The 144,179-nt window shown below is 43.4% G+C and overlaps 4 protein-coding genes across 8 annotated transcripts; 2 read left to right on the top strand and 2 right to left on the bottom strand.

The window, feature by feature from the left end:
- Positions 1-37,988: 37,988 nt before the first annotated feature.
- SSR1 (signal sequence receptor subunit 1) lies at positions 37,989-57,770 on the bottom strand. 2 transcript variants are annotated; one of them, XM_048507615.1, is made up of 9 exons: positions 57,526-57,770; positions 51,320-51,447; positions 47,985-48,072; positions 47,596-47,858; positions 46,814-46,890; positions 46,229-46,307; positions 44,390-44,483; positions 42,531-42,545; positions 37,989-39,089 (listed from the first exon to the last, which is right to left on the bottom strand). In XM_048507615.1, the coding sequence occupies exons 1-9, from the start codon at positions 57,611-57,613 to the stop codon at positions 39,022-39,024; spliced, it is 900 nt and encodes a 299-aa protein (XP_048363572.1). In that variant the 5' UTR covers positions 57,614-57,770; the 3' UTR covers positions 37,989-39,021. The 2 variants fall into 2 exon arrangements, with proteins under 2 accessions (XP_048363572.1, XP_048363573.1); XM_048507616.1 differs by lacking the exon at positions 42,531-42,545 and having other exon boundaries at positions 57,526-57,757.
- Positions 57,771-62,844: 5,074 nt separating this feature from the next.
- On the bottom strand, positions 62,845-95,192 carry CAGE1 (cancer antigen 1). 4 transcript variants are annotated; one of them, XM_048508072.1, is made up of 13 exons: positions 95,069-95,192; positions 92,262-92,417; positions 88,869-88,965; positions 82,419-82,897; positions 80,568-80,759; positions 77,539-78,753; positions 76,763-76,885; positions 74,734-74,883; positions 69,818-69,913; positions 67,911-67,985; positions 67,483-67,593; positions 64,496-64,600; positions 62,845-62,982 (listed from the first exon to the last, which is right to left on the bottom strand). In XM_048508072.1, the coding sequence occupies exons 2-13, from the start codon at positions 92,364-92,366 to the stop codon at positions 62,896-62,898; spliced, it is 2,835 nt and encodes a 944-aa protein (XP_048364029.1). In that variant the 5' UTR covers positions 92,367-92,417; positions 95,069-95,192; the 3' UTR covers positions 62,845-62,895. The 4 variants fall into 4 exon arrangements, with proteins under 4 accessions (XP_048364029.1, XP_048364027.1, XP_048364030.1 ...); XM_048508070.1 differs by lacking the exons at positions 88,869-88,965; positions 92,262-92,417; positions 95,069-95,192 and adding exons at positions 83,899-84,184; positions 84,296-84,427; XM_048508073.1 differs by lacking the exons at positions 88,869-88,965; positions 92,262-92,417; positions 95,069-95,192 and adding exons at positions 84,037-84,184; positions 84,296-84,427.
- Positions 95,193-97,202: 2,010 nt separating this feature from the next.
- LOC125439415 (serine/threonine-protein kinase RIO1-like) lies at positions 97,203-101,469 on the top strand. The gene is made up of 3 exons (XM_048508521.1): positions 97,203-97,309; positions 98,528-98,720; positions 101,356-101,469. The coding sequence occupies exons 1-3, from the start codon at positions 97,239-97,241 to the stop codon at positions 101,467-101,469; spliced, it is 378 nt and encodes a 125-aa protein (XP_048364478.1). The 5' UTR covers positions 97,203-97,238.
- Positions 101,470-103,428: 1,959 nt separating this feature from the next.
- Positions 103,429-133,751, top strand: LOC125439340 (serine/threonine-protein kinase RIO1-like). Its single transcript, XM_048508402.1, has 14 exons — positions 103,429-103,501; positions 113,778-113,820; positions 115,682-115,774; positions 116,473-116,585; positions 116,725-116,805; positions 117,407-117,493; positions 120,541-120,678; positions 122,046-122,149; positions 122,996-123,102; positions 123,913-123,978; positions 125,120-125,239; positions 125,674-125,727; positions 131,382-131,528; positions 132,991-133,751. Exons 1-14 carry the CDS (start codon positions 103,458-103,460, stop codon positions 133,099-133,101), a joined length of 1,308 nt encoding a protein of 435 aa, XP_048364359.1. The 5' UTR covers positions 103,429-103,457; the 3' UTR covers positions 133,102-133,751.
- The last annotated feature ends 10,428 nt before the right edge of the window (positions 133,752-144,179 follow it).

Raw genomic sequence — 144,179 nt, 5'->3', positions numbered from 1 at the left:
AGAGGCAATGGTTTGGAGAAATGGTTTTTCAAAGGCACAGTATCAGGGGCTTCCAAAAAACAGCTTAGCGAGGTGTGGTGTTCAGGAGTTCTACAGATTCCATTATGTTAACAGAGTACTCTGGCAGGGTGGGATAATCAAAGATGCATGTCCTTGTTATGAGGCGTCCAGATTGTATCACTGGAGTAACTCATAGATCTAATCTCTGCAAACAGACTGTTTTGCCTTAGGCTTGCTTTCAGCTTACACACTCTGCTATCCACCCATACAAACATGGAAACTGGCATTTTGTAGCACACAGTATGAGAAATAATATGAAATCCAATATTTCATAAGGCAAGGGATGAAGGCCATGCTAACAGTTAGGCTGAGAGTGTGTGTCTGGTCCAAGGATACCCAGCAAGTTTCCACGGCATGGTTGTTCCAGCTCCTAGCCCTACACTAACCATTACACCCCACTGGCTCACGAAAGCTTATGCTGTACTAAATTCTAAGCTGCCATTGTGTTCTGGCTTTATTGTGCTGTGTGCTCTGGGGTGTGTGTGTGTGCCATCAAGTCATGACTTATAGTAACCCCGTACGGCTTTCCAGCCAAGAGACATTCAGAGTTGGCTTGCTCTTGCCTGCCTTCTCATGGGCTGAGAGAGTTCAGAGAGAACTGTGACTGGTCCAAGATTACCAAGCAGGCTTCATGTGGAGGAATGGCGAAATCAAACCCAGTTCTCCAGACTGGGATCTCCTGACCTTAACCAGTACACCATGCTGGCTCCCTTTTATTATGCTGCTACAGATTAATATATATATTGTATTAACACTTTCCTTGCTGTGGTAGATGAAGGATATTTCTACACATTCTTCTGGGCCCCTTAATATTTTTGAAATAATGGACTAGGAAATCTTGACAGACTGCTTGAGACATATTGAAATTGGATACACTGCTATTCTATTGCACCTAATATGGCACTGCAGAATAACTGCACTGAGTAATTGATGTCCCATCCCCTGGGCTTTGTTATATGGGGTAGAAGAAGAGGAGTCTGGATTTATGCCTTGCCTTTCATTCCTGGTAGCTCATAAGGTAGCTCATAAGCTCCTTTTCCTTCCTCTCCTCACAACAGACACCTTGTGAGGTAGGTGGGACTGAGAGAGTTCCAAAGAACTGTGACTAGTCCAAGGACACCCAGCAGGATTCATATGTAGGAACGTGGAAACAAATCCAGTTCGCCAGATAACAGTTAGCCGCTCACGTGGAGGAATGGCGAATCAAACCCGGTTCTCCAGATTAGACTCCACTGCCTTTAACCACTAGAGATTAGATTAGAGTCCACTGCCTTTAAACACTCATGGTGGCAAACCTTTGGCACTCCAGATGTTATGGACTACAATTCCCATCAGCCCCTGCCAGCATGGCCAATTGGCCATGCTGGCAGGGGCTGATGGGAATTGTAGTCCATAACATCTGGAGTGCCAAAGGTTCGCCACCACTGTACTACACCATGCAGGCTCTCTGGTATTGCCATGCACCATCTTGTCCCATAGCTCTTCAGTTCATTTTTGAAGCTTTGGGGGGAAATCATCCAGTGGTTTGGAGTAATCGACAATATTTATTATTTATTACAAGCCTTTATTAACCACCTTTCTTTCTCAAGGAGCTCCAGGCAGCTTACAGCACAGACAAAATACATGAAATAAAATACATTAAAACCAAAATTTTAAAAAAGATACTTCAGAACTGCTAATAAACTTAACCAAAGTTAATGAAGTTTGTCCTCAATTTCCTTCTAAAGACACCCAGCTGAATGCAATTATGGGCCAGATGAATACAGAGCTATTGACAGTGGACCAAACTAGGTCTAGAGAGTTGTCCGTCTGACTTCTACCTGACCTGGATAGGCTAATACTCCCCCTAAAGGACACAAGTAGTATAACCTGGCCCATGTTTTGTTGCTGGGTTCTCAGAAGGTGCTGATTTCAACATTTCAGCTCGTGAAGCGGCTGCTGCTGCTACTTCTCTCAGGGATGTGGCCACAGGCACATATGGTTTGGTAATTTGGCGCACTGGCTGACAATGTGTGGGGGTTTCTGTTAAAGAGTGTTTGGAAGCTGCCACTAGTGCGAAATGCCTTGGCTCATTTCCTGGCAGCAAAGGATTGAAGGCACCTAGTACTTGTACAGTGCAATCCAATGCAGATAGATTCTTATCTAAAACCTATCTATTTCAGTGGGCTTAGACTGAAGGAACTTTGCATAGGAATGCGCTGAAATACATTAGAGATGGGAAGCGCAGTCAAGTCTCAGCTGACTTCTGGCAACCTAGATGTGGTTTGCCATTTTCTGCCTCTGTGTAGCAATGCTGGACTTCCCCAGTGATCTCCCATCGAAACACTAATCAGGGCTAACCCTGATGAGTTGCTAAGATTTGATACCCAGGTCAGGGTAGGAAAAGGGGGGGTAGGTTCTAGCCCAGTTCTAAGATGTTCTTTCCTGCTCTCTGTCGAGGAGGCTCTTCAGTCAGCATATATATAAATGAAGGCCATGAATGCATGAAACAACACCTTTGCACTGAAGACAGCTACCCCATAGGCTGCCTGTAGAAGTCCATTTAGACACCTCTTGGATGAGATTATTTTTACAGCTGTTTTCCCATAGATCACACAGCTTGAAGCCTACCGGATCTGGTTTCTTGTTCTGCTGCTGCTGCCATTGTGGATTTTTTAAAATGACAAATGTTTTAATACACATTGTTAGCACTTTAAAACATTTTATTGTTGTAATTTTGCTGGCACTTTAATATGTTTTTAACTGCTTTAACTCCTGCTTTGGCCACAGAGGACGTGGCATTGCAACGTTTAGGGGGGAAATAGTAATTTGAATGAACTGCTCTATTCAATTTCTTGATTCCAGGACAGGGCTGCCTGTCTAAGGTGGAGATGACTCCACCCATTAACTTTCAGATCTTTTCTAAAGGGGGGACACTGTGGCTAACAGTCATTTTCAAACATTAATCTCCTCCTTGAGTTCAAAGAAAGAAACAATCACCCTTGGGGTGCTGTGTGGTTTCCGGGCTGCATGGCCGTGTTCTAGCAGCATTCTCTTCTGACGTTTCGCCTGCATCTGTGGCTGGCATCTTCAGAGGATCTGATGGAGGATCTGATGAAGATGCCAGCCACAGATGCAGGCGAAACGTCAGGAGAGAATGCTGCTAGAACACGGCCATGCAGCCCGGAAACCACACAGCACCCCAGTGATTCTGGCTGTGAAAGCCTTCGACAATACAATCACCCTTGGTTTTCGGATTGTTACAAACTGAATTTTTTTAATTGCCCAAAACAAAGTAACAGAACACATACAAAAATTTTAACATCCCAATCCAAGGGGCTGTGGCAGCACCGGGCAACCGCCCCCAAAGAGGTTTCCGGGTGGCGTGGGGAGATTTAAAATGCTGAAAAGCCTCCCCAGAGCCAGGAAGCCCCTATCGGGCTGAATAGATTGAATATAACACCATCTTTTCAGTGGGATAGGTCTGCAGTCCCGGCTGCCAGCGCAATGGGAAAACAGCCAGGAAGGAGCCAACTGAAGTTGGTTCCTCCCTCACCCCACCCTGACCCACTGCACTGGCAGCAGCAAGGGTGCAGGGACACTGGTTCACACTGTGTCCCACCACGCCAACAGATTCACCCCTCCGCTGGGGAGGGCAAATCCACTGGCACAGCCACGCCTCACTCTCACTGGTGGATTCGCACCCCTCCCCGGTGGGGCTGTAAATCTGTTTTAATCTGTTTGCTCCTGAACTGCTCTGCTGCTGACTAGAATTCTGACTAGCTTACTCTTGGCGAGAGTAGCTGTTTCCTTCAGATAAAGGACTTGCAGATGTTAAACTGGAGGAAACATCTTCTTATATGTGCTGTAATGATACTGTTCACGCAGTCAATTCGGATCTGAACAGTTTCACACTAAGGCCCCTTCCACATACGCAAAATAGTGCGTTTTCAAACCACTTTCACAACTGTTTGCAAGTGGATTTTGCTATTCTGCACAGCTTCAAAGAGCACTGAAAGCAGTTTGAAAGTGCATTATTCTGCATGTGCGGAAGGAGCCTGAGACTAAAAGAAAAAGGAAATATATTTATGAATATATGAACATAAACCATTCAAAATCAATCATTCTTAATAAACTGGGGGAAAACCCTGGCAACTGCAGCCTGAGTAATATTAAAACCCACCACTGCAGATCACCCTGTGCACACCTGGAGTCCTGAACAGGTTTCATCTGCCTCTCTCTTGCCTCATCAAGCAGGCCACAGCTTAACAGAGAATGTTGAAGGGTGTCAATTTGACCAGAAGTACATTGACACACTTGCTCAGTGTGCAGCACCTTATTTAAATGATCCCAAGTTCACCTGATGGAATGGCATTCAACCTTGTCAACATAAACAATTGTCTATAACATGGGATAACCCCCGGTAATCTATAACGGAAGCGATCTCCTCACAGATGCTTCCTACACAAGACTTTCTGGTCTTTTCCCAATTCTGGAGACTTTTCACTTAGGTCCAGTACACTTAATCTGGGAGTAGTTCAGTTACAACTATGCTAGCAGGACCGTAGGATCAGGCTATCTACTAAATATCAGTTGCTGAAGCATACCATTAGAAGGGCAGGCTACTGTCATTATGCTTTGCTGGAGGTATCTGTAGAAGCATCTGGTTTGCCATTAGATGATACAGGATGCTGTTCTAGAAGGACCTCCAGACTGATCACTAAAAGGTTCTCACTGACCCATGGGGTGAATGCAGATTGTTTACAGGGTGCTTTGCAATTGCCTTTCTACAACCACAAATTTGGGCTAGTTTTCCTGGACCTCAAAGTATGACTTGAAACTACTGGATTTTAACCTCCTCCTCAGGGCCTTCAAGTAAAGAACTAAAGTATCAGGATGAAAGAATAGAAGCAAGCAGTACAAGCCATTTTTCTCCTGGTTCATCCTTAGGAGATAAGGGGTGAAGTGTACCCCGCTGCCCCTTTTCTGCTGGGTGCCGCTGCTCCAATGGCCAGGGTGGTCTGCTGGGGGTAGGAGGGAGGTGGGAGGGCTTTGCCAGAACTGTGTAGAAGGGTTCCATGGGATGGGATGGGATGGGATGGGATGGGATGGGATGGGATGGGATGGGATGGGTGCTGGGGGTGGAGGGTGGTGGAACGGCTTTGCCAGATCTGTGCAACAGCAGTTCCATGGGATGGGATCAGAGCTGGGATCCAGCAGGTTCTCACAGGTTCCCGAGAGTAGGTTACTAATTATTTGTGTGTGCCAAGAGGGGGTTACTAATTGGTGATTTTGCCACGTGATTTTTGCCTTAGTTACGCCCCTCCTCTCAGCAGTAGCACACAGAACTTGAAGCAGTCTAGCAGGAGGTGCACCGGCGTGCGTGGCAGCCTGCGCCTGCGTGCATTCGTTTCCCGCCCAAGAACCGATGCAGCGGCTGCGTCCCTGTCACAGCCCCGCCCAGGAATGCTACGCCCCCGGAATGCCCAGCCACGCCCCTGTTGTGCCCCGCCCAGCCCCATTGGCGCTACGCCACAGTTTGAATCCCACCACCATGGGAACCTGTTACTAAAAATTTTGGATCCCACCACTGGATGGGATGGGTGTTGGGGTTGGAGGGAGGGTTTCTGGGGGGCTGCTGGGTTGGGGCAGAATGGAGTGGACTTTGCTGGGCTTATGGATCAGCTTTTCTGCAGGCTGGGGTGGGTGTTGGGAGCGGGCGGGAGCGGGAGCGGGGGCAGGAGCGGGAGCGGGAGCGCTTTGCCAGGATCAGGGATCAGATGTTCTGCGAGCTCAAGCTGGCTGTTGGGGTGGGGGGAGGCGGGAGGGCTTCTGGGGGCCCACAGAGAAGTAGCACTAAGGCCAGGAGTGGATCAAATGTCAGCTGCCAACAAAGGAGCAGGACTCATTGGTGGACGGTTCATCGTTGTGACATTCAATTCCCTTAGCCATTTATTGTTTAGGATGTCTTTCTCACACGTTGCTTTTCAGAGCAGAATTGACATCTATACCTCAAAAAGTCAAGTTCCCCTCTTTTCTCCTTAAAACCTGACAACTCTCTTAAGCTTTCCTACTTAGTATCTGAGAGTGGATTTTCTTCAGAGAATAACTAGCAGCCCGTGTGTGTCCTCAGTGTGACTATTTACATCAGGGTCTCAGTACAGATTCCTTTCATCTGACTATGCCTCTCAATCAGAGTAATCTTTAAACCACCAGAAAACGGAGCTCATCCCACACGTCCATGTGCTAGCTCACTCTGATCAGAAGTCATTTCAAAAATCTCTTCATGCTGACTCAAGAACTCTCCTTCTAACCAGCCCTCACTTAACTCCTTGTGTAGTACATTCCAACTGCTGAAAATATGTCAAAGTTTTTCTCCTCCCTTTGGTCAGAGCCATGACAACTCGTTCATCTTCCTCTGCTCTGGATTCATTGGCCTCTTTAAGGTGCAATTTAAAAAAAAAATTGCCCTTTTCTAAGCCAAAGGGATATACCTGAATGGACGGTGGCAGGCTGCTTGGGTCTCAATTTCTAATATGGGATCACAATTTGCATGTGATCCACAGTTTTCACTTCAAAGTCAATACCTGTTGTTGCTGGGGTTACCAATTTCTGCACTGGCTGTGCAAAGCCCAACATTTAAGGTGAGTCTTCTTGATCTTTATTCGACCGTTCTTCTAAGGCAGGGGTCTGCAACCTGTGGCTCTCCAGATGTTCATGGACTACAATTCCCATCAGTCCAATTGGCCATGCTGGCAGGGGCTGGCGGGATTTGTAGTCCATGAACATCTGGAGAGCCGCAGGTTGCAGACCCCTGTTCTAAGGAGCTCAGAGCTGTGTAAAAGGTTTTCCCTTTCCCATTGTGGAGATAACGTTGGGCCTAGTACAGTTGCTCAAGGTTAAGGGAAAGGTCCTGTTTATGAGCTCAGATCAGAGGCATTCTTTTCTTTGCTTCACATGTCCTCAGGTGAAGCCTTAGCACTGAACACAGGTTCAACAAGTATTCCGTCTCTATCTGGTACCTGCAGCTGTTTGTAGGAGCAGGCCTGGAGAGCAGAAAAGGGTGCGGCCTGAACTCATCTGTCGAAAAGCCCTTTTGAAAGCCAGCAGCAAAATACGTGGCCAGGGAAATGCCAGTTTCAGCAACCTCAGATTTTGGCGGAGCACAGGAGAGAGACTGGGCTGGCTGAGTCAGTGTTTGGAGTAGTCAGTCCACAGGGTGGGTATAGTTGCAGATACATACACACATAAGCCTTTATTGGCATAGTCAGAAAGAGTTACATAAATCGGGGAAAATTGCATGAATACATGATAGATAAAAGACCCCATGGGGAGCACAACAAATACGTTCTACTGGGAACTCTCAACTATCTCCGCAATGAAATTGGCGACCTCTTCACAAAGACCAGGGTCCGAGTTGTTTAACAATAGGGATAACCTAGTCAGATCAGGCAGCCCAGATTGGAAGAAAAAATGTAAGTTGGTATATTTAGATCTGATGTTATCAAATCTGGTGCAGTGCAAGAGTTGGTGAGTCAGTGGTTTCAACCACATTAAAGTTTGCGTAACTGCATAACTCCTTGTGGATTTCATTCCTAAATTGGGCTGAAACTCTACCCTTTAATAGAAAGTGGCAGAGGGCATAACGTTAAAACGCACAATGGTAAGGGCTCTCCTTGCACGTGGGTTTGTTAAAGCATGGAGGTAGTAGGCCATACGTCTCTGCTCAAATGGAATTAGGAGTTGTGTTGGAGAGCAGGTTTGTTTGGCTGCTAGATGTAAATTTGCAAATTCTAGTTCTAAAAGCCGATCTCTGAGCCTATTGTACGCTTCTGAATAGGACATTAGGTAGAGTGATTCAATAGGCAAGCCGATGGAAATAATCTTTCTCTCAATTAATTGCAGATACAAAGGAAAGGACAGACTAGGACAGCTGTTTTGAAGCTCTCTGCTTAAGAGAATGCTCTGCACATCTTCTTGTCTGCCTAGGAACTGTATACACTATGTAGAAGGGGATATTTTTTGGAGGAGGAGGAGGAGGAGGAGGAGGAGGAAGAGGAAGAGGAAGAGGAAGAGGAAGAGGAAGGGGAAGGAGAAGGAGAAGGAGAAGGAGAAGGAGAAGAAGAAGAAGAAGAAGAAGAAGAAGAAGAAGAAGAAGAAGAAGAAGAAGAAGAAGAAGAAGAAGAAGAAGAAGAAGAAGAAGAAGAAGAAGAAGAAGAAGAAGAAGGGGGGAATATAAATCCAACTGTCCTTCCCCCCCTCACAACAAACAGCCTGTGAGGTGGGTGGGGCTGAGAGAGCTCCAAAGAACTGTGACTAGCCCAAGGTCACCCAGCTGGCGTGTGTGGGAGTGCACAGGCTAATCTGAATTCCCCAGATAAGCCTCCACAGCTCAAGCGGCAGAGTGGGGAATCAAACCCGGTTCCTCCAGTTTAGCGTATACCTGTTCTTAACCACTATGCCACTGCTGCTCATTAGCATTCCCTCAGCAATCTATCTTTTCTCTCCAGTATTTCAACTGCTATTTTCCTCTTTTCTACTTATTTTAATGCTGTATTTGTGTACTGGTTTTAAAGATGAGATTTTAATTTGTTGGCAGCCTGGGCGGCCTTGTGGAGGTAGAAAGGCAAGGTACAAATCTCGTTCATGAATAAATAAATGAATAGTTCAGCAATGTCTTTTAGAAAACGCCCGACGTGGTCTTTCAGCTGAAATTGCAGGGGAACCACAAAAGTGGACGGGCAATATGGTCCGAGTCTCACCCAAGCATTCTTCACAACACTGTCTGAAAAGCCTTGGGCTAGGTAAGGTTGCCAATGTCCAGGTGCTAACTGGAGATCTCTGGCAACCACAACTGATCTCCAGACAACAGCGATCAGTTCGCCTGAAGAAATGGCAGCTCTGGAAGGCAGATTTTATGGTATTAAACTGAATCCCACTGAACGCCTCTTCTCTCCAAACATCACCCTCCTCAGGCCCACTCCCAAAATCTACAGGTATTTTCCAGTCTGGAGATGGCAACCCTAAAGCTGGGGGTGCAGATTCTCTATCAAGCCCTATCAATCTCTTTACCCTTTCTGCTTTACTCAGATTATAAAATTAAGCAAGGACCCTAACAGCAATTAGCGCACCTGAGTGTTAGGTAGCAACCCCTAATATACAAGCTAATACTAAAGAAGAAAGTCCCTGTGCCTGCTGTGAATATATCCCAGTCCTTGATTTAGTTAGAACAGGCTCATAAGCCCTTACTCCTAGTCCAGTGGTGGCAAACCTATGGCACTCCAGATGTTCATGGACTACAACTCCCATGGCCATGCTGGCAAGGGCTGATGGGAATTGTAGTCCATGAACATCTGGAGTACAATAGGTTCACCACCACTGGACTAGGAGTAAGGGCTTTCCCATCAGATGACCTCTAAATAGGTTGAAGCCCTGGGGCTTCTTTTTGCAATTTGTAGTAATGTCCCCAAAGCAGTGGATGCTTGGGTCTATCTAGGTTGGCTCCCAGACAGTGAGAATGCTTGAGCTGAAAGCCGTATAGTGGGGCAACGTGGGAAAGGCATCACTTCACAAACTGAACTGTGTGGCTGCCAAAAATATATTCGTCCTGCCTTTTTGTTCAACCAGTGCGGGAAAAAAAGAAGTGTGACCATACAGAGGACAAGGCCCAACATTTCTTTGATGGATATTGATGGTCAATCTCCACGAACTTTGTGCTGCAGTCTCTGGGACTGTGGGCTGTTATTACATACCTGGACACCAGCCAAAAGGAATGGCATGTTGCACAGGAGAGCACAGAAGGTCATGGCTTAGAGTCACAGTACAAGGAAAGAGCAGACATTTTCCATTCCACCCCTTCTCCCCACGCCAAGGTTTTTCATGCGCCAGTCTCCCACTGCATAAAGCACAGGCAGAATTCAGGGTATTTATGTGTACTTGCCTTTCTCCGCAATCGAGAGCCAAAGCAGTTCACAAAGTTCCCATCGCCTCCATTTTATCCTCACAACAACCCTGTGAGGTGGGTCAGGCTGAAGGGGTGACTGGCCCAAGGTAATCTGGCAAGTTTACAAGGCAGAGCGGGGATTTGAACCCGTATCTTAGTCCAGCATTCTAGCCACTACACCACCCTGGTTCTCACATGAGTAGGGTAGGAAGAGCCTCTCTAGTGATTTCAAAAGATGGACTCAGCACCCCTAGTTATTACCTTGAGGTCACGCTTGACCATTTACTACTGCTAGGGTAACTGAAAGCAATAGGAATATTTAGAGGGAAAAAAGAAATTGCAGTTTTTAAGTTATATTTTCATTATTTTTATTGTGAGGAATTTTCCTTCTTGTATAACAATTCTACCCATAGATTAAAGATCTATTTGGACCACAGATGGCCAAAAGCAGAAGCCTTGTTATGTACACCCATGTAAAAACACCTGTTATACCCCTAGAGAAACTTTTTATTATTTTCTCAATAAGCATCAGTTATCCATATAGTTATAATGGGTTTAGTTCTTTGTATAGTCTTCTAAGGGAGGGAATTTTAATGGACCCTGTCCCTTTAAGAAATCTCACTAGAGGCAGTCTTTCTGTTATTACCCAGTAATCCCTTGGTCGGTCAGTTAGTCTAAGGTGCCTAGGGTAGTTAGAAGGCTGCAATATATGTTACATTTAAGGTGTATAGAAATAGCATAAAGTTAAGGTGTACAGAAAGTAGAATCCAGATAAAGGACACTTAGACCCTGGGAGGAGTTAGGGCAGGGGTAGGGAACCTGCGGCTCTCCAGATGTTCAGGAACTACAATTCCCATCAGTCTCTGTCAGCATGGCCAATTGGCCAAGCTCTCCAGATGTTCATGGCCAATTGGCCAAGATGTTCATGGCCAATTGGCCAAGCTCTCCAGATGTTCATGGACTACAAATCCCATCAGACTACAAATCCCATCAGGCCAATTGGCCATGCTGGTAGGGGCTGATGGGAATTGTAGTTCCTGAACATCTGGAGAGCCGCAGGTTCCCTACCCCTGAGTTAGGGTCTCGGTTCTTCTAAGCCAGGGGTCTGCAACCTGCGGCTCTCCAGATGTTCTTGGACTACAATTCCAATCAGCCCCTGCCGGCATGGCCGATTGGCCTGATGGGATTTGTAGTCTGATGGGATTTGTAGTCCATGAACATCTGGAGAGCTTCAGGTTGCAGATTCCTAGCAATAAACCTTGTTTTTGAACTGTTACACCTTGCTTGTGTGTCTACCACTCTGTTCCACCCAAGAACAGGGCACCTTTAGGTTGTTTTACCTGGGGAACAGAACAACACACTACGCAGAAGTATGTTCCTCCTTGAAGCATTTCAGATTTTAAAATGCATTCTTGAGCTTCAGATTCTACAGCGTTAAAAGATGCTCATCATAGGCCTACAACTGACACAAGCCTTCCAGTAGTACTGCATAACATGTGAAATGGCCACCATATGCAGCCCTGGCTGTTTCCTGTTTTGACAGGAAATGGCCACATAGCACAGGCGAGATTAGCAGCTCTCCATCATTGTGGCAAAAAACAAACAAACACACTGGATCGACTCATCCTCTAGGCGGGTTTTTGAGTAAGAGGAACCTTTGTCCTTTCAGCGGAGAGGCATTTATCAGAATCCGTCCGCTAACTCCCAGCATGAGCTGGCCTGTCACTTGTAATCACAGGGTTTGTGAAGTGGTAATTAAGTTGTGCAACGTTCCTGGGTAGCTCTGATTTGGATGTTCCAGCGAAGCAGACTGGCAGGGTGAATGAAGTTCCCTGGGCTTCCTCTTCCTCCACCGGAATGAAAAGGTTTGGGGTGGGGGGAGCAAATGCAGTGTGTGACAGGCAATTACTGAATTAACTAAGCACCTGCTGCTGTCATTCTTCCTCCTTGCTTTAAAAAAAAAAACAAAACCCTGTAAGCAGCTCATGACTGGCCAAGCCAGGAATACCTACGGGATATGCTGAAACTAGAAGGAAGTCGCAAGTTGGGTGGCAGATTGAGGCTCAAACGACAGCCTGCCTAGGTCATCTTTGGTCACAATCCCAAAATAAGAGCCAGTTTACTAAAAGTCATAAAATCTGGGGTGAAGAGGAGCACTCATGAAAAGACCTACTTACATCAACAGATGTTATCAGTTGCCTTGACACTCCCCCTGTGGTTCAAATGTGGTCTAGAGTTTAGACAGAAATTTCAATAGTAAGCAGTTACAGAAATGCATGCTCGAAATTACACATTTAGTGGGACTGCAGCAGATCTTTCCTGCTGGAACAATACCCAGGGGAAAGACTTCTGGGATCTAGGAAAGATTTGGGTTCAAATGCCATGCTTTTAACTGTTTCAGTTGACTTGGGACATGTTGCCCTTGCAAATCACATCCCCGGGGAAAGTCCCAAGTTCTTCTCCATTTTGATTTATGTTGTACAAGAAAATTGTGTAAGAAGGGAGGGGACACCAAATGGAAAGAGGCGGGGAAATTCCAGACATCATTGTCAAGTTGTCCACTGGCTGCCGATCTGCAGAGGCAGCATAGGTGGTCCACCCACTATAACTGGATGCCATGGACCGAATCTCAGTCCACACAAACTGCAGATGGATCAGTCAGGTCAGGGTAATGACAAAAGACGGAGGCAGCTCGACTCAGTGCCAGAGTTGCTTGCCTGGCTTATATAAAGAAAGCACAGTCCAAGGGCGCACCATTCTCCTTTAGCAATCAGATACCGGCCCTGCCCCAACGTTTGTTCAACTTCTTTGTGTGATTAAAACAGCTAAATCAATAAAAATCAAAACAGAAAAGTCCAGCAGAGAGGTTAGAGGTCAACGTGTAGATTGCAAGAGGTCAGAGGACAAGGAACAGATTATTTCCAAACTTTCCAAAAGATGCTGTGTCAGGTCTGTGGCAAATCTCCAAGAGAGGGGTGTTTGATGAGTATATTTCCTCCAGCTTCCAAAGAAATGTGGGAGATGCTTTCTCCAGAACTGCTGTTTCCCCCTCTCTTCTTGGTCCAATGAAATAAGTCTTATTTTGTGATGCTGGGGGCAAAAAAAATCTGAATCTTGCCAAACTGACTGAAACACGCAAGACGTTTAATGTCACTTGGTTTGGACCTCAGCTATACTTCTCTTTACTCCACATATTGAGCAACGTGGTTAGGAAAAAGGAGGATTGCTCTCTCCTGACAGCCCAAGATCATTTTTGTGCCATAGGCAGAAAATCTAGATTTTTGTGCCCTTCCCACCAGGGTAGTGAAATTATAGTAACAAACTGACAATTAACATTTTGCAATTCTTTATTGGCATCCCAGACAATGCCACCTGAATGGGACCGCTTCACCCAGTCTAATGACAGAGTCAGTTCTTGCATGGTGTTTAATTCCTCCCCCCCCCCCCCACAACACTAAAAAAAACCAAAAGCATAATGTTGTGATTACACCAAGCACCTTATTTATTAAACTTACAATCCATTTTTTCTGATTTAGACTCTGGCAGAGTACACGATTAAAAACAATGCAAAGCAATACAAACTGTCTACAATGCAATAAAACTGAACTATAAAAATCAGAGAATAACACAATAAAATTGTATAATACATACCTTTGCTGACTTGAGTTCTTGTCTTCATGTGGTTGGATCTGTTGGTATTAAATACATTTTCTTGAGCAAAATTGAGTGATATCTGATATAATTGAGTGATTGAGTGATATCTGATACAAAAGTCAGTGCTTATGGGTTTGACTTTCAAAATGGCCCAGTTAGATCTGTGACCATTTCTCATTCATTGTTGTGGGAAGTGTTCTTTCCCAGTTTAGCTATTCAAGGTGGGAATCTGCTGACAAACAGGAAGATTTGCAGTTGCGTGTCCATACCAGAAATAAATAGGGATCTCTGGGGCGGTGGGGGCAATGTTTGGGACTGCTTGTTTTAAGGTTCATTTGCCAGCCAGTAGCTGATTCGGCCAGTAGCTGAATAGTCCACTGGACTCTGCCACTGCATCTTTAGCACCATGCTGTGAAAAATTGCAGGCAATACCTATAGATCAAGACACTTCTGGAAGCATAATTTTGGGCGTCCAGTTCAAAAACCCTGGGACTGGCTCTAGAGACAAACAGGTTTTACATGCTCAATAAATAAATAGGCGAATAAATATTGCTCAGTGACCAAGAAAGAATGGCCAGAAGTGATTTTAGGGCTTTTAGCAGCCACTTGATCTGCATAGTTGAACAAGTGATGCCTTTCATAATATTATAAACTGAAGAAGAAGAGTTTGGATTTATACTCCACCTTTCTCTCTTGCAAGGCGTCTCAAAGCACCTTACAGACTCCTTCCCTTCCTTTCCCCACAGCCTCTCCCACTTTATTAGGTAGGTGGGGCTGAGAGAGTTCTGAGAGAACTGTGACTAGCCTAAGGTCACCCGATGGGCTTCATGTGCAGGAACAGGGAAACAAACCCAAATCACCAGATAAGCGTCCTCCATACATGAGGAAAGCGGGGAATCAAACCCGCTTCTCCAGATTAAAGTCCACCACTCTTAACCACTACACCATGCTGGCTCTCACTATGTTATTGTTTACAAAACAAATTGCTGTTCAGGCCACAGGAACAAGCAAGCCGTGGGCAAAGGAAGTTGTAGAATAGTGCAGGGTGTCCAAAATTATTTTTCTCCCTTGAATCCAGCTGCAGGGGATTTTGAATGATTGAGTGACTTCCCAGTCCCAACATTTTAAAAATATAAATGATGCTAAAAAATGTCCTCAAGTTTTCCTTTGCCTTTGTGTTACATATAGATGCTGTTTCTAACGAAGAGATTTTTAAAACAAAAAAATGTACACTTCTATACTTCAGATTTGCCTTTGGTTTAAGCCCTTATGGTGAAAATTTCTGAACTGCCAGGTTTAAGCTGTCAAGGAACTTACAAAAAGAACACTGAAGGGCCATTTCACCTTCATTACAGCATTGCAACAGGAAAAAATTGCACCTGACGAAGTTCTGCCTTCGTATTACAAACACTGAGGTCATCTTAGGATCCTAAGCTGACAACCTACAGAGACTCCTTTGGAAACAACGTTTTTTGAGCTAGCTTTAGGATTGCCAGCAGGCCTAGAGAAAAATGTCCTGTCTCTGATAGAGGATTAATGTGTGAGAATGGATAGCTAAAGCTTCCCATGAAATGGGGGTAAACAACATTACTTAGTAAATATCCTATTAAGTCTCTACTAAAGTGACAATGCATTTTTTTTCTCTACACTGGTATCTGGCAACCCTAGCCCACTTGTACAACTGAACTTTTCAAGGATTGATGGCACTTTATTATTTCGGGTGTGGAAATGGATTTTAGTTTATTCATTGAAATATCTATACCTTGCTTTTCTCCCCAGGGGGGATTAGGGTTACAAACTGCTTGGAGGAAAAAAAAAGGCCTGACTCTTTATTAGTTTTTTATCATTATTATTATTATTTTAGCTGCCCATTTCCCTCTATTAAAGAGACAGAATATTTTTCTCCAGGCCTATTGGCAACCCTCTTGGGAACCCAAAGCAGTTTACATCATCATAATCCTATTCTCCTTGCAACAGCCTTGTGACATAGGTTAGGCTGCAAGAAAGTAACAACCCCAAGGTCACCCAATTAGCTTCCATGGCAAAGAGGGCATTTGAATCTGGGTCTCCAGCAGTAGCGAAGCTGCAATGGAATGTGGGGGGGCGCTGCGCCCTGGAAATCGCTCCCAGGTCCCCCCAGGGGTGGGGGCAGGGTGGGACAGGCTGTAGGTAAGGCAGGGCAGGGACATACTGGCAGGTAGTGCCCCCGGCGCAGTTTCTTCTCCCTCTGTCCCTGGTCTCCAGCATGATGTAGTGTTAAGAGAAGGTGGACTCTAATCTGTAGAACCAGGTTTGTTTCCCCATTCCTCCACATGAAGTCTGCTGGGTGACTTTGGGTCACAGTTCTCTCAGAACACTCAGTCCTACCTACCTACCTACCTACCTACCTACCTACCTACCTACCTACCTACCTACCTACCTACCTATCTACCTATCTATCTATCTATCTATCTATCTATCTATCTATCTATCTATCTATCTATCTATCTATCTATCTATCTATCTAATCAAATTTATATACCGCCCTCCCCAGAAGGCCTACCTCACAAGATGTCTGTTGTGCGAAGAGGAAGGGAAAAGGAGTTTGTAAGCCACCTTGAGTCTCCTTACAGGAGAGAAAGGTGGGGTATAAATCCAAACTTTTCTTCTTCTTCTCCAGATCACAGTCTGATGCTCTAACCATTATACCGCTCCGGGGTTTGAACACTGACCTTTTAAAAAGTCCATATTGACTGATTCTGAACTTTCTGGTGGGAGCCATCTAAATTAGCAGGGGAAATGCATTTCTAAACAGCCTTGAGTATTCCAAGTTAAGATATTTGTTGCCACACATTCATAAAGCCACTTGACAAAGAGAGCCATTTTTTTGCAAGGACTCTACTTATTGTTCCTTCAACACTTTTTTGAATAGGTCCTTCTCACAATTTCATCAAATGTGGATAAAATGACCACATGGAAACGAGGGGAGAGTTCTGGTACCTTCTGTCAAAAATAATTCAAGATACTTCCAACTGCTGAATTAGAAAATCCAAATGGCACCTCTCCAGGGGGCAACACTCAAGTAATAAATAACATTCTTAAAGACTGTCTGCCCATCAATAGCAACCAAAATCTCACGTTTGGGGTGATCTGCCTCACCCTACTGAATTATAGGGCTGTGGCTATAATGGTGGCTATCCTTTCACCTGCGGCACGACAAGCCACACCTGGCAAAATGGCCTGTCGTGGCCAAAGCTGCCTGCCCCATAAGGCAGTAGTGAGGGGACCTAATATTTGCCTCAGAAATCAACATAAGAGTTCTGTGGCCTCCGTGGAGGAGTGAAGAAGAGGCTAGGCCATGGTGAGGTGCCACTAGTGTACTAGAACTTCTGGGAAAAAAACCAGAAGCAACATTATAGCTTCTAAAAAACACTAAAACTCTGGTAAAACCACCGAGTTTCCGGTGGTTGCTAGAGGGGACTGATATCACTTCTTGGGGAGGGGGGGGCACTCTGTCAGACCAAAAACATTTTCTCCCTCCTTTGTTGGGAAATAGGAAGTGAAGGCAAGGGATTCCCTGCCTCCAGTGGGGGTCTGGCAGCCCTGGAGGTCTGATATAGGATTGATGGGGAACGTGTTTTAGTAATCAAAACACAACACTAGCCTAGAGTACCCCATCTCCCCCCCACCTCACTCTTCTAAAGCATCATGCCTCTCCTGGTAGGCAGGGATTTCAACAGCCAGCATGGACCCTTAGGCAAAAATTTCTTCTGTGCCTCCCCCGTGGCCCTGATCCAAAACAAATATAACAAAACAAATCACTTGACGTTCTGTTATTACTGTGAACAAGCCCCACTGAATTAAGATTTCAGTCTCTCTCAAATAGTACTAAACGGCAAAAAGACTTTAAAAATATTTCTAGTAACCCCCCCCCCCAAAAAAAAAAAACAAAAAAAACCCCTCACTCACAGGATATTTAATAGGAGAAGGAAATTGGGGAGATATGAGAAGTTGGTTTCATCCTCCAGGGAGAGAAGGCAGGTGAATCAAGTCTCTGATGGTGTGGTCTTCCTGCACCTGCATGGAATATAGAAAAGGAATCTATTCTAGCACCTGGAAGCTAAAATCCAACTAGTTTCAGCATTCTCTCCCCATCCCATTCCATCCCCTTCCGCTGCTGTCTCCTTTAGGAAGAAACATGAAACTAGAACAGGGGCAGATTTGGCAACTGGAATTGATTTCCAGAAATGATTTCCAGAGTGTTCCTGATCAGGTTGAAGGTACATATCTTTAAAAGACCAAAGGATTCAGAATTGACTGGATCTTTTAGAAGTGAACTTTAGAAGTAAATTCCATTTTGTTCAATGGGGCTTATCCCCAGTTTTCTGTTTTCCTTGCATATGAGGTTTTGAAATTTTAACATATGTTATTAATTAATTACAATGCATCATAGCTTCATAGCATACCTTTTAATCAGAATTATGCCTGCTTCCTTACTAACCAACATTTTCCCCATGTGTATAGCAATTTCTGAAGATTAAGAATTTACTTCATGCATTCGGTGAAAGTTTCCAGCCAGGACCTGAAACTACGATACCTGTTTTGTTTGTTGTTGTTTTTAAAATGGGGGTACAAGATTCCTTTTTGGTTTTGCCACAACAGACTAACCTCTCCATAAGTGTATTTTCTAGTTACTCAGTTTGTGCGGAGATCTCACTAGGACTTCACCTAAGAGTTTGTTTTCATCATGAGCTGCATTCTGGAAGAAAAATACTATTGGGCATGCACAGAAACCTTTTTCCCAACATTTAAAAAAAAACAGTCTCCTCTCTCCCTACATACTTTAAGAAAGCAATGGGATAACTTCAGAGGCGTAGCTCCAAGGGGGCCGGGAGGCACAATGCACCAGGCGCTCATCCCTGCGAGGGTGCGGGGAGGGCGGGACGGGGGTGGGACAGGGGCGGAGGACGCACCAGCGCACTGGGCGCTTTCCCCCCTTGCTATGCCTCTGGATAACTTAATAATATTTTAAAACCCGCTGTAAAAACAGGATTAGGATAACGACATGCCCTGTACCTTTTATGAGAATAAAATAAGGGAATAGAATCAATAGCCACCCTAAACAATTGCCCCCCCTCCAAAAAAAACTGGCATTCATGAGTATGCTGCCTCTGAACATAGAGGTCTTTATTTGCTTATCGTAAATAATGGCCTCTAGTGGATCTTTCGTTGGGATATTTGCAAGTGTCTGCCACAACTCAGTCATGAAAGGGTTAACTGTGTGTATGTTAACATGTTGCTGAGGTCACTACTTTATGACCTGCTCTATTGATTAGCTATTGGTCAGTCAGTCAGACTGAAAGTATAGCATTTCTTATTTTGTTCTCCATCTAACCATTCCTTATAGCTTGTAAACTCTTTTATATACAAGCAACTGAGAATCTATCTCTTCTGTTTTACTCTGCTAATTTATATTAAATTGCCTACAACTTTCCATCTTCATGAATCTGTATAATCCTCTTTTAAAGTCTTCTAAATCAGCAGATCCTATATAGTAGTCTATTCAGTGATTTAATTTTCCAGCATGTGATATAAACTGAAAGTCAGCATTCAATGAAGGCATCCACTATTCCACAATTAAAAACTCTAATAAAGATGAATACAGATTACAATGCATGCAAAGTATTTGTATTTGGGGCGGAGGAAGAAATTACTCTTTCACTACTTTGATACGTTCTCTGGAAATATTAACTTGACAAAGAGGTTTTCTCTTCTAATCTTAAATATTTTTAACTCCCCAGCTAGGGTAGGGATGAGAAGGAATTACCAAGGGGGGGAGGGGGGACACAAATGAAGAGAGAGAAATGAAGGCATACTATGTCAGCTGATAAGCTTAGTAAAAATTCATGGTAGGAAAATGTTTTCATCAGCTTCTCAGTTTTAAAAGTTTGCAGTAAAAAAAAACACAATAATCCCCAGGAAGTCGCAGCTTCTTTCTGTTCTCTCTGCTTTCTGTCCTGTCTGCGTCCCTTGCGGCTGAAGTGCAAAATTGCACTGAAGAGGAAAAAAGGCCTTTTTCAATGTAGGAGGAATTTTGTACCTCCAGTCCCCACTCTCAGCGGGGCTGTTTTTGAGGCATTGCCAGATGTAAGCCTGGGGAGGGCAGAAGCCAGGCTGCAGGGAGCCCGGGGGGTGGGGCTCATTGGCAGGGCCATGCCTGGAGCCAAGCCCTCAAGCGCAGTGGGGGCACCTGGAGAAGGAGTTGTCTCTGGGCGCCATTTCCCCCCCATACGCCTCTGTCTGGCAAACCTGTCTTAAGGCCTATGGGCAGCTGCACCTCATTAGCCTTAAGCCTAGGATCATGCAAACAACCCCAGCCCACTCTCAGTTAAGAATATAAGTATCACAGTTGAATCACAATAGAATTTCCTTCACAGTAAACATTGGTGTGATGGGAAGCAGTACTGAATAGGTCTTATTTGTGACTTCCTGCGGTTAATCTAAACCTATGTGTGTAAATATTTGCACAAGCAACTCCACCTGTACAGTGTCATGGAAATGTCAAATGTGGGGATATCATGTTGGCATTGTTATTAGTATACACCTTAGTGCTCGGAGGTGTCACATATGACCTCAAGGGCATGTAAGTACAGCTGCCTGCATGTGTAACCTCAGCTTGTGGGTTCTGTGGGGCAGTACTTGGAATGAGTTGCAACAACAATTTTTAAACAACAAAATGGTTTACTTTTCTTTACAATTAACATTAAACATCAACATTTAACGTTACAATTCAAGGTCCTGTTCAGGTTGCATTTCAAGTCCTTCTATTTACAGTCTACTGATATTGCCAAGTCCAATTTCTTCTTGCAAGTTGTCTGGCTTTGAAGACTCCAAGGGCTTGATGAACAGGTTGCAACATGATGAAGGTTTCCAGGGAGAACTCTCACCACATTACAACCACACAAAGAAACCCTGGAAACAATAAACTCCAACATTTACAACACAGCAAAAACAACAACTACCTTCCCAGTAGCTCCCAACAATATTGAAATTACCTTAACAAGGTGTTAAGGGCTTATAGGAAATCAAGGTCCGAAGTCTGGTAGCCTTGCTTCTTCTGGTAAAGAGCTTTTGCAGCCTCGCTGCACCGAGAGCCCCCCACCCCCATTGGTCAATCTATTCTTGGCCAACCCAGCTGTCTGGGCATAGTTACATTCTCCCCTCATACCTCAAAATTCTGTCGTCCCGACAGTAATTGTACAATGTGTAACTTTGAAATCATTGTTAAACAATGATTTCCCCATAGAGTTCCTGTACTTGGAGTGGAACCACATTTGGTGCATCTGAATGCAGAACATTGTCTTTTCCCTTTGCAAGGATTTCCAACTGTTCCAAACTTATTGCACTGGAAGTTTTTCGGTAAACTTTCCAGCAAATGTTGTTACAAATTCAGCAAAGCAGTTTGCAGAAGGAGGATGGGGATTGCAACTGGCTAATCCCTTCCTTCATATAACTGCCAAACAGTGTTTCAAATTAACACAGCAACATCTCTTGAACTTTCATAACAAAACAGTTTTATGGGGATCAAGAGCCCCAACTTGCTTGCACACACACACTTCCATTGCAAGCAATCTTCATATTTGCACCTCGATCTCCATTCCTAGCCCCAGTTGGGCTTTAAGCCTTGTAACCTCAGCTTGTGTATTCTGTGGCATAGTACTTGGAATTAGTTGCACACAACAATTTTCAAAACAATGTACCGGAGCCTCATTTTTTTTTTACTGAAATTAACATTAAACATCAACATTTAACGATTTACAATTCAAGGTCCTGTTCAAGGTTGTACTTCAAGTCCTTCTATTTACAGTCTACCTGATATTGCCAAAGTCCAATTTCCTCTTACTGCAAGTTGTTCATCTGGCTTTGAAGACCTTAAGGGCTTGATGAACAGGGTTGCATCATGATGAGAAGGTTTCCAGGAGAACTCTCACCCATTACAACCACACAAGAAACCCTGAAACAATAAACTCCAACATTTACAACACAGCAAAACAACAACTACCTTCCCAGTAGCTCCCAACAATATTGAAATTACCTTAACAAGGTGTTAAGGGCTTATAGAAATCAAGGTCCGAGTCTGGTAGCCTTGCTTCTTCTGCAAAAGAGCTCTTGCAGCCTCTCCGCTGCATTGAGTCTCCACCCCCTTACTGGGTCAACCCATTCTGGGCCAACCCATTCTGGGCATAGGGGTTACACATGGATGTTTATAGCTATGGTGTGCAGAAACCTTTTTAGGTGAGAATCGTAAAAATGGGTGGGGAGTTCAAAGGGCCATATTATGTTCCTCACAATAGTAAGCCTGCTCAAGTGCCCACACTATTGCCCTAGCTTAAAAAGCAGACACTGCTTTTTTTAAGTTGTCACAATAATAACCACTGACATGTGCAACAAATTCATTCCTGCTCAGGCATGTAGCTCCCTGGAAATCCTCCAAAGAGCTAGTTTCTTCAGGGGGGGGGACAGATCTCTGTCAACTGGAGATCAATTGTAATTCTGGGAGACCTCCAGGTTGCCAACCTTAGGCCTGGAAGCAACCTCAAGTCACCCAACTTCCATGACTCAACTAGGATTAGCTGCTTGCTACTGTTCAACAACAGCCACCCTATAAGAGCAAGTGGGGTGTAGCAGTTAGAGCTTCAGAGTAGGGTCTGGGATTCTCAGGTTCAAATCCTCATCTTCCTGTGGAAGCTCACTGGGTGATTTTTGGCCAGTCACACACTTTCAGACTAACCTACCTCACAGGGTTGTTGTGAGGAGAAAAATAGAGAATGAAGCCAATTTTGTCCCCACTGTGGAGAAAAGTGGGGGTATAAATGAAGAAAATATCTAATGTAACCTAAGTTAGGACTCAGGTTAAAGGAGGTTGGTGAATGGCAGAGAAGGTGAGAAGGGAGAGGACATGGGAGTTGACAGGAGGAGGGGAAGAGGAAATAATGTGAGGAGGAGGAAACAGGGGAAAGTAAGGTCCTCCCCACAAGTTCTTGAGAGTTTCTAGCATGCAAGTGAGCCCTCCAGTGGCCAGCAACTGGGCCATAGTTTTCCAAGGCAGAGGTTCCCTCCTGGTGAGGGGAGAGGAAAATCTGAAGATTAAAGGGCAGATAAATGTAAGTTGGCTGTTGGATGGGAAGGTGAGAAAGAAGCAGGCAAAGGGGAGCAACTATGGGACCTTTTAGGAAAGGAAAATAATAGTGTGTGTAGGGGAAATCAGATGCCTTCTGCAAAACTTTGCAGATTCCCACTTTATAAATAGAAAATTGTTCAAACTACTGTGCCTGCAGGATTCATCTTTAGGATACTTATCCCCCCCCCCCCTCCCATTTCAGAAGACTTCAAAACTGAAACTACATTAATATTTTGTTTTAGCATGGGGGGAACAAGTCTTTAGTGAAAACAGAGAGCGCTTGGACAATTTGCAGTTGCATACAATAAGGTTATTATTTTGCTTCCTTCTCAGCGATGGCCCATTCTCCATAAAGCAAACATGAATTAGCGCACTGCTTGCTTGCTTCCTGTAACAGATTTAAAAGCCATCACATGTCTTCATAGGCAACGCAAAGGGTTTTTCCTCCATTCACGAGTTTGCTTTTGAATGGTAGCTTTATAATGGTTCAGAGGACTTATGATCTAAAAATACTAACTGCGTTATTGATAAAATCGGGGAACCTGGGCTACATGTACAAGATGATTTTTGCAAGATTAGTGGAAAGGAAGAAGGAATTTTGCATCAAGAAGAACTGCATTCCCAAACTCAAAATTATGCAATAAGGATGTACTTTCAGATAATACTGCATTAAAATCTGAGCCAAGCACACCCTGTTTGTTTAAACTAGGAGTATCTATAAATTAAATTTCCTCAAGAGGCTTGTTCTGGCTAGTAATACCATGATGCCTGATGTAGCTCTCTGCTTTTAAGTTTCTGCTTGCCTGAGTTCTGAAAGTTTGTTCCCTGGAGTAGTGATGAGTACAGAAGGAATAGTGAAGGTAGAAATGCGCCTGAAGGGAACTCTTACTTATTTACTTACCTTTATTGGCATTTAGATTGTACTCAATAGACAAAGGTCTGAATAAAATCAAGTTACATCAGAGTGGTACACAAAGTGCAAAGAACAAGATAATTTCATAATATTTTGTGATCTACTTTCACTATTTCTGCAAGAAATTTAGCCACTGTAACAGTAATTGGTGGGATATGCTTATTCAATAAAAATTTGGACAATGCCATTCTTATTCATGAAGTATTTAAAGCAGATTAAGGGAAGGATAACATTGTTTTGGGTGCTGTGTGGTTTCCGGGCTGTATGGCCGTGTTCTAGCAGCATTCTCTCCTGACGTTTCGCCTGCATCTGTGGCTGGCATCTTCAGATGATCCTCTGAAGATGCCAGCCACAGATGCAGGCGAAACATCAGGAGAGAATGCTGCTAGAACACGGCCATACAGCCCGGAAACCACACAGCATCCAAGTGATTCTGGCCGTGAAAGCCTTCGACAATACGATAACATTGTTATGTGGCATTATATGTAATTGGCAGTCCAAGATAATAGATTGAATTGTGTCAAGGGAATTTGTAGAACATATACAGAGGAGCAGTGAAGGTAGATATGCACCTGAAAGGTACACTGTTTAACCAATGCACATTTTTGTGCCAAATAATATTTTTCCTGATTGGTGTTTCTGTATGCAACATCCCTCTCACTTAAGCCGTCGTTTAGAATCCCAAAGACTGGAGTAGCTACTAGCCTGCATTAGTAAAGTTGCTGGTGTTGGGATGTCACAACAAACGGGAGACACCCAGGAGGGAAGAGGAGAAAAGTAACTACACGAGGCTAGTGAGCAACCAGGTTCCTGTCTGACATAAACTCCAGTTAGTTTGTGGTATCTGAATCAAGCTGGGGCTTGGCTAGTCCATGGCAGACCTGAGTCAACCCTGTGATGGAGAACAGCCCTCAGGGGTATACTGTAAGGAATTTGAATAGCTCTCCAGCATTTACATTATTACCCTGCAGTACAGAATACCAGCTTGATCTCAGATAAATGTCACACACACACACACACACACACACACACACACACACACACACACACACACACACACACACACACACACATGTACGTGTAAAACATTAAATGCAAAAACTTTTACCCATGCTGATTTCCCCACCTGTAGTAGGCTGTGGTCAGTGGAGGGATCCAAAAATTTTAGTAACAGGTTCCCATGGTGGTGGGATTCAAACTGTGGCGTAGTGCCAATGGGGCTGGGCGGGGCCTGATGGGGACGTGGCCGGGCATTCTGGGGGCAGAGCATTCCTGGGAGGGGCTGTGGCAAGGACACAGCTGCTGCGCCGGTCCTTGGGCAGGAAACGAATGCACGCATGCGCAGGCTGCCACGCACGCCGGTGCACCTCCTGCTAGACTGCTTCAAGTTCTGCGTGCTGCTGCTGAGAGGAGGGGCGTAACTAAGGCAAAAATCACGCGGCAAAATCACCAATTAGTAACCCCCTCTTGGCACACACAGATAATTAGTAACCTACTCTCGGGAACCTGTGAGAACCTGCTGGATCCCACCTCTGGCTGTGGTCCTGTGTATATCACAATGAGCCTTGAGTGCCAGGATTACTGGATCTGGTCACACTTATCAAATGCGTGCACACAATTGTTGTTGAAAGGAATGGGAATTATGTGCCCTTTGATATGATAACAGGGGCTTACAGATTCCAGAGAGGAATGGAGTTCTTTTGCCTGATCTCTGTAGTCTACCTTCTCACTGGACAGTTGCTCCACACTGCAGTTTGCGCCTCACCTAGCCAGTCAGAAACAATAGGTGGTTAGTAAGTTGATTAGCTAGAACTGTTTTGAGGAACTTGGAAGTGAAAGGCCAAAAATATGTTGTTCTTTCTTAGCAATTCTGAAATCACCACAGAGGTTGTGGTTTGTGTTTTCTGGGGTAAAACTTTTGTTCTACTGTTATGGAATTGAAAGAGGAGGCTCTGTTTCAAAAGTGTTCCACTTGTGGAGCCAAAGTGGCTAAAAATGACTCTCACACAGTGACGTAGGTTAGGTATAGATTTTTTATGGGGTGGGTTCCGTGACTGAACTGACTTTCTGGCTGTTTCGTTCCAGGCATTGTTTCAAGCAAGCCGGACATGTAATGGGCGGGGTTTGAACCCGTGGAAACACACACACCCCTTACCTATGTCCCTGCTCTCACACCAATTCATTCCTCTGTCTGGAGCCTTAGGTTCTTGGTTGGAAAAAAAATATATAGCTACATTTTTTACGTTTCTGTGGGGCCAAAAGTCTATGCAACAAAGGGCCATGCCCATGACCTTTCTGTGCAAGGATAAATGCATGCAAGACAAGTCTGATGGCCATTCACAACAGCAATAATGAGCAAAAACACAACAGCACTAGCTTTGCTACCCTCGTTTCACACCTGTACAGTGTGAGATGCTTACTGCTTATAGGCTGGTTAATTGTTTCCCTAACACTGACAGCTTCCTCATTGTCTCCTCAGGCAATGTTAACCTCTGTTAGCTGAATCACTGCGAACAAGACTACTACGAATGAATTCTGATATCACAGCAAGCATGAGAGCAGTCTTCTTAAAGCTCTGACTTTACTGGGTAGCGCTAGGAGGCATTCTTTGCTTATTAGAAATCTGAAGGTCACCTTTATTATCAGAAGAAGAAGAAGAGTTTGGATTTATATCCCCCCTTTTTCTCCTGTAGGAGACTCAAAGAGGCTGACAATCTCCTTGCCCTTCCCCCCTCACAACAAATACCCTGTGAGGTAGGTGGGGCTGAGAGAGCTCTGAAGAACTGTGACTAGCCCAAGGTCACCCAGCTGGCATGTGTGGGAGTGTACAGGCTAATCTGAATTCCCCAGATAAGCCTCTACAACTCAAGCGGTAGAGCTGGGAATCAAACCCGGTTCCTCCGGATCAGAGTGCACCTGCTCTTAGCCAGTGCTCTTAGCCACTACGCCACTGCTTATCAGTGCTGACACTGTGCTTAAGGAGGATGCTGATGTCACACTTTCGCTCAGATACAGGGAGAAGGCTGGTGCATACAGTTGCCAACCTCCAGATGGTGGCTGGAGATCTTTCAGAATTACATATCCTAATTATAGAAATCAGTTTTTCTGGCGAAAATGGCAGCTTTGACTGGTGGACTGCATGGCATTATCCCTGTTGAGGTCCTTCCCCTCACCAGCCTCCCCACATATAAGTTTCCAGGAATGTCCTAACCCAGAGCTGGCTACCCTAGAACTGCATGATGTAAAAAAGAAAAGAAAAGCATAATGGAGCACCATCTTGGAGAAAGGTGGTAGAAAAACGCTCCAAATAAAGAATATGAGGCCATACCCTTGCTAGCTGAGGAATAACTTGTGCATTCTCTGAATGACAAAATGAAACAAAGAAAATCAATTTAAGTTGTTTGGGTGCTGTGTGGTTTCCGGGCTGTATGGCCGTGTTCTAGCAGCATTCTCTCCTGATGTTTCGCCTGCATCTGTGGCTGGCATCTTCAGACTGAAGATGCCAGCCACAGATGCAGGTGAAACGTCAGGAGAGAATGCTGCTAGAACACGGCCGTACAGCCCGGAAACCACACAGCACCCCAGTGATTCCGGCCGTGAAAGCCTTCGACAATTTAAATTGTTATTTATCATCAATTTTCTTCTAAAAAAGTTAATGTAAACTTTGTTAAAATTGGTTATTCTGGTTTAGAAAGTTCAAGCTGAGTTTAGACTCACTTGGATGCCACCCAGTGACAGCTAGTATTGAGTTTCAGGACCGAGTTTGGGGGCAGTATGGGACTGAACACAGCAATAGGAACTAGTAAAACATGCCCCTTGACTTCCAGTGTGATTTGGGATATAATTTGATTCCTGTCTGATCTAGTAGGAAAGAGCAAATGTTCAGTAGCAGCTTAAAGACTAACAAAATTTCCGTCAGGGTATGAGCTTTCGTGAGTCACAACTCACTTCTTCAGAAGAAACTCTTTTCTGTTGCTTCAGACAGATAAACATGGCTACCCACTGTGCTCTAGTGAGTTGTAATGACTCTGAAAAACTCGCCCCAGTTGTATGGAAAGCAAGGAAATAATAGCTTCCGTGTATATGTTTCACACTAAAGACAATTAGAAATGAAACATGAATGAATGTTGTAATTAAATGGAACAGGTGACAGCACCAAAATTATGGATTTTAATTCGCTCCCCACACAGAATGATAACTTCCCTGCCTTCCCCCTACCACAACTCAAAATTCCTCCTCTTGGCCCAGTCACACTCTCTCAGCCTAATTTACCTCACAAAGTTGTTGTGAAAATAAAATGGAAGACAGAAGTATGATGTAACCCTCTTTGGGTCCCTCCTCGGGAGAGAACTGTGGCATAAAGGAATTAAATACATAAATAATTCTGCTCCTTGGGGATGAACGGACCCCCTGAAACCACTCAGGGGTTTGGAGTAGAGTAGGGCATTGGCAAAAGTCACAGACATGCCAGGAGATTTTTAAGCAGGATCAAATTCAGAGAGTGAACATTAAGGTGGGCAGGAAGGTCAGGGAGTTTCTCCCCATGTACTTTTCCATTGCAAGAACTTCAACTGTTAATATATTTTATTGTCTGTCATGAACCCAACACAACTGTGGCTACTCATCAAGTGAAGACATTCCAGATGCGACAACCAGCCGACTGGCAAACAGGCCTGTTTATCCCATATATCAAATTAGCTCTTGCTACTGCTCAGTGAAATCTCCCCCTCCCTCTGCCATGGCCAGATGTCTATAAAACAGCCCCCTTCATCTTCTATCCACCCACCACCTCTTTAACTGTACTTCAGCTGTGCTTAAAGTGTACTTTTTAAATAAGACAGGCCAGGCGTGAGAACATTTCCTTTTGGCAGTCGCTCTTAGAAGATAATAAATCCTCCAGGATTATAGCGAAGGGGAAATTGGTGTCTGCACAGATACAGTGAAATGTACAAAAGGTTCTTCTCTCCACGATTTGGATGGAGGTGAAAGAACAGTCGTTGGGCATAGTCCGCAGCCCCATTTATAGCCTGTCCCTAAACATGTTGGCTCATTCCAATTTTTCCGATGGAATTTATGCCTGAGCAATTGCACTTTTAAAAAGGCTTGATTTTCATTCGTTAAAGTCATTCTTATTTTCCTCTAGGATGTAGCTGACCTAACCCTCCATAAACGAACTTTCATTATCTTCATACCACGCATTCAGATTCCAGAGGCATAGTCTGCTGGAGCTAAAATAAAAGAATCTTACAGAAGGGAATCTTGCGCTAGCAGAAACGATGTGCACGTCTTTGCAGCTATCAGGTGGGAAAGCGAGCTAGGGGCTTCCCTGAATTGTCCAAAATTGTAACTTCATTACAGATTTATATGAAGCTAACCAATAGCCCAGTGGTGTTTTAAAAAGCACCAGATTTTAGAGGATGTTGGCGTGCAAAACAACATAATCGTTTATTAGTCTTTAAGGCGCCGCAAGACTCCTCAGCTTCACGAAAATCGATAATAAAGCTGCAGTTCTGAGCCTTCCTGTGAACCCACCCACCCGGTCATTGCCGATATGCCGCAAGGTAGCATACATGGAAATTCCACCAGCCTTTACTCCCCCCCTCCCCCTGCTTTAACACACAGGGCCTAGTTATTGGGGATTAGATAGAACAGATGCATGTAAGATGCTTAGAGCTTTGGTCCAGACACGCGGCCACTTGCCAATCAGCTCAAAGGAAACAAGGTAATTAGATGGAATTGTGGGCTGAGAGGGGGAAGGGGAAGGAATTTGCCTGCTACTGAACCAAGGGGTTGCGGGGAGGCCCTTCTTTCTTACATCTGACCAGCTTTCTTGTCAAATGCATTGCCCCTGTATAAGCCATCTCCCTAGCTGCCAAATACATCAGGTCTCTGCAGGTGAAATGTGTCACTTGAACAAGACAATGAATTAAGCACGTCTGTTGAAAAAATAGCACCCCCTTTCAGACGTGGTCATAATGATGCTGCATCCACTTAGCTGTTGCTGGCATGACAGGATCTACAGAGTGCATTTTAGAGCAGTTACATCAAGAGGACATTTTAAAAAATATACTCTGCTAATTTTGATTTAGGGGCATCTGTACTGGAGAAGGGGCTGAGACTCACTGTACTAGCAGTTGTTTGAAAAAGGAAAATGCAGGGTTAATAGTTGCGTCAAATGGATGGGCTGAGGGTTAGAAACAGCACTTGGCTCAATTAGGTTGGGACGAACATGACTCTGATTTCACCTTGCGCCAGGGAATCTGAAATGAGGCTAATTTCATCCCTTGCAACTTGTGATTCTATGAATGCAATACTATGTGGATTTGTTCAGATGTAGACTGACTTCAAGGAAATGTGCAATTTTTAAAAATTGATTGATACCATCTAACTACCATGCATCCACATTCACCCTTGTCAGTGGCTGGGTAGGGATTAAAAAAATACATTTTATGAGTGATCTGTGATGGGATCTCCTAGCATGTTCAAAAAACTTAAAGCCGCCCGGGGGGTGGGGGGAGGGCTTCCATTTTGATCAGAACCATGGAAGTCACAGCAAGGTGAGAGAGAAGAATTTAAAACTGGAAAACAGTGCAGTGTTAGAGTAAGCACTGATCACCCCATCCTCAAACACCTCAGGTTTTTTTTAAAAAAAGCACAGCTGTCAGGAGATCTAATCAAATGTTCCCAGCATTCTAGGATCTGGGAGACGCAGGCTCAAATCTCCATCATTCTGCCAGATAAGCTCACAGCGTGGCCTTGGGCTAGTCGCATGCCCTCAGCCCAATCCCCCTCACAGAGATGCTGTTGTGAGGATAAAATGGAGATGAGGAGAATGACGGCAGCTGCTTTAGATCTCCACTGGGAAGAAAGGTAGAATATAATACAAACAGGTAACTGGGACTGGACTTTAACACAGGATAGGAGCGGAGGAGCCCACTCTACTTATTGATAGCCGGATCAAGTCCCAAGCAGCCAAAATTGGCAGACAGGAATAATCAGGCTTATCTCATTTCTCTCTGCGTGACTGCAGAATTCTTGCTGAGGAACAAGGAGTTACAGCCTGGATAGGGAGATTGATGCCTAGTGTGTGTGTTAAATAGTACTGTCACTGTAGTCCGAACTTTCTTTTAAAAGCCCCCTCCCTAAATAGCAACACCATGTGTCTGTTTCAGGTTGGGAAAATGGCACTGGAAGAAGCTCAAGCCGTTTCCCTGTGTGCTATGATCCTAATTTAAATCAGGCCATGCATTCCTAGGAATTAAGTTCCAAACAGTGAACTCTTTGCAGCACAGCTTATTGACAGAATCCAAGGGAGGGTGCCTGAGGGACCCGAGGACTTTGTAACATGTGAACTGTCCCTGTATATCAAGTATGTACTTGCTTGTCCCGCTTAGATAGATATAGTGCAGCTTTACACTTCTGTATCATTACTTGCACACTAAAAATACTCATTGGAGAGCTGGGGCCAATTAAAGGAACTTCACCAGCCCTCCTGTGAAAACCGTACTTTGTGGTGTGATGGAGAAATATTCAAACTCTTTCAAGATGATCCCAGAGGAGAACAGTGCAGGAGTTAAGTTTCATAAATTTCCTTTCCAAGAAAAAGAAATTACCGAACCCACCGGAAACTGAATCCTCAATCAGGTTTTATCATAACCATGTTTATTCAATCCTTCCCCCAAGTTGGGGCAGCTTAGGTAGTTCTTTCTTCTCCCGTTTTGTTCACAAAATTACTCTGATAAGCTCAGACAGAGTGACTTGTCCGAGGTCACCAACAACTTTCGATGACAAAGGGGAAGGGGAGGATTTGTACTTGAGTCTCCCATGTCCCTGTTCGTACTCTAACCACTACACCATATAGACTCCCTGCTAAGTCATGTATTTTCCTCAGGGCTGGAGGCTTAATCAGTTTAACATGTACCTGTTTCTACAGTAACGTGAAATTCTGAACAGCAGCACTAGAGACAATAAGGAGTTGAGGGTGATATGGACTGGAACTGAAGAACAGAGGGGATAACTCTTCCACTTGCACTATATGCTTTACCTCAAACCCCACCCCCATCCGTTTATTTCACAGTAAAAACAAACACTATACAGGTACCTGTGCAATCACACATGGACGCTCTGGAGCAAAAACATCTTGGGGAAAGGGGGAAATTGGTGTTAAGAAGAAGTCAAGTAAACGGCAGTTAAATCTTCCTCCCTAAGTGCCACAGCATTGATTTGGATTCTCTTCAGATGCTTTTACAATTCAAGCAAAATGCAGGATATTCTCAGTTTGGCCCTTAACGCAGTCTGCCTTCTGGGAATGTGCGAGCCAAAAGTTGCAGGTCTACAATGTTTCCTGCTTTCATCTTCATACCCTTCAGACTCCAAATGGTTACAGCATCGCAATATTTAATAATACTTAGCATTTATGTAGTGCTTTCAAGTATTCAAAGCACTTAAAGGACATTATCCAATTATAACAGCCCTTTAAGTAAACATTAACCCTGCTTTGGTGCTAGTATGTTGGTTCCTGTTGAAAATGCTTGAGGTGGAAGGGGAGGGAATTACCAACTCCCTCTCATGCTGTTCCATCCCTTTCCTCAGTAAAAAAAAAAAGCAGTTACATCATTGGAGGGTGGGGAGGAATTAAGTAGAGAGCGACATTTTAAGGCTGTTTGCTGAATCCATAGATTTCCTGGTACTGTCCCTGTAACACAACACTATAGCAGCTTATGTTGAAGCCGCAATAATCTTGTAGACAATTATCTCAATTTCATAATGGGTGTCTCCATAGAAACAGAGCTGGAAAACATGCAGGGTCAAGCATTCAGAATAGAGTATTTGAATCGCATCTCTGTTTTGAAACCTCACAGGTAAACCTACTGGTGTCCAGGTTTGTTTCCTTTTGTTTTCTTCTGCTGAAATCTGCAGCCAGCGGCCACTTGCAAAGGAAACGTTGGGGATGGCAGCTGCTCCTGACCTGCCTACAATACCTATCAGTGGCTCCTTGTGGCAGCATGTTGATGAACAGTTGCAGAAACAGAGATCATGTACCATTTTTCTTAGCACAGCTGCAAGAATCTCTCCGGCACATGCACAGGGGAATGTGCGGAACAAAAAACTGATATTACAAAGCAGCACTTCTCCTGTGTAATAATAATTTTAAAAGGAAACTGATGGCTTGAATTTGAATGTGGCAACGGTTAAGTTGTTCACTGCTGATTTAAGTCCCTAATAAATGACAGCCATTTAATTATTGCTGGTGTTGGCTAACTACATGAGGTATTACTTGCTTTTTTGCCTGTCAACCGTCTCATGAACCTGAATTCTGATCTCCAAAACAAATCTGTGCCACAGGAGACTGATGCTTAGCCATTTTCAGTCTCAACGGTCACCCTACCCAGTTCTGAGAAGATGCCCTATCAGGCTAGGGGGTTGCCATACCTCCAGAAAGCTTTGCGTGGATCAGAAAGTTTGAATTCAGGGAGCATGACATACAGACAAAGCATGGCCACTTCAAGCCTGAGAATTCTAGGGCTCACCATCTCAGCCTCAAAGAGGAAGCAGGCTAAGCCGTAGCACAGCATGACTCCACGGTATCTTCACTGCTGAGGGAAACCCTGACATCCTTTTGGGGAGCTCAGTTGTCTTTCTCACACAGTGATTTGCTTCCAGATAGCACCACGGTGTGGCAGCTTTTGGCAGTTTACTGACTGCCACTCATCCCTGTGAGATGGGATTTAGCAAATATCTTTCCCCTCCTCCTTCAACCTCTGACTGAGCATGGAAATTCCTTTCTGCCAGAAGACTTTTCTGTTCTCACTCAGGGAAGCACTATGTTTGGTGCAGATAGTTCAAAAGGGCAAAATTGCATTAAAGTTAATGATCCAGCAAATCTAATATTAAATATACTCTTTAGTAGCTTTTTTTTTTAAAAAAAACCCATCTTCTGTGCCATATTTCTGATTCTACTAGGCAAGCTAGTTAGCAGCAGGTCCTGCAATGCTCCACTAGTGCAAGGCTGAGAGCCTGCATGGGAGAATCTCATTAATCGCCCTCTTCCTCTGGCTCTTCATGCCCAGGGGCAGCAAAAACCAACTTCCAAAGGTACTGTGTGCTGATGTAGCAGACCGCAGCAAAGCTCATGTCAGGAACACTGCATTTGTTTCTCAAGAATCTTTCGTGATCAATCATAAGTCGGTCCAACCCCACCGTACCTTCACATCCGCCCATTAGGAAGACATCCACCAAACTCCCATTGAGTAACGTCACTTTTTCCCCAACAAGTACAACCTGGTTTGTGTTAATTCTGTCTAAGCCTTCCCCACCCCCAGCAAGCGATTACAACAGAAGAGGCCAAATGAAATCCTGAACGGCTCTGGTGGGATTTTCACCCTCGACCATCAATACGTTGCTTTGCAGCAAGCACTTGATTAAATTTAATCATATTTACTAAGCCAGATCTGCCAAACTGAAATCTGTAAAACTGAGTTTTATCAATTAATTCACTTTAATTCAGATGATTAGGAAACCTTGCTGTTAACTTCTATCGACAGACAAGTTTACGTGTAACTATTTCCTTTGTAGGCAAAGAGCAAAGTCGCATTTCAATTACTATTTATCCTTAAAATTTCACAAAGGATACTCATTACAAAAAGGAAGGTAAGAAGCACAGAGAGCATTGGTTCCTAATGGGAGCAAGTTACAAATCTTAAGAGACATTTAAAACTTGAAGTGGGGACAAATGGTGGGAAGTTTACGGCAGGCCCTTGCAGTTGCCTTAAAAGTGGCACACACCAAAATGAAATCAAACATTTTATTTAGAAGTTAACTGATGAACATCAGATACAAAAGTCTCATTAAATGCATGTCTGAGAGACCTGAGTATTTTTGTTTATATATCATGAGTATACAAATACAGAATTGCTCGTCTAGAGTGCTGTTTCCACATCCTTTTCTGCTGTTATTGTGACAGGCCCTTTCTTGAAACCAAGGGGAACCCACACTGCCTCGCAGGAATTTGGGGAATACTTGGTTTTGTGCTATAAACCTTCCTCTCAGTTGCAAGATGTTCTTAGGGTAGCAAGTGTAAGAATTCTGGGTTGCTACTGTGAGGCAAGTTCTGTATTAGGCGTGAAGATCAGAGATCACTGAAGCAGGTGGTTTAACAGAACAAAGACAATTTATTTATGTGGTAAATTCTCTTTTAAAGTTTGTAATTACCAGATCTGCTCACCATTACAGGCAGGCCTCACAACTTCATCCTCTCCCATAGGTATAGTTAAACCACTCTGCCACACCCCCAAGCAGAATTACACATCACATTGTCTGCTTCCTTGCTCAGGTAATTCTCCCTTTCTGTGGGACCTGTTCCTCAGGCAGCCTGCAAACCACCTTCCTCCCCCTCCCATCTCCAGAAGTTTGCATAATGGAGCTCAGATGGATACTGTGGGGTGGTAGTAAATTGAAGATGGAACACTGACAAAAAACAAGACATCAACTGGAAGAATTGGCAGGTCAAAATGCCTTGTTAAAAGCTGTTTGGCCACACACATGGGGTAAGGGGAATTGTGGGTGATGTCACCAAGCCTGCAGATGGCAATTCATTCAGAAGGGCAAGAATCTGAGCAAACTGTGAAGACCTCTAAGGATTTGGCCTTTTTTCCTTGCCAAGAATATCACGTTGGTGACGTTATGAAACAGGACGCTGCACTAGATTCATGACTGCAATGATCCAGCATGGTTCTGTATTACTAAAACCTGCGTTGCACAAGACAAAGTCTAGGAAATTCTAGGGAGCAAACCACCCCAATAGAAATAATTTCCCAGAGCACTTACAGAAAAATTATTCTACACTCTAAAAAGTCTTGAGCCTCAGCAAGAATGGTTGTAATCTGTCATTCTGACTAGAACTTCAGAATCTGCTTTTACTTTTGGAACTCTGACTCACCGGTTCAGGTTTTTAAAGTAATGAAACAAGGTGAATTGTGATTTATAGATTATTGATCTTCTTCCTCAGAAGTTACATATTTTCAAGAATGTACCCAAGATACATTAGTTTGAATTCACAAGCAATTATATTAGATGGTCCTTTGAACTATGTTATAAAAGCTAGCCAAAGCTGGATTTTGGCTTATTGGAACATAAGGACATATACAACTTGTCTGCTGCTACAATATTCTATTTCCACACCACAAGCTTTTCCAGCAAAAGTTATGCAAGCAGGCCTAGTTGACACAGTGATAATGAACACATACAGATGTATGTACATCAATAACTTACCCAGAGTTACTAACTGTAACTATGATTTAATTCCAATTTCTTTTTTGTTTTGTTAATCTCTATTCAATCAACAAGCAATTAACCCTATACTACCAAAATGTAGTTTGAAAGGAGCACTGTCTTATTTAACTAAGTAATTCCACGTATAAATTCAGGCTTCGTCCACATTCTTACGACCAAATTTTGAATCATTACACTGTGAAACTACGTCACAATGTAGGCTTGGTGGTCTTGTTTTAAATTTTTCTCCGACCATGGGAAATGAGAATTGGGGATAAGGAATTATTCACTCCCACTGGTAACCCTACATCAAAAAGCAAACCACTTCATTTATGTCAGTTATTAATCCAGGCTCAGGTGGGTTTAGAATCAACCCCAGATTATGTCACCGCAAACCATTTTCAAAACCTCCCAAGAACCCTGGTGCACTGGGGTAATGCAGGTAACTGAATGACTGAAAAATTCTTGTGTTATCTTATCCTCATACAAGTATTAGTATAGTTCGTGGCCCTCACAACTTAGTCAAGCATATTGCTGATACATCATTGACTTTCACCCACTGCAAGACATAACCAGAACAAATATTCTTCAACCCAGGCATGATTTGTAGAATAAACTATTCTCAAGAGCCTTGTTTTGAGAATTTCAACTTGATTACCAGTGAATATTATAATAGTACTCTTGACAATGAAATCTAAGAACAAAATGACCAATATAATTCACTAAGAGGGAGATGCAGAGGCAGCATTTTAGACTATTTCAAACTCAAGAATGTTTGTGTGTTTGAACTGGATCCTATTCGAAGAGGCATTAATTTCCTCTCCCTCCCCGGCAAACATGCCCTCTTGGTTCAGATAATCCCCAGGAACACCACTGGGCACAATGCAACAGTCTGCAGCAGCAGGAGGGTATCAGTAAGAAACAATTCTGCTGGCAGAAATGGACTGTAGGACCTCCCCTTTGCCTCATAAATCCATCTGCTTTAGCAGAACAGACAATACTGTAAGACAAGCAAAAGCTGATTGCCACGTTTGAAATTATTGTTTTTTATACTGTCTGAATTCTTCCCTTACACCAGGGGTCCCCAAACTTTTTAAACAGGGGGCCAGTTCACTGTCCCTCAGACTGTTGGAGGGCCGGACTCAAAAAAACTATGAACAAATTCCTATGCACAAATGATTGTAAAATGTTTGATTTCACCTTTCAGCCTTTCTGTCATGGTCTATTTTTAGAACAGTGACCAAAGTATGTCAAGTAGAGGGTGGGCTCCAAATATTGTTGGGGAGGCTGTGGAATACCTTCCCCTGTAAAAAAAAAAGCAGAACTTTCCCAATGAAACATTCCATCTAACCCAGGATCAGGTATCTTCCTGGGGTTCTTTCCTCCTAGCAGCCAGCGAAGCGATTAAGCCCAGCCTGAAGCTGATGCCAATGGGATGTGAGGCGGAACAGAAAAGCCTAGAGAGCAACACATGGGGTAGCCGGTGAGGGAAGGGATGCGAGCATGTACGCGTTGCCACATATAAGGTTTCCAACTCTGTGTCAGAAAATTCATGGAGATTTGGGGGTGCCATCATGTAACTGCAATCAACAGCCGTTGGGGCCGGTTCCTCCTCTCCCTCGAGCCCCCACTGCACATGAATGGAGCCATCGCTGCCATGCCTGGCGGGCCGGATAAATGCCTTCAGGGGGCCACATTTGGCCCCCGGGCCGTAGTTTGGGGACCCCTGCCTTACACTTTCAAATACAGCATTGAAGTTAATACCATATATACATCAGAATAACCCATGTTAATCTGAGCAGAAATTATGTAATTTTAAATTATGAAAAAGTTTTACAGAATTTAAAGTTTAACACACTTTCCAATTTTTATCAAGCCTAGTGGTTAATAAGGAACCAAGTTTCTAGCTGGGCTCTCCTCTGAAGATGTTGTAGATGAAATCGAGCTCTTCGTTTCACTCTAAGGCAACCAGAACAGGGGAGAAAAAGAGGAACCACACACCTCAAAAATAAAATTGTTAATTTATGTTTTTACTGTCATTTTAGAACTTATTCTTTTGTATACAATCAAACATGGGAACATAAGAGCACACTTCCGTTGTATATCTTGTAAGCTGCTGTCCAAAGACACCTTCATGAACGTCAAATCTTGTATCCAGCATACCTTGTATCCAGCTTTATCAGGGAATTAATGCATTTTTCTATCCATGATTTTCAAGCAATTTCCAAGTGACAGGAAAGTTCCTACAGTTATACGGGTGAGGCTCAATTTGTAACCATCAGATTTAGCATTTCAAAGTAATTCACCTGGCTACCGTAACCAGATCTGCTGACTAAAGTCAAACTGCTAACAATTTATACAGATGTACAGTTATATTGCAATAAAAAGGGATGTTGAATGCCAAAGAGAGCACACATTCTGTATTTCAAGTTCCGCTGCTACAGAAATCCCTTTTTGACACATACGTAAGAGTATTGGGGATCTCATTTGGTGTGCGCTTTGTCAAACAGCAGCAGCGAAAAATTTAAGAACTAGACTGCTCAAAGCAGTCACCCCTGCTTGTGCCTTTAGAATACTAGCTACACAAAATGCAGTTCAGTGCTTTATGACAAGATTTAGCATGCAGACCAAAAAGCAGTTGCATACATGTAGCAAAGAATGAACTCGATGACTTTGGAAAGATAGGAAAATGCTTGAAGACCTTTTTTGTACAACAGGATACAATCAGAACAGGATAGGAAAACACTTGCATTTCTGACAGAAAATCAGAAACAAAGGCGTGCAGATGACAGGTCAGCATTATGAGAAAACTCTAAAGGCACATTTCAGATAGCACAATGATTCTTAATTAAAAGTTTCTTAAAAGGAACAAGAGTGCATTTTTAGCAATGTTCTCTGAACACAACTCAAATGCTGAGTCCAAATGTTTCATAGTATTCTCTTCAGTTGATATGGCTTTTCAGCACAACTCCCAATTCAAGCAAACACAAGAGGGAGGGGTTGGATGGCCGGGTTAGTAAAAGCTCACTGTACCAACCATAACTATTCATCAGACCCTACTGATCTCTTTTGTGCTCTTTTGCGGGGCAACCGCCTTGGTGAAGCTTTGTCTGGAAGAAAAGAGAAATATGCAAGTTAGTAAAATCCTTATTTACTCAGAGTTATCTTATTTACTCAGAGTTATCATGCAAGATATGAATATGAAATCCTATGTGCCTTGTTAGCCATGTACATGCAACTAGTTGTGATTTACCTACATGTTCTGAAGACAATGGGAGACCAAGGCATTGTATATTAGTTCAGTTTAAAAAGAATGGATGCTGGCCAAGATTTTTTTTTTTTGCTTTATCAGGTAATACCTTATATAGTAATTCTAAGGATTAAGTATTATGTCCCACTTTTCCCCACAGAGTGTAAATCTAAATAAATGTTCATAAAAAACCTGAAGTTTAATAGCTGCAAAAGTAAAATTTGTATGAAGTAAAAAATGCCAAATGTTACTCATAAAGCCCCATGGTGCAGAGTGGAAAGCTAAAGTACAGTAGTCAAAACTCTGCTCCCAATCTGTTTGATACCACTGGAAGTTGGTTTCGGGTAGATGGCTCAAGGCTAACTTAACCTTCCATGCTTTCGAAGTTAGTAAAATGAGTACTCAGCTTGCTGGGGGTAAAGTGTAGATGACTGGGGAAGGCACTGGCAGACCACCCCATGAACACAGTCTGCCTAGTAAGCGTCATGATGTGACATCACTGCACAGGTCAATAATGACCTGGTGTTTGCACCTTTACCTAAACAGGAAGCCCTTTTAATCTTTTACAGCAAATAATATACAGCTAAAATATACAATAAATTTGTTAATTTTAATTTTAATTTTAAAAATGCCTCATGAAACACTAGAGCTGCTCTTTCAGCTACTCTGTGCTGAATGGGACTGCTGGAAGTAACTCTGCAGGAACAGTTTTTTGTGTCTCACTATCCAGGACCTATACGGGTGATGGGACAAGAGAAGGAGGTACAGCCCAGCAGCCAGGTTTTAAATTTAGAGAAGACCTGGCACAACATGTTTGAAAGGGTGCTGACTTCTCGGCTCCTGCCCCACAATCTCCAAGATTCCAAACCTTATCTGCCTACTATATTACCACAGTTGGCACAGACCCTTCTGTTTCTATGCCTTAACAACAGTTTGTCCCCTTCTCATATTCACTGTTTCCTCAGACTGCTGCTATTCATGCTACTACTTTGTCCCATTTCATTCAGGGATTCTGTCCTTCAAACAGCAACAACTCTCCTCTTCCACTCTTTATACCATGTAAGTTCTCCTGACTTTATGTATACCTTAAGAGTATCTTTCAGTTCTCTACCTCTGGCTTGTAGATTTCATCGACATTGCTTTCAGGAGTTCATGCCTCTGAGCTCCATCTCTCAGCTTCCCATGTCCTGGGATTCTTCCTGGGCCCTATCTTACCCAAGACTTTAGCCCATACTTTTCCTTCTCTCAAAACCATTCTATGACACCAGTCCAACTCAGCCAATCAAAGTCAGAAACTTTACCAGCACAAGCACAATCCAATGCTAAGGCACACCAAATTCAAGCAAGTAGCTGAATGCATTTTAAAAGCTTCCAGGAAATCAATGATTTTCTAGTTATACAATTGATCTGTATTTTTTATTATTATTATTATTATTATTATTATTATTATTATTATTATTATTATTATTATTATTATTATTATTATTATTATTATTATTATTTAACAGGCCGTCCCTCCCGTTCTGGACGTTGTAGCACCGGGAATAAAAGTAGCTCTAGAAAATCATCAAAATCTTGTAGCCTGGATTCAGAACACTGCCCAGCATCCACCTAGTTAATGGGAATCCAAAAATTATGAGGTCATGTTTACCTTATGAAAGTAGATATGAGAAGTTGCAGCCAACCTATATAGCCTTTATCAACACTTGTTTTTACACTAGCCTGATACTGTGATATAAAATGCATCTACTTCTACTTCTGCTAACACCAACGTGTAGGCAGTGCTATGCCAGCATCCCTCTCATTCACACGAGGTTTTATTTTTGACATATGAATAAAGCAAGAACAGACCAGTCTTGCAGAAAAACTTATACTCTTTGGAGAAAGTAACATGACATCCCTCTGGCTCATGGCTGTAAAGTTTAGAAATAGGAGACTGTAGGCTAAAATTAGTAACAACTTGAGCTAGTGAAATGAAGGTCATTGTAGTAATGGTTCCAATGATTTGGAACTGGAACATCGTTCTAAAGCATAATTACAAGCTGATGCGTTTGGTGCTTATCCTTTTTGAAATTAGTATTTAGGATAATGAAGGTGCCACAAACTTTAGACTCCTTTTCCACCTTCTACATTATCTTTTGCTTAAATATACCTGCAATCCTGACATAGTTTCATAAGGTAACAGTGTTGGTCTGCTGTAGAACAGCTAGACTCAAGTGCAGTAGCAACTGGAGACCAATTTTTTTTTGCAGTTATTAGTTTTCTAGAATCAAAGCACCTGACAAAGGGAGCTTTGACTCTCAAAAGTCATATGCCAAAAATCTTGTTGGTCTGTAAGGTACTACTGGACTCGAATTGAGTAACTCCGAAAAAGTTAGGCTAAGTCAGTTCATTTTATTGGGATTTAAGTAGCTTAACTTTGTGCAGGACATGCACTAAAGCAAACACAGGAAACATATTGAATGATGTAGAATTTGACTGAAGAGAACTGATTATAGCCAGAGTATTCTGGCTATAAGCTAACTACTGTTCTGCCCATCTCAGGCACAAAAATTGCACACATGCTTTCTTTGGATATAGCACATCATAAATCCGGTGTTATTACATTGTTTGCTCTATATATTATACTTTTATTGCATTGCTCTTCTAATTTTGCAGTTGTTTTATTGTCACCTTTGCATTCTCTAATGTTATGAGCCTATCAATGAGTATATGTATTATACTGTTTGTTATTACAATGTTTTTCAATGTGCCTTCAGTCTAAGCAAGAAAGGATCGTAAATGAATTAAATAAATGAAGCAGTCAGTGATCTTCAGATAGCACCATCACAAACTTGGCCGTGATGGGACAGACTTTCACACTGCTGTTGCCTTCGCAGTGTTCCTCACCCCTGCCAACCGTAGGCAGATCTTCAAGACTCGTCCCGTCGCTGTGCTTTGATTTGGCTTTTTTTTAACCTGCTGAGGTTTTTATGCCTTTTACACTTAACATGTTTTATGCTGCTGTTTTAACAAAACAAGTTGCTTAGCAACTGGAGACTGAACCTAGCAGATGGCACTAATGATATTATACGTATTCAGCATTAAGTCTGTCTTTGAACCTTTCTTCCCTTAAAATGTGAGCAGTGTTTCATCTGGTTTCTCCTCTCACATTTGAGATCACTGAAGTTGATGTGAAAAGTTTTAATACTGTACGTAGTTACTTGAAGTATACCAACTGCCAAATGGGAAGTTCAATGAAGAAATCAATACAAATTATATATTTCAGAAGTAACCCTCATTCTAACAAAGTTTGTCTCACCTCTTCTACTTTGCACTGAAGCCACAGGAAAAGCGAAACAGAAGAGACAGCAGAGATGTTAGAAGAAGTCCACAAAGTAGATAAAAGATTTAATACCACATATTTGAATTGAAGCCTGCAAAATTTGGGTTCCTTGTCTAAATCTCTATACTTCCTCAAAAAAGATTCATGATATAATATTACTAGTCATAATTTTGTCTCTGACTCTACAAATTACAAATAAATTAGAGTTCCTCAATGTAGTGTCCACCAGAATTTCCCTTGGCACCAATTAAGCTTTCCAGAAAGTAGGTGGGTCCATTGTAAGGAAGGACTTGTCATTGCCACCCTCATTCAAATGAAATGTTCTTAAAGGGTTTTCCACTGAAGGATCAGAACGACCGACAAGCATCTGGGCTTTCCTTAGTCAGTGTGTGGTTCCAATCCCCCTTCATACTTTCCATCTTCCCAGGAGGTGTTAGGAAAGAGGTACCCAGTTTGGTTCTGCCTTCTGTGTCAGCCATTTTGGAGTGGCACTCGCCATCACCTCTCAAAATTCCAAAGGTACCTAAAAGCTCATAGGGCAGTGGTGGCGAACCTATGGCACGGGTGCCAGAGGTGGCACTCAGAGCCCTCTCTGTGGGCATGCGCAGAGTGCCCCCCCCCCACACATTTAGGCTGGCCTAGGCCGCTGGGCTCGATTATTAGCATTAAACCTAAGACCTAGTTTTGGGGAAGCAGTGTAGGTAACCCTGTTAAGTGCTGTTTAACCCCACTGATTTTCATGCAAAGAAGAAAAGTGTGATCCTTCACCTGGGAGTAAGCTCGGTTGCTGGCAATGGGGCTTCCTTCTGAGTAAACCCTCCTAGGGTCGTGATTCACGTGTTGGAAAAGTTGCACAGTTGCTTCAAAGCAAAGTCACCGACTACCACCAAGCTTACTCCTGAGTAACACATGCCTCGGAGCCAACCGTTTTTTCTAAACTAAAACCTCAGTATTCAAGTTAAATTGCCATGTTGGCACTTTGCAATAAATAAGTGGGTTTTGGGTTGCAGTTTGGGCACTCGGTCTCGAAAAGGTTCGTCATCACTGTCATAGGGGTTGGGGAGCACTGGTCTAAGTAACATGAAAACTCAAACATTTCAATATTAACAGCCCAGTCGGGGGTGGTGGTGGTGGTGGTGTGTGTGTGTGTGTGTGAGAATGTGTGTGTGTGAGAATGTGTGTGTGTGAGAGAATCACTGTCAGGAAGTGGAGTGGGCCTAAGCCAGTGGATCTGCCCACCCCAGTGCACTTACACCAGTGGAGGGGCAAATACACCAGTGGACAGCCACTGCAGCCTGCTGAAACGCTGGCACGACCAGGGATGGAGCCAACCTTAGTTGGCTTCCACCCTGGCTTTGTCTCCAGATACGCAGTGGCCTGGGCTTGGGGTGGCGTAGATCCACTGAGTCTAATGGAAGGGTTGGATGTGTGTGTGTTTGTTTTGCATTCCAACACTGCCGAAAAGCCCTCTGAAGGTGGCAGGGTGGAGCTGCAATGGCACCATCCCTGGCTGTCCCAAGGCTGTGGATTGAGCTGTAAATTCTTCAGGCTCTTTTGCAATCTCAATTTTGGATTGAGGCTTGCTGATAAAAAAAGTTAAAGCAATCTAGAAGTAAAAGTAGAACTCTTTCTGCAAAATACTTTCTAGTAAAATTGTGGCTTTGACACCAACTTTAATAATTTCAACAAAAGACACAAGCTGTTACAAGGTCAATCTTTTCAGAAAGCAAAATCAGGAAGATTATTATAGCAATCCTTTTTCCAAGTGTACTAAGAACATGGAAGAATTTTTTCAATCTGTTAAACTATCAGTCCATGGAAGTTTTAATACTTACTGATTTGATTTAAAGTTTCTTGAGGAATCCAACTCATGTCAACATCATTCTGATTCGATGTCCCCATTTCTACTTTTTGAGCTGGTCTTTTCCTCTGGAAGTATCAGAAACGACATTATTTCCTCTGGAGAATGAGATTTTCTACACTATAAAGGGCACGTGCCACAACTATCAAGTTAATTTGCAAATGTAAAGGAAATAAAACTTTCATTGTTCATGAATATGTTCAGAAACAATAACCAACTAACTTCACGTAACTGAAGTGTAGTTTCAGCACATCAATGCTCTTTAAATCGTTGTCACCTTTCTTGCTCCACAATTATAGCAAGAGCTATTAAACGATTAAAACATGTCAACTGTACAACAAAAGAAAGTTGTTTAAAGCTACAGCAAGCAACTGAAGCTGTTTAACCAGTATGCTTTATTTATTCATAACTTAACATTTCTGTGCTGCTTTTCCATTCAATTCAGGGTCCTAAAGACAGCAAACATTAAAAATGTTGAGACCTTAAAAGGCATTAAAATATATGCAAAATATGTAGAACAATAAAATGTAACATAAAAATGCAGAAATAAGAAGGTGCAAATAAAAATGCACTAATAAGAGTTAGTGAGGAACATCAAACACAACAAAGACATCTTCCCCAACTTGTAGAAGACAGACAGATGAATCTCCCTGAAGAGGGAGTTCGTAAATTTCAGCAATGTGATCAAGAAAGCCTTTAGCCTCAGACGGCGGGGAAAGGATACTTCGACCACAAAACAGAATCTTCAAAGATTTTATAATTTTAACAGTAGTTAACTTTGGCAGCGCACATTTAAAGATCTATATAAAATGGTTAAGAACATTTTCAGTAGAATGAGATCTATCACAGGATTTTTCTGGTTTTGTCTACATGTTTTTGCCACTTGTAGTGTTGGCTTAAGCCGTGCCTGATACATGACTCATGTCTGAAGATCAGGTACAGACCTGGCATGCAGAGCTTGACGATGTGCAGGAACGCCACACGTTCCCCATTTCACAACTATAGTTCACTTTTCTGGCATAATGAACATCTGCATTTTTAAATGCCTGTCACTAAGTTCAGACTTGCCTTTAGACTTCATGATTGTACAGCTTAAATTCATTAGTAAAATAATGCAGCGCAGTTTAAAATCATTTAGTTACAGAGTTAGCATGAAGTTGTTAGTTGAACAGATAATTCCTAAGATAAACAGAAACAGTGCCATTGATCTAAAGAATGTGTTAGTTACACACTTGATTTTGGGTTAAGGACCACTCTCCCTACCATATATGACCTTTCAATTCAAGAGTGCAGATTGTACACATAGCTTTCCTCACCACTTTCTGATCATCTATGAACTAACAGGGCTAGCAGCATGGGCAGCCCCACCCAAGAGCTGGCCGCTCCACCCTCTCCCCGTCTTTCCAGCAGCATGGGGGAGGCTCAAAAAGTGAAAAAGTCTCCCCACTTCCAAGAAGCCTCTATGGAGCTCAATAAACATATGCCACCCAAAAGGGTGGCGTAAATCTGAATCCCTGGCCACCAATGTAATGCCACAAATGGCCAGGAGAGGTGCCATCTAAAATTGGCTCCTCTCCAGCTGAGTTATCGGCCCGCCCCACTATGCCAGTAGTAGTGATAGGAATACTGGGACACTGGCACTACATCCCAGTGCCGGGGGGTGGCAGCAGTACACCAACGGAATTGTCGCTCTACTGGGGAAAGTGCCCCAGGGAGGGCAAATCCACTGGCAGATTTACACACACCACACACCCTGGATGGGGTGTTTAATCTTTCAGTCAAAGAAAGTGGCTATGTAAAATCATTTACATACCTTTCTAGATTCTAACAGCTGATGTAGACCAACAATCAGAAGGAGACCAAGTCCACCAAGGAACATATACATGAAGATCCTTATTTAAAGAGAAAAAAGTCTTGTGAATTGGTTTGTTTAAACCAGAAAGCTATAAAAATAGCAGTTATCCCTCAACATTGGTCAAATTAAAAAGGAGCATCTTAACAAGTTTTGCAATATTGGTCTACAATATTATGAATACTGCTAAAATTCATCCCCATATGGCAGGAACCAGATGATGGTGAATCATGAGACACCAGTCCCATCCACTGGACAGACAGTCCAATGCACATCCGGATTAAAATTTACATTCATAGTCGGATTAAGCTGTAACTCATCTAATAGCCCACTTAATTTGTTACTGTGACCTTTAATAGAAATAATCATTTAATTTTCTAATGGAGAGAACAAATTTTTTTCTATCCTTCCTAAAGCTTTGATGGCTAAAATGAGAACAGTGCTTACTAGTCCTAATGGGAAAAAATTAAACAAAAACCAAACCCACAACTTTTAAAACACTAGCAGATAGCTATAAATGAGCAAATAAGATATTATTAATCTTACGTTTCACCATCCAATCCATCTTCTTTTTCAATAATTGTAACAGTTTGATTGAAAACAGCATCTTGGAAAAAGTTCCCCTAAAATGAAAAACAGACCCACAGTGAACTCTTCTGATAAGATTTAATTTAACAATAAGTAGGCCAGATTACTAAGAGGCCCTCTTAACTTTTAACCACCACTTGAATGCAATAATGAAGTCTGCCCAGCAGATGGCAGTAATGATACTGTAGGTATTCAGGATGACCTGTACTCTGTATCTGTTTACAACTCTTCAATTCCTTATGCAACATAAATAAGTAACAGTATGTCAGTTTACTAGAAAATGGGCCTAGATGCTACCGGTATGTATACACGCGGCAGTCAATGCTTTATCCCAACACACAAGAGATGAGAAATTTTCAACATTGTGAATACCAGGGATAAAAAGTATGTTAACAATACAAGTACCGGTAGCGTAATTGAGACAGAGTTATGCCTCCCCCCTCCCCCACCCAATTTCAATTCACAGTTTGAATAATGTCACTGGAAAAAAGTATAGAGGCAAAACAGTTTAAAATGCAGATCCTAAACTATAATGACATTATTCTTAAACCACCTATTTCTAGATTGTCCAGAAATGCAACTATAGATTAGGACAAACAGAATAGTAACCAGAGCCCTAACCAGCGTCAAGATGACATGCTGATGAGCACCATTTGGATGACCAACAAATACTAAGTAACACTGATGGAAAAAAAACCCCTTCCCCTTTTGAGATCACCAGGTCCTACATCACAACTCACATTTTGGTCCTTGTAATTCAGGTTGATGACTAATCCAAAGGGCCGACCACCCATAGGCTCCGCAGGAATGAAAGAATATTCAAATGTGGCTTGTCTCTGTGGTGGAACAACTGTGTTCAGTGGAAGAGCAGTGAAATTTTGAATGAAGAACTGGTAATCTTGAGGGTACCGGAACGAAGCATCTAGTGATTCTACAATGAAGTCTTCTGTTCCCTTGTTGGTAAAGCCTACCAAAAACTTTACAATGTTGTTTGCTGGAAAATCTAGGGGGGAAATTAGGGAATACTTAAGACGGAGATGCATAATAGAAATGTGCAAAATGTAACTACGCTGATTTAGGAGTCAACAAAAAGGATGCTGCATTGATGTTGAACTCGGCCACACTTTACCTTCTCCTTTCACAAATAAGATGGTTGTATCAGCATTGGGTGATGCTTTAGGTTCTCCTGATAGGTCTTCTTCCTCTTTATCTTCTGTCTAAGACAAGAGAAGGCTTTTTGAAAACCCTATGATGAACAGTGAAGCAATGAATTTTCAAATAGGTCACTGTATTCCAAATGCCCACAAAGTATTTCCACAAAAACACACCGTCTCCCCCATAATCTTAAACCCTGAATGCTTAATGGAGCAGAAAGCGGACAGGATAGTTAAAAAGTATTACAATAACCACAGATGGGAAAACATTTCCAATTTTTAACAATAATCTTTTAAGAATCAGTCCAAAATGGGATCCTTCAGGTGCTGGCTGCTACATATTATTAATAAAAAATATTTATAAGACAGAACTTGACTACTTAAGTCAGTTCACAAAGTAAAAGCCATACAATGAAGTAAAAAACTTAGTTGAAGCTAATAAAACAAGGCAGGTCCATAAAAAGAGAACAGAACATTCAACACCTTAAAATAATATTGGTAAAACAGCCCTTAAGAGTGGAAACAGAAAACAGATTTTAAAAAATGGAACCCTTCAGACAAATGTGCAAGTAAGAAGGTAAAAAACAGGCTTCAAGGGGGAAGGCATTTCAGTGCCCGGGCACCAAAGAAAAGGTCCCTGTCCCTGGTTGACATCCACCACATCTCTGCAAATAGAAAGATACAGAAATCTTAACTGGCAGGCTGTACAGTATGGAAAAAAGTGGTCCTTCAAAAAGCCCTTATTTAGAGTCTCAAAGGTAACAACCGGTTCTCTGAACTATGCCGGGATAACACAGGGTGATATGATCCGCTATATAAAAAGGGTTAAGCTTTCCGTTGCTTGGACTGCTTTTGGATCTCTGCTTTTTGGATCTCTGTTAATGGATAAACAAGTTAGTGCTGTTGAGTGCTTTCTTTCAATGACATCAAACGTGTAAGTGGGTCCCTTATCTAGTCTCTGCCAAACTAGCCACATGGAGTCATGCTACCATAACCTACACGTTGAACTATTCTAATATGCTCCATGTAGATCTGTCCTAAATATATATATATATATCTCCAAAGCAACAATTCACAGCATGATTATCTCAGCCAATTTTTCTATCTAATATTACAAATGCTTGGTTTTGCAGTTCTCAAAACTGTGAACATGTCTCTTCTTCACAGCAAAAATGTTATAAAGACACAGAGTTGAGAAGAGACCTTACTCTATTCTTCCTTTGCAAATCTAAGATTTATCTCCACAAGGGATGAAAAAATCTATAATGGCAACAGGCCGTAAAAGGACTCAGTTTGGGAATGTTTTAATGAAGTTCCTCTACCTGAAGGTAAGGCAGGCCTGCATTCAAAATGAAAAGACTACAACAAAGAAATGCAAGGCCTAGTGGCCTAAATGAAACTGGAGATAGTTCACCTCACAATAATTTCATAATTATCTACCTATGTATTTCTAATATTTTAACCAAATCAGTAATTTTTGTTAAAACTGTAAAAAGTAATCTGAAAAGTTACTATTCTAAAAATAAAATCTTCATCTGGCTGTAAATATTAAGATTATATCACCAAGAATGAGTCGTTATGGAAAAAAACAATTATTTAAATCTAGTCTTACTGACTAGTGATTTAAATTGATTTGATTTAAGTCAAACGCACCCTGCTACCACCTGTTTGGAAAATGCCATCATTATGAACCCACGTCCTTTATATTTTCATGCATGATTTTATTTCTCCTGCAATAGTCTATAACCTATACTAAAATATCAGACACTCCAGAACCAAATAACTATATATGCAAACTACATACCATGTAAAAGATGAAAAACCTACTCTAGTTCAGGAGCAACGTCACACCAATACTGAAAGCAACAAATCACACATCAAATGACAGGTTTTCTGAAGTGTGGCCCATCCATAATCAAGCCAGGAGGTTGTTACCCAGCTTAACAGTATACAAACTTATTTTTATATAGTAACGGGGAATTACTCGGCTTGGCAATGCAAGAGGTAGGCTGGGAGGGGAATCTTTTTAGACAGATATACCAGAAACGTATCTGCAGAGAATTCACAAAAGAGACCAAATTGTAGTTCAAATATGTTTATATAAATTTTGGTTGCAAACCATCACACAGTGAGACGTTAAGACTCATACACACAGTTCCTAGATATATAGATAGGGAGGAAAAGGATAGAGTTGGATGATAGAATGGGAGTTGGGGAAGCAGGGGACTTATACGTTACCTAAATCTGCAGAGAAGTTCCAGAAGAGGGCAAGGATCTCTATGCCAGCATAAGGACCCAAGCGAAGGATGATATACCGTGTCTCATACCAACTTGACCAAGGAGGTTCAGGCTAGTAATGAGCACTGAGGCTCTGGTGAGCAGAACTTTTATACCCCTTTGGGCAGGTAAGGCGGGAAATTCAAACGTAGGTTTCGTTTTTCTGCAACTGCTTGGGGTTTCCTTGCTGGACTTGCGGGGTTGAGCTAATTAGCAGCTCTAGCTATTATCTCTACTTCCCAGAACATTGGGGTCAATTGGTCCTAGATTATATCAGTGATACCTTGAATGGTTTATGCAGAGGTGCTTCCTAAAGTCTCTGCCTTAAGTATTCAAATTTGGCTGAGGCTTGAGTGAATCAGGAAGGGATCTTGTTGTTGGGGAGATTGTATCTGAGAGGTGGGGGAAATGCATGGAAGAGGCAATGGTTTGGAGAAATGTTTTCTCAAGAGCACAGTATCAGGGGCTTCCAAAAACAGCTTAGCGAGGTGTGGTGTTCAGGAGATTCCATTATGTTAACGGAGTACTCTGGCAGGGTGGGATAATCAAAGATGCATGTCCTTGTTATGAGGCGTCCAGATGGTATCACTGGAGTAACTCATAGATCTAATCTCTGCAAACAGACTGTTTTGCCTTAGGCTTGCTTTCAGCTTGGACACTCTGCTATCCACCCATACAAACATGGAAACTGGCATTTTGGTAGCACACAGTATGAGAAATAATATGAAAATCCAATAATTCATAAGGCAGGGGATAAAAGCCATGCTAACAGGGTCATGCCAACCTCCCAGCAGATTTCTTTCCTCCAAATTAGTGTGCATTTCTCTCCTTGTAAACACCAATTCTGTTCCTCTAGCAATGCAGTTCTTGGTTCATTTACTAGGTGAATTGGCTTTGTCAATTTACATTTACTTTTGAAGTGGTACAAATATTTTGATATATGGAAGCTAACCGTGACACTTGGAGCATTTTGGGAAGAACCATCTACTTCAGCACATTAGTTTCAGGAACTGAAAAACCCTTTGGAACGTACCAACTCTGTGGGTTCATCCTCTTCAACTTCTGCTTCATCATCTTCATCTTCAACTACCGTATCTTCCATTGCTTCCAATGTTTCCTCATCTTCTGTGGCATCTTGAGCTGCTACTAGCAAGCTAGAACCTACAGAAAAGTTTAGAGGGAAATTGAACAGACGTTCCTTAGAATTATTACATAATTTATTTACAAAAGCTTGAATTTAAAGGCACAATTCCGCCAAAAGAACAGGCTGAGGGGATTTCTGCCTTTATTCTTTACTGCAGAACACCCAAACCACCCACCATACTGTTCCCAAGCGTTTCAGTAGCATTTGTTGAATACATTCTGCAAATACGTAGCATTTGTTGAATACGTTCAGCAAAGGATAAGAGGGGTCCTCTAACTACTGTAGGAGTCTACCGCATACCATGTAGCTGTGGACAAGTCTACATAGGAACCACCAAACGCAGCGCTCAGACACGAATTAAAGAACACGAAAGGCACTGCAGACTATTTCAGCCAGAAAAATCAGCAACAGCAGAACACTTGATAAACTAACCTGGACACAGAATATTATTTGAAAACACAGAAATTCTGGACCACTCTGACAACCACTACGTCAGACTACACAGAGAAGCCATTGAAATTCACAAGCACATGGATAACTTCAACAGGAAGGAAGAAACCATGAAAATGAACAAAATTTGGCTGCCAGTGTTGAAAAATTCTAGAATCAAGACAGTGAATAACCAGCTGCACACACAGGACAACTATAGACAATAGCAACCAAAGGAAACAAAGACCAGGATACTTCTACTCAGATGCATTCACCTATTGACCTTGCTATCTTCATTGTTACTCCCAGGCTACAGACTTCTTTGTGACTCACATACCAGGCTATCCTATTCAGAGGGCTTTACCTTTTGACCTCACAGTATATATACTCCACTTGCTTTCCATTCCTACTATCAGATCCTCTGAAGATGCCAGCCACAGATACAGGTGAAACATCAGGAGAGAAAGCTGCTAGAACACGGCCATACAGTCCGGAAACCACACAGCACCCCAGTGATTTCGGCCGTGAAAGCCTTCAACAATACATGTTCCCTCAATATTCGCATCTCCTTTTTTTGGTGCTCTCACAGGGCTGTTTCAGGAAGGCAAGGACAGGGGAAATGTTTTCACTACTGCCTCAAACTGGCAGTGCATATAATTTAATAACTTTAGGTTTGCCAAGTAATAAATATTATGTGTGTTTTGATTTCCTCACTAGATGTCTGTATTTACCAAATGTTCTCTTTGTGTGTGGGTGGGTAGAGAAGTAGTTAAAAATCTGTCATAGGTATGAATTCCTATGATCAGGAAAGTGGGCCGAGTTGACAAATGGTAGAGTTGAAGCTGCATAATGACAATTAACTTTACAATATAATTGTAAATAGATCAAACAGACAGAGGTTCAAGGCAGCAAGTGGTGGAATTACATCTACTGCTACACGCTGTTAAGGATAAAGATGACAGGAGATTTTTTAATTCATCTGCTGTTTCCTAGACTGTCTTTGTTCTAGAATGCTCCACTTGGGTCCTGGTCTCTACCTAGTTCTGTTCCCAAGGCACTAGTACCCAAGTGAAGCATTCTAGAACAAAGACGGTCCAGGGAATGATGGATGATTCACAAATATTCTGTCATCTCTATCCTGAACAGAGTATAATATATACCACCCACAACCATTCCACAACTTGGGAGCTATATGCATATGTACTGCATACAGCAATACATGAAAAAGTTATAGTAAAATATCTCAATATTCTTCCTTGAAACAAAAGACAAGGACAAACTTTCAGTTGAAACATGCTTAATCATTTCCTAAGAGGGGAAAAAATCAGTCCATTAGAGATGCTAAACAATTCAGCTGATTTCAGTGGAGCTTATTTACTTAGTTTAAGTAAAGAAACTCCACTGAAACTAGATGAATTGAACTCAGAGCAAGTTCATATAGGAGTAAGCATACATACTATGTTACTTGGCTATATTTAGGACATCAAAGGCACTTTGAAATGGGCTCAGAAACAACCTATCAATGGAATCACTACAGATTTTAAAACTGGTGCAATTCCTACTGTATTGTGTACCACTTGAAGCTTCCAAATAGCTTTCACAGGGAATCATATATCGAGTATATTACTGTAATGCAGTTAGGGTGTTATCCACGGACCCAAATCATGTATTTCAAGGAAGAGTCCATGGTTAGCTCTCCTACCCAGGTTGGCTAAAAGTTTTATTAACCTGACAGGAGGCTTCCCAAGCAGACCTGAACCTAAGAGCACCTTCAAACATATTCTAAAGGGGACTGATAGCCCATCTTGCAGAGACCAACTCCGCATCTTGATTGGCAATAATCAGCCAACAGTGATTCATTCTTATTTGGATCAAGCTTCGGTTTAGTGGCTCAAATCCAGCCTACTACCACCCTCCAAGTAACTGATGATATCACCATGTATCCAACTGTTCATGAACTCATAGAGGAAGAGTTTCGTGCTTCCTACTCCGCTCAATTCCACTGAATATCACCAAACACTCTTTGGCGGGGAGGAAAGGGGATGTGTGTGCTCCTTAGCACTATTATCACTATATGGACTTAATGTGACTATTGTGGAAATTAAAGGAATATTAAAGGAGTATGAAGTTAATATCTGGCATTTAAGCACATGTTCACGAGAAAATATGTAAAGTCTTTCCTTTCTTAAGCAGTTTCACTAATTGAAATACCTCTGGTATAAAAGTCTCTCATTATTTCCTTAAGAAGCAAATATTCATCATGTTAACAGTCAATACAGTCAAATATCCGAACTGTTCCAAGCATCAATGTTTTCCAGCTTTCTTTGATCTCCCCTAAATATTTTAAAGGGAGTGATGATGTGGCATCGTGGTGGGCAAGAGGAAAGCTTCTCTTTTGGGACAAAAATGTTTTCAACAGTCAGATAAGCAATCAAAAATTAAGAAAAGCTGCTTTGCACTAACATTATTGCAACAACTACTATATTGTAAATGAGAACTCACTCAATTGCACATTTCCTCATCTGTGTCAATCCGTGGAAATACCATTGCAGTTCCCAATCAGAACACCTCACTGGCCAAAGCAGCAAGAGTGCGCTACTGTTGCTCCACAGATTATGCAAACTTGGGATACAGGCACAAATCCCTTCAACAAACTGGACAGCCACAATATTCACATACAGAACTTTAGCTTGATGGAAGATATAATCTTGTCCTGGCACTAATAGGGTCAAACGAGGAAAAAGAGCTTACAGTACAACATGAAACCTCTAAAACAGGGTCTGCAACCTGTGGCTCTCCAGATGTTCATGGACTACAATTCCCATCAGCCCTGCCACTTGGCCATGCTAGCACGGGCTATGGGAATTGTAGTCCATGAACATCTGGAGAGCCACAGGTTGCAGACCCCTGCTCTAAAAGAACTAGTATAGCTGCATGGGGAGTAGAAGTATTACCTTGGGTAATACTACTACACAAACATGCATCCAGTTGCATGGATAGGTATAAATGAAAAGACAAATTCACTATGATATACTTAATCAAATTCTAAATAAAAAGAGATACTGATTACAGTTTCGAACCTCTTTGTAGCCTCTCCACCCATCCCATCTTAATATTGTGAATATAAATGTTATCACACTTCTAGATGCATGGTATTTGCCTTTGATGAGGCATACTCTGACTGAGCAAAGCTTATGCTGAAATAACGTTTAAGGTGCCACTGGCCCTCTGTGTTGTTAAAAGCATGCCAGCTTTAATCAAACTAACTGGCATCCACAATTTATGCGTCAGAATTCTTCCAAAACAAGTGCAATGTGTATAAATTTGTTTCAAGTGAAAATAGCTACCACTTGCCAGGAGCAAGCAACTGTTACCATACCACTCTGGCATAGCAGGGGGGGGGGGGGGGGGGAGGTACTCATTCACAGATATCCCTGCTCATATGCCTGCCTAAAGAGTGATGCTGGTATTGCAGAGATGGAGAGCCCTTTCTCTGGAAACAGCCAGGTCTACATATAAGAAACTTTCAGAAACTGTTTTCTGGTTCTCATGCTCTCAGCTTGTTTCCCATACCAGCACATTTTCAGCTCCACAGCCAAGGAAGAATATGTTCTCAACAAGATACAGTAATCCTACTGAATGGATACTCATGTCCAGCCACAAGAAGACCTCTGATGTCATTGCCTCACCTGATTATCTTAACCCAGATACTCTTTTCTGTAACTAACTTCTTCTGATCACCTTACAGTGCACTCGATTGTTTCTCAAACAATCCATCTGGACACTTCCCAGAGGTTGTCCTAACACCCCCCAAAGGCCTGACACCCCCAGAGGTGGATTCTCAACCTATAAAAACCCCACCCTCCAAAGAGCCAATTGCTCCTGTGCCACTGACACCTTTCCATCTTTGTCGCTGTGCCAATGCATTGCCCCCTGGAACCAAGTGCTGGTCATTTGGCTCTGAACACTGAATCCTCTTCATGTCGTGATCAGGTTGTGTTGCCCATATACCCCATACTCCTTTTCTATTCCAAATCTATTTTCCAATCTATTTATATCTTAGGAACTCTGTGTATGTTTGCTGCATTGAATCAAGTGATTGTAAACCCTTTATCCCTACAATAAAGACTGTCAAATTTGAATCATATCTTTCTCTGTGGATTTTCTTCCGAGAGCTGATCTTCGTATATACTGGTATTAAAGATTCCTTACCCAGCCTCTTGCAACATTAATAAGCAGTCTGCTCTGTGCTAATATTCCCCACATTATTGAGAGACTGTGTCTTCACCTTGGGTAACACTTGGGTACACACAAGTGTTGATTAAAAGAAAACTCAAGAGGCAAAAGAACGTGATTTTTATTGCTACATGCTCATTTAGACTACCATGTGATATTGGAGTGTACATACAAAATTTACTTAGATCATTAAGTATTCTAGCTATGTACTTTATGACCTTTATATACCAACTTATTTAATTCTGCATTGTTTAATCTTGTCAGCCTGTTCCAGTTCACATACCCACAATCATTACAGCCTTCCACAAATATGACTTATGAAAAAATGGAATCCATGCCCAATGAAGAGAGACTTCGGGAGCTGGGGATGTTTAGTTTGGAGAAGCGAAGGTTAAGGGGGACATGATAGCTATGTTTAAATATTTGAAGGGAAGTCATGTCAAAGAGGGAGCAAACTTGTTTTCTGCTGTCCCAGAGATAGGACATGGATTCAAGGTGCAGGAAAGAGATTCCACTTAAACATTAGGAAGAACTTTCTGATTGTCAGGGCTGTTTGACAGTGGAATGCCCTACCCTGGAGCATGGTGGAGTCTCCTTCTTTGGAGGTTTTTAAACAGATGCTGGATGATCATATGTCAGGAGTGCTTTGATTGTGTGTCCCTCTATTGCAGGAGGTTAGACTTGATGGCCCTTGGGGTATCTTCCAACTCTATGATTCTATATGAGAAAATTCTATGATTTGAGAAAATGCCTCTCACTAGCCAATGACTATTTGTAAGAACCAGTGTGAATCGCACAGACCAGCATCAGTGAGTTTCGCCCTTTCCTCTCAACCGGAAAATGGAACTCACTAAGCTCGACTCACTAGAAGTTGTGTTCCATGATCACGACAATGTGGGACACCTTTCAAAAAGAATCCCAAAAGTTCACGTTTAAAACAGAAACTTCCCGGTGGTTTCCCTCTTAGCACGCTCAATATTTGCAGCTCGCCTGGCAGAAACGCCTTCTGAGGACAGCTACGAAGCAATCTGAGGAGGAACCAGGCGTGATTTTGGAGGGAGTGAAAAGAAGCCGAAGGAGCACCAGAGGCTGCCACGTGCCGTGCAAGGGAGGGGAAGGGCGACCGAAGAGCCCGGGAGAAATAAGGGCAGGCGAGGGGATTTATGCAGGGGGCAGGCGGCGAAATGACACGTCAGCCCCATGGAGGAGGAGGAGGAGGAGGAAAGAGGGAGAAGCGCAGCCCCCTTCCCCCAGACAGAAGCAAAACGGGGCGCTCCCCGCGCTCTCTGGCATCCCCCCCCCAACCAAAAACGTCACCCTTCAGGCACCGACCGCGTTTCAAAATTTCGAACCCTTCAACCGCCGCCAACCGCCGCTCCGCGTGCGGGCGCGCGCCTGTTTCCGCCCCGCCCCCCGCTTGCTTCTCTCACCCGAACCGCCGCGGCCGCCTCCGAGGAGCAAGGCGGCGGGAAAGGCCAGAAGCGCGAGCAGCAGCAGCCGGGGCAGCGACCTCGTCATGGTGGCGAGCCAACGGGCGCTCTCAACGGCGGCCGCTACTTTAATGGCGAGAAGCTTCCATCCGGCCGATGTCCCGCCCTCCTAAGTCTGTTACGTCACCTCTCCGTCACACGTGGCTTGTTGGCCCCGCCCCTTTCGCCTTCCGTATGGAGTACGTGGCTTCCCGGGGGAAGAAAAAGAGCCGTCACGTGATTTTCTTTAGCGGCCCTCCAGTCCGGTTTCCTCCTTCCTTCTGAAAGTGCACGCTGCGGGTAAACGCGCATGCGCTGTTGTGGACGCAAGGCTTTCCTTCCCCGATCGGGGTGGTGCTTAGGGCGCATGCGCAACGTTTCGCCCTTAAGTGTTATAACTGTCCTGGTGTTGTTCAGGTGAAATTCTCCTGTTTTAGATTTCTGTAGACCAAGAGTTCCCAACCTGCGGTACACGCCAGTGTGGTTGGTGGCACGTGAAAAAAAATTACATAGTGGATTTGCTAATATGGGGGTGCAGTTTTAGGGAAATAGGTTGCCAAGGGGGTTAAAAGGTTGGGAACCACTGCTGGAGAGCATATGGAGGAACAGAAGTAAAGCAGGAGTGTGTCTTTTCTTCAAAAATACCATAGATTTTTGTCTGTAAGAATTCTTTTCCCTGTCAACATTTGAGGCACATGAGGTTCACCGGTGGTCAGTGATTACAGTTAAATGCATAATAAGGAAGAAAACAGTATGGTCCCCTTTGTAGTGAGTAATGGTTTGCATGGACTTGCACAGTAAGAAAGTAAAACCTGCAACAAACTCCTAAAGCTTGCTACTTAACTATGTTTAATGTCATCATCTTATGTAGGTTTACACAAAAGTACATTGCGTTCAATAGGCTTACTAATAAGAGAACAGGGTCAATGTCTTAGGATGCAATTATGCGTATATGCGTATGTGTGTTTTGGACTAAATTCCACTTACTTCTGACTAACCATACAGGACTCATTGCAGACTTTCAATACTTAGTGCACTTATAGGGAAAGAAATGTCATTGAATAGACTAGAGGAACATACTTTTGAGCAAACATGCATGGAGTCAAACAGAATGGAGTCAAACAGAATGGAGTCAAACAGAAATAGGTACCATATCTGTTTTCTAGATCAGTGTGCCAAACATTGGAACACAACATATCAACATGATCTGTTTGAGTAACATGACACTTTGCCTTGGAAACTACACATTGGGAGGGAAAAGCCCTGTGAGAATGAAAGCACATGGGCATTTGGAACTCCTCCTGCAAGACAGTTGCCAAGGAGGATAAGTGCCAAGGAATTGGTGGGGAACCAAGTAGAACTTCTTTGTTTGCTAACTGGACAAAGGAATGTACGGCAAAAAAAAATGAATGGCCACTGTTTTTATCTGAATGAAAATTCAGTTCTCAAAACTATTCCTTGGGAATAAAAGCAGAAATGTTTCATGAAATGCATACAACATTCCATTTGGCTATTTTGTCCCATTTGACCTGGTTCTCAGACTTATGGAAGCCTCTCTGGGGAGATGGAGCTGTATAATCATGGAGTAACTGTCATGAAATTGTCCTTGGTACAACAATATTCTCACATCTGTAGCATGTACAAGATAGTTAATCCATCGTACTTTCTAATAAAATAGTCCAGTATCCAGCTTCATTTTACTAGTTTGTTAACCAGGAATCATCTCAAGACTATAATGATATAGAGCTACTACTAGAGTATCCACATCACTTCAATGCCTGCGGGCTAGTAATAAACCGTAAGTACCTGAGTACGCTCCACATTACCATTCAAAGCTACTGTCAAAAGTTAACTGCTGTCAGAGGCATAACACTGGGATAGATGGTTTGATCCCGTTTGCTTCTAGTAGTAGCTATGTCGTATGTAAGTAGCAATAGTTCCATACACAAGTGTTCATATTTGATGCATTCTTTTTACTCAGAAAAGTCTTATTGACAAATAGGACTTTCTCCTTAGGATCTAGGATTGTAGACTCATATGCATGATTATATTACAGGGTGGAGTTTGCTTTGGTTCTGCATTTGGCTTTAGCCTGGTTCAAGCTAACAACCCTGTCCTTGGTTTTGTATCGAAACCATGAATCTGAGTGGACTTATTCCTAAGCAAGTATACATGGGACTGCAGCTATGTAACGCAGGCACCTTTATTTAATTGGGGGAAGGGCATTCTCTGAATTGAAGTGATTCCCAAACAAATCTGCAAAAATTCACAGCCTTAATTGTAATCGTTTTATCTTATCCCACTTTAAAATCTTTATTTGGTTTTAATTGGAACAGACCCTCTGAGAATTGTGCTGCCCCTAATCCAATGCATGATCACAGCTGTTTCTTGTTCAGTATCAGAATTTAATTGGGTCAAACTACAGGGGAAATTCTTTCATCTGAATATAAATAATATGTGTAATATTAGGGCCAGGAGGGAGAAATGTACTATTTCTCTTTAGTACATTGAACAACCCCACTTGATGAACTTGAAGCTATGTGTGTTCACAGGTCACAGGTATTCACAGGTCAACATTTCACTGTTTTTTCAGAGCTAATCAGCAAAGTATTTTTCAGACACACAAAGGGAAAAATTAATGGCATTTATGCCTATTTATGTATTTATCTATTTACACATGTATTCTCCCCTCCCCCTGCATAGCAGGACTCAGGGTGGCTCATAGGATAAGCATAATATAATGTAAAAGTGTGAAAAAACAGAACTATAATTTAACAATACCTAAAACAATATGATGGCACTTAAATCTCAGAATGAAGTAAAATCATGGGGAACCAAGGGGGGTATAATCTGGAAATCAACAGATGGAGAGAGTGGACGGCAACCAAAGATGACAAGACAGCAGAGGGAGTTTCATGATCCAGGTGAGCGCAGAATGTTAACCAAATAGGCCATATAAATTGTTGCTGTTCTCAGCTACAGGCCTGATGGAATACCTGTGCCTCAGTGGTCTGAGCATGACTGGCTAGCAGACAGCCAAAGCAGTAGTTGCACAGGTTAAGCAGCAAAGAGGTCCAGGCAGGTAACATCTAAGTCAGGCAGTCTAGGGATCAAGACAGGCAGTGTTTATAGGCAGAGGTTAAACAGTCCAGAGGTCGAGGCAGTCCAGAAGTCATGGGGGCAATGGCTAATGAGGAATCCAGGCACACAGTACTTCTCAGGGAATCATACTTGTTGCACCCAGACAGAAAGGCTTATATAAGACACTATTGCTAAAGAGACCAGAATCCTGCAGACTTAATTTTGCATTCAGTCATCCTCTGACGTCAATGTTTCTAGTTCACAGAGTTTTCTGCAATATCGAGCTGCAATGCGGGCATTTCTTTCATTACTAAGTTCTTGTCTTTGTTTCTGCCTCCTCTGCTCGAATGATTCATTAGCTCTTGCTGACCTTCCTCCAGTGTATCTGCTTGCACTGGTGGCTTATCTGGCTGTGATGTGTTTACTGCCTCAGCTGTATCCAGAGCCTCCAGCATTTGATTTATTTTATCTGCTTCTGGCTCCTCTTCCATGGGCTCCTAGTGCCCAGAAAGTTGCCTCATGACAATATCTCTGTTTTGCAGGCCCAGCAGAACTGGACCAGGTCTTTTATGACCCAGGTCTCATGCAACAGTTCCATCAGGCAGAGGATACAGCCAAAAAGGCTGTGGTCCTAGTTTAGGATAGCCAAGTGGCCTTTGGATGGGGAAAAAGCCATTTTGGCAAAATTATGAATTTGGGTCCATAATGAAAAAGAAACATCCAAAGTCACACCCAAATTCCTGACAAAGGAAGAGTGTGTAAATTGTACCCTGTCATGAGCGGGGAGTTCGATTGCCTAACCTGGGCCTCCCTGGCTGTCACAGAACCTCAATCTTAGAGGAGTTTAATTTCAGATGGCTCTGTTTTAACCATCTCACCACAGCCTCCAAGCACCTAGTCAGAGTGCTGGGAGAGTACTCAGCCAGCCGTCAACCAACAGAAAGAGCTGGGTGTCATCTGCATATTGATGACAACTCTGCCCAAAACTCCAGACCAGCTGGGCAAGGAGACACATATAGATGATGGAACATCAGGAATCACTCTGAAGCACTTCACGTATTGGGTGCTGGGTTGACATTTTCTCTCCCAACATCACCCTTTGTCTTTGACCACGGAGGAAAAAGATCAGCCATTGTCAGGCTCAAATTTCCACATTGGTGAGGCAGTGGACCAGCAGATCTTGATCACCCGCATAGAACGCTTCTGAAAGATCTAATAGTAATAGCACCAACCTGCCTTGATCCAGCCTCAATACATTATTTGTCGTATATTGTTATATGAAGTTTCCCACATTCCTATTGCCCTTTTAACTGAAACCTCCCTGACAGTCTTTCCCCATAAGAGTGAAATAAAACAGTTTATGCAATGTGAATTCACATTAGTCTCTTAGGAGCCACATAAGATCAACAAAGGGTGCTTCAGTCCCTTAGCATCCCAGGCTGGGTCAGAATATATACATTTTAATATCGGGGGGAATGACGGAGGGGGGGGGGAGAGAAGAAAAAGGAGCAGCTCAGCAAAGTGAAAAAGGAGGGAAAGCATTGTAATCACCTTGTAAACCTCCCTACTCCCTCTACTCATCCTGCTCCTGCCATCTGAGGCTAGATGGGTGGCCACCCAAGAAAGGGCCCGCTCAGCCATGCCACCAAAACTTTGGAACTTTCATGCTAGGGGGATTTGTTTGGCTCCCTCTGTCAGCATCTTTCTCCAGCAAGTGAACACTTCTTTGTTTTGTCTGGCATACCCCCATAATAGTTATTGCCCCCCCTTCTATGTGTTTATGCGTTTTTAATTACATTTTATAATAATAATTTTAACTCTATTTTCATTGTTGTGGACCCTGATTGGGTGGAAAGGTGGCCCCAAAATGGTTTAAATTAAAACAAATATCTATATCATATTCATATTTGCTTTCCCGTATTATGATCTCTGGGCTCAATTTATTTATGGCTTGATTTTCGTTATCCGGTGCAGAAAAATGACAGGTGAGACCCTCTTACTGACAAAAGTCTCTAAAAAGGCAACCATTGATGATGTCCCATGGGACTTCTGCTTTCTTGTGCGCCTTGTAGTATATTTCATGGTGGTATCCATGTACGGGGGAGGACGACCCTTAGGACTACCCTAAACATATATTTGCCCTGTTTTGACAAACTATATATTACATTTAGGAAAGGATCCATAAAAGAGACATGAAAATGCTAGGGAATTGAAATTATGTATTTATTTGTTCTGTTTTATCATCCTTTCTCAAAACCGTCCATATCCATTAGGTAGACTGTGAAGCCGCTGGGTACCATGATAGATATGATGAAATTGCTGGAAGGCACCTGAAGCCTGTAGGATAAAGTATAAATATAATATAATAAAATGACAACGGATAAAATTCACTAAACCTACTATAATATTTTGGAACTGGCTATCTCTAGTCCTTGGTCAGCATATTTAATCCTTTCTCATGCAAGATCACCTTTTAATAGACCTTGTCCCCATTATTCCCAGGAGCTGTTGGGGGTGGAGCTTGGGAGGGTATGTGTCAGTGCTGCGATAACTTTCACTCTCCCATGATGCTCTAAAACTGACCCAACCTCATCGAGACTGGCTCAATTCCTAAAGCATCATGAGGTGGTAGTGGCTGTGATGTCACTTCAGAGTAATCACATGGAAGTGATGTCACACCATCAACTCTGTTGGATTCTTCCTGCATTTGTATCTCCTCCTACTCAACTGGAGTGAGCTGAGGAATGAAGAGTGGGACACATGGCATCTGTCAACCCTACCCTTTAAGAGAAAACAGAAAATCATTAAGGAAATACTCCCCCATCAGCCAAAAATGACCCCCCCCCCCAGAAAACCCCTCTGCTTCTGGGAGACAGGAAACACCAAGAAACAGCATGGGGGAGTTGATGGTGTGCAGTGGAAGGAGAATATAGCTGAAATAAAAGTGTAAAATCTCTGTACAGTTATTGAGATCAGTATGTGGAGAGTTCAATACATTCAGAAATTTATGTGCCAGTGACTTTACAAGACACAAATAGTCTCACTGAAGCCATTTCAAACAATCTTTGTAGTATAGCTTTGCGCTTCAGCTGATGACTGGAAAAAGACTCACCACTTAAAGGATTATCACTGGGTTTTGTGGGTGTTATATCCAACATAAAGTGCAGACTATAAACATAGTAACCCCCTTTTAAAATTATTGACTTCATTGGACCCAGTATTAGGATACTGCTATTAGTTACCAGTGGAAGATTCTACAGCGATTTCTCAGCTTCAACTAGTATGGATGGTTCCAATATTTAGGGCTGAAATAACTGGGTAGTTACACTCTCAAGATTCCTTTATTCATGCTCAGGAATAATTATTTCTAATATAACTTCTCAGATAGAAAGAAACTGAGACAAACATGGGGAAATTTCACACAAAGATGTTTCTCCTCCAGATGTAATCTGTCCCAGGGCATGCTGGGAATAACTGATGTTGCAGCCTGAACGTCATCTGAAGCAGTGCCTTAGTGGGATTTCCAGTACTAAGTTTTGTTTCAAAAAAACTTGAAGCTCATGAAAAAACTTCTAGATGCAGAAACAATGCTGTACTACATCCAGGGGTGGCCAACCTATGGCACTCCAGATGTTCATGGACTACAATTCCCATCAGCCCCTGCTAGCATCGCCAATTGGCCGGGGCTGATGGGAATTACAGTCCATGAACATCTGGAGTGCCATAGGTTGGCCACCCCTGACATAGACCTTCACCTGATCCAATAATGCAAGTGTTCTGAGCATTGGATTGCAGAAAAAGCTATCAGTGTAACTAAACTTGTCAAAATAATATTAACACATATTCATACCTTACATGCCAAGCTACCAAAATCATTCTGAAGCTTTCTGTTGTCCCCAGTGACAGTTTTGCACTGTTCTTCTTTGGATGCCAAATTAGTTTCCAAATCTTTAAACTTAAAAAACAATGAGGTTATTTAGCTGTCAAGGCAATAATTGTTTTTCAGTAACATTATATTGGCTGCTATGTCTGTTTGAGTAAATCTGAATACTAAAGTGAAACATTTATCTAACTTTTGACTTGTTGGTGTAATGGCCCCCTTTTTCTTATGAAGTTTGTATACATCTGGGCACATGTCACATTCAAATAACTTCTGATTTTTCCTGCTATAAATACTTGTGATGGTCCAGAGACACAGAATGGAACTGAACCACTCCCTACCTAGGTTGTGATTATAGTTGGCGTAAAGAAACTCCAGATTCCCAATGGATGCTACTGGCAGCTGGACCCCTATCTTTTATTTATTTCAAACCTTTCTATTCTACATCTTTAGAGCCATGCTCGAGACAGCTTACACCATACAAATATAAATTTAAAAACACACACATAAAATTATTCAAATCAATACCCTTTTGAAACCCAGCCACAAAATCCTGAAGCATAAATAATTTGGCAGTTTAAATAATCCTCATAACATAGTTCAGCCTAGAAGCAGATTGTAAAACTACTAAACTGTTGCTCCTGGGTCTCTTCATTTTGTCTTGCTCTATGTATTGTGTCAGGCTGCTCCTTCTCAGGGGCCGTGGAACATGAGCTAGGAACCTTGAGATCTGAGGGGCCAAGCTTGAGTACTTTGTGCTTTTAAAGAGCTGGGTCTGGTTTCCCTGGACACACCTTTGGTTTTCCGCAGCCACACAGCCTCTGAAATGAATGGCTTTTGAAAAATAAAGCCCAAATGGGCTTGAAACAATGCCCATAGGGGGGAGAAGGGCTGCTGCCTTCTCCCCAAGACATTTTCCTTTGCCAAAACTATTCAGGAAGGGGTTATTTTTCTCTATTTTTTGCTGTTCCCTCAACCACAGAACACTTCTCACAAAAAATGGAGAAATTATTTCCCTGCCCTCAGTACTGGGTTTTTGGTATGAGAAACCCTGGATTGGGGAGGAAAAAAACAAGAGCCCTTCCTCCCTTTACTATGTATAGCATCTCCAGCTTCATCGGGCCCATCCTGATTTTTAAAAGCCATTCCCTGGCACAACTGTTGTGTGGCTGCAGGGAATCTGGATGCAACTCTTTTTAAAAAATGTAGTTTTGGCCCTGAGTCTGGAATCTAATTTGGTGGGCTCTGATTGACATCCGCGATTAGCAGCTAGTTCGGAGCCTGTGAACTGGCTGGGACTGGTATAAATGTTAGCAATCTGGTTTCTGTATTTGCCTGATTAATAAAGAATTGCCTTTAACTTGTTGCATTTCAGGCTCTAGAAACTAGTCATTCCACTTAGGAACCCTTTGTTTAAGTTTGTAGTGGCTGTATTTGTGTGTGGCATCCCATGGTGGCACTGACGGCCCTCTCTGTCTCAAACAGCATTCCCTTCTGAGTTTATATGGCTACCTCCTGCTCTCCTTATGTTCAAGAAAAACACATCCTTTCCTACACCAGCCCTCCTACCCAGTGGTGGGATCCAAAAATTGTAGTAACAGGTTCCCATGGTGGTGGGATTCAAACCGTGGCGTAGCGCCAATGGGGCTGGGCGGGGCACAACGGGGGTGTGGATGGGCATTCCGGGGGCGGGGCATTCCTGGGCGGGGCTGTGGCAAGGACGCAGGCACTGTGCCAGTCCTTGGGCGGGAAACAAATGCACGCAGGCGTAGGCTGCCACGCACGTCGGTGCGTCTCCTGCTAGACTGCTTCAAGTTCTGCGGGCTACTGCTGAGAGGAGGGGCGTAACTAAGACAAAAATCACGTGGCAAAATCACCAATTAGTAACCCCCTCTCGGCACACACGAATAATTAGTAACCTACTCTCGGGAACCTGTAAGAACCTGCTGGATCCCACCTCTGCTCCTACCTAACCCTCCCCATAATTACTTCTCACTGTTTTACAGGGCCATCTTAACAGCATTATAGCCCCCTGGGCAAAGCAGTGCATGATACACGTGTGGTTGCAGAGGTGGCCTTCATTCTAAATCGGAGATGAATGTCAATGACAACTTGTTATCATAAAAATTAACATTAATATTGTTCATTACCTTTAGTAAAACACGTGCTAAACATACATTTTCCAATATCAAATATTTATAGTTTAGTGTGGTATTTATTTATTTATTGACAGCAAGTCACAACATGCGTAGATTAGCATGGGACCTCTATGCTCGTGAAGTCTCTGGGCAAATGGCCAGCATGCCCACATGTTAAGACGGCCCTGCTCTTTTATGTCTAACTCACTGTCCCTCCATCCTAGTGTTGGTCACCTGTAACAAACTGCAGGTCTTCTGGGATCAGACCCACATCATTTTGGGGTTCCTGCAGTGCCTAGCTCATCATTGGTCCTAAAAGTGCTGAGTAGGAGTAGTCTGTTACTACTTACTTTTTTTTTGCACTTTGTCCCAAATATGCCAGCTTCAATCCTTTTCTCTTAGAAAAGTAAACAGCTCTTTAATGACTTAATGCATAAACTACAAATGATCTCCCCGCTGCATTTGAAGAAGAAGAAGAAGAGTTTGGATTTATATCCCCCCTTTCTCTCGTGTAGGAGACTCAAAGGGGCTTACAATCTCCTTGCCCTTCCCCCCTCACAACAAACACCCTCTGAGGTGGGTGGGGCTGAGAGAGCTCCAAAAAGCTGTGACTAGCCCAAGGTCACCCAGCTGGCGTGTGTGGGAGTGTACAGGCTAATCTGAATTTTCCAGATAAGCCTCCACAGCTCAAGCAGCAGAGCAAGGAATCAAACCCGGTATTTCCAGAATGCTCCTGCTCTTAACCACCACCCCACTGCTGCTCCTGACCCGACTGAACTTATTCCCAAGCTCCTCTTTCCCATCTCCGAGTTTCCTCACCACACTCCAGTTATCGTCTGTTAGGTTGTGGTTTTCTCTCAGCTTTGTTCGTAGAAGATCAGGCAGATCATCTGAACCATGGGGAGATTCCTCTTGCCCAGTTCCAGTTAGCTGTGAAGAGAGGGCAGGATCAGGACATTCAGAATTAAATTGTGTGTGTGTGTGTGTACACAATTTCACTGCTTGCCCCCAGTAGCTATTTAGTGTCAGCACGCCACTGTACAATTATGTAAAACACCTTCAATGGCACCCAAACCAGAGTTACACCCTTATGGGCCTATTGACTTCAACACACTTTAAAGGATAGAAGAATGCTTAGGATGCCTTGTTTCTCTTGGAAACGTCTGCAAAAATATTCGGCAAAACCCCCAAATCTTTTCCTTAGCTTTTCTTTTACATATATGTTCTCTTCTTTCCATAGAACTCACCAGACTGTGGTGGCCTTCAGAAGATCTCTCCTTAATTATTAACTCCCGTGTAGCTGCTGAGTTCTTCTTGTGTTTCTGCAAGTAAATATTAATAGAGATAAATAATCCATGGGACACCGGGAAAGACAAATATATATTTCATTCAGTTGTGCTTTGTTTTTAATCAGTCTTACAGTAACTATAAATCACAAAGCTTGGAGGTACGGTATATGTATCTCCTCCCACAGAAGTAAAATTTGCACATAGTATCAAGTAACTTCTGTTATATAAATGAACTTTCACTTATACCCCAGAGGACACATCCAGTTTTCTTTGATTCTGAATGACAGATGTGGATTGAATTTAATGTTCAAAATGTATCATCATTGGTATATATTACTAGTTTGAAGAATATTCTGAAATCCATTTGCTGATGCAATGCATTTTCATGAATAAGACTTTTGTTGGAATTTACTTATTTACTTCATTTACATTTTGCGTTTCTCCCCAGTGGAGACTCAAAGCAGCTGACATAACTTTCCTCTCCTCCATTTCAGCCTCACAAAAACCCTGTCAAATAGATTAGGCTCTGTGTGTGTGACTGGCCCAAGGTTACCCCAGAGGCAAGGGGGAAAGCGCCTGGTGCACTGGAAAGTGCTGCCTGCCCACCCTAAAATGCCCCCCCGCCTACTGCGTCCCTGGCAACCCTCACCACATGCCCCTTCCCCCTTGAAGCTACGCCTCCTGGAGTTACCTCAGCAACTTGGCTTTGCATGGCAAGAGTGTGTGGATTTGACTCCAGTGACCTCTCTGACAGATCTGACCTCCGAGTGAAGTTGACCTTTGGCATTTTTTTTTTTTTTTGATGACAGGGGACTAGTGAATTATCAGCTCTTGCCAGCATGGCTTCACCTGGCTTCAGAGCTGGTAGGGGCTGATGGGAATTCACTGTAGTCCACTAACTAGGTATGAAATGGAAGCCGTGTTGCTCGCCACACCTGTCCTGAATTCTGACAAAGACTCCTGAGCACTGGCTACATCATGTTGGCTTGTCAGGAGCAGACCTTCACTTCCCACGTGTCAAAAAATAGCTGCAAATTGGTCACCCCCACCATTTCTGATTCATACCACAATATTTGTAGTACATGTGCTCAATAATTATCATATCCCCTATACTTATGAAAGGGGTTTTAGTGTGTTTTGTGTTTTGACCTGGATGGCCCAGGCTAGCCAGTCTTGCCAGATCTCAGAAGTTAAGCAGAGTCAGCTCTGGTTAGTACTTGGATGGGAGACCACAAAAGCATTCCAGGGTTTCTATGCAGAGGAAAGCAATGGCAAACCACCTCTGAATGTCTCTTGCAATGAAAACCCTAGAGTCATCTTAAATTGGCTGCAACTTGATAACGCTTTCCACCACCACTGTATTCTGTGCGTATTAAAATTTGAAACTGTAAGCCACAAGAGAAATTTTTTTAAAAAATAAACACTGCTGTCATGGCCTTCTAAGGTTTCTGGAATTGTTCTAATCAGAAATGATTCTACTCAATGTCCACATTTCTATTAGTAGACTCTGCGAGAACCAGTTTGCTTAGCAGAATACTGAAGTCACAGTTCACTCTGTGGTTACCTATGTCCAGGTGAGGCCTGGAATTCTCTTGGAAGTATAACTGATCTCCAGCCTATAGAAATTAGTTATCCTGGAGAAAATGGTATCTTGGCATTTAACATGGCCTCTCTGTGACAGTCATTTCACTTGTACCAATCAACTTAAAAAAGATAATTTCTCATATTAAATACTCCAACAGCATGCTCTATTCCCATATCGTACAAATGGTACGTGAAAAGCACCTTCTATAGTCCTAACCATTTAGGATGCAACTGTTAACCACCCACATAGATCAAGAACAGGATGGGTAGAGGGATGCTACCTTGGTTTTATTTTTAATTGAGAAGCTCTTGGTTTCTTCATTTTGTTCGATACCAGTTTGACTCTTCTTGGAACTGTCAGCAACTGTCTTGCTGTCCTATCAAATAAACAGTGATATAAAATGAAGAGTGTGCACTACCGTCACAGAATCCTGGGTCCAGGAAGGAGCTTCCTGGAGCTCCAAGTTTCCCTGAGTCTGTTGGCTGGATGGAGTGAGTGGCTGAAAGTTCAGATCCACCTGCAGGAGAGAGCTGAACAATCTAAAACAGCCATTCTCAACCAGGGTTCCGTAGTACCCTGGGGTGCCATGAAGCATGTCCCAGAGTGCAGTGGCAACACCCGCCCCCCCCCTCATTTTTGTGGTGTCTCCCACCGGCGCCAGCAAGGACATGGAGCTGGCCCATGGGGCAGAAGGAGCCTGCCATGGAGTCAGCAGCCACCCTCCCCCGTGCTTCCCTTCACCCTGGGAGGAAGGTGGGGGGGGGGGGAATTAATATTAACTAATGGAGAGAGAGAGAGAGAGAGCTGAACAATCTAAAACAGCCATTCTCAACCAGGGTTCCGTAGTACCCTGGGGTGCCATGAGCATGTCCCAGGGGTACCGTGGCAACACTAACGCCCCCCCCCCCTCATTTTTGTGGTGTCTCCCACCGGCGCCAGCAAGGACATGGAGCTGGCCCATGGGGCAGAGCCTGCCGCAAGGTCAGCAGCCACCCCTCCCCCCGTGCTTCCCTTCACCCTGGGAGGGGAAGGTGGGGGGTGTGGCGCAGGGCAATGGGATGGCCGGGGAAGGTGGGTACCGTGAGATGTGAGGGTAGTGCAGGTCATATGAGAGACCCTGACCTCGAGGTCAAGAGTTCTGACTCGAAAAGGTTGGGAAACACTGATCTAAAACAATATATTACACCATATAACATATTAAAAAGAAACATGCATAGCAGTTACAACCCCAAAAAACCCAATACTGCTTAATATAAGATTAATAAGGAATATATTCCATCTGCATACCAAGGCCCACACAAACCACTGGTAGCATTGGCATGAAGTATGAAATAAAAGAAACAACCAAGTTTTATGCCTTTATAGTTGACAGAAGAGATAATATATGTCAATCAAGAATGTACAGTATCCAGGCATTCCAAGAGGATATGGCTGTGGGGAGCATACTCATCACATGATGAAAACATGATGAAAACATGATGAAAACATGATGAAAACATCAGGTCTCCATCAAGGGTAATCTCAGATACCATTATCTCTTGGATGTTTAGACTTCAGGGATGGCACAATTAGACTCTGGAATGCCTGCACTGATCTTGACCAAAGGGCAACTCCTAGGCGTAGCATTCTTGCAGATCAGGCAGTATGCTGGAAAAGGATTACGGGTAAAAGAAGCAAGCTGACAACCCCAAGACGACAACCAAACCTAGTCTCGATTCTGTAAATTTCCACCATATTTCCCCCTTTGAGACTAGTACTTTTTATTTATTATTAAATTTATTTATTCTATAGTCCATATTTAGTGTGGCTTACAAACTATAATAAAATTCAGTACAGTACAATAATCCAATAATAATGAACCCCAATACAATAGAATCACACAATACCATAAGAAAATCAGGATGACAGTTCCCTAGAAAAATGTTCACCCATTATGCTACATTTGGTGCATTGTGAGTGCAGCAGTAATATCTCTTAAAGAATTACAACACGAGTGTAAAACAGGCAAACAGTTTATAATACAGGAAAAGCATAACTCATTTCTTAAACACCTGTTCCCACAACCGCCAACACTTTAAAAAAGGAACCCATACGACCAGATACACTTGGTAACCCATTTGATATCTGAAATTACTAACATTTAGCGGAGACTTGAAATCTGCACATACTGCCAATTCTCATATCGAGTCTCCATAGCTTCAAAAACAGCTCATTGGAAACAACAACAAAAAAGACACATACGCATTATCAGCAGGCAAAGCTAACTTTATTAATGTGTTTTAAATATTGAAATGGCTCACCAAACCTCTTACTAGTGCTATGCTCACTCCAGGGGCGTAACGAGGCAGCCCTGGGCAAACTGTAGCCCTGGGCAAAACCTGAGTTGGATGCCCCCCCATGGGCGGCCACTCCACCACAACCAATTTTTTTTTGGCACCGGGACATTGATGCCTTTAGGGAGTGCATTTTTAGACATATCAGCACCACAATTTCAGCATATCATCAGGAGAATGCCCTGATGATACCCCCCAGGTTTGGTGCAGTTTGGTTCAGGGGGGTCAAAGTTATGGACCCTCAAAACTGTAGCCCCATCTCCTATTAGCTCCCATTGGAAACAATGGGGGATAGGGGCACCCCCTTTGGGAGTCCATAACTTTGGACTCCCTAAACCAAACCTCACCAAACTTGGGGGGTAGCAGAAGGACAGTCTCCTGATGATACGCTGAAATTTTGGTGCCGCTAGCCTAAAAACTGCGCCCCCTGCAGGCCAAAAATGGAAAACCACTAAAATACCCAAAAACGAACCCAGCATTTTGATGCCCCCGACAAGGTGATGCCCTGGGCAGCTGCCCACCTTGCCCAATGGTCATTACGCCAGTGGCTCACTCAGAGAACAGGAAAAAGACACCAGGCTGCCTAAGATATGTATAAGTTGCCTTTCCAGTGTGCAGGGATGAATCATGCTTTGATTGGTTCACTCTCCTGACCAGTCTCAATGAAGTTCTTCTTCTGCCCTTGTGATTTTGTCAACCGCAAGTGCCTATAACAGCAACCGAGTTGCAAGTCCATGCTGGTCTTGGCATGGAGAACCACAGCACGACACTCTCGTCATGTAACTCTTCTTTATAGTCCCGAGTGCACCAATGATGTCAAAGCCACAAATATTCCATTCCCTGAGCAGTTGGTCAAGAAATTATTCATGCCTCCCAGGTTAAGTAGGGGTACTTTTTAAAATTCAAATAACTGTCCATTTCACTGAACATCATGTATAAAAATTAGCCAAACACCCCCCAAATTTCCCAACCCAGTGTTGACAATCCTAGCTCTCACAGAGCCCTACAGGGTGAAACCCAAATAATACTTGGAGGATTGTCGTCAGTGGGTTGGATCCAGTGATAGATTTCAACGAGTAGATTTTTTTCCCCTGAGTCTTTAGTTTCATTGTAGACTCATCCCTCATGCTGTTCCTTGGGGTTTCCTGTCCCACAGAAGTAGCATTTTGGGAGAGCACTTTGGGCTGCAGCAACATGGGTGCGGGAAAAGGAAGTCCCATTCTACTGACAGAAATTCCTCCCGCTGGAGCCTGCGTACAAACTCTGAAACTTTAGTGTTCCCTAGCTCCCTGTACAGCTTTGCATTGTACTGGAGTGACAGAACATTGGCCCGAATGAGTCACCTGAAAGCGATCACAGGCTTTGCAACGCTCTGAAGTCTGGCCTGGTTAATACTGCCATTGTCCAGAAGAGGCCCGCATGCATGTCCCGTCAACTAGGTATACAGTATACTGTGTGACATAGTGTGCAACCTGTCTGTGCATGTGCCCAGTTTTTGTAATCCTTCCAGGGGACTCTTAGAGCAGCATGCGATGTGGTGTGGGGAGTCCGTAGTGGGAATGGGAAATCAGCAGAAATCATTCCCCTTCTTGCCCAAGTGGAAGTACTCTTTTAGTTGTGCAGTGAAAGTTTGGATCTAAGATAATGTCAGCGCCTGTGGAAATCATCCTGTTCCTCACAGGCGGCCAGCTGGATGTCAACTCCACCATAAGAACATCTGGCCTCCGGGTACATAAAGGGGCAAACTAGGGTTGTTTAGTATTTTATAAAGGAAGTACAGCCATCTAGAAGCTTAGTATTTTATATATTATTTTATTGTAAAGTATATATTTGATGTTTTAAATTGTTTTAGTAAGATGGACAATCACCTGGAGCCTCTTTAGAAGGGTATAAATATAAATAATAAATAAAATAAAATAAAAAATAATGCGCGAAAAAGAGTTTTCTTGTTATCACGTTACCTCATCACAGGTAAGCGGTTTAGGTGTATGAGAAAGCTCCATAAGCTAATAATGAAACCACAACAGAGGGAATGTATGTCTGGATGACGCATTAATATCTAGAGAGTTGTTGTTTTCCAAGGCTCAGTGAATTTATGAAAGCATCTTGATTGTAGCAATATCCAAGAATGTTTAAGAAAGAGGTCACAATAAGATGAGAAGCAGCCGGTGATATCCGTGCCTTACATGCAGATGTGAACAAAATCCCATAACAGCTTGGGCAGGAAGCCCTTGCATAGCAGTATAGGTGCTTGCCTTTGTGATCTGCTTAATGGCTCTTCCTATAAACAGGCACTGAGGCAGCATATAGTGGTTAAGAGCAGCAGTTTATAATCTGGAGAACCGAGTTCAATTCCCTACTCCTCCACATGAAACCTACTGGTTAACCTTGGGCCAGCTACAGTTCTCTCAGAACTCTCTCAGCCCATGGGGAGGAAGGCAAAGGCAAACCACCTTCCAACATCTCTTGCTGTAAAAACCCTACAAGGTCACAGTTGATAGGAAAGTCAACTGTGACTTGAAGGTGCTTTTCACTACCACCATAAACAAGCAGTGAATGTTGATTTTGGGTCATGTTTGATTGTCACTGCCCTGGCTGCCTATTCATTTAAAGCCTTCAAAATTACTTCAGCAGATAAAACATACACGGGCTTTGCCTACACAATCATGATTGATGAATGTTGGAGGGAAGGGACTACAATAAGACCGATTTGTTTTCCTGGCACAGAAGCAAGATTTATTTCATTCGTGTTGGAAATATACAATACAGTGAATGCCAAGATGGTTAGTAGGTCCAGATGGAGCATAGAACTAATTCTTTAGTTATTATTTAGACTGGTATTGAAGGGGCTGTTTTGCATTACCTGACAGGTAAGTAAGCCCTCTGTTAGAGCCAAAAGACTGCGAATTTTCGTCAAGAGGTTGGATGCTTTCTGGACATAGGGAGAGTTGGAATGGTTTTCTTCAGTGTGGAGGCTTCTGGTGGACAAATCAGACTGCACTGACTTCATGTCCTGTTTTAAACAGAGCATACATTGAAGATTATGAATTAGTTTGGTAACTGTGATCATTAGAACTGTAACAGTGCAATCCTAAACAGAGTTATGCCCTTCTAAACCCACTGACTTTAATGAGTTTTTAGAAGGATGTAGCTCTGCTTAAGATTGTACTGTAAGTATAATGAATGCAAAATGTATTTCAATATTTCAATATGTCATTTAAATTTAGGGTTAAGGGGGAGTGTTTAAAATATGTGCATTTTTAAAAGAGAAAAGGGGTAAAATACTTTAGGGGAACTTATTTATTTTTACTTTTTTCCAGTTGAGTATCTAGGTGGAAATGGTTGGCTTTACAATCATCTTCTGGCACAGCTACAAAACCTTTTACACAGAAAGTCAGACCAGTTTGTATGCCACAGAGATCTTCCTCATTATCGGTCCATTCTGCACAACACAAATAAGACATCCTGAGGATGCTAAAAAAAGGAATCTTGGGGAGGAACTCCACACAGCCTTTTCCCCAAGAAGTCTTCAGGACACCTTATTTCTGCTCAAGGTATCTTTTTTCGAGAACACTTCAAAGTGCACCTTTCCCCCCTAAGCTGTCTGCAGGGTTTGGACACAATGCTATTATTATTATTATTATTATTATTATTATTATTATTATTATTATTATTATTATTATTATTATTATTATTATTATTATCATTATCATTATCATTATCATTATCATTATCATTATTATTATTAATTCGATTTGATAAACCGTCCTACCCCCGAAGGGGGTATTGCTGCACAATTCACGGTTTAGACAAACCATAGTTTATTGAGATGTTCGATAGCAGCCCAAAGCCACACCCATTTTTTTCTCCAATTTGCCTCCAAACCAGAGTGCTGCTTTTTTGGGACCATCTGTGCAATACTGTATTCTAATCTTTTCCTTTTTCAGTTTTCCCCACCCTCATGATTGTCATTCTCAAACCTGCTCTATTTTGATCTTTTCAGGAAGAATGAAGCCCAAGAGTGTTAGAATGTGGAATGGATAGGAAGTAGGGCACTTTTGCACATCCCACCCACATCAATACTGGTCGTTTCCCCACCGCATCAGTTCATGCTACTCTCCTGCAGCTGGGTCCCAGCACTTCCCCACTGCTAGGCAGCCACAACGTTGTCAGCCTCCTCATCGCTGCCAAGGCTCTCAGCTGCCATTCTCCTCAAAACGGTGCCTTTTGATGCACCGCGGCTCGGGTCGGGGAATCCCGAGCTAGAGATGACGCCAAGGCTGAGAGTAGCGCGCAGCAAATGGTGGTCGAGGTAAATGGGGAAACGACCACTGTTTTCCTTCTACCAGGTCCTTGTAACCAGGTCCTTCCGCCAGGTCCTTGTAACCATCCCTGCAGATAACTTTTAAGGGATTTTTATAACACAAACTACTGCGGCATTATAATGCCATACCATTGTTTTTTAAAACCTTCAAAAATTCTTTAGTGGTATGGGGAGGGGTGGGGAAATGCAGGGTGAAATTGCAGCTGTCAGGAAAGAGCAGAAAGCTCATGCGTAGACTCTGCTGTCAATGCATCCACCCGGTTTAAGAACATAAGAACATAAGAATTTCCACAGTTGCAACAATTCTCTACAGATCTCCACGGTTGCAATTAATGTATAATGGAGAATCCTTACCATGTGCGTGCTGCTATTGTTATAGTCTACTGAAAACAGTGACAAAACAGAGAATACTCATCGTATAGTTTCAGCTTCAGTTATACTTGTAGCACACTGAAATCAATGGCTTAAGCATATATGTAATTTTGTGCTGATTGTGGCTCAGTCCTACACAATCCCCCACCCCCTGGTACTGTTCTAAGAATATACCCTCCCCAAAAAATGAATGTACCAAATGAAGCCTTCCCAAAATGTGCATCTTCCATGCGATTATTTCTTCTTTTTTCCTCAGTTCTTCCTGCTGTAGTTGAAGCTTATAGCTGAGTACCTCGATAATCTGGTACTGCATCTTCTCCTAGACAAAAACAGAACAGTATTTTATGAACACGGAGGCTTATTAAATCCTTCCATCACTAATATTCACTACTGTCTTGAGGTACAGATGGGGGGGATTTCCTTCCGTTGAGGGTTCTGAAACTGGCTTTGAAATTTCTTATCAAACGGTTCTCACAAATTTCAAGTCTGGAGACTGGGGGTAGGGAGAAATGGGTTGGGGGTACCATTTGAATTATTATAATCAATGGAGCCCTCCAGGGTTAAGTACAATGGACCCCAGGTTTGTGGGGTCCAACAATACCATACATGCTAAATGCTAGTCAAAAGACATCTCCCAGTAAGCTGAAAACACTGAGGCAGATTTTTTAAGGAACTTGCACTAAAGTGAAAAAAAAGGACAGGGTTTTGCTACTCCATTATAAGCCAAGTGTCCCCCTGAAGGCAGTCTACTGCAGTTGCTCGCTCGCTCGCTCCCTTCCTCCCTCCCTCCCAGACATGCCTAAGGAGGACATGAACAAGGTAGAAGTCCTCATCGAACCATAGTTTCAAAATTATCTGGCTGGCCATTATGGGAGCCAGTTGGGAATCTACCTGTAATCTACTATGGCATCCCTTGAATAGTTGTACCCCTAAAATTATCTTTCTATTCAGCCATTTCAGATCCCCAGGTACCTTCAGTGTTTGTGATTCTCTGATCTGGTCACACTGTTCTTTCCACCTGGCAGACTCCGCCTGTAGTAACTGGTTCTCATTTTTGCCCTTTGCCACCTGCTGCTGAAGTCCGTCATTCTCCATTCTGAACATGTGGACCTGCTGCTGCATTTTCTCCATCTCCGCCTGTTCGTTCTCAGACTGCACCTGCAAGATTTTGATCTGAGCGACCAGTTTGTTGTATCTGGAGCCCAGCCTTTTCCTTTCAGCCCGCCGCTCGTCCTTCTGCCTCTGCAGCACTGCCTGCAGGGATTTGACATGCTTCTCAAGGGTGTGCTTTTCTTCCTTCATCTTTTGCAGAGCTGACACAGTGCCTCCAACCTCCTGTTCCAACTGGTGCTTGATGTTCCTCAGCTCTTGTATTTCTTGCTCTTTCCTGTGGAAAATGGAGTCCAGCTCCACACACTGGTCCATGTATTTGGCCTTCTGTTCCATTTCTTCCTGAAGCTTTCCCTGGAAGGCACTCACATCAGCCTTAAACTTTTTCAGCTGCAGCATCAGAGTTGATCTCTCCGCCTCAACATCCTGAAGATGACCATTAGTGCTGGCGAAAGCCTCTTCTCTGCTCTTCAGGAAACTTTCTGCCCTGTCCTTCTCCTCTGTGGCCCTGTTCTTGGCTTCTGTGAGATCAGCAACAGTCCTCTTCAAGGTGTTGATGGTGTCAAAGAAGTCACGCTGCTTGAGAACGTCCACCTCCAACTCTTTAACCCTGGTTCCCATGGAAACAGCATCGTAGTAGAGATCCATGATTTGGGTCTGCTGCTTCTTTTGGTCCTGCTTGAGTTCCTGGATGGCTTTGTCCCAGCCCATATCTCCTTCCTGAAGCAGCAGTGTCTCCATTTCACTAATCTTCTTCTCTAAAACCACACTGCAGTGCTGAAGATCCAAAATGTGGGTCAGCTGCTGTTGCTGGTTGTGCCCTAAGCCATTAATTGTCCCATAGAAGTCCATGTCACCTTCCTGAAGCAGCAGTTGCTTTGAACTAAATTCCAAGGTGTTTCTCTCATAGAGTTTTAGGGATGCTTCATAAGGATTCAGGCAGCAGCTCCTTGTAACGTGGGAAGGAGAAATGCCTTGGTCTCCTACATCCCCTTGCCTACAGTCTTTTGCCATCTCTGCTTGTAGAGGTGTTAATTTCTTTTCTGCTTTATGTTCTCTTTTGGATACAGTTCCAACCTTTTTCAAGTTAAAAAGGAAGCTCAAATCACTTGATCGGAAATAATCAATTTGTTTATTTTACAATTTTTAGAAGATGTTAGAAAGTGACTTGATAGCTTTCAAACTAAAGTGGGAACATTTCCATAATTTGACCTCAAGAGACGTCCTTTTGCTATGGCTGCATTTCTGGGCATCCAACACTTGCTCTTTCTGGACTATTCAATCTACTACCAATCTAGTACATTTTTATCCTGGATTTTCCTTCAAGGAACTCAGAGTGCAACATATGTTGCATATGATCCTCTGTTCCCCATTTAATCTTCACAACCAACACCCTTAAGGTAGGTTGAGAAAGAGTGACTCACCCATGGTAGCTCAGCAAGTTTCAGGACAGAGTGCGGATTTGAAACTGGGTCACAGAGAGTTGATTAATTATCTAGCCTTGCATTGTCTGTTTTGATTGTCATCAAGGTCTTAGGCAGAGTTATACCAGTTCAAGGTTCTGGTACTTACGTACAGAGCCCTAAGAGGTCTGGGACCTGCGTACCTTTGGGACTGTTTCTCTTGGTACATTCTCCAAAGAATACTTCATTCGACAAACAGTAATCTGCTGGTGGTCCCTGGCCCTAAGGAAGTCCGGCTGGCCTCAACCAGGGCCAGGGCTTTCTCTGCCCTGGCCCCAGTCTGGTGAAACACTCTGTCCCATGAGACCAGGGCCCTGTGGGGCAATTCCGCATGACCTGTATGACAGAGCTGTTCTACCAGACAGATGGTTGAAGCAGCTACGGGAACATCTAGCCTTCCCTCTTTTCCATCAAACCCATAGCTGACCCTCATTGGATGTTATTATTTATCACTATCTGAAAATTGTATAAAAGTACTGAAATGTAATTTACTGAATTCTTCTTAAAACATTTTAAATATTTTAATGGTGATACTGAAGTCTAATTGAAGCACACCAAGTCTAATAAAATAAAATAAAATAAAATAAAATAAAATAAAATAAAATAAAATAAAATAAATGTTTACTCTTAACAGATCTATTTAACAGTTATATTTTCAATGGGATTGCGTCTAGGATAGGCTGACCAGACGTCCCGCTTTTGGCGGGACAGTCCCGCCTTTAAACAATCTGTCCCGCATCCTGCAGGTTCTTCAAATTGTCCCGATTTTTGGGAGGCTGCCGCACTGCCTTCTGGGGCACAAGGCAGTGCGGCAGCCTCCCCTGCGCGAGACCACCTACCCGCCCCCCCGTCCCGGTTCACAAAGGTGACCACCTTCTGTAAACACAACTTACTGTAACTGCTAAGCTGCAGCTCCTCCACAGTCTCTTGATACTTGTTAACTGAATACATTATGTAAATTTCCTGAAACCCAATGTGTCTATGGTTGCTAACCTTTGGGCGGGGCCTGGAGACCATCCAGATTTACAACTGATCTGCAGACAACAGAGATCAGTTCTCCTGAAGAAGATGGCTGCTTTGGAGAGACTCTATATCCTACTGAGGTGTTTCCTTCCCTTTCTTCCCCTCCCCAAACTCAACTCTCCCCAGGTTTCATCCCCAAATCTCTAGAAATTTCAGCCTCAGTTGTGGTTCATGAGATACAAAAGTCCTATCTGTGATATAACATCAGTGATGGTTCATTCACTCATTCACTTTATCAAGCGATGACTAATCTTCTAAGAACAAGTCTTCCTTTAAATAAGAAAATAATCTGTTTTGTCTTTCTTTTTTACTGATGCATTTACATATTTTCACAGCAGTGCTGCCTTTTCCCATAGCGCCCCCCCCCCCCCATGAATAAAATGAAGAAATAAAAAGGCGTCTTACACTTTCTGGTGGAGAAGGGCTGCTAACCGCTTCTTCTTGATTGGTACAATATGCCAGGTTCCTCTTGAGACGTTCTTTTAAGTGTCTGTTTGATTGCATGAGAGTGCAAATATAGTTGACGTTTTCGTCCAAAGTATCTGGAGAAACAGTGAGCCCTGCGTCTGCTGATTTGGTGGGTTGTTCAGTGTCCACCTATCAAAAAGATTCAGAGTTTGTTCACTGACTGGGAATGAAAACACAGTTTGTACTGAATATAAATTGTTGTGAGCCACTTTGGGAGCCAACTGTGGTTGAAGAATGGGTGATTAAATAAACGAATAAAAGAGCAAAAAACCTTGCAGATTCTAAGGGGAAGTAAGTCTTGTCAGTGTCTAGACTCTAGATGGAAGATCTCTTGATAGCCCCTAAGCACAAAGCGTGTTGTTCCCAAAGTGAGATACAATTATAATCAGCACTATTGGGGGGGGGGGGGGAGCAGTTTATAAACAAAGTAACTAATTAAATAATTAATCAAATAAATAAATAAATAAATAAATAAATAAATAAATAAATAAATAAATAAATAAATAAATAAATAAATAACCAGTCTGCTGGATCAGACCAGAGTCCATCTAGTCCAGCACTCTGCTACTCGCAGTGGCCCACCAGGTGCCTTTGGGAGCTCACATGCAGGATGTGAAAGCAATGGCCTTCTGCTGCTGCTGCTGCTCCTGAGCACCTGGTCTGCTAAGGCATTTGCAATCTGAGATCAAGGAGGATCAAGATTGGTAGCATCCTTTGGGGATTGGTAGCATCCAAAACTGTTCAACATGACTTCATTAATGGAACATAGTGTTTTCACCTTAGAGATACACAATGCAATCTGAAGCAGAATTATACCCTTCTAAATCCACTGAAGACAATGGGCTTACAGGGGTCTAACTCAATGAGTCTGTTACATTTACCTTCAATTCTGTTTTCAGGCAGAGGAAGAGTAGGGAGGAAACTTAAAGGATCACTAAACAGCAATAACTTGATTATAGCAAGCTGCCGTTTGACGCTTAAAGCCCTTAGAGAATCCAAGGATTCTTAAACATTGTGGTATGTCTGACCACTGTTCTAGTTTGTATGTTAGTTGGGAGAGATGACCTCTTAACTTCCCAGTGGTCACATGTGATTACCAAAGACTCAAAGGCCAAATACACACATATCACTGAGATGTTTGTCAGTCAGCTCACCGCTGTAATTACTTTATTTTCCTGACAGAAAGATTGTGCTTTCCCCGCTACAGTTGCTATTAAGAAAAGCAGGGGCTGATGGGAATTCCCATAATTCCCAGTACAGCTTTACTGCAGCACAGGGAGCCAAAAAGGCAAACAACTCCTCCACCACTGGCATAAAGCCTTCTATAGGGTTGCCATGGATTTACACCACCGAAAAGGTGGTGTAAGTCCAGGAGCCAGGCACCAACATTTCTGGTGGCAAAGCGGAGGTGGAAGCTGACTAACATCAGCTCTCCCCAGCCATGACCCCCAGAACCACCCCCCCCCCCGAACCTCCATCCGACACTGCCATAGGCAGGGAATGCACAGGAAAACTGGTGTGGCTTGTGCACCCATGTCTGGTCATTTCATCTGGCTACAGTGGCCACCCACCAACAGACCCACCCCTCTGCCGGGGAAAGTCTGCAGATCTAGGCCTGTGCCACCTCCACAGACGGATTTGGGCTCCTCCCTTTGGATGGGGCCATTAGCTGTACAAATGGAAAACAAAGCCATAGCTGATGTACATTTGCTCATTTCTGGTGGAAGAAGTCTCATTTTCATCACGTTTGTTCCAATTTTTTTTGCACAGAGTTAAAGAGAAGCTTACCACATTTCCATCCTGATCAGATGTTTTTTCAGCCACATTTGAAACTTCCGATGTAATAGGGAAATCTTCATCTGCAAAAGACTCCTCTGTCTTCAATAAAGAGCTGGTGGGCTGAGTGAGAAAACTTGATACTTCTTTGATGGGGGAGTCCTTCACAATGCTGTCCAGTAATGATTCCCCCATGATTACCAATGGATCTTCCTGGGTAGGCATGGCCAATGTATCCAAGAATAAGTCCTTGCCTGGTAAAGCTTCCTCAGTCGTGAGTTCCCAGGCTGCCTCTTGACCATGGTCTTTTGCCATTCCACAGCTTTCCTTTTGCTTATCCAGTATTCTGCACTGTTGCGTTGCTTCTTCTTGGGATGATAATTCTTCATTGGAGTCTTTCCACTCGCTAGTATAGGAACAATCTTTATCTACAGGGCAAGTTCTCAGAGTGTTGAGTGGTGTCATTAGTTTTTCTGAAGCATCTTCAGAATCTGCATGTAATCAGATAGAATATTCATAAATAAATCAAAGATGGATGGCAGATGAAGAAGAAGACTTTATTTACAGTCAATGACCAGATATATTACAAATCTCCAAAATATCTACAACAAAACAAGAATGCAGATCTCTCTCCCGTATTCCAGCACTATCCATCTATATATCATTATACTGTGAAAAAGGCAAACTCTATGCTGGGGATAATTAGGAAAGGAGTTGATAATAAAACTGCAAGGATTGTCATGCCCTTATATAAAGCAGTGGTGCGACCGCACTTGGAGTACTGTGTTCAGTTCTGGTCGCCACATCTCAAAAAGGATATTGAAGAGATAGAAAAAGTGCAGAGAAGGGCAACGAGGATGATTGAATGGGATTGGAGCAATCCTCTCCCCTTATGAGGAGAGGCTGCAGCCGCTTGGGACTGCTTTAGTTTGGAGAGGAAGACGTCTGAGGGGGGATATGATTGAAGTCTATAAAATTATGCATGGGGTAGAAAATTGTTGACAGAGAGAAATTTTTCTCTCTTTCTCACAATACTAGAACCAGGGGGCATTCATTGAAAATGCTGGGGGGAAGAATTAGGACTAATAAAAGGAAACATTTCTTCACGCAACGTGTGATTGGTGTTTGGAATATGCTGCCACAGGAGGTGGTGATGGCCACTAACCTGGACAGCTTTAAAAAGGGCTTGGACAGATTTATGGAGGAGAAGTCGATCTATGGCTACCAATCTTGATCCTCCTTGATCTCAGATTGCTAATGCCTTAGCAGACCAGGTGCTCAGGAGCAGCAGCAGCAGCAGAAGGCCATTGCGTTCACCTCCTGCATGTGAGCTCCCAAAGGCACCTGGTGGGCCACTGCGAGTAGCAGAATGCTGGACTAGATGGACTCTGGTCTGATCCAGCAGGCTAGTTCTTATGTTCTTACTATATCATTATACACACCAAACATCATAAAAATACTAAACTAAACAAAAATATCTAAGGGGGGATACCATAAGCGGCGACTCCCCTTTGTGTCTGGGCTGAGGGGAAAGGGAGGGGAGCGCCGGGGACGGGGAGGCGGCGAGAGAACCCCCCCCCCCCTTCTTCATTCCTCGCCCGCCCAGACGCCTCTCTTGCCACACACTTGCCCGCAGGGCGAAGCGAGGAAGGCGGCTCCACAAGGCGGGGGAGCCGGAGCGCCCTTCCGACGAGGCGCCGTGAAGGAAGGTCGGGCGGCGAGAGGAGGCTCCCCCCTTCGCAGCCGTGGGGGAGCGAGAGGGGCTCGGCTGCAGAGGGAAAAGGGCCTCCCCGGTGGATGCTGCTTCGTCAGGGGACTCCGAGAAGCTCTCCCCCCCTTCTTTTCCTGCCCCCTCCCCCCCGTCTAGGCCGAAGTGGGTCCGCCCCCAGCATCGCATCGTGCCTCCCCATTATTTTCCGTTCCCAGACCCAACATGGGGCGACGGGCGCTGGACATTCCTCTCGAAAGAGGCGACGCCTGGTTATTTTTAAATGCGAAGTGACTCAAAGGGGTTTATTATTTGGGTGGGGCGGTGTTTCCTCCCGCCACGCCCCTTCCTGGGAAACCTGGGCCTTTTGAAATATGAAGACGGACTCGCGTAATGGAGTAAGACCTCAGGCAGCCGCGCTCGTCTGCCATTTGCCCTTTCAGACTGGATTGCTGCAAACCAAGAGGGTTTTTTAAAACAGAAAAAGACGCTTTGGAGACAGGAGATTTCTTCTTGTCGGGATCGTTACTTTTTTAAAAATTATTATTATACACCTCCCTCGCCCTGATGTCCCCCCACCTCCCAAATATGACTGCCTCGTTGCAGCAGCACCTTTTGCTGGTGCTGCTCTTCGCCAGTGCCACCTTGCTGCTCGGCATTGCGGCGGCTGCTCAGAGTGAAGAGACAACGTGCGCTTCTAGGGACTTCTATCAAAATGATCATGGAATTAACGAAAGTCGGATTTCTCAAGAGAATGATACCGTCCTGTGTATGAAAGGCAGCACCTGCTATGGTCTCTGGGAGAAGACACGAGAAGGAGACATACATCTTGTGAAGCAAGGATGCTGGTCTCACTTAGGCGACCCCCACGACTGTCATTCGGAAGAGTGCATCGTAACCACCACCCCATCTTTAGTTCAGAATGAGACATATCGATTCTGCTGCTGCAGCACCGACTTGTGCAATGTCAACTTCACAGAGAACTTTCCACCGGATCCCACCAATGCGATGCCTTTCAATTCATCTCATTCATATCACCGAGATGAAACAATTGCCATAGCTCTGGCATCAGTATCTGTACTGGCTGTTTTGGTGATCGCTCTTTTCTTTGGATACAGGATGTTTGCAGGGGACCGAAAGCAGGGTCTGCACAGTATGAACATGATGGAAGCAGCAACATCAGAACCCTCATTAGACCTGGACAATCTGAAGATGCTGGAGGATTCCTTTGCGGCTGACTTGGAGGTCAGGAAGATACGATAAGGACCCGCCACTTATCAAGAGAAACCAAGGTCACGAGGCCTTCTGGCAGAAGACTCCGGGTTGCTTTGCTTTCTATCCAGCTGCACACTTCTCTGCAGCCATGCTGACTTTGCAAATGTGCCTTCAGTACAAACCATGGGTGCAGTGGCCATTTTTCTGAATGGTGTGGCCCAGGTTGACAGATCTTGCATTCTTGATGTAAAATATGTACGGGCTAACAGATTCTTCCCCAGGAAAAGTTTTATTGCAAAACGTGTAGGATTTTTTTTTACCAGAATAAGAAAGGATTCTTCTTCATTTGCACCATCGTCTTTTTTCCAATTTTATTTGTATCACTGGAGACATCGTGACTGTTTCTTGCCAAGGTTATTTTAGGGGCCTTTGGTTTAAAGCACGATAAAACACTCAAGCAGTGGGAAAGGATTTCCTTTGAGTAGGTACTGCTGACCTATTTTTTAAAAATTAGATCCCAGTTCTTCTTCATGCTCAAAATAGCTGACAATATGATTAAAATACAGTATTAAAAACCAAAAACAGACTTGACTTCAATAGGCTTAGAAGCGCATTCAACTCTGCTTAGAATTGCAGTGTTAGGGATTCAAATTCCTTCCTTCTGAATGGCTGGCAGTTTATTTAGGACAACATTTGACTAACTTTTCTATCGGCAGTCCTGAATTGTTTTTCAATTATGACCTTCTATGTATTCTTATGGTTGTTTAATTTACATTGTAAGCCTCCTTGAGTTCCTTCGGGACTGCATTACCCCATATGTCCCAGGTCGACCTCTGCACTCAGCAGAGGCCAATTTACTGGAGATTCCTAGCCCCTCAATGATGCGGCTGGCCTCCACTCGGGCCAGGGCCTTTACGGCTCTAGCCCCTGCCTGGTGGAACACTCTACCACCTGCTATCCGGGCCCTGCGGAACCTTGGAGAGTTCCGCAGGGCCTGTAAGACCGAGTTCCACCGGGCCTTCGGAGAGACCAGCCGCTGAGGATGCCCCCGCCCCCGCCCCCCCTGCTCTACAGGGGTCCCTACCAACATCAGGACCCACTACTTTACTCCTGGGAGGGTTGCATATGGGTTTTGTGGGGCATCGTTTTAGACTGTAACTGTTTTAATTTATATGTATGCTTTTATATTTTATTGTTCACCGCCCTGAGCCCTTCGGGGATAGGGCGGTATATTAAATCAAATAATAAATAAAATAAATAAATAAATATTCAGATCATTTTTTCTTTTCCATAATCAATAGACAGAATTTTGCTACCCATTTAGTAATATTCTCCTTCTTATCTTGTAATAGTTTTTCACAACAAACTTTATCAGAACAGTATGTCATTTTGTGTAGTAGATGTGACAGGCATTTTTTCCTTGCCTCCTCATAAAGGGGACACTTTAATAACATATGCTCTATAGTTTCTACAGAATTCAGAGAGCAAGAACATAACCTTGCAGCACAAGGTATCTTTTGATATTTCCCTTCTAAGACAGCAGAAGGTAAATGCGCACTTCTTGCAAGAGTAAAAGCTCTCCTTAGATCTTTATTATCCAGATAAGTTAAGTAAGGAGCAGGGGCAGTGATATATTTCTGTGTATAGCATAGAGGAAAATCTGAATATCTTGCCAGATCAGACTGTCGTGATACATCTTTGATTCTTTGGGTCAGTTCACTTTTAAAACGATCCCAATTTTTGAACATATGGATGAGATGGCAGATGAAAGTTTCCAGTTGAGCCTGAATTGAACACTGATTTCCTACCTACGGCAAAGCCACTAGTCATAGGACCAAAGGCAGAATCTGCAACTCTAAATCCTCAATCCAACCCTAATAGTGAAAGTCAACTTGTACAAGAAATCATACTCAAGTGACTTCCAGGAAGCTCCTCATCTTCTACTTCTCCATATAAAACAGTTCCTACCACATCTCCAAGTTCACAACAACTAATTGGCTAATGCTCAGGTCTCATGGCCAAAGCCATTCTTTTTCAGCCTGCCACTAATTCTACAGAAATCACAGCCAAGATAACAACTTTCCCCCTCTCTTGTACATTTGGCTAATGCTGTTTCAGGACCCGGTTAAATCAATTAAACCATCTTAGGCTTCTCTGCTTGCTTATGCTCCAGTATGATATATACTACTGCATAGGGCAATAATGCCTTCTGTTTTCTCTAAGGTCAAATTGGCCAGTTTCTATGAAAAAGAATAACCAGAGAAATCTGATGTTAAAAACTACAATATTCAGAAAACAGTGAGAGAACATTTCAGTATCCCAGAACCAACTGAAAGCAGTAGTGGATTTAGGAGGAGGCCAGAGGGGTCATACGACCCAGGCGCCACCCTAACATATCATGTGGGGGGGGGGGGCGCTTGGGTTATTCCCCTGCCCTCTTCCCAGGAGCAAGCAGCAGCAACTTACCCACCTACTGCACTCCTGCTCACCAGCTGCTTCTTTGGCCACCTTGCTACCACTGCTACTGCTCATCACTGTATGTTCCTCCACCGCCAATCAGGACATGCCGGCAGCGCACAGTCTGACGTCAGGGGAAGACCCAGGGCCACTGTGGGCTCCTGTGGCAGTGTGGCAGCTGGGTAAGTGACGGGAGGGGCCCTGGGCCGCAGTTGTGGGATGGGTGCAGCTGTGGGGTGGGGGGAGTGGCCGCCACTTTACAACGGTACACCCCTGCCTGAAAGTCTCCATCTTTCAGCAACAAACTTCAAAGGGAGACTGCTCAATTAACTAAGTGGTTTCACATTCTTCTCTTTTCTCAACTGTGTGTTGAACCAGGAGTTGGAATTGTTATCTCATAACAAAATGTTAACTATCTCAGTAAAATTTGGGACATAGTACCCATGACAGGTGTTAAGTAATGAATGATGTCTATATTTGTCATTAGATCTTTAATAATTACATTCCTGTACTTCCTGCATGTCATAGCTCCTTGTCCCTGTTTTCATATACCTTGTCCCTGTTTTCATACACCTTACATAAAAAGAGAGCATAGTGAGGATCTGCTCGTTGCATCTGAAGAAGTACGCTTTAGTCCAGGGGTGTCCAACTCTAGTGCTTCAGATGTTCATGGAGTACAATTCCCATCAGCCCCTGCTGGCATTGCCAATTGACCATGTCAGCAGGGGCTGATGGGAATTGTAGTCCATGAACGTCTGAAGTGCCAGAGTTGGACACCCCTGCTCTAGTCCATGAAACCTTATATTGGAATAACATTTTGTTTGTTTTTAAGGTGTCACAAGACTCCTGTTTATTTAAACCTGCCAATGGTTTCCATGGTGGCATCACAAAACATAGAATCTTTTCATGTTGGCTTCCAGAACGTTGCTGCAATTTCAAGAGAGGCTGCTTCTTAGTCAACTTGGACACCTCTGTACCCATCCGCTTTTTATAAAATATGCAACCATTATTCCAATACACAGGAAGCAATGAGAGTTCAAGTCCTTTTTGGTTTATAGGATAGGCTCATAAAAGGTAGCTACCATATAAGAAATCTTCAAACAGTGGCTCAGAAAGGTGGTCCCCCTTGTAAAGAGTGTGGTCACATTCACTTCTCATCCTTGTGCCCAGCATTTCATCCTACAAACACACCAAAAAAGAAAAGAAAAAGAAAAAACAATTGACTGTTATGGGAAAAGGGCATTTGTGGGCACAAAACAACCTATGTAGTAAATACGCAGTCAAAATGACTAAAAGAATGTTAGCATATAAACTACCGATTGCTGAGGAATGTATGAACTGTGGACATCAAGTAGCCAGTCGTACATTATTGTAAAATTACTGGGTTAGATCCAGCTATTTGTCACTGCCTCCACCTACACAATTTGTCCATTCAAGTTTCCCAATTGACAGAATAGTATTTTCAGAGGTCAAAGGGAATGTTTCTTTTCCATTTCCCCAGCAAGGAAAGCTGGCTGAATCCACCTAATTCTTTCGACTGTCCTGCTCAATTTGTGACTCCTAAGGTTGAACACAGTCACTAGCCAAGTATGAATATTTTTACTCTTTATTTTTGCAGTCCCAAGCAGGTAGCAAAAACAGAAAATTTATTAAGTCCTTAGAATGCAGTCATATATGACTTGTGGGCTGCATGCAGACTGGTTGGTCACAAGTTGGTGAGGCACGCATTATGCAAAGTAAGGACATTATACAATCTTTGTTTGATCTGCATTATTGGAATAAGACTGCTTTGGTAAAACAGGACACTATTAATCCTGTAACAGGATGACCATTTTTAGTGCAGTTTCGGATGCCAGCATTCTGACCCCATGAGGTCTGTGAACCTATTAATATTGCTTGATTCTAGTGATTTTCCATTTGAACTCATATAAAACATGAGGTGGACCTTGAATTTTTTTTAAAAAAAATACAACAGGTTCAAAATGCAATGTCCAAAATTTTCATTTGATTAGGTCACACAACACAAATCCTAAACCAGTGATAGCGAACCTATAGCACGGGTGCCAGAGGTGGCACTCGGAGCCCTCTCTGTGGGCACGTGCACACAGAGTTCGTCATGTGGGGGGCAGAAAATCCGCGCACCACGGTGAGCAGGGAGGACTCGGCTGGTGGGCCTGGTGCCTGTGCTCCGGGTGGCTGCTGTCTGGGGGGGGGGGGGCAGAGGAGGCAGAGATGCTAGAGAGGCACAGAGCAGTGTGCACAGGACTTGCTGGAGGCTACAGCAGGCTGGCCCTTGCTCAAGCAGGTGGGGTGGAAGAAGAGGGAGCCAACCAGTTTTTTCTAAACTAAAACCTCAGCATTCAGGTTAAATTGCCAGGTTGGCACTTTGCAATAAATAAGTGGGTTTTGGGTTGCAATTTGGCCACTCGGTCTCAAAAAGGTTCGCCATCAGTGTCATAAACTATCCCCAGCACCTGCAGTTTAAAAGATCAGCGATTAAATGATGTGAAAGAGTTCTACTTGAGATCTTGAAAGAATATGCAGGTCAGAGCAAATGCATTGACCTTAACAGTCCAAAGTATGAGGCAGTTTCATGTGCATTGTTGTTAATTACCCTTGGTTTCTCAATGGAATTCAAGTTTTATTTATTTATTTAATTTATGTCCTGCTTCTTTCCCCAATGGGATCCCAAGGTGGCTCACAAGATTCCTCTGCCCTCCATTTTATCCTCACAACAACACTGGGAGATAGGTTAGACTGAGAAAATGTGACTGACCCGTGGCACAGTTTGAACCTGAATCTCTTCCAGATACTAGCCCAAGACTCTTACTCACTATACCACATTGGTGTGGGCCATCAAAGCCTCACACAGCATAACACACAGACTGCTTCTATCCCTTTGCCCCATGTCCATTGACCTCTTCAGGTCCTTCAGTGCCATTGCAAAAGGAGAGCCTGTATGTAAATGAACAATTAGGCATAAGTTTTGGGTGCTGTGTGGTTTCCGGGCTGTATGGCCGTGTTCTAGCAGCATTCTCTCCTGACGTTTCGCCTGCATCTGTGGCTGGCATCTTCAGAGGATACAGCCCGGAAACCACACAGCACCCAAGTGATTCCGGCCATGAAAGCCTTCGACAATACATTAGGCATAAGTTGATTATTGCTGCGGACGCATCTTCAAGGCAACTGTTAAATGAAGACCTACAGGTATGGTAATAGATTAGTCTTATTGTTTCCAGACAACAATTATGGTAAATGATCATTGTGTGAATATACTGGGAAGTCTGAGATGAATGAAGAAAAAAAAAGGAAATCTTATAGAAGGATATGAATCACAATTGAATTGAAAATGGGTCCATTTTTCTGTCTGTCATTGCTGCATGACCAGGCTTTCTCTTCAATACTGTTTTGCAAGTGCCTGTCCATTGAAGCCCTAACTACATTTGATCTGAGTATTACTTCTTATTTGTGTCCTCTCCAGGCCCACCACAATAATTTGCAGTCAGCTGTGCCTTAAAAATTCCGTGCTTGGAGAGATCTACTCTCAGGGCACTTACTTGGATCAGGACCACAGGGAAAGGGGCTTGGGTGCCTTGCTCCTGCATCACTCTCTTGCCCCAGGCGGCCTCAGTGAACTGCTAATGCCCATTGGGCCAACTTACATGTATTGATGGCTACATGAAAGATTCCCCAGAGGGACATGAAAGATTCCGCAGATTTATGGAGGAGAAGTTGATTTATGGCTACCAATCTTGATCCTCTTTGATCTGAGATTGCAAATGCCTTCACAGACCAGGTGATTGGGAGCAACAGCCGCAGAAGGCCATTGCTTTCACCTCCTGCATGTGAGCTCCCAAAGGCACCTGGTGGGCCACTGCGAGTAGCAGAGAGCTGGACTAGATGAACTCTGGTCTGATCCAGCTGGCTTGTTCTTATGTTCTTAGGGACAAACAACTCACAGGGCTATTTAAGGAAAACTGTGAGGAAGGGGTTAAGGCAGGCCCTTCTTCTTGTGCACTGTGGTTCTAATTTTGTTTGGGGCAGTTTATCTGGGATTTCAGTTCCAAATACAGAACTTGGAAGGAAATCTGATCCGAAGATTTTGTGGTGGACCTGAGAAAAGACGGGTGCAAAAGTTAATGTATGATTACCCCCTCAGATGCAGCAAATTACCATAAAATTTAAAACTGGTCACTCTGTGTAGAAAATAGTCGTCGTTCTGAGCCTGTACAGTTGAACTGGATGTTTTTGCCTTCAGTATTTGTGGCTGCTGTTTGTAAAAAGTTTTTGTTTGGTGGGAGAGCTTTTGTTAGTTTGATTTACTGCAGGAAGTCGTATTGAAATGGTAAATGTTTATAGAGCGATTACTATGGAGTGTTAAATAAATTTTAACAAATAGATGTGGTTAACAGTCCAAAGTACTGCCCTCCCATAACTCGCAGGAGAGAACTAATAATATTTCAAAGTGTACACACTTGAGAGGTATCCAAAGCAGTACTGCAGCTTTCAGCATTGAGTGAATCTTTATGGATCAGCTCCAGGGAAACGCAGCTGATGGAAATAATGTCTGCTTCACTCATGATATTTTTTATAGTCAAAAGCTCCAAGATCCTTCTCCAGTGTTCCGGCTTCTAAAGGGAAATGACAAAATTTGGAGAGTCTTTATTTTAAACGGCTGTATACAAGAAAATCTCTAAACATTAGAATGGTTAAATAAATGGGTGTGATAATAATGTATCTTTTTAAAAGGCTCAAAGACTGGAACAGCAGTTGTGGGAAAAGGGGTCCCCACCCCCACCCCAAACACACACTTGCACATCATTGTCCAGACGGCAGTATTCCAACAGTGGCTATTTATCCCATGGAAGAAAACATACAGGTACCTTGGAACCATGATATTAGAAGATGTATCATCTGTTCCATCGTTGAAATACGCAATGTCTAGTGCACAAGGAGCTCTTATAAGGGGAGGGGCAATACATGGGAAAGCTAATCAGACAAGGGTATGGGTCACTGCAGTACAGACCTGCACATTCAGAGGCAGTAAACCAGGAGGCAACATCAGGGGAATGTCTTGGCCTCTACACAAGGACGTAGGTAAGGGAGGGTTCTTGGGTTCAAACCCCCCCATTACATGTCTGAAGCGCCGCCTCCCCGTTTGTGTTTTTGTGTGTATTTTTAAAATGTTATTTTGGTTTTTGGCCTGCAGGGGGCGATGTTTTTAGGCAAGCAGCACCAAAATTTCAGGAATTTGTTGGGAGACTCCCCTGATGATACTACCCAGGTTTGGTGAGGTTTGGTTCAGGGGGTCCAAAGTTATGGACTTCCAAAGGGGGTGCCCCGATCCTTGCTGTTTCCAATGGGAGCTAGTAGTGGGGTATAAATCTCACTGGACACACTGTGTAACAGACTTCCCTCTGTGATACACCTCTGAAGATGCCAGCCACAGGTGAAATGCAGGTGAAATGCAGGTGAAATGGGGTGCTGTGTAGTTTCCAGGCTGTATGGCCGAGTTCTAGCAGCATTCTCTCCTGACGTTTCGCTGCATCTGTGGCTGGCATCTTCAGAGGACCCCAGCGATTCCAGCCGTGAAAGCCTTCGACAATGCAGGTGAAATGTTAGGAACAAGATCCACTAGACCACGGCCACACAGCCTGGAAAACCCACCACTACACCTATTAGACTTCCATCCTAGGGGGATGATTGTCTTAGAACCTCCCAACAATCAGTCCTCACAGCAGCCATTTTGTGGTTAGCTGTGCAACCATTTTACTTTATTTCTGATTTATACCCCACCCTACCTCAGCAGCCCAAGCTCAGGGCAGCAAACAACATCGTTACAGCACAATACACAACAACCAATAAAACCATCTAATACATTTCAATGTAAAACCTATAATCTAAAACCCAAAATGGCTTTTTTGGTAACAATTTATATTAAAAGGATGCTGAAAAGAAGGAAAAATTCACAATTGGTACCTCGCCCCTTTCTGATCATGATTGGGCTTGGGGTGGATCACAAAAATATAAGAAGAGTTTGGATTTATATCCCTCCTTTCTCTCCTGTAAGGAGACCCAAGGTGGTTTACAAGCTCTTTTCCCTTCTTCTCCCCACAACAGACACCTTGTCAGGTAGGTGGGGCTGAGAGAGTTCCAAAGAACAGTGACTAGCCCAAGGTCACTGGGAGGGGGGCATTCCGGGGTGGGCGGCACCGCAGCAGGGGCACAGGGCACGCACGTGTCCTGGGCGCAGTTCCCCCTTACTCCGCCCCTGGGTTCATCAGATAAGCCTCTGCCATTCAGGTTGAGGAGTGGGAAATCAAACCTGGTTCTCCAGATTAGAACCCACCTGCTCTTAACCACTACATCACGCTGGCTCTCATGTAAAAATATAGCTCTCAAGTAAAACTAAAATCCTAAAAATCTAAACATCTAACATATATCCAACAGATGGCAACGATATAACAATCTCATTTAGTCTGTGATCAACCTCTCCCACCTTTCAGCAATCCTATACTGTTGTCATCACAGCGATGGGAGAAATTGCTGAGACTAGATGATGTTAAAACAAAACAAGGAGGGGAAGAATGCTCAGATTGAAATGCCAGCTACTAGATGGGTGGATTGGAGACAGTTGGTGGATGGTTGGGAGGTCGTCCAGATGGAATGGGGACAGCGGGTGACCTCAACCAAAAGCCCGATGGAACATCTCTGTCTTACAGGCCCTGCAGAATTGGTTCCCTTCCATTTTTTTTATCTAATCTGGCGGAAAAAGTCCTGTTCCATCCTTTTAATAGAGGCATAATGCATGGAAATAGGCAACTGAAGCATTTAATCACATGAGGATACTGACCAAGGAAGATGAAACAGAGACTTATAACACTTGCTTGAACTTGGTAATTATCTATCAGAGGATTTAAAAAAATTAAACTAAAAGCAAGGGAAGTCTAGGTCAATTGTAATCTCCCTCACCCTATCAATTCTCTCCTTCAACATACATTGTGTTTATCATCTGAAGATCAATAAAACTGCCAAATAATAGCAGCCACTGTAGTTAAATATCCTATCCTGTCTGTCTCTAAAGGGATCTTGGGATTATTGTCTAGAGACACATCTGTTCAAACTCTTTTCCAAATGTACCCTTTTCCAAAGGACCATCAGCAAATAGGAATTATTGGGATGGGGGGATTTATTAACGAGGACAAACTGAAGCCTTTCCATAATTTTCCTCTCCTTATTCAGCGTTTTTATTTCGACTTTTTAAAATGCCTAAAATGCTCACAGCCTCCTGGATCCATTGAGAGACTCCCAGGTTTCCCGCCAGGAGTCAGCCGCTTCTTTCCCCGCAACAATTTCCAGTCTAAAGCAACCGATGAGAACTCCTTAACGGTCAATCTGCAACCGGCCAGTACCTTTGTGACGTCACCTCTTTGACGTCACAAAGACTCTGACAGTGCAATTCTAAAGAGAGTTACTCCCGCCTAAGCCCATTCGTTTCCATAGGCTTAGACTGGAGTAACTCTCTGGAGGATCGCGCTGTTAAGGCATTGAGAGGCAGCTCAGAGACATGCTGTTTTTGGAGAATGAAAGTTCTTCTTTTTCACCCTGCAAACTCCACTTCCTCCAATTCAATCCAGTGCCTGTTCCTCGGAAGTCAGACGTACTCCAAGTGAGGACAGCTGTCTTTAGGCAATCCAGTGCATACTGACTTTGAAGAACCCAGAAGCAGCCACGTAAATCAGTTCACCTTGAATCCAGTAAGATCCAAGCAGCGAAAGGGCCAGAACTCAAGAGTTGGTGCTGAACAAGCTTTTGCATCCAAGGCGCTTCCAGGTTTATTAACCAGCATCTCCAGTTAAAAGGATTAGTTAATAGAACTGGGGCAGACTTCGGAGACAGAAGACATGGGACAGTATTTTAAAGGGATAAACGGTCGGCTCACTATATGGCGTATGGTCTGCATTTTATTTTTAAAAAGTAAATATAAGCAAGACTAAAGAGCTGCAAGTTTTAGGCACGCAAAGACATGCGCATTTGCAAGCAAGGCAAGAAACATTTGTCCACTTTGGCAGGCTTTCGTCGTCTCCCCCATGCCCTCAATGCACGCCCACGAAGCGCGTCCTCGAGTTGCCACGCAACGCTCTCCCCAGCCATTTCCATCGCGAGTCCGCCTGGAGAAAGCGTGTTCGCGGACGACTCACTCTGACCCTTCCCGGGAGCCGTATGACGTAATTTTGTGTGTGCCGGAAGGTGTTTGCTTTGCCCCTCGTGTCTCAGGAGCTTGAGCGCGTCGCTCAATTAGGAGGGGGGGCTCCTACGTGTTTGCCGTCGGTAGGTAAAATAAATAAATAAATCTTGCTGGGAAAAATTTGGGCAGCCAAGAGACATATATCCTTGGGCAGTGTCTGAAACGCACAGAACATATCCTCATGTTAACTGGGTGGCAGAGAGACACTAGTATATAAATTAAAGGATGATAACCGCTGCTCTAGAAGATATTTGGGACCATTGCATTTTTATCCTTTCTCCAAGACTTCTCCAAGAAGTTCATGTCAGTTTACGTGGGTTTTCCTTTGCCTGTTTTATGTCCTCTTCACAACCCTTTGAGGTAGACTGCCCCAAGCTTACCCAGCGAGCTTTATGGCTGAATGAGGATATGAATCGAGTGCAGTTCATGGGGCAGCTGTAAATAACCTGCCCCTGTTTGTTAGTAGTGATAATGTTTATTGATTGATACTGAAGCTTATCGGGCTTTGTGTATATTTTCGGTCATTGCTACAGCAATGTCGTAAAGTAGGCAAATATTGTTTCCCACACATTTTGGATGGGAAAAGGTGGCTTGCCTGAGGAGACATTTGAATGGTGGGTTCTTTGCCACTGCCAATTCCTCGTAGCCATTCTGATGTAGTTGCGCTTGTAGTGTTATTAACAACTCTGGCAGCACATGCACAAGGCTGCAATTTTGTACTTTTTGTTACTTTGTAATAGTTTCTGTCCTTTGCTGCAGGATCTCAGGACTGAAATAAAACCCACCACTTCGGCATACTGATAGCTACCAAAATTGTGATAAGGTGGATGATTAATAAATGATATGGTTGTCTGTCTTTTGATCAAATGGAATACATTACATGCTCCAAGGTGTGCTAATTGCAGCAAGGCAGTTTTCAGTTTTTCTCTTGTGTGTCTTATTGTATTGCACAATTGTCCATGATCACTTCATATAAGTGCACAACATAACTTTCATTGACATGGTACTAGAAAGCACTGTTAATGCATATTGTGACAGACATAATTTATATAACAAAGTACAGTTATATTTTTTTCCGCACAATGTGTTGATAGAAACCACAATGCATAATATGCTACCTTATTATTCTGCCTATAAATATGTCTTATAGGAAACAGAGAAAACAGCACAGATTGTGTGCACTGGAGACCACCTACCAGCAATAATGAATTTCAGGGAGAAAATCATGAGCCGGGTAGTTCCAGGGCAATTTGATGATGCTGAGTTGTCTGACAGGTAAAACAAAACGTGCCATTAAGATGATTTTGACAATATCTAAACACAAAGCAGTGCTCTTTCTCCATTAGCACGCTGCCCACTTTCCATATTTTGTGAACTTTAATTAACTTTCTCAGTAGGCTTTTTAGAAAGTGGAGAGAATTAGTGAATTGTACTGCACTGTTAACATAAGAAAGCAACATCTTTGTCTCAGTTCCCTCCCTTGTTCTAAGAATGTCATGGATTGATCTGGTCTCGCCAAAAGCTTCTATCAATTGTATCACGTTCATTTATGAATAGGCTTATTTATTAAAATGCTTGTACCTGTCAACAGACTCGACTGCCTGGTAATTAAACCTCCTTAATTCCTTCTCAATTTCTTTCATCTTTTTATGGGAAGAGGAGAGAACCTCTGGCCCACTAAATAGATTAATTAAAAAGTATTATAAATAAACTTGTCTCAAGTCACGTAGAACAGAAACGGGGTGTTCCTTTTCCTTGTGCCCACAAAGTGTTTTTGGAACATGGGTGTGGCTTGATGAGGCTTTTGCCTAACAGGACTTTGACTGGCCATTGAAGTTCTGGTTGGCTTTGCAGGTGTTTGAAAACTTGCTTTGGCAGCTGCTTCCACCCCAGCAGAAGGATTTTAAACAATGTGTTCATTTGAAAAAGCATCCTGTTAAGCAGATGTTGAAGAGTCACTATTAGAATTATGGAACCTCACTCTGACATTTTGTGGTTGGTTCCACTTCTCATGGTAGTTGTTTTATGGTTGCATCGACGACCCTTCATCAATATTCCGAAGATGCCCACAAATTCAAAAAGGTTGCGGACCCCTGGAATGGAACAGCGTCAATTATTTGATCCTACATTTTCAATGAAGCACAAAGTATGGAGAGAGCTAAATGGGGTTTGTTGCTGACTTGCAAGATAATTGTTGTTTGATAGCTAATGAAGTCTTTATTATATGGATAGTGATTAAAAGCAATGAACTCTAATCTGGAGAAGTGAGTTTGATTCCACACTCTTCCACTTGAAGTCAGCTGGGGTGACCTTGGGCTGTCTTTCTGTCCTCTCAGAACTCTCTCAGCCCCATTTACCTCTCAAGGTGCTTGTGGTGTGTGTGTGTGTGTGTGTGTGTGTGAATGGTAATTTAAGGCAATTGTAATCTGCTTTGAGACTTTTTTGGTAGAGAAAAGGATATAAAACCAACTCTTTTTCTTACAAAATAAACAGTGAGCAGGAACAAATTGAAGTCATTCAGCAAGAGAAAAGAATCATTCAAATGCAGCCATCACATTTGTACCCGGAAGCTGATGTGGATGAATTTGACGACAGTGGTGAAGACAATGAAGATGACTGGGACTGGGATGATTCTGTTGGGAAAGTTACAAAGCGAAATCTCGTTTCTGGAGGAAGAAACACACAGGTACGATGTGGAAAGAATTGGTGCTATAGGTCTTAGTTTTTTATCATTCATTTAAATCCTATCTTAACCAGTCGGTATCTGGGTTTGAGCCTTAAAAATACTTTGTCAGGAGACATCTGTTGTATATCAGGAGAGCCCATAATTGAATAAAGAATCCAGTTTTTTTCTGTAATAGCAGGAAAGTGCTGTGACAACTTAACTGCTTTGCTATGGTGCAAGCTTTCATAGCGATAGGTCCGTGGTGGCAAACCTTTGGCACTCCAGATGTTATGGACTACAATTCCCATCAGCCCCTGCCATCATGGCCAATTGGCAGGGGCTGATGGGACTTGTAGTCCATAACATCTGGAGTGCCAAAGGTTCGCCACCACTGCGATAGGTTGTTGTGGGTTTTCCAGGCTTTGGTCTGGTAGCAGAGGCTAGGTCAGAGTGCCCCCGGTGCACACGCTGGTTTTTGTGCTGCGCCCCCTCGGCCCCCCCTGCGGCAGCCCCCCCCCCATCGGCAATTCTTTTCCATGCTTTGTAGGGAAGGAGGCAGACTGAAGAAGCCTGCACATGAACAGTTGCCTGGGCCTGGTGGGAACTACATTTCCCAGGAGCCCCTGGGAAGTGTAGTTCCCACCAGGCCCAGGCAACGCAGGCAGGCTTCTTCTCTGAGCTGTTCCATTCCTAAAAGTAAGTAAGGGGGTGCGCTGTGTGGGGGGTGCTCCGTGAGGGACGGGGGGCGCCACGGAAGGGGAGGCGGGGGGATTTTTCCACCCCCCACGTGACCAGAATCGGTGCACCCGTTGCGTTGCGCACTCCCCCGTCCCCTGGTGGCTTTGCCACTGTCTGGTAGATCTTGTTCTTAACGTTTTGTCTGCATCTGTAGAACAAGATCTACCAGACCACAGCCACACAGCCTGGAAAACCGACAACCACCAGTTGAATCCGGCTGTGAAAGCCTTCAACAATACATTTCGTAACGACAGTTTATATTTATTTTAACAAATATTTATGTGGTGTCCTCTAAAAATTAGAAGTACCACCTAATTTTTGCCACTTCTCTTAGTTACTATCTTCTGTTCTGTCTACCATTCGCAGTTACTGATTGCATGCCGTGTTGCTTCTTTGAAGTAGAAAAGGTAGCAATGCTTCCAGAGTGTGACTGAGGGATCTGGAGTGGCCATTCTTTCTGTGCCCTTGTGCAAATTCTCCCCACTTACTGAACCATGATTGAAGGTCGCCCAGGCATGTAACACTTCGGTGGGTGGCAGCAATGAAGGAGGAGCTAAACAAAAGAGTCTTGGGCGCAAGGATAAGGGCCCTGGCAACCAACATTTAACTGTTCACAAGCCATAATATTCCCCCCTATTTCATGTATGGGGTGTAAAAGTTGGACAACAAGTTAAGTTTTCAACAGGAAGAAAAGTGGATTCCTTTGGAGTCGGTGATTGGGGGAGAATTTCATAAACACTGTGGACCGCAGCAAAAAAAAATCAGTGGTATTCACAGATCAACTCAACTCCAGAACTCCGTCCCTGGAAGCTTAAAGCCTACAAACTGGGGTTGTCATACTCTCACATAATGAGCACAGTGAGTCACCATGCTCTGAAAGGTTGAAGGCATCAGGGAGGCACCCAACATGAGAGATTAATTGACTCCCATAAAAGGGGAAGTTAGGTTCCTGCCTTGTGCCGCCACAATCAAAGCTAGGACATTGTGGAGGTCATTACATCATAGTATTGCCACAAGTCAGAAGTGACTTGACAGCACTTAACGCACACATAAGGTATATGAAAGCTTTAAATTGTTAATGCAAACTATTGGTTTTAAAACTAGAGCAGTGGTTCTCAACCTGTGTGTCGGGACCCTTTGAATCGAGCGAATCTAATTCTTCATTAGGGTCGCTTTAAGACTCTTTCTGTATCAGTAATTTGTCCATCCGTGGCTAGATAAATGTTAGGGTTGGGGGGAATGTTCACAACATGAGAAACTGGTGGTTGTGCAAGGGGGGTCGCGGCATTAGGAAGGTTGAGAACCACTGAACTAGAGTGAGTGGAATTTGAACCGGAGAATTAATAGAATGCGGAACTGGAAGCATATAGCTGAGACTGCTTAACTATGGTTAAAACACAGAGAGCATGATGTTATGCCAGCACTAATATGGGCACGAACGGGTTTTGGTGTGAAGCTCCATGATATCTCTGCAAAATTGTTTCTTGGTGGCAAAGAGACAGGCACGCAGCTAGCTTGCAATGCATCAAAACAACCCAATTTACAGACAGTGAACTAAAGAAAAATTTATGTAACTAAAATTAATTCAGGGTGGGTAGAATCTTTTCGGCCTTCTTTTGTGACAGTGCTGACTGAACAGGACCAGCTTAATTGATGCAGTTTGAAAGCGTAGAATTGGGTTTGTGTGTTGAATTGTTCTTAGAGGATTACAGCACATGCTCAGATAGTGGTGTTCCATGTTTTTGAAAAATGATTATAGAGTAGTCAAAGCTAGACCGACTGAGTTCCTTTCTGAGTGTGTGTTGAAAAATGTTTGCTTCAGAATGGCAGTATCAATTATCTTTGAACTGAGTGTCTTCTCAGTTTGTTCATCTCCATGCAAAACAAGTTTTCATGTTACTTTTATTGTGCTGTTCAGCATGGTCACATCTACACTAGGGATTTGGCTTACAGTTCCTGTAGGTATTTTGAAGTGATCAAAGGTCTCCCTTCTTGCCTCGAACTCGTATGGAAGAAGTTAGAAGGAGAATAATAGCTAGTCAAGTCTTGCCGCCTAGCTTTCACAAGGAAAATATCTATAATGTCAGCAGAGGCTTATTGGGGGGAAAATGGTGGCCAGAGACAACCCCTTCTCCAGGTGCCCTCACACACCCCCACCCCGTGCTCCATGCAGGCCGAGCCCCATCCCCCAGTCTCCATGCAGGTTGGCAGGGCCTGGGAAGGGCAAAAGCCGGCCTGTATGGAGGCTGGGGGGAGGGGCTTGGCGGTGTGGCGGGGCGACTCCAAGCTGGTGCTGGCAGTCATCCACTCACGATCTCTCTTCTGCCTCTCCCCTGGGTAGGTCAGCTCTTCGGCCAGCCTGCAGGGAGCCAAAGGGGGCAGGGCTTGGTGGCATTTGGCTGGGGCGCATGCCTTTTTATTTATTTTTTAAATTTTTAATTGTATCAATTGACTGTTCCATTTTATATTAATACTCTTCTTCACTAAGCCAAACAATACGGTTCCACTTTTTCCCCTTGGGGATTTTCTTCATAATTTTATCAAGCAGCACTAATGTCACTCTTTCTAATCTCTTCCTCCCATATCTCCCTCATTGGACTCCAGCTTCTTTCATCCAGTCCGCATATATTGTCCATATCTTCAAAATTTCTTCATTTTATCTTTGCTAAGAAGCTATTTTTTTTGTTATTATATCGAAAATGTCCAGTGTCACTTGTTCCCTGGATTGTCCATTTTTTCTTTTCTTTCCAGCCTAAAGCTATTGTTGCATGTGCTGCTTTGATCATTATTTTATACATATAGCTATATTTTTATGTACCCTTCTATCCTCCATTACACCCACATGAACATTAAATCATTATTTAATCCAAGTATTAACTCTCTGTTCAGTTTCTCGATATATAACATTGAGTTGCCCAAAAATACTTTCACTTCTCTACATTCCGTCCACATATGAATTTATAATATGCCCTCCTGGTCACCCAAGAGGTCAGCAATTAGGACTGAGTCCCTTTTAATCACATATTTATTTCTATTGATTTATTTTATTTGTTCCATTCATATACCGCCCTCTCCCTCAAAGGGGCTCAGAGTTTAAAATACATTTATACAAACAAGCGGATAGATAAAAATATTAAATATTAAATATTAAGTTATTAAATTAAAATGTACCAATTCAAATTCCTGAACCATTTAAAGTGCAGATGGCGTAAGAACATTAAAACTATATGCTAGTTGTTTTGGTGTTCTATACCATTTCAATATAACTTTTCTTTCCAACTCCATATATTTCTCTTAATCTTTTTATATTTTTTCCAACGCTGTCTATTAAATTTCTTCAGTTTTCCCAGTGTTCTGAAAACCTTCCTTCTCGCATTTTGATTCAATGTTCTTATCATAAAGTCTTTGTCATCAACCATGTATTTATATATATGTCCCAAAATTTTCCCTTTACATTTTTCATATAGTTCAAAACACAGCCACTGCATTCCTCCTCTTTATCTGTAGAGGCAACACTCAAGTGGGTTGAGTGTCTCCTGCCTAATGAGTCCTGATTGTCCTCCACGTGACCAAAAGGCATGCGCTGGGGACATGGGTGACCCCATGTCCCTATAGGCCGTACCCCTCTAGACATCAGAAGAAATTCATTCACTGATTCTAAAGCATTTGGATACAATATAAACTTATATCATTCCAGATTGGTAGCCCCTATTAGTCTGTATCAGCAAAATAAAACGAGAGCTCCAGTGTCAAGTTGAGAGATAATACAGTTTATTCCGGCCTGATCTTTCGTCAGTCAGAGCTCTGTTCACCAGTTTGCTTATATTTGGTCAACTGATCTTATTTTACAGATTTTTTTTCCCCTTGGACTGCATCTATTAAAGAATGGTTTGTGTGTTTTCAGACTGCATTGCTGAAACTGGTGGGACATGTGGGACATGTGCTTGGGGAGGACATCTTGAGTATCTGTTCCTTTTGCATTTTTTTTCTTTAGACGAGTTACGTTTTGCAGATTCTGTCATGAACAAAGTTACAGAGAAATCAAGGCAAAGAGAGGCAGAAATGTAGTGACGTAATGTTTCTTATTAAGCTTTTCTAAAGACCTCTATGAGAACCCATCAGCCCTCTTCCGAGTTTACAGTGTTCCTTTTGAAATCTGAATACATTCTTGAAATCTGAATACATTCTTTTATGGAGTAGAAGTGGCATAGTGGTTATGTAACTTGCAGCATTTTTTGATCTGGAGGAAACTGAATTTAATTTCCAGCTCTGCCGCTTGAATTTGTGGAGGCTTGATCATCTGGGGGAATCTAGATTGTGTCTGTGCACTCCAACACCACAGCCAGCTGAAACCAGCTACTCACATTTCTTCTGAGTTTCTCAGTCTCCCAACTAATTCTCACCATTGTGTGTTTGTTGTGGATTGAAAGGAAAAAAGGAAATTGTAAACCCCTTTGAGTTTCCTACAGAAGAGAAAATGGGGATATAAATCCAAACTCTTCTTCTTAAACATATTAAATCCAATTATTTTATTCTTTTAAATAATTGGGATGTTTGTATGATGTTTGATGTATTTAAGGAAAGGCCAAAGACTTTGCTTCTCGATGATTAGGTTTTAAAAACTAGTAGTCAGTTTCCAGATGAGTCCTTGACATTTTATGTGAGTTTCCAAACTTTCCCCATCTACCACAGTGAACAGAGTTTCATTTTATAGTACTTTGTATTGGAAGCCACTGTAGATAAAACGAAGTTAAGTGATATTGATCCCAGTGGCACCCTAGTGGTGAGGTGAACTCTATGGCATACAGGTGCTGTGAGGTTGGTAATCAAGGGAGTCCTCCCTCAAGGGAGGCATGTGTAAAATAGGAGTCCTCACCACCCCACTGCATCCCTACTCCCACCCCCCACACACACACACATCTAGCTTGGTCAGTTCACTGGCCTCTGATTATTAGCAGCTTAAACCCTAAGCACCTAGTTTTGGGGGGTAAGCAGTGTAGGTAACTCTGTTATAGCGCTTGTTAAACCCCACTGATTTTCATCTCTGAAAAACTAAAGCATGATCCTTTACCTGGGTGCAAGCTTGGTTTGTTGGTAATGTGGGTTTGTTTCATGAGTATTAAACCCTCCTAGGGTTGTGGGATTCACCTGTTGGAAGGAGCTGCACCTGCTTCAATGCCAGTGCCACCCACTACCACCAAGCTTACTCCCTAGTAACGCATGCGACTCTGTTTCAACTGTTTTTCTTTCTAAACTAAAACCCCAAAGTGGCCCAGGTTGGTTCTAATTGCCTTGTTGGTGTCTTTGCGATAAGGGTAAATGGGCTTTTAGTAAGGCTGCTGCCAAGGCTGGGTTGCCACTCGAGCACCCAAAGGTTCCCAGGCTCATCACTGCTGTAACCAATTCCAGTCATTGTTCTGGTTACAGCATTCTGTTGTACGCCAGATGGCAGTCTTCACAATCATCTTTTTAGAACGGCCATGCAGTAATCTACTCTGAGACATTTCAGATTGGCTTAGGCATGTAGCCGCCACAGCCTGTTGAAACCAAACCTGCCAAATCTTTTTTTTTAGAAGGAAACACAGAACAATTATAAGAACAAAGCCTCTTGTTGACCACCAGAGGTTCATCAGTCCAGCCCTCTGCTACTGCAGTGGCTCCAAATTTCAGGTGCTCCTTTAAGTCTATGGATGTGAAAGCAATGGCTCTGTGGCTGTTGCTCCAGCACCTGGACTACATGGCATTTGGTAATCTCAGATCAAAGAGGTCAAGACAGCAACCCATTCTCCTCCATAAATTGTCCAAGCTCCCTTTTAAAGCTATCCAGGTTATGTGGCCACCACCCTCCCCAGTAGCATATTCCAAACACCAATCACACTAAGTAACAGTGCTTCTCTTTTATTAGTTCTACTCTTTCCCCCCCAGCATTTTCAATGAATGCCCCTGAGTTCAGTGTATTAGGAGAAAGAGAGAAAGCACCTCTGCTGTCATTTTCTACCCCATGAAGCAATTTCCTTATAGACCCCCCAATCATATCCCCCCCATCGCCTCCTCTCCTAAACCAAGATTCTAAATCATGCAGCCTTTCCTCATAAGGGAAGGTGCTGCAGTCCTCAATCATCCCTGGCCAGCCTTCCTGCACTTTTTTCTATCTCTTCTAATGACTTTTTGAGATGTGGCTTAATTAGAATTGAATTACGTAATTCTATGTGTCGCATTCACAGCTTTGCATGGTGTTACAATTCCTGCAGTTTTGTATTCTCAATTCTCTCACCATCCCAGCAGAGCTATCTTGAGCTGCATGAGCTTACATTCCCATGAACTATCAACCTACAAACTTCTCTCCTGGTCTGCACTCCCATGCCCAACTCTGTAGCATGTATGTGAAGTTCTGATTTCAGCCCCTATGTGCATCACTTTGCATTTTGCTACATTGGAACCAGTATTTACAGCCTCTAGCCCACTCACCTAATTTATCAAGGTCCTTGTTCTCTGCACCTTTTGTGGTTCTCACCCAATCTTTACATAATTGTATCATCTGCAAACTTCTACCATCACACTGCACTCCTACTTCCAGGTCATTTATGAATAGGCAGAGCACTGGTCCCCAACAATGGATCCTTGTTCAATTCCCATCTCTCCATTGTGGTAATTTGCACCCTGCCCTTGTTTTTCCTGTTTCTCAACCAGTTTTTAATCCATATAAGACTCTTATTCCTTCATTGCTGAGTTTTCAATAGTCTCTGGTGAGGAACTTGTCAAAGCCTTTTGGAAATCCAAGTAGATTAATGGGGTCCACCACTTCTGTCCACATGCAGTCTATTTTATGATCCTCTTCAAAGAACTCTATAGTGGTGTCAGGCATAGGATTTTGTTCTCTCAGCTTTTTTTACATGCTGACCCCCCTTTCAGTGAGAATTCCTTGCTTTTCATGCCTAATACTCTATCCTTACTCACTTAGATCTCACTACTCACCAGGGAACAGATGCTCAAACCTGACTGGCCCTGTGTATCCCTATCCTCTTTAAAGATCAGTGACATTGGCCATCTCTCCAGTCTCGGGATGGAGTCTCCATCTCTACACAAGTTGCATGCTTAGAAGATTCTCACTTACAAGCTATTCTCAAGAACCTGGTGAATGCACCAAATAGTATCAAAAATACTAGCCACGACAGAACTCTTCCTGTCTCCAATACTACCCTGTTGGTTCCCTGGATTCTGGCCTTCCTCCTGAAGGGCTTGTTCCAGGTGCAGGAATTTTCCTTACTCCTCCCTGGAAAAGAAGATGATGAATCACCAGCTTTTTCTGCACCTCCTGTCATCTTGGAAAATCTCACCTCACGGCCCACACGCCTCCTTTGCCAGCTCTCGCTGATACTGAAGAACTGGTTTGTTGCTGCCTGGATGCCCACAGCCATGTGTCCTCATAATCCTTGCCTCCCTTATGTTAACCTATTTCTTTTGCCACCACTAGCCTCTCTCTCTAGGCTTTGTACCAGTTAAGCTTGACTTCCATTTTCTAAAAGACATCTTTTTTTCCTCAGAATTTCTCAACGTCCCCTTGCTAACTATGGTGGTTTTTTTGGACTGGCCAGTTCTTCCTCGAACCCAAGGGAATGCATTCCAGTTTGTTTTGTGACTGTGTTTTGGGGCAACCTGCCATCTTTGGACATTTTTTTTTTGGACTCTCTCAGATTTTCCTGCACTATCCCCCTATCTTGAGAAATTTCCTTCTGAACACCTATTGGGGAAGCTGTCACTTGTTCTGATGCAGAGATACTGAATCTGGACAATATATTGTGGTCGCTGTTCCCTCTATCGGCTCAACAAATTTTGACTTCACATCTGTGTCCTGGGTCCACATAGAACATCCAGGATCACCTCCCTGGCTGGTTCTGCACAAACCATCTTCCTAAGCCACAGTCATTTTCAGCATATCCAGGAATGCTCCTCTCCTTACCATGACCTGAACATGCATTTCTTCCAGTTTATAGACATTAAATCGCTTCATTACTCACTTACATTTTGCTTGAAGTTGGCCTCTGTTCTCTTTTCCATCTAACCTCTTGTATGCTGGTCAGGGGGACTTATAATATATTCCTAATGTTAAACCGCTTCACCCTGGTATTTTTGATACATCCCACAGTGCTTCTGTAGGGAATCAGCCTCCTGCATTGTCTACTTTGGTGCACTGCCTCTTTGATGTAGAGGGTACACCCCAATCTCCCATTTCTGTCCATCCTTCCCAGAGGCCTGTAACCTGGGATAACAGCATCCCACTGGCTCCTCATGTCTCTGTGGTGATTTCACTATAATGTCCTCCTGTACCCAGCCCCAGAGTCTTTGTATCGAATGTTTCTAATTTATTAGCAGGCACTGTGCACTCCTGCCCTGTCCCAACCTGGGGATTTATGTGTTTGCCCCTTAGCCTTTAGACCTTTTAATACTTACTCTACTTGCTGTGTTTCACTCCATGTGGTTGATTTAAAAAACCCTCCTTCTCTGTCTGCATCCCCATGGGAATTGCACTGTCCTGTCACCTCAGCTCCCACGGCCTCCCCTTAGGGACTGGAAGCCAGTGCTGTCTGCCACCCTTACCATTGATGCCGGTCTCTGGTTAAGATGAAGCCCCAGTCCCTTTTGGTGGCTATGGCCTGCCTTTATCTGTGTTAAGCCCCTGTGTTCCTGACAAACTTGAAACCCCACCAAACGTACCTTTCCTCATCCACGATTGAGACCCCTGTAGGATCAGCTTGCCTAGCTCGGCCTGGAACAGGTAGCATTGGAGAATGCCACCTTTGGGGGTCCTGGATTTTAACCTTTTTCCCAGCAGCCTAAATTTAGTTTCCCCAACCTCCTGCTACTCACTGGCACCACTGGGTGGACCACAACTGCTGACTCCACCCCAGCACTGTCTAACAGCCTATTCTAGATCGTGATGGACATCCTAACCCCGCGAATGGTGCAGTGGTCACCAGCCTGCCACAAACCAACTTCGCATTCCGGACACCACCACTCACTTAAGCCCTCACCCTTTAGGTATCCTAAAAGGAAGAGGATATTCACCTCACCAAACCAACCCTGTATCTAAGGAACATCTCCCCAACGCAGACTGGCACCCCTCTGTCACCCAGACTCATTCTCCTCCATGACATCTGAAGAGAGCTGCTCATTTGGGAGTGGGGAATCCGGCCGCTGTCCCGAAAGCCTTGTTTGTTGCCTCTGCCTCCCAGCCTCCAGGTCTGCCACCTTGGCTTCAAGAGAACGGACACGCTCCTTGTACATGCCAGGAGCTCACCAGCCAGGCACACCGCTCACTTAACAGTGAGCTAGTCACATGCACACCCAGTGACACCTGGGAAAGCCCCATCCCCCCTGCTGGCTTCCCTGCCTTCATATCTGCTTTGTTTGCTATATTTAGATATTAAACTTTTAACAAAGTCTCGGATGGTCTGCACCATCCCCAAAATGTCCTACACTAATTTCATTTATTTTATTTTTAAAAAGTTAGGGAAATTACGCCACACAGCTGGTTCCTCCAGACACACTTGAACCCAAAAGACTCACTGACTCCACCAGGAGCTCCCACCCTTTTTTTAGAGGAGATGAACATAAGAACATAAGAACATAAGAACAAGCCTGCTGGATCAGACCAGAGTCCATCTAGTCCAGCTCTCTGCTACTTTTCGCGAGTATTACCAAGGTGCCTTTGGGGAGTTCACGTAGCCGGATATTGAAAGCAATGGCCTTCTGTGGCTGTTGCTCGAGCACCTGGACTGTTAAGGCATTTGCAATCTCAGATCAAAGAGGATCGTCAGATTGGTAGCCGTAAATGGAGCTTCTCCTCCACAAATCTGTCCAAGCCTTTTAAGCTATCGGGTTAATTGGCCATCACCACCTCCTGTGGCGGCATATTCCAAACACCGATCTGCGTTAGTGAAGAAGTGTTTCAACTTTTATTAGTTCTAATTCTTCCCCAGCATTTTCAATGAATGCCCCTGGTTCTAGTATTGTGAGAAAAGAAAAATTCTCTCTGTCAGCATTTTCTACCCCATGCATAATTTTATAGACTTCAATCATATCCCCCAGGCGTCTCCTCTCCAAACTAAAAAAGAGTCCCAAGCGGCTGCAGCCTTTCCTCGCAGGAAGGTGCTGCAGTCCCCTCAATCATCCTCGTAAGCCCTTCTCTGCACTTTTTCATCTCTTCAATATCCTTTTTGAGATGTGGCAAGCTGAACACAGTACTCAAAGTCGCGTTTACCACAACTTTTATATAAAGGGCATGACAATCTTTGCAGTTTTATTCTCAATTCATAATTATCCCCAGCATAGGTTGCCTTTTTTCACAGCTGCCATACATTGAGTTGACATTCATGGAACTATCAACTAAGAGCGGCCCAAAATCCTTTCTCGCCAGTGACTGATAGCACTGACCCCTGTAGCATCTTAATATTGAAGTTTGGATTTTTGCTTGAAATTGCATCGCTTTGCATTTTGCTACATTGAACTGCATTTGCCATTTCTTAGCCCACTCACCCCTGTTTATCGGGTCGGCGGGCTCCTGCGCCAGTCTTCGGTTCACCACCCTACATAATTTGGTATCATCTGCAAACTTGGCCACCAGCTACCCACCCTACTTCCAGGTCATTTATGAATAGGTTAAAGAGCACTGGTCCCCAATACGGATCCTTGGGGGACACCACTCCCTACATCTCTCCATTGTGAAATTTCCCATTTACGCATGCTGCTTCCTGTTTCTCCAACCAGTTTTTTTAATCCATAGGGACTTCCTCTTATTCCTTCGTTGCTGAGTTTTTTTTCTCAATAGTCTCTGGTGAGGAAAAGCCTTTGGAAATCAAGTGAACAATGTCCTGGTTCCCCTTATCCACATGCCTGTTTACGTCTCAAAGAACTCTAGTAAGTTTGTAAGGCAAGTTTTGCCTGCAAAAGCCGTATGACTCTTTCTCAACGGGTCTTGCTTTTCATGTTAATAATTTTTTTATCTTTAATGACAGATTCTACTAATTTTACCAGGAACAGATGTCAACTTGTTGACTGACTGTAATTTCAGGATGCCCCCTAGATCTTTTCTTAGGTGAGGGTGTGACATTGGCCATCTTACCGAGTCTTCAGGGGATGGAGCCTGATTTCAAGGATAAGTTGCATATTAAAGTGAGAAGATCAGCAATTTCATGTAGGCTCTTTAAGAACTCTTGAATTGGCAATCTGGGCCGGGGATTTGGTAACTTGACCCCAGTTTATCAATAACGCGGGAACTTCTTCCTTGTCTACCACTATCTTTGTTAGTTCCTCGGATTAGCCTCCTAAAATGGTTCGGAGTGCGAATTTTCCTCACCCTCCTCTTGGGTGAACAGATGCAAAAGAAATTCATTCGCTTTTCTGCAATCTCCTGTCATCTTTTTTAGCACACCCTTTGTTCCTTGTCATCTAACGGACTGCGGCACCGCTTGCTTTGGCTGCTGCTTTTTGATGTGCTTGAAGAACTGTTTGTTGCTGGTTTTGATGTTTGCGGCATGTGTTCCTCATAATCCTTTTGCCTCCTTACAGCTAACTTGCTTCTCTTTTTTGCTTACCATTTTGTGTTCTCTCTGGTGGTATTCTTTATCAGTTAAAGAAGTTGGACTTCCATTTTCTAAAGGCATCTTTTCCTAATAATTTCCTCCCAGCGTCCCTTGTTAACCATGGTGGCTTTCTTTGAGGACTGAAGCGCTGCCTTTCAACCTGCGGGAACACATTCCAGCTGAGCTTTTGTGACTGTGTTTTTTTTTTTTTTTTTTTAAACGCCTCAAGCATCTTGAACATTTTTTGACTCTCTTGATTTTCCTTTCAGCTTCCTGCTTTATCCCCTCATCTTTGAGAAATTTCCTTTCTGAAGGCAAATGTAACTTCGGTAGTAGTTGTCACTTGTTAGCATGCGAGATACTGAATCTGACAGCATTGTGGTGGCTGTTCCTGCTCGGCTCAACAACACTGACTTCCCGCACCAGGTCACCGGGTCCCCACATAGGAGTAGATCTAGGATCACCTCTCCCTGGTTGGTTCTACAACCATCTGCTCTAAGCCACAGTCATTTAACATATCAGGAATGTTCTCTCCCTTACTATGACCTGAACATGCATTTTTCCAGTTTATGGGGATAGTTAAAATGTAAGCCCATTACCGCATTTTTTGCTTTTTGTTGGCCTCTCTTCTTTCCATCTCAGAATCTCTTGATAGCGGCTTTGGTCGGGGGGGGCGATGTATATTCCTAATGTTAAGCTTATGCTTCACCCGGTATTGATATCCACAGTGCTTCTGTGAGAATCAGCTCCCCCCCCCTGCATTGATATTTTATGTGACACTATGCTCTCTTTGATGTAGAGGCCACTCCACCTAATAAGCCCTGTCCTATCCTTCCTGTAGAGCCTGTAACCTTGGATAACATCATCCCACTTGTTCTCCTCATTCCACCATGTCTCTGTGATGCCCACTATATCAATGTCCTCCTTCAAAACTCTGTACTCCAGCTCCCCATTTTTAGGTCGAATGCTTCTACTATTAGCATAGAACGCTTGTACATGCCTCTGTCTCTGTCCCCTAACCTGGGATTTATGTGTTTTGCCCTCTAGCCTTTTGTAGACACTATCACTTATCACATTGCTGTGCTCTTCACTTGTATGTGGTTGATTTAAAAAACCTCCTTCTCTGTCTGCATCCCATGGACTCTGTATTCCGAACGGGGTCACCTCAGCTCCTGTCGGCTTTCCCCGGGGATCAGTTTAAAGCTGTTCTGCCACCTTTTAATGTTGGCGCCAGCAGCCCTGGTTCCTCTTTGGTTAGATGAAGCCGTCCCCTTTTTGTACGAATACCTTATCCCAAAAAGGTTCCCCAGTTCCTGACAAATCTGAAACCATCTGCCTTGCACCACCTTCTCATCCAGCATTGAGACCCTGTATCTCCGGCTTGCTTCTTCCTTCTCTTGGCGATGGAACAGGCCAACGACTGGGAGAATGCCACCTTGGGGGTCTAGTTTTAACCTTTCCTAGCGGCTAAATTTACCAGAACGCCAGGCTACATTTCCCCAATGTCATTGGTACCAATGTGGACCACAACTGCTGACTCCACCCAGCACTGTCTAACAGCCTATCTGAAGCGTGGCGTGACATCAACCGCCCAACCAGGCGAGGCAAAGTCACCATCGCGGTCATCAGCCTGTCACAAACCAACTCTCTATATTCTGATGATCGAATCACCCACTGGGCCCCCACCTCCCGAGGGGTATCCTCGAATGTGAGGATCTGACCACCAACTAAGGAAGGGTCCCATCTAAGGGAACATTTCCCCACGCGGGCCTGGCACCCTCTGATCACCCAGACTCTCATTCAACATGACATCTGAAGAGATGTCACCTTGGGGCCGACTTGCTGGATTACCTGAAAACCTGTTTGTTGCCCTCTCTGCCTCTCTCCCTTCTCCGGGTCTCGCGCAGCGGCTTCAAGAGAGCGGACGTTCAGCGGTATGCCAGGAAGCTCATTGCAGCGGGCACCCGACAGCTGGTGGCGAATGGTCGTATGTGACACTCGAGGTGCAAAACGCTGGGAAGCCTGCATATCTGCTTTTTGTTTATATTTAGATATTAAACTTGGTCAGTGCCTTTGAGCTATCTGTACCTACTATCCCTCAAAAAATGTCCTTATTAATTAATTTATTTATTTTTTTAAAGAAGAAAAATTAGCGGCGCTTGGTATACGTAATTCAGACGAACTAAAGACTGAATGACTCTCAGGGCCCCATAACTTTAGCAGCCCAAGGACAAAAGTAACACTCTGTTAACCTGTTAAGCCCTCAACAGTCTCAGCTCTTAGCAACCTTACAAGGAGAAAAAGAGAAAACCCCTGCAAACCCCTGTTAAAAATACACTGTTTTAAAAGATGTGGCTTTGAGAAAAGCCCTCCAAAATGAACACCAGCAGGTCACTCTGCTCTTCCTGGCCAGTTGCCTTGTCCACTGCTGCTCCTTTCTGCTGGTTCCAGAGATGATGTCTCAGTCCCTCCTTAGACAAGTCTTTGATTTCATTTTTCTTGTAAGAGCTAACCTGCCTTCATAGAAAGCTTCTTTCCAAAAGAATCAAAATGGAATAATTCTTGAAAGAATGAAGCACGTCTTACATGGATAAAGACATTTCTGAGGCGTGTGTTAAGCCCAGTGCTGAGACTGAATACATAAATGTGGTCCTGAGCAAAATACATGCTTGTTGCTGACAGCACCATTTCTTTAAGTCCTGATGAATTTGTATGCCAATACCACCCTAATTTGTCTGTCACATTATGATTCCACTAGGTACCGGGTGAAAGATAAATCGGACAGAGCAACTGTCGAACAAGTAAGTAATGCTTATTGTTAAAGATCACTGTAATGCGCCCCCCCCCCCCCCCGGAACTTTGCAGTTAGCCAATAACAATCTAGTGGTAGTTCCTGGTCCTAGAACAACCAACCTGGGTCAGAGCCTTTTTGGCCATGGCCCCCGGCCTGAAACCAGGTCCCTGCAAGATTTATTGTAGCTCCACAGGGCCTGTAAGATGGAGCTGTTCTGCCAGGCCCATGGTTGAGAACAGAAATTATTTCCATCCTTACTGGCCTCCCCACCCCTTCCTTTCCCTTTTCTCTCCTCTAACATGATGGATGACGATTGTATTGATGCAAGAATGATAATAACTGGTGGATTTATTTTAGGATGCCAAAATATGTTATGAAAAATTATGAGATTTCACCAGATGTCATTAATTTTTACAATGCTGTTTGTTTTATAACATTGTTTTATAACATGATTATTCTTTGTTATAAGCTGCCCTGAGCCCCCGTTGAGGAAGGGTGGCCTGGAAGACAAATAAATATATAAATAAACTCTCATCCTTAAAAAGGAGATTTGCAGGATGAGCTTAACAGTGGGATAATAATCATATTAAATTGCAGTTTACTTCTGAGTTCATTAAGATTTATTCCCCAGGAAGCGTTTCTTAGATTAGACGTAAATATGAAATGCTACCATTAATAGCTTAATCTTTTATATGTATGCATATGTTTATTTCACTTCTATCCCACTTTTCTCCTCAGTGAGGACCCAGAGCAATTTACACTGTTCTCTTCTCCATTTTATCCTCACACCGACCCTCCTGTGAAGTAGGCCAGGCTGAGAGTCTGTGACTGGCTCAGGGTCACACAGCAATCTTCTGTTGCAGAGCAGGGTGTCTACTGGGTTCTCCCAGATCCTAGTCTGATACTGTAATCGCTTTACCGCATTTTAGTCTAGATTAGAGGTAGGCAAATGCTTGGCCTTAGCAATGAGGAAAAAGCAGCATCCACCTGAGCAGGTGTTTTTGTGTCTGCGGACCAATAGGGAAAGGGAAAAGGCAGGGACTGGACTTGACCAGAAATGTGGGACTAAAACCAAATTCCACCAGTGCTGCCAGCATCTTGGCAGCTCACCTTGAACTCACCTGGCTGGTATGCATGTCCAAGAGCCATGGACAGGAATGAACCATGGCTGTCCCCTTCTTTTCCACTGCCACATTTTGCGGGTCTGCCATCACTCACGGGACTGAACCGAGAACTCCATATCAAGCAAAATGGTCTCACGTGTCTTCATGTGGCACACATGCCATGGATTGCCTGGTAGATATTTATGTATTCCAGTGTAAATTGACAGTCAGTTTCCTGCCTTGATTGGTCCAAGCCAGGGATTTAAAAAAGAAGTTAATCTAATGATTGACACCTGAGAAATGGACATGTTTATAGCAGCTTCTGAACTGGACCCCACTTTTTCCAAGGGTGAAGCAAGCATTATGTTACACTGGTTAAGCAAAATGAAAGGGATTCATGTTGCTGAGTTAGAATTTGTTGACAAATTAGATATTTTCCAGAAACACTGTGGCTTTGACGGCAAGAGTTCTGGCTTATGGAAGCTCGTTCTATTATCTCTGTGTTAGACTTCACTCTTATGTGGAGGGCGAGTGAAGCCCTGCATAAATTAAACCCCAGAACTGAGAATTATTGTATGGCAAATAGAGTATTGCCTAGAAGAGTAGAGTTTGGAGAGGACTTAATGAGAGAATTTATATTGATTTTTGCCCCAGCAAAATTGGTTCTGCTTATAGCCCTTTCCATTGGTTTTTTACCTTGGGAGTGTTTTTTTAATCATACTTCCAGAAACTCCTTAACATAATTTTTGCCTTTTTCTCCTCAAGGTGTTGGACCCAAGAACCCGAATGATTCTGTTCAAGATGCTAACGAGAGGTGTGATATCTGAGATCAATGGCTGCATCAGCACAGGGAAGGAGGTCAGTGTCGCTATCAGTCAGACTGCAGTGTGGAGTTTGATTAATTGTCTAACATGGTGCTATGAGTTCAGTTCTTTGCTTGATGAACAAAATCTGTGACTTTAGGGTGCAGTGGTTCTAGACCCAGATTATGCCCTTGCATAGGTTGGTTTTGCAAAGTCCTCAAAAGGTACTGGACTCTTTTTCACTGAGAGAATGAAGTTCTGTATTCATCCGCCACACGCTGGGCCTTCTTTGTTGTAGAATGCTCCGCTTGGCTCCTAGTGCCTACCAGGTTCTGTACCCCTGCCCCATTCTCCTTTTGCCATCCCTTTTCCCCCTTTAAGAGGCTTGATGTGGGGCGTTGCTTGGCTTTGCCATGGCATGGGACTGGCTGTGGGTGAATTTGGCCATCTGTGGCCACTTGTGCGTTCTGTCTCATCTTTCTCTCCTCCCCTCCCCTCCCTTCCCCTCGCCTGCCAAGCCTAGCAGCCACCACCGTCTCCCGCCTTGTTGGCAAGGCGGCCTGAAGATTCCCCCCGCCCCACGGGTTCTTGCTTCCCCTTGGCCGCCAAATCATGTTTAAACATGCACAGAATGATGGTTTTGACAAAATCAGTGCTTAAAAACAAATGATAATTCTCATATTAATTCCAGTTCTTTAGTAGCTGCAGTAATCTTTTTTGTTGTTGTTGTTTCTCCTCCTTGCAATTTTCTAGGCTAATGTGTATCATGCCAGCACCGCAGATGGAGAAAACAGGGCAATAAAGATATATAAAACCTCTATTCTGATGTTTAAAGACCGGGATAAGTATGTGAGCGGAGAATTCAGGTGAGATGGAGGATTCCGCTTCTTGTTTTGAATCTCAAGTTGTACACATCCTCATTCAGTCTTCTTTGAATTTTACCGCAAGAAACAAAAAGGCCATGTTGGACTTTAATAATTCTATGTATCTTCTGTGCTGTTTAAGGTTTCGCCATGGATACTGTAAAGGGAATCCTAGAAAAATGGTCAAGACGTGGGCAGAGAAAGAAATGAGGAATTTAACCAGGTGCCCTTTTCCTTCTTTTGTTTTGCTGTAGACTTTGTTCCCACATCTTGTTTTGTGGGCAACTCTTTGATGATTTCTTTCTGGAAGTTCATATATTCTAATTGCAGGAAGTTCATGTGTTCTAACTGGTCTCTTCTGAAGACACCAGGCATCTCTGCTTAAACTTGGGTTACCAGAATCCTATGCTCATTCCGCACATGCAGAATAATGCACTTTCAAACTGCTTTCAGTGCTCTTTGAGGCTGTGCGGAATAGCAAAATCCACTTGCAAACAATTGTGAAAGTGGTTTGAAAACGCATTATTTTGCATGTGCAGAAGGGGCCCTAGATAAAAAGTGCTCTTCCTCTTAATGGAATGTTATTTACCAGATGATGCTGTTTACTTCTGTGCTATGAGAACTTCCACCTGCCCATTTCTTATACATTAAACCTCTCTTAAAATAACAAGGCGAGAAAATATCATACTACAGAAATTCCTCAAGAAGAAGGGGGAAAACTCCAGATGAGTTACTTCTAAGACAGTTTCTCTAGTTATGTTTAATGTGTAACTTTTTTCCTGGCATTATTTTGTTGAATAACAAGTTTTTGGTTTTTCTTTCAGGTTACATGTAGCACAGATTCCATGCCCAGAACCCATTATGCTCAGAAGCCATGTTCTTGTTATGGGCTTTATTGGAAAAAATGACATGTAAGTATCCGCAGAAACTGTATGTATAAACATTTTAAAGATCTTATTTAAAGGGAGAGAAAAGCCAAAGGTGTTCATTAAGAGTGTTGGACTCCAGTGAGGAGACCTGGGTTTGAATCCTCACTGGGTGAAGTGGACCAATTACCATTGTGGTATACTGGTTAAGAGCAGGTGGATTCTAATCTGGAGAACCAGGTTTGATACCCCACTCCTCCACCTGAGTGATGGAGGCTTATCTGGTGAACCAGATGTGTTTTCCGCACTCCTGCATTCCTGCTGGGTGACCTTAGGTAGTCACAGTTCTCTCTGAACTCTCTCAGCCCCACCTACCTCACAAGCTGTCTGTTGTGGGGAAAGGAAGAGAAAGGAGCTTGTAAGCCACCTAGAGTCTTCTTACAGGAGAGAAAGGTGGGGTATAAATCCAAACTCCTCCTCTTCATCATCTCTCAGCCGAATTTTTCTCACAGGTTGTTGTGGACAATGAACGGAGAAGAACTTTGTGGGCTTTCTTCATTCAGAAGAATGCCCTCTTGGTTTTTACACAAGATGAGATTTAGTAGTACTCTTGAGTACCTCAGCTGGCTGAAAGAAAATAAGGCTGTTTCTCATGTGGAACTACCTAATTAAATGGAAATCTGACTTCATTAGCTGACCTCTTTCTGATGAAAGGAGTTTAAAGATATATTGTCAAAGACTTTCACAGCTGGAAGCAACTGGCTGTTGTGGGTTTTCTGGGCTGTGTGGCTGTGGTCTGGCAGTTTTTGCTCCTAACATTTCACCCGCATCTACGGCTGGCATCTTCAGAGGCATGCCACAGTAAGATGTGTCTCTCTCCATGGCGCAGTATGATGCGCCTCTGAAAATTCAAAATGACTATAACTGGGCTACAAAATTATGTTTCAAAATTATATGAGTTATATGTGTTTTTAATTGTTGATAGTTTTTTTATTGTTGTCTATTTATGTCGTCATAAAGCAGAATTGTAGGCTAGGCTGTGCTGCAGTTTACTTTTAAAACAAGATGACTGAAGACCGCAAACTCCTGATTGACTGTCTTCTCTGTAAATACCCGGGTAGAGATAGAAAAACCATTATTTCTATTTTAACAACTGGATCTGAAGACAGGATAACTCTAAATATGGCCAAGTTTGCATGGTGTATTTTTATGAGGATTCTAATTTTTTTAATTAGTGATTATTTTAATTCAGCACAGATTTTAACTTAACTATGTATTTTCTATTTTGTATGTTTGCCTATTTTATCCTTATGATGGCTGGTCAATGACTGTAATAAACTTACTTATGTAAGGCCCTTTCCGCATGGGCTATTTACAGCGGCCCAGGGATGGCAAAAACGCCGTCCCTGGGCGGCTGTTCGCACAGGACAGCAGCGCCATCCAGCCTGGGAGCAGCGTGAAGCCGCTCCTATTAACCTCTCAAAACTAGTGAGGTTTTTCTAAAGCACCGTCTTCCCGTCGGCGCAGTGCGAACAGCACCAGTGAGAAGACACTGCTTTCCCCCTCTCCTCCACTCACCTGTCCTTCGTCGCTATGGAGGGCTGCAGAGACCCGCCCACGTTGCCCTCCAACCCCTGGAGGGGGGGGGGCGACCAGAGGCAGCTCCATATGGAGCTGCCTCTCTGGCTGAGGGGGAAGTGCCGGCCGCTTGCACGCTAGCGTGCGAATGGCCCCCAAGCCTCCACTGGCATAAATTATGCCAGCGGAGGCTTGGATCCGCACGTGTGCGAAAAGGGCCTAAGTTTACTTTTAAGTAAAGTAACAATTTCTCAAAATGACCCTGTGAAATAGGCTCCACTGAGAAATAATGACTCATGTCCATAAACCCAGATTTCCTCAATCCAAAGTCCAGCAGCTTATCCACTGTGTTGGCTGACTGGGTCTGAACAACATATTTGCTTGTTACAAATTTGTGCATCTTCTAGGTATTTAGGTTTATATGCCTCTTAAGAAAGTATTGAAAGAAATATAGCATGAGGCATAATTAGGTGACTGACAGCCCCATCCTAAGGATGGGGGGAATTCACTGCTGGGAATGGTGTGGGGTTGTGCTGGTGGATTTGCCTTCCTGGGGCATTTGGCTCTTCTGCAGGCTGCTTTAAGCCCCCAGAAGGGGGAAAATACATACTTCCGTTCAGAGGTGGGATCCAGCAGGTTCTCACCAGTTCCTGAGAGTGGGTTACTAATGATTTGTGTGGGCCGAGAGGGGGTTACTAATTGGATCTGCTTTTCCGTTAGAAATGCCATTAGGTCCAAAAATCATAAATTCCTGTTGTTTCCTATGTGGCTGGTTAGCGAAGGTAGAAAATGGGATAATTCTCCCTGTTGGGCTGTTTTGAAAACATGTTTTAGTAATATGGTGAAGTTCCTTGTTTGAGGAAAGTATCCTTCTTTTGATTTCTAGAAACAAAATTAAGTATTTGAAAGTATTAAATATTTGACAGGCAGTCAATTAGAGGAGAAGTAGTTGTTTCTGTTGGCAGTAGATGATAGGACTTGCTATAAAGAGTTTAAATTATGGACAGAAAAATACCAACTGGAAATTAGGAACTTTTTTTTACAGTAAGAGTTTTTTACAGTAACAGAGAAATTATTAATGCCCCGCCCCTGGAATGCCCGGCCATGCCCCCGTCGTGCCCCACCCTACGCCACTGTTTGAATCCCACCACTGCTTCCGTTCACCAGACCTTCAAGTAAAATTGAGTTCCAGCAGTTAAGTGGTTTGGACGGTTTAGTCACGGTTTCCTTGAACCGGTGAAATGGCTTTCCCTTCTAAGCACATTCCCATCACACAGTTTGTAAGCCCCTGACCTGAAAGCACAATTTACTTGTTTAGCTCGATTTTCAATAGGTAGGAATCTTGCTTTGTAGGCAAATGCTGACTTGTATTAGGTGGGGATTTTGTTCTGACTTGTTTACTGCTCTGCCCTGAATCATACCTGGTGCAGCATCATAGGATAGTTGATGATACATGCAAAAAAAAAATATTAATCATTTTGTTCCCCTCCTCTTTTTTTTGTCTTTTATCCAAGGCCTGCCCCTTTGTTGAAAAATGCCCAGTTATCAGACACAAAAGCTCGGGAGTCGTACCTGCAAGTCATACAGTATATGAGAAGAATGTATCAGGACGCGAGGCTTGTTCATGCAGATCTCAGCGAATTTAATATGCTGTATGTTTTGGAACCTTCGTATGTCAGTGCCTCTTTGAATAATGTATAAAAGTTGCCGTCTACAGCTGTGCCCTCAGGCTTGGGTGTTCTCCTCCTGATGTTGCCAGTTCGTGGGTGTCTGCCATTGCTAAAGACATCCTCGAACATGTAGTGCAGTTCTCAAAAACAATAAACGAGTTCAATTTATCTTGGAAAACGACCAAATGATGAATGAACCTCTATTGTCCGTTTCCTAAAATCACCTTTGGGGTTTATTGAAAGTGGGCTAGTTTTCTGCAGCATGCCGTTGGAATTAGGAGGCGGTTCTCTTGATCAACATCTTACGGCCAGCGTTGAGGTTATGGTGATGATACTTAGCGCATCTCAAGTGTTCAAAGTGCTTCTTGTGCATCATTTTTATTAATCTTTAAAACCAGTGCTTAAATGACTGGAGAAGGACAGAGCTTAGGTGACTCATTAAGGACTTCCCTATCTTCCTCCCATTGTTTCAGCGTGGTTCAGAACAGCCCTGTAAGGTAGGCCAGATGGTGGCAGCCTAGGATAATGTGTGGTGGCTTGTGTCGGGCTGCTGATTCTGTGCAGATTTGATCCATGGTTTTCTCAGCTTTCAATATTTGTCAGTGGCTTTCAGATGACGCGAGGTAGTTAACTATGGACACAAAAAGATCGATCCTTCAAGGGGCCAGCCCATAAAGGTAGCAAGCAGTACGGTTTGTACCACAGTTTTCACTGTTTTCTTAAACAAAATATTTTTTTTGAACTAGCTGTCTGTGGATTCCAAAGTCACCTGCTGATCTAGGCTATGTCTTTACCACTGTCGCTTTTATTGCACTAGAGCAGGGGTCTGCAAACTGCGGCTCTCCAGATGTTCACGGACTACAATTCCCATCAGCCCCTGACAGCATGGCCAATTGGCCATGCTGGCAGGGGCTGATGGGATTTGTAGTCCGTGAACATCTAGAGAGTTGCAGGTTGCAGACCCCTGCACTAGAGTAACTAGGAAGTAAGAGATTAAGGTAATACCTTAAATGCATACATCAGCTTCTATCTGGGCCTTTCACAGTTGATCATCTTCCTTCTTAACCTGTCCCCTGTTCTAGTACATTTGAAACTTGCATTACAAGTGGAACTGTGACTTTTAGTTTTGCAGTAGCTGCAGATTTCAAACTTTTGCCCTCTAAATATATATATTTTTTTCTATTCTAATAAAAGGAGTATTTATTAGTGAACTCCATTCTGGATAGAAATGCCCTTTAAATATTTTTACTACCTCAAGTGGCAGGACGTTCTTTTAGTTAGTAGGTTCGAAGTTCTTTGGAAATAATGCTAATTAGTGGATTTTGCCCCTCTACCACTGTCTTTTTCAGGTATCACAGCGGGGAGGTATATATCATAGACGTGTCCCAGTCTGTGGAGCATGACCACCCACACGCTTTGGAGTTCCTGAGGAAAGACTGTGCCAATGTTAATGGTGAGTGGGAGGTAACCTGTCTTCATTCTGTAATAATTCGTATGAATAAGTTTAGAGCTCCGCACGGGTTCTTCCGTGGAGAATGATGCGGGTGCACATTGGCAGATGGTTTGGAATGGTCACCATCAGGCATATTAAAGAGGCAGGAGTATTTAAAGGTGCCGTCAAGCTGACGTGCCCTGAGGATTTCAATTAGGATAAATGAGCCTCCCACAAAATGTGATGATTCAACTTTTTGGTGTTTAAAAAAAGGGGGACTGTTGTCTGCCAAAGGTAGACTTTCCATTTCAGAACTGAAATACAGAACAGGGAATTTCAGAATTAAAAAACAGACCATTTCAAATGATGGTTCCATTTTAGTTGCATTTGATGAATCGTGGCCGATCCAGGAGATTACTCAATAAGAAAAAGAAGAAGAGTTTGGATTTATATCCCCATTTTCTCTCCTGTAGGAGACTCAAAGGGGCTTACAATCTCCTTGCCCTTCCGCCCTCACAACAAACACCCTGTGAGGTAGGTGGGGCTGAGAGAGCTCCGAAGAACTGTGACTAGCTCAAGGTCACCCAGCTGGCGTTTGTGGGAGCGCACAGGCTAATCTAGTTCCCCAGATAAGCCTCCACAGCTCAAGCGGCAGAGCAGGGAATGAAACCCGGTTCCTCCAGATTAGAATGCACCTGCTCTTAACCACTACGCCACTGTTGCTCCGTCTTGAGTTCTGCCGAACAAAAATATTCTGTTCCCCTTCTAGATGTTTTCATAAATGGGCCTGCAGCCTGGGTCTGTTGCAGGTAGTGACAGTAGTTTAAAATTGCAGTTTCTCACCACTGCTTCTGATCTTCCTGGCAGACTTTTTCCGAAAATACAGGGTTGCGGTGATGACCGTGAGAGAACTTTTTGACTTCGTGACAGATCCGTCCATTACAAGCAAGAACATGGATGCTTATTTGGAAAAAGTGAGTTTGGGAAAGTTTGATTCCCTACATAAAACAAGTATTTATACAGTCATTTGTTTAGAGTCTTTCTGTACTTTGATACAGTTACCTCAAAATAAAATGCATGTAGTACAGGAAATAAGTATTTGTTTTTAGTTCCTTTATCCCTCAACATGCAGGACTAAAATTGGTCACTTACTGCACTGTTTTACTGAGTCTGTCTCTTTTTTAAATCTACCTTCCACTTTTATGGCTACCAATCTTGATCCTCTTTGATCTGAGATTGCAAATGCCTTAACAGACCAGGTGATCGGGAGCAACAGCCGCAGAAGGCCATTGCTTTCACATCCTGCAGGTGAGCTCCCAAAGGCACCTGATGGGCCACTGCGAGTAGCAGAGAGCTGGACTAGATGGACTCTGGTCTGATCCAGCTGGCTTGTTCTTAAGTTCTTATGTTCTTATGTAACGGAAGAACTAAATTTCAGGCCATTGCCAGAGATCACTGTGTCTTGTGTCCATCTCTCTTTGTCTTCACTTAAACATATGTATATTCTCTGGTTCCCTACTTGCTTAGCCTTCCATGTTTCCTTATGAATGAGTTAGAACAGTGCCACGAGTTAGAACAGTGCCAAGGAAGTAGCAACAATGATGGGAGTAGACACTTTCTGAGGAGTGATTAGAGAAGCGTGGCAGGCTTCAGATTGCTTTTAAATCAACAGTGGAAATTCAAGTTGCTGTGAACACTGAAGGAGAAAATGCATGGAATGGTGACCAGCTAGATCTCTGTATCTGATACCATTGGTTATTATGACTTCCAATTATGTCCTGTAGGCAATGGAAATAGCATCCCAGAGAACAGAGGAAGAAAGGTCTAATCAAGATAATGTGGATGAAGAGGTAAGCTGCTGATCGTGGTTTTCCCCCTCTCTGAATGTACCATGTCTCTTTTGAAAGGGCCTTAAAAACAATAATCAGTACATCGATAGCATTGTGTCTTGTCGAATAATGTTGTAGTTGGTCTCACTTGCTGCAGAGAGAATTGAAAGTGAAAGCGGGACTCCAGAAAATACATCCATACAAGAAAGTTTGCTGCAACAGACATTTGCCCTCACCACACAGCTGACATCTTGTGCATAATCGGGCAAGGTGTTTTTTGGCTAGTACTGTGAGGTGATCTGGAAGGTGCTGGTTCTGTGATCTCCCAACTCTTCATGAAAGAGGGAAACCAGTTTGGTCCCCTTCTCGAGACAAAGAGCCCCCCCCCCCCCCCAAGAAAATTCATAGGACTCCATTTCCACCTTAACCTATGGGGCATAAGAAAAGTTCATCCAAGACAGCCCTCTGATGGGAATGACATCAGTTCAGTTATGGGTAGCCACTAGTACATGAAGGCTTCCCAGTGGAGCAACTCAGGAAAATGTGGAATGGGCTTCAGTACGTTCTTCCGATTTTCCATAATTCTGATCCTGATTGGGCCTGTGCATATGTGGGAGGTGTGGAACACCGGAACATGTTTTTGTAAATTATGACTTGGCCAACAGAGGAACTCTGTCCCTGTCCATTTGGGTGGATTTGTGACCAATATCTGTTGATAGACCTTTTCTCCATGAATTCGTTTCAGTCTCTTTTAGAACTGCTCTAATTACTGGCCTTCATTGATCACTTGTGGCATTGAATTCCATGAATTAATTCTTTGTTGAGGGACAACTGACCAAAATGTTTGTAAAGATTACGGACATTAATTATATATTTGTATGTTAACTTTAGATCAGCTGTGGTGTTTGTAGAAATCAATGTGTTCAAGTTAAATGCTAGAGCATAGGTGTCAAACTCGCGGCCCTCCAGATGTTATGGACTACAGTTCCCATCATCCCCTGCCAGCATCATGCTGGCAGGGGATGATGGAAACTGTAGTCCATAACATCTAGAGGGCCACGAGTTTGACACCTGTGTGCTAGAGCAAAGAAAATGAAAAAAGCTGTGACTGAAACAATTGTTATAAACTGATGGAAGGCTTGTGCTAATTTTGCCTTGTCAGGTGTTCAAGAAAGCCTATATCCCTAGGACACTTACTGAAGTTAAAAATTATGAGAGGGACGTGGACATCATGATGAAGTTGAAAGAAGAAGATTCAGCCTTGAACGTGCAGCAGGATAACGTAAGGAATCTTGAATTGTGTTGACACCCAAGTCAGAATGTTTAAGTTGTGATCTGCAGTACGGAAAAATACGGTTTGTGTTGCATTTATGTTGCATCCTTTTATACCGAGGATGGTGGTAGTGAAAGCAGATAGTTGGTCTGTTCTGTAGATATTCGCTGCCGTTGGCACCCTCAGCAGTATTGTGAAGTGTACTTGATGACAGGGTTCAGCATTTTACTGCTGTGTTTATTTTATTGTTGTTTTTTGTCTCTAGGGATTGTTGTTTTAAGCCTGGGAGGATAGCATAGAAAAACCTTTTAAAAAAGTACATAAAACAAACAATACCTTTTTCGTAGGGTTGCTGTGAAGATTACATTTAATGTTTAAAATACGCTATATACACCTTAATTTATGATTTAGATTTTTGTTTGCTTGTTTTTATTTCTGCACAGATTCTCTACCAGACAGTTACAGGGTTAAAGAAGGATTTATCGGGTGTTCAAAAGGTAAGATGATGCTGGTTTGGATCTGTGGGATTCAATTCCATGCCTCTGGGAATGCATCCTTCAATAATAGCATGTACAAAACCTTAACCTTTAGGGAGAAATTGTTTTAAAATGTCTAGCCTGCTTTTTCAAGGCATGAAGCCACTAACAAGTTTAAAAAAATATTAAAAATTTTAAAGCCCAATTGTCTCATAAAAATCTGCCACTTAGACTATAACATCACGGCTGTTTCTGATCAACTCAAATCCGAATCCTGAACCTTGTTCCAAATAAGAATAATCAGCTTCAGAACCAATATGCCAGGGGTGTCCAACTCTGGCGCTTCAGATGTTCATGGACTATAATTTCCATCAGCCCCTGTTGGAGGGCCTGATGGGAATTGTAGTCCATGAACATCTGAACCGCCAGAATTGGACACCCCTGCAATACGCAGAGCATCCCTCAATTTTTATCAGCTGTCAAGCAGCTCATCCAGTTCAATATCCAAATTCTGGACATGCATAAAAGTGTCTGTACATAACATCCAGAGAAGGTACTCTATGTATCTTCTCTGGGAGACCATTCCAGTTGTGGATCTTAAGGAGGCTAAATACCTTCACAAAAAGAAGGGATCCCCTGGTGACCCTATGGTGAACTCAGCCAATATGCCAGGAGCAGCCCCTTGAATGTATGTTCTGGATCCCCTGACTGGAACCTCTTCCACAAAACAGTATTTATACTGCATACAGTTAGATTATATGGTTCTGGTGGGTTTTCTAGGCTGTGTGGCCATGGTCTGGTGAATCTTGTTCCTAATGTTTCGCCTGCATCTGTGGCTGGCATCTTCAGAAGTGTATCACAGAGGGAAGTCTGTTACACACTGTGTCCAGAGAGAAGGAAATGTTTGGGGTATATATTGTCCATGTCCCAGGGTGGGGAACCAATCAGCAAGTGTTTGGGTGGAACTTGTTATTCAAAGATGTGGTTGATAGTATTGTATTGTGGGTTATGCTTTGTTAGATTATGCTTTGTTGTGGAATCATATTCTTTAATTTGGGCATTATGGCAGATCATGTTTTATGTCCATCAAAGGCAGACTGTGGATTAGAGTTTTGCTGCTTCATGCTTGCTTTTGCTTTTTCTCAGCAGTGTAATTCCTCTACGGTGCAGTATTTCTAGAGGCAAATCGAAGACCGTAGCTATGATTTGTCAGAGGAAATATTGCACTGTACCAGAATGCAGTACAAAACGTAGTTTGCAAGCCCACAATTCTTCGTTTCAGATTCTGGTTTGCTGGCCCACTGGAAATGGTGGTTTGCCATTTCAGACATCACAATGAACCATGAAGTTGCTCTTCTGTTACCATGTTTCTGCATGATGATGTTTGAAGTCCAAACTTCACATACACGTTACAGGGGTCAGCGCTATCAGTCACAGACCAGGAAAGGGATTTGGGCGTCTTAGTTGATAGTTCCATGGGAATGTCAACTCAATGCATGGCAGCTGTGAAAAAGGCAAACTCTATGCTGGGGATCATTAGGAAAGGAATTGATAATAAAACTGCAAAGATTGTCATGCCCTTATATAAAGCAGTGGTGTGACTGCACTTGGAGTACTGTGTTCACTTCTGGTCGCCACATCTCAAAAAGGATATTGAAGAGATAGAAAAAGTGCAGAGAAGGGCAACAAGGATGATTGAGGGACTGGAGCACCTTCCTTATGAGAAGAGGCTGCAGCTTTTGGGACTCTTTAGTTTGGAGAGGAGACGTCTGAGGAGGGATATGATTGAAGTCTATAAAATTATGCATGGGGTAGAAAATGTTGACAGAGAGAAATTTTTCTCTCTTTCCCACAATACTAGAACCAGGGGGCATTCATTGAAAATGCTGGGAGGAAGAATTAGGACTAATAAAAGGAAACACTTCTTCATGCAACGTGCGATTGGTGTTTGGAATATGCTGCCACAGGAGGTGGTGATGGCCACTAACCTGGATAGCTTTAAAGGGGGCTTAGACAGATTTATGGAGGAGAAGTTGATTTATGGCTACCAATCTTGATCCTCTTTGATCTGAGATTGCAAATGCCTTAACAGTCCAGGTGCTCGGGAGCAACAGACGCAGAAGGCCATTGCTTTCACATCCTGCATGTGAGCTCCCAAAGGCACCGGGTGGGCCACTGTGAGTAGCAGAGAGCTGGACTAGATGGACTCTGGTCTGATCCAGCTGCTTGTTCTTATGTTCTTATGAATCTTCTAGAATACCTGACCTGCAGCAGCAGGGTTTCGTAAATTTGACAAATGCATATCTGATTTGTTCTGCCTAATCTCCAGTTGGCTGGACAGCAGGGAAACAGGTTATCATGCAGTTTTATTGCTACTTCAATCGTTCTGGATCAAAGAGAGGAGAGAGCCCTCCTTTGGCCATCAAAAAGCGTATGCTTCCGGGGGCACAGGAAGGGAAAGCATTCCCTTGGAGCTGGGTATCATTCAGCTTACCCATCACTGCTGTACAGCTCGCAAGGTGGAGGTGTTGATGGACATCGGTTTTGAATGGGGCGTATAGGCGTATAGATGTAAAGTGGCGTCAACTCACAGCTGGCTTACGGCCCCTCAGCAAGAGGCTTTCATGATGTGAGAAGCAGAGGTGGTTTGCTATTGCCTTCCACTGCAGAGCCTTCCTTGGTGGCCGTTCTAAGTACTGATCCTGCTTAGCTGCCGAAGCCTGGCAAAATCAGGCTAAACCTGTGGCGGCGAACCTTTGGCACTCCAGATGTTATGGACTACAACTCCCATCAGCCCCTTCCAGCATGGCCAATTGGCCATGCTGGAAGGGGCTGATGGGAATTGTAGTCCATAACATCTGGAGTGCCAAAGGTTCGCCACCACTGGGCTAAACCATCCTGTCTTCCCTCCCACAGGCAATACATAAGTTGCTTAAAAAAGTATTTCTCTCTCTCTCGATTGCTAATTTTTTTTGACCTTTTAAACTCATTGATGTCAATGAACTTATCGCTGTGTACCCTATTTTTCATAGCTAACTGAAGGGAGAGAAAAGGGGGGAAAATGATAGGGCTTAAGGAAGGAGGGAAAAGATTGTGTGGAGAATTATGGAGGCCTCAAGAGTCCCAGTAAGCCTTCTTCCTCTTTTCATAACAGCCTTTTCCATTCTTAAAGCTTCTAACCTTCACTTGCATTGTTGTCAGACTGAAACATGTTTGGCTTTTCTCATTCTTCTTCTAAGAGTTTGCGGCACATAGCAACCGAAGACAAAAGGTTGGCTGCACATTCCTGCTTATTGCTTGATGAGTAACAGCTGAATCGGTTAACTGGCTTTACAGAAAAGTTTTGGATTGGGTCCAGTAGCTCCCTTCTACCAAGCAGTGTGTGATCCTGCTGTGTCAGAGAGAAGCCTACGGTGGTGTATTCAGCTAGGCAGAACGGAGTTGTTGGGTCCAGCCCACCATGTTGAAACAATGTAAACATTGTATTGTCGAATCACGGCCAGAATCACTAGGGTGTTGTGGGTTTTCCAGGTTGCATGGCCGTGTTCCAGTAGCATTTTCTCCTGACGTTTCGCCTGCATCTGTGGCTGGCACCTTCAGAGGATCTGATGGTAGTCAAGCAAGTGGAGTGTTTATACCTGTGGAATGTCCAGGGTGGGAGAAAGAACCATTAGCAATTTTTAAAAGTGTTCAAGGTGCAGTTTGCAAGTGTAATGTGCATTAAGTGGAATCCACCCATTTTAGCATATGTATGCAACACTGAAGTTGCATAATTAATTAGCAAGGACATCTGCATAGCAGTTGCCTGGGAATTTAATCCATTTAATTGCTTCCTGCAGGGAGGCATCCTATGTCTGGGTGGTGTTCACAAACCATTGTCTTGGTTCTAGTGTTTCTAAGTACCGGTAGCCAAATGTTGTTCATTTTCATAGGGCCTTTCCCCACTTACCTTAAGCCCCGCACTACTCTCCTCAAGTACCGCGGGGTCCCGGGGCACTCCCCATGACAGGGGCGGCGACAGTGCAGCCGCCCCGATGCTGCCCCTCTCGCGCACCCTCAGCGCACAGCATCCCTGGCGCTCTTGTAAATGGTGCCTTTTGATGACCCCGCACAGAGCGTGGGGTCGTGGGGATGCCCGGGCATTCGGCATAGGGGGGATCCTCGAGAGTGGGGAAACGCCCACAGTTTCCTCCTTTCTGTTGAAATTGTCCATGTGCTTGTGGATTTCAGTGGCTTCTCTGTGTAGTCTGAGGTAGTGGCTATCAGAGTGGTCCAGAAGTGTAAACATTTTAGTTGTGTTGGTTCTCTGATGTTTCATTCCTACATTCGTGGTATCTCTGGATGCTCCGGTCATTAAGAAAAAGAACGTATGTGGGATTAGTTCAGAGAATAGTAGCATAAATGATGGAGGAGGGGTAAAGGTCTCTAGATGTTGCAAGTGGGGGACCTGTGGGGTCTCATGAGAGAAGGCAAATTTCCTTACCTCCAGCCCTAGCCCCTTCTAAAGCTTCTTTCCCCTTCTTCTGATAGACTTGAAGGACCTTCTTTACTGCTTGCCCACTGGCTCTGCCCACTCCATTTGACCTTTCTCCCGCCAGTCATCCAGCCTTACAATATGTTTTCCCTCTCATTCCTTCACCCAGTGATCTTTATGGTCCACCCACCGCCATTTTCTCACACAACACACACATTATTTTGTTTTCTCACTCTCTCACGTCTTCTGCCTTGTGTAGTGGTTAAGAGGAGGTGGACTCTAGAGAACTGGGTTTGACTCCCTACTCCTCTACATGAGCAGCAGAGTCTAATTTGGTGAACTGTATTTGTTTCCCCACACATGAAGCCTGCTGGGTGAGCGTAGGCCAGTCACAGTTCGTTCAGAGCTCTCCCAGCCTCCCCCAACCTCACAAGGTGCCTGTTGTGGGAAAAGGAAGGGAATGGGGTATGTAAGCCACTTTGAGACTCCTTACAGGAGAGAAAGGCGGGATATAAATCCATACTCTTCCTCTTCTTATTTGTGTGTGTGCACCATGCTTTTGCTGTTTACTGATTTGAAAAGTCACCCATAGTTTTTTGGTGACAAATGATGTACAAATGTTACTGTTAATATGGAGGGCTTAGCCCCACAACGTGTTGAAAAACCACCATCTTCATATATTTTCAATGAAAACTTGGGGTCTTTCCTAGGTTTGCAGAAAAATATACTTTTCTACCTGAGTCCTGTGTGCCCCCCCCCCCCCCAATGGATTTTTGATCCCTTTGGGCAGCAGGGGGAGGGGGTTGTTAGTGGAGAGGGCACCAGAAAATATTGACTATGATATCAACGGAGCTCAGCTATGGAAGCTGACCAGTGATGGAAGGATAAATGTTATTTGATTCAAGTGGGAGCAAGAGAAGGGATAGTATTGGATCTTTGTAGCATGACGGATGGATTCTAAAGACTTGAATATACAGGAAGCTGCCTTCTGAGTCAGACCCCCAGTCTCTTAAGGCCAGTATGGTTGACTCTGACTAGCAGCTGCCACCTTGGGTCTCAGGTCCTTCTTGTCAGCCACTGTTTGAGTCTTTTAACTGGAGACGGCAGGGATTGAACCTGGGGCCTTCGGCATCTGAGTCACAGCAGAGCTGTCCATCTTTGAGGCATTGAAGTTGAAGCTTTAAGAGATGTTTCATCTTAGGTCCCTGCTCTGCTTGGCAACAAAGAAGAAACCGAATCTGATTCAGAGGATGATGGTAGTTCGGACCACTCCAAATCGGCCTGTAAAGAACAGGAGGAGTCCGTGCATCCTAAAGATCAGCCAGCTGAGACAGGCTTGGATAAAAAGGTTAGTCAACTGTCTTTCCAGCTTTGCCTAGAAGACAGTGGCATTTCTGAGGGAAATAAGATACAGCCCCCCCCCCCCCCCGAGGGTACCATCCAACCAATCAAGGATGTAGGTAAGGGGGGGGGGGGTTCTCGGGTTCAAACTCCCCCATTACATGTTCGAAGCTCCGCCCCCCAGTTTGTTTTTTTTGTATCTTTTAGGGTTTTTTTGGTTTTTGGCCTGCAGGGGGTGCTGTTTTTAGGATAGCAGCTCCAAAATTTCAGGGATTTTTCGGGAGACTCTCCTGATGATACCACACAGGTTTAATGAGGTTTGGTTCAGTGATGCTGTTTGGGGTGGATTCCAGCATCACAGTGGCTGCCCATGTGGGGAGCAGGGGCTCAAAACTCAGATTTTGCACCAGGCTCCATTTTCCCTAATTTCGCCTCTACCTGGAGGGGAGGGCAGAAGAGACTGCCGACTGTCAGTTGGGAGCCCAGCTGGCGGGGGGGGGCATGGCGGGCATGGCAGGGGAGTCTGCCACCCCTGACCTCGGAGAGCTGCTTTTATAAGCACTGAGGCCGGGGGCGGGGCTTGGGAAGGTGTGGCCATGTCCCAGGGGCGAACCCCCCCATTAAAAAAATCTATACCTACATCCCTGCAACTAATGGTAAGTATGCCTAATCTAGCATAAGGAATAATCATTCTTCATATTCAGCAGAACGGATTACTATCGGTGCTCCCACTAGCACCATTGGAACTGTTGCATCAAAAATAAAACAGGACTGTTGAGTGTATTGTTATATTGTCCAGTAAGCACAAAATGGCCTCCAGTTTGAATCTTTTAGCACCAGAGTCATTTGCATCGTTCACATAACTCATCACCAAAATAAAAACTGTTTTATGTTGAGCTTATCTTGAGGATTCAAAGCGATTTCGTATTTTATCTCAGTGATTCTGTATAAAGTCAGATCAGTATGACGGGGCTGAAAGATAAAGTGCCTGTCTAAGGGCACTTTCGCACTGCAGAATAGTGCACTTTCAATCCACTTTCACATTTGTTTGCAAGTGGATTTTGCTATTCCGCCCAGTAAAATCCAGCTGCAAAGTGCATTGAAAGTGGATTGAAAGTGCGTTGTTCTGCATGTGCGAAAGTGCCCTCAGTTCGCACAGTGAGTTTGTGAGTAAGCTGAGATATTGAACTGGGTCTCATGCCCACCCAGAGACACACAAAATAAACAGCTGTTTCCAGTAAGAAAGTGGGAAGAAAGTGGAGGAACCAGCAGTTTCATCTTGGGGTCATGAGGAAAAGCTGGGGTTGAATTATTCATCGTTCTTTGGGAGAGCGACTTAACTTGAAGATTTGGGACGATCAGTGTTTCCCTGATCATCCTTATTCTTCCATGCCGTGACTCAGATGTTGTAGCTCAGCCCCACTTGATACTAACTGTTTTTGCTATTTTTTTTCTTTCTCCTTGTCCAGGAAAGGAAAAAGGCGACTAAAGAGGCTCAGCGAGAGAAGAGGAAAAGCAAGGTCCCAAAGCATGTAAAGAAACGAAAAGAGAAGACGGCAAAAATGAAGAAGGGCAAATAAATGCCAGTTGACTTTTTAGTGCGGTGTTAGCCACTCATGTCTTTACGGGACAATATTTTGGGAGCAGAAGATTCACCTTGTTCACCTTGGGAATCACAAATGTCCATTTGGGCCGGCCACGCTGGTCATGAGGCAGTTGACCCTCAGTCCTTCCGTAGGTTCATGCCTGTAGTAGTCAATAACACTCATTGACAGTGGGTTGAACCCAATGGCAAATTTCCACTAATGGAAAGCAGGGGAGTAATGATTTTTACCAGTTACCCCCTCCCACTGCAGACCCCCAATTTGCCCACTGCGTTTTTTTCTGTCATCTCTTGCATACATTTTAAGCTTCCCTGGAAGGAACAAAGGTGATAAAAGTTCCACGTTGCTCATAGAATTCCCTTCTGTCTGTTGAAAGTTGCTGGATTCAACCAGCATATTCACGGAAAGATTTTTTTACTGGGAATTTTCGGCCAGTACAGAGAAATTTATTCAACTTGTGTTTTAGTTACGTAGCACTGTGAACATCTCTAATGGTGCTGTATGTCCACCAAAATCCTTTACTTCCATGTTCAACAGATATACATAATTATTTACATATATGTATGTAAATACATATGTATGGGGATATATCGTTTAATCTCATGCATTTTAAATTATCAACTACATGGATGTGCTGCGTTTTTCTTTTTAAATTTGTATTTTCTCACCGGCTGGCCATGATTCCTTGCTGTCCACAATGCTGTTCCCATAATTTTCCTCAGCCCTGGTGGGGATTTGCGGGGCCGGGGGGGGGGGGGGGCTTGCAATGATGATGATCTCAATTAAGCTGGGATTTGTATTGGCATAAAATCTGGGGTAGCAAGTGGAGAAGCGCCACAGCACAGCTGATCAACAGGTCAAAACAAAAAACTATGATGTGTAAGGCTCACAGCATTAGCTGTATACTATATCACAGTTCCAAGAAAACCATGTTGGAACAACGTAGATGAATTCTCTAATGTGATATAGTCATCAGTCCTGCAACTCTACATGCATCAGCTAGGATGGCAAAGTATAACTTTAATAGCAACTCAAAAGAAACACAACCCATCTATATATATAAAAAGCTAACCGTGACTTTGTTAGTCACGCCCTAACGGCGAAACGGCTGGACCAATTGCTCCAAAATTTTGACATGACCTCCGTTCCCCTGGCGGGCAGGTTTTGCCACCTTCACCGGGCTCGCAGGTCACACCGGAGCCTGGTAGAACGCGCGTTTCCGCAAACCCGCAGCGGACCAATTAGGGCCTGCTGGTCCGGGGAAGAGGCGTGCCCTGCCCATCTTCGCAGCGCCATGCGCGTGCCCGCTGCGCGACACCGCCTGCTGCCGCCCACAGGAAGCACACGGTACCCCTCTCCCCTCCCTTCCATTCCTAACCCCCCCGCCGATGTCCCTAACCCAGCCGAGCGCGAGCCACTCACACAGGCGGTGACCCTGGGACGGGACCCTCGCGAATGGCGGCCTGGAGACGGCGTTTTTACCGTCTCCAGGCCGCCATTCATTGCCCGTGCGGAAACGGCCATAGCAAATCATAGGGCACCTTATAAAACATCATACCGTATATACTCATGTATATGCCGACCCATGTATAAGCCAAGGCACCTATATTTACCACCAAAACCTGGGGAAACTTGTTGACTCGCGCATAAGCCAAGGGTGGAAAATGCAGCAGCTTAGTTAGTTTAGTTTATTGGATTTTGATACTGCCCCCCCCCCACAAGGGCTCAAGGCATGGCTTGGGCTCCTCTCTTGCACGGAGGTTGCCTGGCTGGCTGGGAAAGAGGGGAGATCTCTCCTCTTCCCCAGCCAGCTGGGCAGCCTCCGTGGAAACGAGGGGTGCCCCAGCCTGCAGCCCTAGCATGGGAGCTGCTAGCTGGGGCTCCTCTCTTGCACGGAGGTCGCTGGGCTGGCTGGGGAACAGGGGAAGATCTCCCCTCTTCCCCAGCCAACTGGGCAGCCTCCGTGACTCGCGTATAAGCCGAGGGGGGCATTTTTCAGCCCGGAAAATGGGCTGAAAAACTCTGCTTATGCGCGAGTATATACGGTATGTCATTTCCAGAACAACATGGCTGATCAACAGGGGCATAACATCCAAATTGTCATAGTCTAGCCGCACACTACATTGGTCAGGCTGCAGCGGTAGTCTTCTTTGCAGTTCTGGAGGCCTCCTTGCAAAAAAGATGTGGACGGAATAGAGACAGAGCAGAAGAGAGTGACAAGGATGATCGGGGGCTTCGAGACCAAACTGTACGGAGAACGGCCGAGGGGCTTGGGAATGTTCAGTCTGGAGAGGAGGAACACGACTGCTGTCTTTAATTATTTGAAGGGCTGTCATTAGAAGAGGGTGGGGAGCTGTTCCTGTTGGCAGCAGAGGACAGAAGTCGCAATAATGGGTTTAAATTACAGGTGGAAAGATACTGGCTGGATATTAGGGGGAAAAATTACAGTGAGACTGATTCGCTGCCAAGGGAGGTGGTGAGCTCCTCACTGGCAATCTGCAACATTGTTGATCAGGCTCCAGAATCACAGGTGTCAAGTTCGCTTGGCCCTCCAGATGTTACATGGAGTTCAGTCCCCTGCCAGCATCATGCTGGCAGGGGATGATGGGAACTGTACTCCATAACATCTGGAGTGGCTGTTTCTAGCTCTGTGGAAGACTCTCGTGGGCTGTTGTCGATGAACATTTGTCAGAGGATACCCTAGGCTGGTCCCATGTGAGGACCAGGGGGATGAACTAGATGGCCTGTATGGCCCCCACTGCTGCAGTTTGGAGGCTGCTGAGATCCCACCATGCTGCTGTTTGCAGTCTACTGAGATCAGCCTTCTTTCGCCCAGGTGGGAGTAAAGCAACCGTGCTCTCCTGCTTTGACAGCTAACTCCATGCTTTCTTCTCTTATAGAAATGTGGCCTTCCTTTCTTCACAGTTACAATTATTGACAGCATTGTTTGCTTTAATGATAAACAGAATGAAAAAAAAATGTTGCTGTTTCTGCCATCTTCAGTTTCTTTCTGGACACTTGCATAAAAGCTTTCAACTTTTCCCTCATCCGTTATTTCAGACATGTCCAAATGTGAATTTGTCTCTTCCATTTTATTTCTCCCACCATTTTTGTTTGGCATGTAAAACAGCACATCCAGTATGACTCATGCTTGCCAGATCACTGGATGCAGCTGAGAAAGCTGAAAGAAATACACTGATCACATGATACATTATTTGTTGGCATGATGACATATCGATGCTTCAGGGCAATGATAAGTTGTGCTTTGTACATGTTTGTGCCAGTTTTTGTGTTAATCGATGCATATCATGAACATCTGCTTGCTCTGTTCATATTTTCTCTGTCCTATTCCTTGGTTTTATGGAGAAGGTCAGCATTAAAAGTTCCTGAAGTGTGCAGTTTAAGTTAAAAGAAAATAAATGCATGTAGGTTAATTTCAGAATGGTTTCAGCTTTGCTGAGCTCGGTGCTCGGGCGCCAGGAAGAAATGAATTAAAGAAATAAATACCCTGCTAATACTAGTTACACCAAAACTGTGTTCTACGAGTTGGGAATTCCATCCCATAATATCTGAGATAGAAGTCAGGATTGCTAACCGTTTTCTTGGTATGTTTCTTTTGTCCCATAGCCCAGGCTACCCTGATTTTGTCAGATCTCAGAAGCCAAGCAGGGTCAACTCTGGCAAGTATTTGGATGGGAGACCTCCAAGGGATACCAGGGTCTTGACGCAGATGGCAAACCACCTCTGAATGTCTCTTGCCATGAAAACCCCAGATGCGACTTGACTGCAAAAACAAGAAAGAGAGAGAACTTCGGCAGGCCGACTTTTCCGCCACCTGTACGGCAGGGGGAAAAGCTTCATCTGTTATGATGGCCTGTTTTAAAATGGTACAAGAGCTCTGCCCAGAAAAGATAGCCTTCGCTGACTAGAATGGTCTCTTTTTTCACCTTAGGTAGCACAATAGCCAGCCTCTATTTGAACCACAGGAGAAGAGGTGGTCATAGTCTTAACTGTTCTTACGCTTATGTTTTTAATAGTAGCTGCCCAGCATGTATAAATTTCTCTTCAAGCATTTAGGTTGCTACTGAAACAAAACAGCAGGTGGTTTTGAAAAAGACGACATCTGGAAAAATACAGGAGTTTAGTGGGAAAAGCTGTTCTCGTATTCTTTTCAAGACAGTACTCTGGGAAAACACCTGACTGTCTGAATTGTTTCTCCCACGTGAAAAACTAAAGAGTCATCACATTCCTTACATGGCAGGTAAGAAGGTAAGTTGGACTTGAATCAGAGGAATTGGGTCTTTTTATGATCCTGTCTGAACTAGTAGACATATTTGTAAAGACAGTGCGATTACATAGTCCTCATTTTGTCTCAGATGAGGCCGGCACTGTAGAAATGCAGCACCCTACAGATGAGTAACAGTAAAGTGGACTTTTTGAGAGAGGGGATTTACTCCGCTTTGTGACACAACTGAAGCATGGACTTTTAAAGCACATTTTCTCTCTCTTTTTTTTTTAAAAAAAATCTTGTTATACTACCCGTTTCCCCGAAAATAAGACCTACCCCAAAAATAAGCCCTAGCATGATTTTGGGGGATTTTTGGAGGATGCTTGAAATATAAGCCCCACTCCAAAAATAAGCCCTAGTCACAGATTCCCCGGCGCAGCTGATCTGGTCACGTGGGGGGCGCAAAATCATGGGAAAAAAATAAGACATCCCCTGAAAATAAGCCCTAAGACATCTTTTGGAGCAAAAAATTAATATAAGACCCTGTCTTACTTTCAGGGAAACAGGTAGGAATAAAATGTATATGAGCAGCTTCGCTCAGACAAACAAAAACAGCCCCCTACTGCTCCTTATTGCCCTCTGGTTTTCAGGGCTGTTACATCAGGGTCCCCTCATATTGAGGGGCCTACCATCCCCCCCTTTTTTCTGGGGGTAGGTTTTAAATTTGAGGTTGGACGCCTGCTTTTATGCTTTTATGTATTAATTTGTTTCCGCTGGTTTTAGGTTATTTTAGTGCTGACAGGAGATGGAGGTTATGTCTGTATATTGTATATGTTTTTTGCTCCTGTTAAGTCTCCTGAATCCTTGCTGTTCACTCACCTCGGGAGTCCCTTCGGGATCAAGGTATAAAAGCCGAATTAATAAATAAATTAAATAAAAATAAACTAAAGTGTTTAACTATACTTGAGACGTTTTGGTTGCGGTATTCAGGTTCCTCCAGATCTGAGTTTATTATATACATTGGATCTGGGAAGGTTTCTTCAGCTGGAGAAAAGCACTTCACTAGAACAGATCCATGGGGTCCAACCCTTGATGTTGGCCTGGTGCTCCAGAAGCATTACTTGTCTGTAAAAACCAGTAATGTGGGCTGAAGTCTCAATACCAGAAAAGGTACAGTGGTTGTAAACTCTTCTCTTCTAGACTATTTCTCATCAACTAAAATTTCCAACCAGGTAGCTTTAAGGTCCACTACAAAATAATACATGTAACTGAACTGACTTTAATACACAATGGTGACTTTAATACAGTGCCGCTCTCTCCATCTGGCAATCCTTTACTGGGACGTCAGTAGATGTTGTCCCTTAGTTTGCAAAGATGGCTTCACACAAGTAAATCATAATAGTTTGAAGAGAACCAACCTTCTTATAGAATGGGTACCACAGTAAAATACATATGCTTATCTTTCTCCCTCCAAATAATTCCAAGTTCCATTTTATTCTCCAAACTGCTGAAAATGAAAGATGATTGATCCTCTGTACACAGCACACAGGTGCTTTACTAGGGACAGTGAAGTCACCAAGGTTACATTGGTCACTTCCTGTATCCTTTATTTAGTCATCTCTCCTGCAATCTGTTTGTTTACCCAGAATGCTTCTATTAGGGGTTCCTTCTGGCTAACTCCTGTCCCTGATCACAGAGGACAAGACGTGCTCTTTGCAAACTTTCTCCATAGCTAGGATCTTTTTCTCTACCTTTCCTATCCACTACAGAGTTCCTTCACAATAAAGGCAGCAAATACCAACCTAGACTAAAAAGATGTATGACTCATCCTTCAACCCCATTTCTTCATCCAAAGATTCCTATGAGCAGTGATAGATTCTCACAACTGCCAGGATTGGGGGTGGGGTGGGGGGTGGAGGTAGAAGTGACTGTGAGGTGTTGCACCAGGGAGTGCATTTTTCTAGGTGAGTGACTATAGAAACCTCTACACCTGCCCACTTGTTCACCTTCAACATTAAATTTAAAAAAAATCTAAATGCAAAACTGAGAAAGTAAAGTAGATCTATTTCAACTGCATGGCTACAGCCATAATCTAACTAAAAAGAGTTGCGTGTGATAAGGTAAATAGTTGCATAGTAGGAAAGGGCCTCTGTACTCTTAATAGTTGCGTGGAAGAGGAATTCTACCAGGTGTGATGTTTTTGGCCTCTGCAAACTCAAATTATTTCATACACACCTATTAACAGCAGAGAGCTTCCCTGCCTTCCCTTGCCTCTGGTCAATTTCAAATTATGTCTATTGTGTAAAGGCAGTCCTCTGTGCAAGTACCGGGTCATTACTGACCCACGGGCGATGTCACATCACAACATTTACTAGGCAGATTTTGTATATGGGGTGGCTTACTGTGGCCCCCCCCCCTTCATCTACGTCTTACCCCCAGCAAGCTGAGCACTCATTTTACCAATCTCAGAAGAATGGAACACTGAGTCAATATTGAACCAGCCAACTAAGACGGATTTCTGTTGGGATCAAACTCAGGTTGTGAGCAGAGCTTTGGCTGCAGCAGTGCAGCTTACCACTCTATGCCACGGAACTCCTTTCCTTTCTGTGCCCAAATATAATGTATCTCCAGCAGTCAATGCTAAATCCTGTCATCTTAATTGTGCACTCAGCGTATGGGAGGTGGAGGCACCTCTACGTTCCAAGGGAAAACTGAGGACAGCTTTTTAAGAATGTGGAACTTAATGCCTTCAAAATCCACCAAAAGCAGCAGAAGAATGCACTGTTTTGAACTGCAGAGATGTTGTGGAAGTGTTGATATTATGGTACACTTTTCTTTCCTGAGGCAAGTTTTCAGCAATGTTAAGTTAAAATTAAAAGTTGGCTTTTAAAAAGTACTCTGGGTACTCATCCTGCCTAGCAACTGGAGCAATTTTGCCACCTTTTTAATATTTGGAATTTTGTTGAAATATTGTTGCTTCAATGAATAGTCATGCCTAATTCCCCTTATCACTTTTTAAGGGCATACAGCCCTAATGCACAAAGGAAGAGAAAGACTACACTCTGTTCCACAGAAAGATGATAGTAGGGTTGTATATTCCTCTGCCACAGAACCAAACATGCTGGACCTTCTTTGTTGTAAAATGCTCCACCTGGGTCCTAGTGCCTACATAGCCTGCTCTCCCCATACTCTTGAAAGTCATTCAATGAACTATAAATGCTCTTGTATCAAAGTACCATGTTTAATAATCCACAAAATGATGGTGTTGACAGAGAGAGCATGTGTGTAATGGTTAAGAGCAGGTGGATTCTAATCTGGAGAACCGGGTTTGTTTCCCCACTCCTCCACCTGAGTGGCGGAGGCTTATCTGGTGAACCAGATGTGTTTCTGCACTCCTACATTCTGGCTGCGTGACCTTGGGCTAGTTACAGTTCTTTGAAGTTCTCTCAGCCCCACCTACCTCACAAGGTGTCTGTTGTGGGGAGAGGAGCAGAAAGGAGCTTCTAAGCCACCTTGAGTCTTCTTACAGGAGAGAAAGGTGGGGTATAAATCCAAACTCTTCTTCTTCTAAATGAATGATCATTCTCATATTCGGTTGGGACTATGTTCTAATATGGAAGCATACAATTTTCTCAATCACTGCATCTCAACTGACCATGCTATCATCTTTCAGTGGAACAGAATGTAGCTGATTCAACACAGATGGCAAATTATGCACAGTATAAAACTAGACTCATATCTGCAGCTCACTGCTTTTAAAGTTAGGCCTGCCTTTACCCTTATACTGTGCGACAAACCCAGAACTTTGCACAGAAATCCTTTTATACCCACTCCTCCTGCCTCAAGGAGTCCTCATCCCCCCTGCTTTCATTGCCTTCGTTGCCAAACCCACCATCTTTGCAGCCTCGGGAAGATAATTTCATTAAGAAGTTTCCTGCTTAGCAAAGTTTTATCTAAACTCTCATCAAACGAAGCAAAGCTAGTACAAAGCTCCGGGCCCCGAGCTATGTAAGTTATTGGAGTGAAGATTGCTGCCGAAGCATTTTTGGATACCACTGGACAAACTGGTATGGCAGCTCTGAACAGCCTGGATATCTGTAAAAGGCGTATCCTGTACCAGAAGACATCACGTGACTGTGGATTGTCAGGTTTTTGGCAGAGATAGCCAAACTCACTTTGAAGAAACGTTTAGTAATTTTTTTTGGACAATTGGAAACTGTTGATGGATTACTTGGGTGAAACAGAAAAAAGTAAAATGATGATTAGTGGTTTTGAAGATCAGTGCATTGTTATTATAAGACTTAACAGAGGAAAGTATTTTAATTATCAGTAGTGGTTGTCAAGTTGGAATGTTAAGTATGTGGTTAAAAAGCAAGTGATAGTAATTTTTACTGCTCACACTCAATGTAGATGAAATTGGGAGTCCTTATGTTAAATGTACGTTTACAGTTTTTGATCTTTTTCTTTGCTTTTTGTAAGTGTTTTAAGTGCTAATAAAATTTGATACTACAAGGAAAATGTTATTCCAAGTCAGGTTCAAATACACAGTTGGAGTCTGGATGGAGCCAGAAACTGCTATGGTTACCTTTCCATAGTATTGCCCCTGTCCAGAACACTAAACTAAGATCTTTAATATGGAATACCCTATTGTTTATTAACAGTGACAATTAAATTGAGGACAAAGAACAGGAAATGTTCAACCCTTCCCTCATCTGTTTTTTAGCATCTGGCTGGTTGCTCCTGGAAACCAAATGCTGGCCAATCCTATATGGACCATCAAAGCAGTTCTGAGGTTCTAACCTTGTTTCGTGTTGCATCTATTATGACTCAGATGGCAGAGGTCCTTTGCACACAGTGTTCTAGAATTTATAATTTTAAAATATCCCCTTATATCAGCGTAGAGTGTTCATTTGAAGATCTTCCCTAAGGTCACATGTTCAAGTATGCAGTTCAGCTAGTTGAGAGCCCTTTCATAAACCAGTTGGAGTTGCTGCTTAGATTAAAACTGTTTGTACGACTTGTTCTTCTGGTCTCTATTTTGGAACCCACAATCATTACACACAGGACTACTTTCAAGAATTTCACCCATCAAACTCAAGGCCAGCAATTCTCATTATTCTTGGGTGGAGATGAGTGAACAGGTAACAGAAATCGTGCCGGTCGCTAGAACCAAGCTCTGACCAAGCAGGGATTTTTCCCTGCTTCAGACGTAAACTTTGAACCCCCAGAAGATTCACCCAAAAGGTCAGTCTCACAATTGAAACATTGTGCAGAGCCCAGTAATAGGACGTGAAGAGTATGTGGAGCCTGTTGTTGCATCATGGACTTGAAAACAAAACCTGATCAGTCCCAAATGCCGTTTCATCATATGCCAAGTTATACTATGGTAGGCATCAGAGAACATATGCCGGAGCCCTGAGGGCAGTAAGGAAGGACAGTTCCAAAGTTCTGAGATCAACAGGGCATCCATTGAGAGGGAGTCAGGAAGTAGGTCAAACCTGTTCAACAAAGCATCACATTCTACTTTCTTTCCCTTACACGTAATGAACCATGCTATTAATTGTATTATTGTACCCCCGTTGGATACACAGTTAATGTGAGGTGGTTTGAGCATCACTGAAGCAGAGATCACTCAGTTTATTTTATTTATTTATTGGCATTTATTCCCCACTCTTTACCATGGTCTCAGGGCAGGTTACAATAAAAACTGTACAAAATCCAGCAATGGTAAAATCACAATAAAACCCCATCCTAAAACCCCTAAAACAATCTAAAATCTCAAAAAAAAGGGAAGGGTGCATGGACATCTCAGGGGCCCCCATCCAGTTGGGGGAGTCAACCAAACACCCAAGTGAAGAGGACGGTCGTTACCAAGTGCCAAAACTCCAAGAGAGTAGGTGCCTGGTGAATCTTTGGAGGGAGGGCATACCACAGTGTAGGGATTACAGTTGAGAAGGACCTCTGGGTGGCCCCCATCCCCCTCACCTCTGAAGGAGCGGGATAGACGGGTGGGCCTTCCCCTCTGATCTCAGTATCCAAGCAGGAATATATGGGCAGATATACTCTCTCAGATACCCATCTAAAAAGACACTGATGGTCTTTTTAATAAAGATATAGTAGCTTTCTTTAGGAGAAACACAAGGTCTACCAGAGTCCTTCATAGCAATCCTCTGCCCAGCCAATCCAGAGACATGAATAAAATTTAAACTGGAAAAAATATATATCACGCAATGCATTACTGAACATTACCATTTACTGTTCAGCAAGGGCGCTGGTGTGAACGCTCCAGCTATTGTCTTCTCACCTCTTTCCCCATCAAGATGATGGGGAGAGAGGGCCTTCAATCTGCAAAGATTTTGAGACTGGAAATTCTGTGATGGGCTCATTCCATCCTCTGGCTGAATATCTTGTGTCCTTTTAAAGGCCTCTAGAAATTGTCAACTGCTAATTAAACAATTAAAATGTTCAAGTTAATAACAGTGCTATAAATTTAGTTTCCTCATCGTCATTTTTTTGCATATACATAGTTATTTTTGTATATACTTATTATAGGAATATTTTAAAAGAAACCTTTCGTCTGGTTGGCAGAGTACACCTAGGTTGAGTCCAAGGGAATAATAATATCAAGCACAGGTTTACTCAGAATCTTCCTCAGGTCTATTCAGTCTGCATTACTCGCAGGAAAGTGTTCTTTGAATTGGACTTCAGCGACCTCATCCAAAGTGTGTGTGTGTGGGGGGGGGGGTTCACCCTTAGAAGTGGCGTGTAGCTGCACTGGTGAATTTGCCCTCCTCAGGGAACATCCCCACACCCCTGCTGCCGCGGG

Source organism: Sphaerodactylus townsendi, linkage group LG09, assembly GCF_021028975.2.
Source record: "Sphaerodactylus townsendi isolate TG3544 linkage group LG09, MPM_Stown_v2.3, whole genome shotgun sequence".
Lineage (NCBI taxonomy): Eukaryota > Metazoa > Chordata > Lepidosauria > Squamata > Sphaerodactylidae > Sphaerodactylus > Sphaerodactylus townsendi.
This window is presented reverse-complemented; position numbering and strand designations above follow the sequence as displayed.

Bases quoted from the DNA above. Each gene is read 5' to 3' on its own strand.
- SSR1 (XM_048507615.1), bottom strand. From the start codon at position 57,613: ATGACGAGGTCGCTGCCCCGGCTGCTGCTGCTCGCGCTTCTGGCCTTT. The intron at 47,859-47,984 runs GTAAAGTGTGGC...TTTCCCCCCTAG, and splicing joins CTTATTTGTGAAAGGAGAAG to ATTTTCCAGCAAACAACATT. The intron at 46,308-46,813 runs GTAAGATTAATA...TCTTTAAATAAG, and splicing joins GATGGATTGGATGGTGAAAC to GATCTTCATGTATATGTTCC.
- LOC125439415 (XM_048508521.1), top strand. From the start codon at position 97,239: ATGAATTTCAGGGAGAAAATCATGAGCCGGGTAGTTCCAGGGCAATTT. The intron at 97,310-98,527 runs GTAAAACAAAAC...CAAAATAAACAG, and splicing joins GATGCTGAGTTGTCTGACAG to TGAGCAGGAACAAATTGAAG. The intron at 98,721-101,355 runs GTACGATGTGGA...TGTGCTGTTCAG, and splicing joins CTGGAGGAAGAAACACACAG to CATGGTCACATCTACACTAG.
- LOC125439340 (XM_048508402.1), top strand. From the start codon at position 103,458: ATGAACAAAGTTACAGAGAAATCAAGGCAAAGAGAGGCAGAAAT. The intron at 103,502-113,777 runs GTAGTGACGTAA...TGATTCCACTAG, and splicing joins AGGCAAAGAGAGGCAGAAAT to GTACCGGGTGAAAGATAAAT. The intron at 125,728-131,381 runs GTAAGATGATGC...GTTTCATCTTAG, and splicing joins ATTTATCGGGTGTTCAAAAG to GTCCCTGCTCTGCTTGGCAA.
- CAGE1 (XM_048508070.1), bottom strand. From the start codon at position 84,316: ATGGGGAGGCACGATGCGATG. The intron at 76,886-77,538 runs GTACCTGGGGAT...GTTTTTGTCTAG, and splicing joins GAGAATCACAAACACTGAAG to GAGAAGATGCAGTACCAGAT. The intron at 64,601-67,482 runs GTGAGGAAACTC...TTGTTTTTTAAG, and splicing joins CAGACGATAACTGGAGTGTG to TTTAAAGATTTGGAAACTAA.